Raw genomic sequence first — 144,179 nt, forward strand, 5'->3', positions numbered from 1 at the left:
ACTTGCAGCAGGTCAGGGTTGAAGATCAGTCCCCGCTGGTCCAGTGCACGAGGTGCCTTGGCTACGGCCATGGGAAACGCTTCTGCACTGAGACCGTCGACCTGTGCAGCCACTGTGGGGGACCACACCTCCGGACTGAGTGTGCGGATTGGCTTGCTGGAGTCAGTGCCACCTGTAAGAACTGCAGCTCAGCCAAGTATGAAAAACACGATCACAATGCCTTCAGTCCGTTGTGCCCGGTGCGTCGACGATGGGACACATTGGCAAGATCATCCGTTGCCTATTGCTGAAGTTGTCCTAAGCAAGCAAACCACTGGAACTCCAAAAGAACTCGACATGCAACTGAACAACGTGGGAAACCGGACATGCGGCGTGATCGGTGGACTGGTGTTCTCATTTGGTGTTCCGTTCTCGGCGAAAGACTGTAAAGCGTGGAAACCCCTAAATTGTACCTATCACAGCGGCTTTGCAAACCGACCTCGGTTTCATGAGAAAAAGAGATCAGTATTGCCAAAAGTTAATGTAATAAAAATATTACTTACCCTCAAATGTGAACAACCAACATTGCCGTGGTGGTCGGGAAAACAGGCGAAACTAAAAACAAGTCTCTTCGTCGGGAGCGGGATGTCCGTGGGTGCGGCGTCCGTTGGTCCGTCGTTGTCTGGATACCTGAAACAAAGGAAACACACACTAATAAAACAAATGTCGAGTTCTCTAGGAAAATTTGAAGCATGCAGAAAAAACAGGAAGCTCTCATCTGTTTTGGGATGCACTCTGCAATTAATAGGAACCTCAAGATAGAGGAGAGTGAATAGTGATAAACAAGTTGAACTTGCAAGTCGCTATTCGCTCTCATCAAATCAAGAGCAAATAAAAAATGTTGGCCAGATATAATGATTATAACTGTGCACAGCATTGAGTATTAAAATCAGTTTTAAAAAGTAGATTAATAAAATTGGAAGATCATTATATAGAGTAACCAGTAAATAATTTAAATAGAAATAATAAATAAGAATAAAAAATCGGCTCGAATATCTCCAAATTAATAAAATATAAAAGATATAATAAATAGAATAAACTATACGATAAAACCGAAAACAAAAATTTGAAAACTATAAACAGAAAAATTGTAAAAATCTATAAAAGTTTAAAATAATTAAGATAGCCACAAAAAAGTAAAACTCCTACCCCCTTTTCCCTTAAATAAATCTCCTATAATAATTAATAGTAAAAATTGAAAACACATAATACCAAAGGCTCTGATCACCACGTCAGAGGTACGTAGAATAAAACTAAAAAAAAAAAAAAAAAAAAAAAAAAACCTAACCTAACCTAACCCAACTCAAATTTTCTTCAAAATTTAAACGCACCCCCACGTGTTATACATCAAATTGTGCGTAATATTTTTAGTAAACACCCTCGTGACGTTAGACACGCGAAAAATCGATTTTCGTGGAAATTTTCGACTTTTCAAATTTTTAATATTGACTTAGAATATTTTCATACAAAAATTTACAACTTTGGTATTTTTGGTCCGTTTTTCAAAATTTTTTCGCTTTAATAGACTCACCCCTTTCGGCTTAGCACTCCCCTGACGTTCGATTGATATCGTTCCATACTGAAACTTGCTTTTTTGGCGGATTTTAGGTTTTCGGAAACGGTTTTTGGACGTCTTTTTCAAAATTTTTCAGGGCGACCCCAGGCGTTGACCGTCTTATTTTGTCCGTCTCGACGAGCCCTATCCGTGGACACCTCATTTGTTGCGATCCGACGCATACAAATCGAGGAATTTGCAGGACAGTCGAAATTTTGTGTCATACCGAGGTGATGTGGTAAATCGATTTCCAAACAAAACCAACTCAAATTTTCTTCAAAATTTAAACGCACCCCCACGTGTTATACATCAAATTGTGCGTAATATTTTTAGTAAACACCCTCGTGACGTTAGACACGCGAAAAATCGATTTTCGTGGAAATTTTCGACTTTTCAAATTTTTAATATTGACTTAGAATATTTTCATACAAAAATTTACAACTTTGGTATTTTTGGTCCGTTTTTCAAAATTTTTTCGCTTTAATAGACTCACCCCTTTCGGCTTAGCACTCCCCTGACGTTCGATTGATATCGTTCCATACTGAAACTTGCTTTTTTGGCGGATTTTAGGTTTTCGGAAACGGTTTTTGGACGTCTTTTTCAAAATTTTTCAGGGCGACCCCAGGCGTTGACCGTCTTATTTTGTCCGTCTCGACGAGCCCTATCCGTGGACACCTCATTTGTTGCGATCCGACGCATACAAATCGAGGAATTTGCAGGACAGTCGAAATTTTGTGTCATACCGAGGTGATGTGGTAAATCGATTTCCAAACAAAACCAACTCAAATTTTCTTCAAAATTTAAACGCACCCCCACGTGTTATACATCAAATTGTGCGTAATATTTTTAGTAAACACCCTCGTGACGTTAGACACGCGAAAAATCGATTTTCGTGGAAATTTTCGACTTTTCAAATTTTTAATATTGACTTAGAATATTTTCATACAAAAATTTACAACTTTGGTATTTTTGGTCCGTTTTTCAAAATTTTTTCGCTTTAATAGACTCACCCCTTTCGGCTTAGCACTCCCCTGACGTTCGATTGATATCGTTCCATACTGAAACTTGCTTTTTTGGCGGATTTTAGGTTTTCGGAAACGGTTTTTGGACGTCTTTTTCAAAATTTTTCAGGGCGACCCCAGGCGTTGACCGTCTTATTTTGTCCGTCTCGACGAGCCCTATCCGTGGACACCTCATTTGTTGCGATCCGACGCATACAAATCGAGGAATTTGCAGGACAGTCGAAATTTTGTGTCATACCGAGGTGATGTGGTAAATCGATTTCCAAACAAAACCAACTCAAATTTTCTTCAAAATTTAAACGCACCCCCACGTGTTATACATCAAATTGTGCGTAATATTTTTAGTAAACACCCTCGTGACGTTAGACACGCGAAAAATCGATTTTCGTGGAAATTTTCGACTTTTCAAATTTTTAATATTGACTTAGAATATTTTCATACAAAAATTTACAACTTTGGTATTTTTGGTCCGTTTTTCAAAATTTTTTCGCTTTAATAGACTCACCCCTTTCGGCTTAGCACTCCCCTGACGTTCGATTGATATCGTTCCATACTGAAACTTGCTTTTTTGGCGGATTTTAGGTTTTCGGAAACGGTTTTTGGACGTCTTTTTCAAAATTTTTCAGGGCGACCCCAGGCGTTGACCGTCTTATTTTGTCCGTCTCGACGAGCCCTATCCGTGGACACCTCATTTGTTGCGATCCGACGCATACAAATCGAGGAATTTGCAGGACAGTCGAAATTTTGTGTCATACCGAGGTGATGTGGTAAATCGATTTCCAAACAAAACCAACTCAAATTTTCTTCAAAATTTAAACGCACCCCCACGTGTTATACATCAAATTGTGCGTAATATTTTTAGTAAACACCCTCGTGACGTTAGACACGCGAAAAATCGATTTTCGTGGAAATTTTCGACTTTTCAAATTTTTAATATTGACTTAGAATATTTTCATACAAAAATTTACAACTTTGGTATTTTTGGTCCGTTTTTCAAAATTTTTTCGCTTTAATAGACTCACCCCTTTCGGCTTAGCACTCCCCTGACGTTCGATTGATATCGTTCCATACTGAAACTTGCTTTTTTGGCGGATTTTAGGTTTTCGGAAACGGTTTTTGGACGTCTTTTTCAAAATTTTTCAGGGCGACCCCAGGCGTTGACCGTCTTATTTTGTCCGTCTCGACGAGCCCTATCCGTGGACACCTCATTTGTTGCGATCCGACGCATACAAATCGAGGAATTTGCAGGACAGTCGAAATTTTGTGTCATACCGAGGTGATGTGGTAAATCGATTTCCAAACAAAACCAACTCAAATTTTCTTCAAAATTTAAACGCACCCCCACGTGTTATACATCAAATTGTGCGTAATATTTTTAGTAAACACCCTCGTGACGTTAGACACGCGAAAAATCGATTTTCGTGGAAATTTTCGACTTTTCAAATTTTTAATATTGACTTAGAATATTTTCATACAAAAATTTACAACTTTGGTATTTTTGGTCCGTTTTTCAAAATTTTTTCGCTTTAATAGACTCACCCCTTTCGGCTTAGCACTCCCCTGACGTTCGATTGATATCGTTCCATACTGAAACTTGCTTTTTTGGCGGATTTTAGGTTTTCGGAAACGGTTTTTGGACGTCTTTTTCAAAATTTTTCAGGGCGACCCCAGGCGTTGACCGTCTTATTTTGTCCGTCTCGACGAGCCCTATCCGTGGACACCTCATTTGTTGCGATCCGACGCATACAAATCGAGGAATTTGCAGGACAGTCGAAATTTTGTGTCATACCGAGGTGATGTGGTAAATCGATTTCCAAACAAAACCAACTCAAATTTTCTTCAAAATTTAAACGCACCCCCACGTGTTATACATCAAATTGTGCGTAATATTTTTAGTAAACACCCTCGTGACGTTAGACACGCGAAAAATCGATTTTCGTGGAAATTTTCGACTTTTCAAATTTTTAATATTGACTTAGAATATTTTCATACAAAAATTTACAACTTTGGTATTTTTGGTCCGTTTTTCAAAATTTTTTCGCTTTAATAGACTCACCCCTTTCGGCTTAGCACTCCCCTGACGTTCGATTGATATCGTTCCATACTGAAACTTGCTTTTTTGGCGGATTTTAGGTTTTCGGAAACGGTTTTTGGACGTCTTTTTCAAAATTTTTCAGGGCGACCCCAGGCGTTGACCGTCTTATTTTGTCCGTCTCGACGAGCCCTATCCGTGGACACCTCATTTGTTGCGATCCGACGCATACAAATCGAGGAATTTGCAGGACAGTCGAAATTTTGTGTCATACCGAGGTGATGTGGTAAATCGATTTCCAAACAAAACCAACTCAAATTTTCTTCAAAATTTAAACGCACCCCCACGTGTTATACATCAAATTGTGCGTAATATTTTTAGTAAACACCCTCGTGACGTTAGACACGCGAAAAATCGATTTTCGTGGAAATTTTCGACTTTTCAAATTTTTAATATTGACTTAGAATATTTTCATACAAAAATTTACAACTTTGGTATTTTTGGTCCGTTTTTCAAAATTTTTTCGCTTTAATAGACTCACCCCTTTCGGCTTAGCACTCCCCTGACGTTCGATTGATATCGTTCCATACTGAAACTTGCTTTTTTGGCGGATTTTAGGTTTTCGGAAACGGTTTTTGGACGTCTTTTTCAAAATTTTTCAGGGCGACCCCAGGCGTTGACCGTCTTATTTTGTCCGTCTCGACGAGCCCTATCCGTGGACACCTCATTTGTTGCGATCCGACGCATACAAATCGAGGAATTTGCAGGACAGTCGAAATTTTGTGTCATACCGAGGTGATGTGGTAAATCGATTTCCAAACAAAACCAACTCAAATTTTCTTCAAAATTTAAACGCACCCCCACGTGTTATACATCAAATTGTGCGTAATATTTTTAGTAAACACCCTCGTGACGTTAGACACGCGAAAAATCGATTTTCGTGGAAATTTTCGACTTTTCAAATTTTTAATATTGACTTAGAATATTTTCATACAAAAATTTACAACTTTGGTATTTTTGGTCCGTTTTTCAAAATTTTTTCGCTTTAATAGACTCACCCCTTTCGGCTTAGCACTCCCCTGACGTTCGATTGATATCGTTCCATACTGAAACTTGCTTTTTTGGCGGATTTTAGGTTTTCGGAAACGGTTTTTGGACGTCTTTTTCAAAATTTTTCAGGGCGACCCCAGGCGTTGACCGTCTTATTTTGTCCGTCTCGACGAGCCCTATCCGTGGACACCTCATTTGTTGCGATCCGACGCATACAAATCGAGGAATTTGCAGGACAGTCGAAATTTTGTGTCATACCGAGGTGATGTGGTAAATCGATTTCCAAACAAAACCAACTCAAATTTTCTTCAAAATTTAAACGCACCCCCACGTGTTATACATCAAATTGTGCGTAATATTTTTAGTAAACACCCTCGTGACGTTAGACACGCGAAAAATCGATTTTCGTGGAAATTTTCGACTTTTCAAATTTTTAATATTGACTTAGAATATTTTCATACAAAAATTTACAACTTTGGTATTTTTGGTCCGTTTTTCAAAATTTTTTCGCTTTAATAGACTCACCCCTTTCGGCTTAGCACTCCCCTGACGTTCGATTGATATCGTTCCATACTGAAACTTGCTTTTTTGGCGGATTTTAGGTTTTCGGAAACGGTTTTTGGACGTCTTTTTCAAAATTTTTCAGGGCGACCCCAGGCGTTGACCGTCTTATTTTGTCCGTCTCGACGAGCCCTATCCGTGGACACCTCATTTGTTGCGATCCGACGCATACAAATCGAGGAATTTGCAGGACAGTCGAAATTTTGTGTCATACCGAGGTGATGTGGTAAATCGATTTCCAAACAAAACCAACTCAAATTTTCTTCAAAATTTAAACGCACCCCCACGTGTTATACATCAAATTGTGCGTAATATTTTTAGTAAACACCCTCGTGACGTTAGACACGCGAAAAATCGATTTTCGTGGAAATTTTCGACTTTTCAAATTTTTAATATTGACTTAGAATATTTTCATACAAAAATTTACAACTTTGGTATTTTTGGTCCGTTTTTCAAAATTTTTTCGCTTTAATAGACTCACCCCTTTCGGCTTAGCACTCCCCTGACGTTCGATTGATATCGTTCCATACTGAAACTTGCTTTTTTGGCGGATTTTAGGTTTTCGGAAACGGTTTTTGGACGTCTTTTTCAAAATTTTTCAGGGCGACCCCAGGCGTTGACCGTCTTATTTTGTCCGTCTCGACGAGCCCTATCCGTGGACACCTCATTTGTTGCGATCCGACGCATACAAATCGAGGAATTTGCAGGACAGTCGAAATTTTGTGTCATACCGAGGTGATGTGGTAAATCGATTTCCAAACAAAACCAACTCAAATTTTCTTCAAAATTTAAACGCACCCCCACGTGTTATACATCAAATTGTGCGTAATATTTTTAGTAAACACCCTCGTGACGTTAGACACGCGAAAAATCGATTTTCGTGGAAATTTTCGACTTTTCAAATTTTTAATATTGACTTAGAATATTTTCATACAAAAATTTACAACTTTGGTATTTTTGGTCCGTTTTTCAAAATTTTTTCGCTTTAATAGACTCACCCCTTTCGGCTTAGCACTCCCCTGACGTTCGATTGATATCGTTCCATACTGAAACTTGCTTTTTTGGCGGATTTTAGGTTTTCGGAAACGGTTTTTGGACGTCTTTTTCAAAATTTTTCAGGGCGACCCCAGGCGTTGACCGTCTTATTTTGTCCGTCTCGACGAGCCCTATCCGTGGACACCTCATTTGTTGCGATCCGACGCATACAAATCGAGGAATTTGCAGGACAGTCGAAATTTTGTGTCATACCGAGGTGATGTGGTAAATCGATTTCCAAACAAAACCAACTCAAATTTTCTTCAAAATTTAAACGCACCCCCACGTGTTATACATCAAATTGTGCGTAATATTTTTAGTAAACACCCTCGTGACGTTAGACACGCGAAAAATCGATTTTCGTGGAAATTTTCGACTTTTCAAATTTTTAATATTGACTTAGAATATTTTCATACAAAAATTTACAACTTTGGTATTTTTGGTCCGTTTTTCAAAATTTTTTCGCTTTAATAGACTCACCCCTTTCGGCTTAGCACTCCCCTGACGTTCGATTGATATCGTTCCATACTGAAACTTGCTTTTTTGGCGGATTTTAGGTTTTCGGAAACGGTTTTTGGACGTCTTTTTCAAAATTTTTCAGGGCGACCCCAGGCGTTGACCGTCTTATTTTGTCCGTCTCGACGAGCCCTATCCGTGGACACCTCATTTGTTGCGATCCGACGCATACAAATCGAGGAATTTGCAGGACAGTCGAAATTTTGTGTCATACCGAGGTGATGTGGTAAATCGATTTCCAAACAAAACCAACTCAAATTTTCTTCAAAATTTAAACGCACCCCCACGTGTTATACATCAAATTGTGCGTAATATTTTTAGTAAACACCCTCGTGACGTTAGACACGCGAAAAATCGATTTTCGTGGAAATTTTCGACTTTTCAAATTTTTAATATTGACTTAGAATATTTTCATACAAAAATTTACAACTTTGGTATTTTTGGTCCGTTTTTCAAAATTTTTTCGCTTTAATAGACTCACCCCTTTCGGCTTAGCACTCCCCTGACGTTCGATTGATATCGTTCCATACTGAAACTTGCTTTTTTGGCGGATTTTAGGTTTTCGGAAACGGTTTTTGGACGTCTTTTTCAAAATTTTTCAGGGCGACCCCAGGCGTTGACCGTCTTATTTTGTCCGTCTCGACGAGCCCTATCCGTGGACACCTCATTTGTTGCGATCCGACGCATACAAATCGAGGAATTTGCAGGACAGTCGAAATTTTGTGTCATACCGAGGTGATGTGGTAAATCGATTTCCAAACAAAACCAACTCAAATTTTCTTCAAAATTTAAACGCACCCCCACGTGTTATACATCAAATTGTGCGTAATATTTTTAGTAAACACCCTCGTGACGTTAGACACGCGAAAAATCGATTTTCGTGGAAATTTTCGACTTTTCAAATTTTTAATATTGACTTAGAATATTTTCATACAAAAATTTACAACTTTGGTATTTTTGGTCCGTTTTTCAAAATTTTTTCGCTTTAATAGACTCACCCCTTTCGGCTTAGCACTCCCCTGACGTTCGATTGATATCGTTCCATACTGAAACTTGCTTTTTTGGCGGATTTTAGGTTTTCGGAAACGGTTTTTGGACGTCTTTTTCAAAATTTTTCAGGGCGACCCCAGGCGTTGACCGTCTTATTTTGTCCGTCTCGACGAGCCCTATCCGTGGACACCTCATTTGTTGCGATCCGACGCATACAAATCGAGGAATTTGCAGGACAGTCGAAATTTTGTGTCATACCGAGGTGATGTGGTAAATCGATTTCCAAACAAAACCAACTCAAATTTTCTTCAAAATTTAAACGCACCCCCACGTGTTATACATCAAATTGTGCGTAATATTTTTAGTAAACACCCTCGTGACGTTAGACACGCGAAAAATCGATTTTCGTGGAAATTTTCGACTTTTCAAATTTTTAATATTGACTTAGAATATTTTCATACAAAAATTTACAACTTTGGTATTTTTGGTCCGTTTTTCAAAATTTTTTCGCTTTAATAGACTCACCCCTTTCGGCTTAGCACTCCCCTGACGTTCGATTGATATCGTTCCATACTGAAACTTGCTTTTTTGGCGGATTTTAGGTTTTCGGAAACGGTTTTTGGACGTCTTTTTCAAAATTTTTCAGGGCGACCCCAGGCGTTGACCGTCTTATTTTGTCCGTCTCGACGAGCCCTATCCGTGGACACCTCATTTGTTGCGATCCGACGCATACAAATCGAGGAATTTGCAGGACAGTCGAAATTTTGTGTCATACCGAGGTGATGTGGTAAATCGATTTCCAAACAAAACCAACTCAAATTTTCTTCAAAATTTAAACGCACCCCCACGTGTTATACATCAAATTGTGCGTAATATTTTTAGTAAACACCCTCGTGACGTTAGACACGCGAAAAATCGATTTTCGTGGAAATTTTCGACTTTTCAAATTTTTAATATTGACTTAGAATATTTTCATACAAAAATTTACAACTTTGGTATTTTTGGTCCGTTTTTCAAAATTTTTTCGCTTTAATAGACTCACCCCTTTCGGCTTAGCACTCCCCTGACGTTCGATTGATATCGTTCCATACTGAAACTTGCTTTTTTGGCGGATTTTAGGTTTTCGGAAACGGTTTTTGGACGTCTTTTTCAAAATTTTTCAGGGCGACCCCAGGCGTTGACCGTCTTATTTTGTCCGTCTCGACGAGCCCTATCCGTGGACACCTCATTTGTTGCGATCCGACGCATACAAATCGAGGAATTTGCAGGACAGTCGAAATTTTGTGTCATACCGAGGTGATGTGGTAAATCGATTTCCAAACAAAACCAACTCAAATTTTCTTCAAAATTTAAACGCACCCCCACGTGTTATACATCAAATTGTGCGTAATATTTTTAGTAAACACCCTCGTGACGTTAGACACGCGAAAAATCGATTTTCGTGGAAATTTTCGACTTTTCAAATTTTTAATATTGACTTAGAATATTTTCATACAAAAATTTACAACTTTGGTATTTTTGGTCCGTTTTTCAAAATTTTTTCGCTTTAATAGACTCACCCCTTTCGGCTTAGCACTCCCCTGACGTTCGATTGATATCGTTCCATACTGAAACTTGCTTTTTTGGCGGATTTTAGGTTTTCGGAAACGGTTTTTGGACGTCTTTTTCAAAATTTTTCAGGGCGACCCCAGGCGTTGACCGTCTTATTTTGTCCGTCTCGACGAGCCCTATCCGTGGACACCTCATTTGTTGCGATCCGACGCATACAAATCGAGGAATTTGCAGGACAGTCGAAATTTTGTGTCATACCGAGGTGATGTGGTAAATCGATTTCCAAACAAAACCAACTCAAATTTTCTTCAAAATTTAAACGCACCCCCACGTGTTATACATCAAATTGTGCGTAATATTTTTAGTAAACACCCTCGTGACGTTAGACACGCGAAAAATCGATTTTCGTGGAAATTTTCGACTTTTCAAATTTTTAATATTGACTTAGAATATTTTCATACAAAAATTTACAACTTTGGTATTTTTGGTCCGTTTTTCAAAATTTTTTCGCTTTAATAGACTCACCCCTTTCGGCTTAGCACTCCCCTGACGTTCGATTGATATCGTTCCATACTGAAACTTGCTTTTTTGGCGGATTTTAGGTTTTCGGAAACGGTTTTTGGACGTCTTTTTCAAAATTTTTCAGGGCGACCCCAGGCGTTGACCGTCTTATTTTGTCCGTCTCGACGAGCCCTATCCGTGGACACCTCATTTGTTGCGATCCGACGCATACAAATCGAGGAATTTGCAGGACAGTCGAAATTTTGTGTCATACCGAGGTGATGTGGTAAATCGATTTCCAAACAAAACCAACTCAAATTTTCTTCAAAATTTAAACGCACCCCCACGTGTTATACATCAAATTGTGCGTAATATTTTTAGTAAACACCCTCGTGACGTTAGACACGCGAAAAATCGATTTTCGTGGAAATTTTCGACTTTTCAAATTTTTAATATTGACTTAGAATATTTTCATACAAAAATTTACAACTTTGGTATTTTTGGTCCGTTTTTCAAAATTTTTTCGCTTTAATAGACTCACCCCTTTCGGCTTAGCACTCCCCTGACGTTCGATTGATATCGTTCCATACTGAAACTTGCTTTTTTGGCGGATTTTAGGTTTTCGGAAACGGTTTTTGGACGTCTTTTTCAAAATTTTTCAGGGCGACCCCAGGCGTTGACCGTCTTATTTTGTCCGTCTCGACGAGCCCTATCCGTGGACACCTCATTTGTTGCGATCCGACGCATACAAATCGAGGAATTTGCAGGACAGTCGAAATTTTGTGTCATACCGAGGTGATGTGGTAAATCGATTTCCAAACAAAACCAACTCAAATTTTCTTCAAAATTTAAACGCACCCCCACGTGTTATACATCAAATTGTGCGTAATATTTTTAGTAAACACCCTCGTGACGTTAGACACGCGAAAAATCGATTTTCGTGGAAATTTTCGACTTTTCAAATTTTTAATATTGACTTAGAATATTTTCATACAAAAATTTACAACTTTGGTATTTTTGGTCCGTTTTTCAAAATTTTTTCGCTTTAATAGACTCACCCCTTTCGGCTTAGCACTCCCCTGACGTTCGATTGATATCGTTCCATACTGAAACTTGCTTTTTTGGCGGATTTTAGGTTTTCGGAAACGGTTTTTGGACGTCTTTTTCAAAATTTTTCAGGGCGACCCCAGGCGTTGACCGTCTTATTTTGTCCGTCTCGACGAGCCCTATCCGTGGACACCTCATTTGTTGCGATCCGACGCATACAAATCGAGGAATTTGCAGGACAGTCGAAATTTTGTGTCATACCGAGGTGATGTGGTAAATCGATTTCCAAACAAAACCAACTCAAATTTTCTTCAAAATTTAAACGCACCCCCACGTGTTATACATCAAATTGTGCGTAATATTTTTAGTAAACACCCTCGTGACGTTAGACACGCGAAAAATCGATTTTCGTGGAAATTTTCGACTTTTCAAATTTTTAATATTGACTTAGAATATTTTCATACAAAAATTTACAACTTTGGTATTTTTGGTCCGTTTTTCAAAATTTTTTCGCTTTAATAGACTCACCCCTTTCGGCTTAGCACTCCCCTGACGTTCGATTGATATCGTTCCATACTGAAACTTGCTTTTTTGGCGGATTTTAGGTTTTCGGAAACGGTTTTTGGACGTCTTTTTCAAAATTTTTCAGGGCGACCCCAGGCGTTGACCGTCTTATTTTGTCCGTCTCGACGAGCCCTATCCGTGGACACCTCATTTGTTGCGATCCGACGCATACAAATCGAGGAATTTGCAGGACAGTCGAAATTTTGTGTCATACCGAGGTGATGTGGTAAATCGATTTCCAAACAAAACCAACTCAAATTTTCTTCAAAATTTAAACGCACCCCCACGTGTTATACATCAAATTGTGCGTAATATTTTTAGTAAACACCCTCGTGACGTTAGACACGCGAAAAATCGATTTTCGTGGAAATTTTCGACTTTTCAAATTTTTAATATTGACTTAGAATATTTTCATACAAAAATTTACAACTTTGGTATTTTTGGTCCGTTTTTCAAAATTTTTTCGCTTTAATAGACTCACCCCTTTCGGCTTAGCACTCCCCTGACGTTCGATTGATATCGTTCCATACTGAAACTTGCTTTTTTGGCGGATTTTAGGTTTTCGGAAACGGTTTTTGGACGTCTTTTTCAAAATTTTTCAGGGCGACCCCAGGCGTTGACCGTCTTATTTTGTCCGTCTCGACGAGCCCTATCCGTGGACACCTCATTTGTTGCGATCCGACGCATACAAATCGAGGAATTTGCAGGACAGTCGAAATTTTGTGTCATACCGAGGTGATGTGGTAAATCGATTTCCAAACAAAACCAACTCAAATTTTCTTCAAAATTTAAACGCACCCCCACGTGTTATACATCAAATTGTGCGTAATATTTTTAGTAAACACCCTCGTGACGTTAGACACGCGAAAAATCGATTTTCGTGGAAATTTTCGACTTTTCAAATTTTTAATATTGACTTAGAATATTTTCATACAAAAATTTACAACTTTGGTATTTTTGGTCCGTTTTTCAAAATTTTTTCGCTTTAATAGACTCACCCCTTTCGGCTTAGCACTCCCCTGACGTTCGATTGATATCGTTCCATACTGAAACTTGCTTTTTTGGCGGATTTTAGGTTTTCGGAAACGGTTTTTGGACGTCTTTTTCAAAATTTTTCAGGGCGACCCCAGGCGTTGACCGTCTTATTTTGTCCGTCTCGACGAGCCCTATCCGTGGACACCTCATTTGTTGCGATCCGACGCATACAAATCGAGGAATTTGCAGGACAGTCGAAATTTTGTGTCATACCGAGGTGATGTGGTAAATCGATTTCCAAACAAAACCAACTCAAATTTTCTTCAAAATTTAAACGCACCCCCACGTGTTATACATCAAATTGTGCGTAATATTTTTAGTAAACACCCTCGTGACGTTAGACACGCGAAAAATCGATTTTCGTGGAAATTTTCGACTTTTCAAATTTTTAATATTGACTTAGAATATTTTCATACAAAAATTTACAACTTTGGTATTTTTGGTCCGTTTTTCAAAATTTTTTCGCTTTAATAGACTCACCCCTTTCGGCTTAGCACTCCCCTGACGTTCGATTGATATCGTTCCATACTGAAACTTGCTTTTTTGGCGGATTTTAGGTTTTCGGAAACGGTTTTTGGACGTCTTTTTCAAAATTTTTCAGGGCGACCCCAGGCGTTGACCGTCTTATTTTGTCCGTCTCGACGAGCCCTATCCGTGGACACCTCATTTGTTGCGATCCGACGCATACAAATCGAGGAATTTGCAGGACAGTCGAAATTTTGTGTCATACCGAGGTGATGTGGTAAATCGATTTCCAAACAAAACCAACTCAAATTTTCTTCAAAATTTAAACGCACCCCCACGTGTTATACATCAAATTGTGCGTAATATTTTTAGTAAACACCCTCGTGACGTTAGACACGCGAAAAATCGATTTTCGTGGAAATTTTCGACTTTTCAAATTTTTAATATTGACTTAGAATATTTTCATACAAAAATTTACAACTTTGGTATTTTTGGTCCGTTTTTCAAAATTTTTTCGCTTTAATAGACTCACCCCTTTCGGCTTAGCACTCCCCTGACGTTCGATTGATATCGTTCCATACTGAAACTTGCTTTTTTGGCGGATTTTAGGTTTTCGGAAACGGTTTTTGGACGTCTTTTTCAAAATTTTTCAGGGCGACCCCAGGCGTTGACCGTCTTATTTTGTCCGTCTCGACGAGCCCTATCCGTGGACACCTCATTTGTTGCGATCCGACGCATACAAATCGAGGAATTTGCAGGACAGTCGAAATTTTGTGTCATACCGAGGTGATGTGGTAAATCGATTTCCAAACAAAACCAACTCAAATTTTCTTCAAAATTTAAACGCACCCCCACGTGTTATACATCAAATTGTGCGTAATATTTTTAGTAAACACCCTCGTGACGTTAGACACGCGAAAAATCGATTTTCGTGGAAATTTTCGACTTTTCAAATTTTTAATATTGACTTAGAATATTTTCATACAAAAATTTACAACTTTGGTATTTTTGGTCCGTTTTTCAAAATTTTTTCGCTTTAATAGACTCACCCCTTTCGGCTTAGCACTCCCCTGACGTTCGATTGATATCGTTCCATACTGAAACTTGCTTTTTTGGCGGATTTTAGGTTTTCGGAAACGGTTTTTGGACGTCTTTTTCAAAATTTTTCAGGGCGACCCCAGGCGTTGACCGTCTTATTTTGTCCGTCTCGACGAGCCCTATCCGTGGACACCTCATTTGTTGCGATCCGACGCATACAAATCGAAAAATTTGCCCGCCCACCCACCCTTTTCTCTTTTATTAGGTTAACTTTTTCGTTTGGGCCAAAATTATTATTTCGGTTTTCGGCTGTTTTTGGTAGGGTCGACATTGAGGGAGATTTTGACGAAATTTGGGTTTAGTTTTAAGTAGTTATAAGTACTTTAGACGAGTAAACATATTTATTTTACGTTTTTAATTGAACAATTGACCGCTCCTGGCTGTGTTGTCGTTGTATCCGGTACCTGAAAAGTAAACAGACGATATTAACATAGGATAGACAATACTTAGTAACTTACCGGACTCCAGCGGCGGCGCAGTCAGCTCGGGAACTACCTGAGAAGAAAATTTACTTTTTAACATATTATTTATTTATACAACTTTTACAAACTTTTACTTTATTTTATTTTTATTTTACGCGGTCGTATTGACTTAATTATTTGTTTTACTCGTATTTTACTTTATTGACGTACACCTCTAGCTGGAAATATGTTTGGTTTCCGCACACCAGCAAAGAGGACGACAGAAGACGTCCAGCAAAAGTCTCCTGATTCTCCACCAATTCGAAGACCAGGGAAAGTGAGACGCAGCGTCGGCGAGTGGGAGGCAGGGAAAGCTGGGCTTTCCTCGGCGTCCGACTCAACCCCGCCGCGGGCCGAGCCACCAAAGGCCCCCAAGAAGCCCGCGCCAGGACGCCGGGCTTCTGTGGAGGCAGCTTCGGCGAGCTCACCCAAAGTTTCTGCTGCTATCAAAGATAGGACAGCCGAGGCCAGAGCCTCCCTTCAGAAGGCTAAGATGAGTCTTGGCACCGCACGAAACCTGAGGGGCGATATCAAGACCACCGTAGTTGAGGCTCTGGATCGGCTGTACCAACTTGTCAAGGAGGCGGAAGTGGATAGGAAGGGGAAGGCTCCCAGCAAGAGCATGGTTGAGCCTGAACCTGAAAAAGAGTTGGAAAAGGACAGGGAAGTGGAAAAGACAGTGGATGAGGATAGGATAGTGGCAGAAATTCGGGAGAATAGGAGACTTTTGCTGGAGAATAGTAAACAATTAGAGGAGTTAAAGGAGCAGGTAGTCAAACAGAGGGACACAGCCGACGTGACGACCTACGCCAGCGTGGCGGCGGCCCGGACTGTCCAGCAGCCGACCAGGTCGGCCCTGCACTCCATTGTCGTCTCGTCTAAGGACGCAATGGAGACAGGAGAGGAGGTGCTGCGGAGAGTCAGAGACGCCGTCAACGCCAAGGAGGGCTGGGTCAAAGTGGACAAGATCAGGAAGGCAAAAAATCAAAAAGTAATAATGGGCTGTGCCACTGAGGAAGAACGCAGGAAAGTCAAAGAGAGGATCGACGGTGCGGGAGGCCTCCTCATCGCGGAGGACATGAAAAATAAGGACCCGCTCCTCGTGATGAAGGACGTCCTATTGCTTAACAGCGACGAGGACGTCCTGAAGGCACTGAGGAAGCAGAACGGGGACATTTTTCGTGACCTCCGCGAGGGGGAGGACCGTACCGTCATCCGTTATAAGAAGAAGAGCAGAAACCTGCACACAAATCACATCGTAGTGAGTGTTTCCCCGGCGATCTATCAGAGGGCAATCGCGGCGGGATCTGTGCACATCGATTTGCAGCACATCCGCGTGGCCGACCAGTCACCGCTAGTGCAGTGTACTAAGTGTCTGGGATACGGCCACAGCAAACGATTCTGCACAGAGTCCGCCGATGTCTGTAGCCACTGTGGAGGCCCGCACATGAGCACCGACTGCGCCGAGAAGCTCGCTGGCGGGGCACCTTCGTGCCGGAACTGCCAGCGAGCCAAAGCGGAGCACGTCGCGCACAACGCCTTCAGCAGCGACTGCCCAGTGCGCAGGCGGTGGGATGCGCTGGCTAGGTCCACAGTGGCATACAGTTAGGATCTCCGGGGACTACCATCCAGCTCGCTGCGATGTGGGACTACCGAAGATCTCCTTGTTTCAAAAGAGTTAGGTTAGGCAGTATTCATTGGTCCTTAAACTTCTAAATTTAGACTCCATTTTGTACATTATTTATTTCGGCAAACAATTTAAATTTAAAGTCAAAAATTAACACTCCCATAGACAATAGACAAATTGGAGTCAATTTCATGAGCAAATTGAACAATTTGATGATAAAAATAACTCTAAAATACGAACACAGTAAATAAGCATAACAACACAGGAAACGGCACAAATAGTAAAATGTTGAAATCGTATTATGAGAATACGATTACACAACATTTTAAGTGTAATGTAACCTGCTCACAAATCTCACTTGATCAAAATTTTTAGAAAACTTAGTAAAATTCGGAAAATTAACATTAGAATAGTAAAAAGTACATAAAGTAAACAAAAATTAGATAAACATGTAAATTAACAAGATAAAATTAAAAATAGCAAATTGGAGAAACTTTTCATAGCGAACAAAACAAAAAGAAAACCAAACAGAAGAAAATAATCAAACAACTAATTTTTAACTATCAAACACCATAGCAAACAATTGAAAAAACATATTAAGAAAGGCTCTGGTGACCATGCTAGAGGTAAATAGAAAAAAAAAAAAAAAAAAAAAAAAAAAAAAAAAAAAAAAAAAAAAAAAAAAAAAAAAAACCTAACCTAACCTAACAAAAACCGGTTAGGTTTCAGGAAAACCGGTAACTGAAAATTCCTGAAAAATTACGGTTAGGTTCGTTTCAGAACCTAACTTAATGAAACCTAACAAAAACCGGTTAGGTTTCAGGAAAACCGGTAACTGAAAATTCCTGAAAAATTACGGTTAGGTTCGTTTCAGAACCTAACTTAATGAAACCTAACAAAAACCGGTTAGGTTTCAGGAAAACCGGTAACTGAAAATTCCTGAAAAATTACGGTTAGGTTCGTTTCAGAACCTAACTTAATGAAACCTAACAAAAACCGGTTAGGTTTCAGGAAAACCGGTAACTGAAAATTCCTGAAAAATTACGGTTAGGTTCGTTTCAGAACCTAACTTAATGAAACCTAACAAAAACCGGTTAGGTTTCAGGAAAACCGGTAACTGAAAATTCCTGAAAAATTACGGTTAGGTTCGTTTCAGAACCTAACTTAATGAAACCTAACAAAAACCGGTTAGGTTTCAGGAAAACCGGTAACTGAAAATTCCTGAAAAATTACGGTTAGGTTCGTTTCAGAACCTAACTTAATGAAACCTAACAAAAACCGGTTAGGTTTCAGGAAAACCGGTAACTGAAAATTCCTGAAAAATTACGGTTAGGTTCGTTTCAGAACCTAACTTAATGAAACCTAACAAAAACCGGTTAGGTTTCAGGAAAACCGGTAACTGAAAATTCCTGAAAAATTACGGTTAGGTTCGTTTCAGAACCTAACTTAATGAAACCTAACAAAAACCGGTTAGGTTTCAGGAAAACCGGTAACTGAAAATTCCTGAAAAATTACGGTTAGGTTCGTTTCAGAACCTAACTTAATGAAACCTAACAAAAACCGGTTAGGTTTCAGGAAAACCGGTAACTGAAAATTCCTGAAAAATTACGGTTAGGTTCGTTTCAGAACCTAACTTAATGAAACCTAACAAAAACCGGTTAGGTTTCAGGAAAACCGGTAACTGAAAATTCCTGAAAAATTACGGTTAGGTTCGTTTCAGAACCTAACTTAATGAAACCTAACAAAAACCGGTTAGGTTTCAGGAAAACCGGTAACTGAAAATTCCTGAAAAATTACGGTTAGGTTCGTTTCAGAACCTAACTTAATGAAACCTAACAAAAACCGGTTAGGTTTCAGGAAAACCGGTAACTGAAAATTCCTGAAAAATTACGGTTAGGTTCGTTTCAGAACCTAACTTAATGAAACCTAACAAAAACCGGTTAGGTTTCAGGAAAACCGGTAACTGAAAATTCCTGAAAAATTACGGTTAGGTTCGTTTCAGAACCTAACTTAATGAAACCTAACAAAAACCGGTTAGGTTTCAGGAAAACCGGTAACTGAAAATTCCTGAAAAATTACGGTTAGGTTCGTTTCAGAACCTAACTTAATGAAACCTAACAAAAACCGGTTAGGTTTCAGGAAAACCGGTAACTGAAAATTCCTGAAAAATTACGGTTAGGTTCGTTTCAGAACCTAACTTAATGAAACCTAACAAAAACCGGTTAGGTTTCAGGAAAACCGGTAACTGAAAATTCCTGAAAAATTACGGTTAGGTTCGTTTCAGAACCTAACTTAATGAAACCTAACAAAAACCGGTTAGGTTTCAGGAAAACCGGTAACTGAAAATTCCTGAAAAATTACGGTTAGGTTCGTTTCAGAACCTAACTTAATGAAACCTAACAAAAACCGGTTAGGTTTCAGGAAAACCGGTAACTGAAAATTCCTGAAAAATTACGGTTAGGTTCGTTTCAGAACCTAACTTAATGAAACCTAACAAAAACCGGTTAGGTTTCAGGAAAACCGGTAACTGAAAATTCCTGAAAAATTACGGTTAGGTTCGTTTCAGAACCTAACTTAATGAAACCTAACAAAAACCGGTTAGGTTTCAGGAAAACCGGTAACTGAAAATTCCTGAAAAATTACGGTTAGGTTCGTTTCAGAACCTAACTTAATGAAACCTAACAAAAACCGGTTAGGTTTCAGGAAAACCGGTAACTGAAAATTCCTGAAAAATTACGGTTAGGTTCGTTTCAGAACCTAACTTAATGAAACCTAACAAAAACCGGTTAGGTTTCAGGAAAACCGGTAACTGAAAATTCCTGAAAAATTACGGTTAGGTTCGTTTCAGAACCTAACTTAATGAAACCTAACAAAAACCGGTTAGGTTTCAGGAAAACCGGTAACTGAAAATTCCTGAAAAATTACGGTTAGGTTCGTTTCAGAACCTAACTTAATGAAACCTAACAAAAACCGGTTAGGTTTCAGGAAAACCGGTAACTGAAAATTCCTGAAAAATTACGGTTAGGTTCGTTTCAGAACCTAACTTAATGAAACCTAACAAAAACCGGTTAGGTTTCAGGAAAACCGGTAACTGAAAATTCCTGAAAAATTACGGTTAGGTTCGTTTCAGAACCTAACTTAATGAAACCTAACAAAAACCGGTTAGGTTTCAGGAAAACCGGTAACTGAAAATTCCTGAAAAATTACGGTTAGGTTCGTTTCAGAACCTAACTTAATGAAACCTAACAAAAACCGGTTAGGTTTCAGGAAAACCGGTAACTGAAAATTCCTGAAAAATTACGGTTAGGTTCGTTTCAGAACCTAACTTAATGAAACCTAACAAAAACCGGTTAGGTTTCAGGAAAACCGGTAACTGAAAATTCCTGAAAAATTACGGTTAGGTTCGTTTCAGAACCTAACTTAATGAAACCTAACAAAAACCGGTTAGGTTTCAGGAAAACCGGTAACTGAAAATTCCTGAAAAATTACGGTTAGGTTCGTTTCAGAACCTAACTTAATGAAACCTAACAAAAACCGGTTAGGTTTCAGGAAAACCGGTAACTGAAAATTCCTGAAAAATTACGGTTAGGTTCGTTTCAGAACCTAACTTAATGAAACCTAACAAAAACCGGTTAGGTTTCAGGAAAACCGGTAACTGAAAATTCCTGAAAAATTACGGTTAGGTTCGTTTCAGAACCTAACTTAATGAAACCTAACAAAAACCGGTTAGGTTTCAGGAAAACCGGTAACTGAAAATTCCTGAAAAATTACGGTTAGGTTCGTTTCAGAACCTAACTTAATGAAACCTAACAAAAACCGGTTAGGTTTCAGGAAAACCGGTAACTGAAAATTCCTGAAAAATTACGGTTAGGTTCGTTTCAGAACCTAACTTAATGAAACCTAACAAAAACCGGTTAGGTTTCAGGAAAACCGGTAACTGAAAATTCCTGAAAAATTACGGTTAGGTTCGTTTCAGAACCTAACTTAATGAAACCTAACAAAAACCGGTTAGGTTTCAGGAAAACCGGTAACTGAAAATTCCTGAAAAATTACGGTTAGGTTCGTTTCAGAACCTAACTTAATGAAACCTAACAAAAACCGGTTAGGTTTCAGGAAAACCGGTAACTGAAAATTCCTGAAAAATTACGGTTAGGTTCGTTTCAGAACCTAACTTAATGAAACCTAACAAAAACCGGTTAGGTTTCAGGAAAACCGGTAACTGAAAATTCCTGAAAAATTACGGTTAGGTTCGTTTCAGAACCTAACTTAATGAAACCTAACAAAAACCGGTTAGGTTTCAGGAAAACCGGTAACTGAAAATTCCTGAAAAATTACGGTTAGGTTCGTTTCAGAACCTAACTTAATGAAACCTAACAAAAACCGGTTAGGTTTCAGGAAAACCGGTAACTGAAAATTCCTGAAAAATTACGGTTAGGTTCGTTTCAGAACCTAACTTAATGAAACCTAACAAAAACCGGTTAGGTTTCAGGAAAACCGGTAACTGAAAATTCCTGAAAAATTACGGTTAGGTTCGTTTCAGAACCTAACTTAATGAAACCTAACAAAAACCGGTTAGGTTTCAGGAAAACCGGTAACTGAAAATTCCTGAAAAATTACGGTTAGGTTCGTTTCAGAACCTAACTTAATGAAACCTAACAAAAACCGGTTAGGTTTCAGGAAAACCGGTAACTGAAAATTCCTGAAAAATTACGGTTAGGTTCGTTTCAGAACCTAACTTAATGAAACCTAACAAAAACCGGTTAGGTTTCAGGAAAACCGGTAACTGAAAATTCCTGAAAAATTACGGTTAGGTTCGTTTCAGAACCTAACTTAATGAAACCTAACAAAAACCGGTTAGGTTTCAGGAAAACCGGTAACTGAAAATTCCTGAAAAATTACGGTTAGGTTCGTTTCAGAACCTAACTTAATGAAACCTAACAAAAACCGGTTAGGTTTCAGGAAAACCGGTAACTGAAAATTCCTGAAAAATTACGGTTAGGTTCGTTTCAGAACCTAACTTAATGAAACCTAACAAAAACCGGTTAGGTTTCAGGAAAACCGGTAACTGAAAATTCCTGAAAAATTACGGTTAGGTTCGTTTCAGAACCTAACTTAATGAAACCTAACAAAAACCGGTTAGGTTTCAGGAAAACCGGTAACTGAAAATTCCTGAAAAATTACGGTTAGGTTCGTTTCAGAACCTAACTTAATGAAACCTAACAAAAACCGGTTAGGTTTCAGGAAAACCGGTAACTGAAAATTCCTGAAAAATTACGGTTAGGTTCGTTTCAGAACCTAACTTAATGAAACCTAACAAAAACCGGTTAGGTTTCAGGAAAACCGGTAACTGAAAATTCCTGAAAAATTACGGTTAGGTTCGTTTCAGAACCTAACTTAATGAAACCTAACAAAAACCGGTTAGGTTTCAGGAAAACCGGTAACTGAAAATTCCTGAAAAATTACGGTTAGGTTCGTTTCAGAACCTAACTTAATGAAACCTAACAAAAACCGGTTAGGTTTCAGGAAAACCGGTAACTGAAAATTCCTGAAAAATTACGGTTAGGTTCGTTTCAGAACCTAACTTAATGAAACCTAACAAAAACCGGTTAGGTTTCAGGAAAACCGGTAACTGAAAATTCCTGAAAAATTACGGTTAGGTTCGTTTCAGAACCTAACTTAATGAAACCTAACAAAAACCGGTTAGGTTTCAGGAAAACCGGTAACTGAAAATTCCTGAAAAATTACGGTTAGGTTCGTTTCAGAACCTAACTTAATGAAACCTAACAAAAACCGGTTAGGTTTCAGGAAAACCGGTAACTGAAAATTCCTGAAAAATTACGGTTAGGTTCGTTTCAGAACCTAACTTAATGAAACCTAACAAAAACCGGTTAGGTTTCAGGAAAACCGGTAACTGAAAATTCCTGAAAAATTACGGTTAGGTTCGTTTCAGAACCTAACTTAATGAAACCTAACAAAAACCGGTTAGGTTTCAGGAAAACCGGTAACTGAAAATTCCTGAAAAATTACGGTTAGGTTCGTTTCAGAACCTAACTTAATGAAACCTAACAAAAACCGGTTAGGTTTCAGGAAAACCGGTAACTGAAAATTCCTGAAAAATTACGGTTAGGTTCGTTTCAGAACCTAACTTAATGAAACCTAACAAAAACCGGTTAGGTTTCAGGAAAACCGGTAACTGAAAATTCCTGAAAAATTACGGTTAGGTTCGTTTCAGAACCTAACTTAATGAAACCTAACAAAAACCGGTTAGGTTTCAGGAAAACCGGTAACTGAAAATTCCTGAAAAATTACGGTTAGGTTCGTTTCAGAACCTAACTTAATGAAACCTAACAAAAACCGGTTAGGTTTCAGGAAAACCGGTAACTGAAAATTCCTGAAAAATTACGGTTAGGTTCGTTTCAGAACCTAACTTAATGAAACCTAACAAAAACCGGTTAGGTTTCAGGAAAACCGGTAACTGAAAATTCCTGAAAAATTACGGTTAGGTTCGTTTCAGAACCTAACTTAATGAAACCTAACAAAAACCGGTTAGGTTTCAGGAAAACCGGTAACTGAAAATTCCTGAAAAATTACGGTTAGGTTCGTTTCAGAACCTAACTTAATGAAACCTAACAAAAACCGGTTAGGTTTCAGGAAAACCGGTAACTGAAAATTCCTGAAAAATTACGGTTAGGTTCGTTTCAGAACCTAACTTAATGAAACCTAACAAAAACCGGTTAGGTTTCAGGAAAACCGGTAACTGAAAATTCCTGAAAAATTACGGTTAGGTTCGTTTCAGAACCTAACTTAATGAAACCTAACAAAAACCGGTTAGGTTTCAGGAAAACCGGTAACTGAAAATTCCTGAAAAATTACGGTTAGGTTCGTTTCAGAACCTAACTTAATGAAACCTAACAAAAACCGGTTAGGTTTCAGGAAAACCGGTAACTGAAAATTCCTGAAAAATTACGGTTAGGTTCGTTTCAGAACCTAACTTAATGAAACCTAACAAAAACCGGTTAGGTTTCAGGAAAACCGGTAACTGAAAATTCCTGAAAAATTACGGTTAGGTTCGTTTCAGAACCTAACTTAATGAAACCTAACAAAAACCGGTTAGGTTTCAGGAAAACCGGTAACTGAAAATTCCTGAAAAATTACGGTTAGGTTCGTTTCAGAACCTAACTTAATGAAACCTAACAAAAACCGGTTAGGTTTCAGGAAAACCGGTAACTGAAAATTCCTGAAAAATTACGGTTAGGTTCGTTTCAGAACCTAACTTAATGAAACCTAACAAAAACCGGTTAGGTTTCAGGAAAACCGGTAACTGAAAATTCCTGAAAAATTACGGTTAGGTTCGTTTCAGAACCTAACTTAATGAAACCTAACAAAAACCGGTTAGGTTTCAGGAAAACCGGTAACTGAAAATTCCTGAAAAATTACGGTTAGGTTCGTTTCAGAACCTAACTTAATGAAACCTAACAAAAACCGGTTAGGTTTCAGGAAAACCGGTAACTGAAAATTCCTGAAAAATTACGGTTAGGTTCGTTTCAGAACCTAACTTAATGAAACCTAACAAAAACCGGTTAGGTTTCAGGAAAACCGGTAACTGAAAATTCCTGAAAAATTACGGTTAGGTTCGTTTCAGAACCTAACTTAATGAAACCTAACAAAAACCGGTTAGGTTTCAGGAAAACCGGTAACTGAAAATTCCTGAAAAATTACGGTTAGGTTCGTTTCAGAACCTAACTTAATGAAACCTAACAAAAACCGGTTAGGTTTCAGGAAAACCGGTAACTGAAAATTCCTGAAAAATTACGGTTAGGTTCGTTTCAGAACCTAACTTAATGAAACCTAACAAAAACCGGTTAGGTTTCAGGAAAACCGGTAACTGAAAATTCCTGAAAAATTACGGTTAGGTTCGTTTCAGAACCTAACTTAATGAAACCTAACAAAAACCGGTTAGGTTTCAGGAAAACCGGTAACTGAAAATTCCTGAAAAATTACGGTTAGGTTCGTTTCAGAACCTAACTTAATGAAACCTAACAAAAACCGGTTAGGTTTCAGGAAAACCGGTAACTGAAAATTCCTGAAAAATTACGGTTAGGTTCGTTTCAGAACCTAACTTAATGAAACCTAACAAAAACCGGTTAGGTTTCAGGAAAACCGGTAACTGAAAATTCCTGAAAAATTACGGTTAGGTTCGTTTCAGAACCTAACTTAATGAAACCTAACAAAAACCGGTTAGGTTTCAGGAAAACCGGTAACTGAAAATTCCTGAAAAATTACGGTTAGGTTCGTTTCAGAACCTAACTTAATGAAACCTAACAAAAACCGGTTAGGTTTCAGGAAAACCGGTAACTGAAAATTCCTGAAAAATTACGGTTAGGTTCGTTTTAGAACCTAACCGCGCGAGCGCGTGCGCAGCACGCGCGAGTTTCCCCGAAAATTAGCATGGTACTTTCCCCTCCCCCCCCCCCCCCCCCAGCGCGCCGCCGCACCGCGCACGCGCATGGAGTGCAGTTATCGTTTGTCACAGAGCCCCGACTCCAATCTTTCAGTTTTTGTTAGATAAAATACAATGAGTTTATTTTAATAAGAATAGCAATATTTATCATCTGCAATTATTTAAATTTTGGGAAGACAATTTATTTTCTTTGAGAAATTAATACGAGTATAAATAAATTGATATAATTATATTTTTTTTATTGGAGCAATAAAAAATTTACATGAAATCTGTATTAGAAAGATTTAAGACGCCACTATGCTTAGCGTCTGAATTGTGTAGACACTCTGATATGAAAATTCGTGTCATCAAAAACATAAATGTGAAATGAGAGCCAAGTTCAATATTAATATTATGCCTTGGTTGTTGACTTCAACGACAAAAGAAGTGATATCTGTGACATTTTTTCCCTAAATAAACGAAAACTATAAGGATTTATTTGAGTAAAACGAACGGTTACTTAATAATAATGTTTATTTTAGTCATTATCTTACTTTACACAACATCACAAGTCGGGCGAACGTTGCACAGAACTGCGAGGTTCTTTGTGCGGTACATTCATATTCATTTAACTACTTCGCCTTAAAATCCCCAATTTAGTTCATAATATAAAACGCCCTCCACATCAATTTCGTATTCGAATATCCTAAATTGACCATGTAATGTTTAATAATAATCAGTATTTGTGTTATGGTCAACTACTACGTATTATCTTTGTAGACGTAGACGCATTAAAACAGTAATGACTACTTGGTATGAAATCAATTAACAGAATACAAAGTTTTAAATATGAGTAAAGAAACTTTTTACACGTAATCTCTTTAGAAGGTAATATCCATGACTCGCGAGACTCATTGCACAATAGGAGTAAACACTTCGACATGCGACACGACAAATATGTACAAGTCGCTAACAAGTATCATTATGGTGAATGAAAAATGAACAATCGACAATCGTATGTCTACTTCAACCGCCATTATACTTATCGGAAGAATCTCGAAGAGACGAAAACAAAGCCGGGATATCGTTTACATTGACTCACATACATACACGCAAATATTATTGCCAAATCCGATGATTCGCTACTTTACTGATACGTTTATTTTTGAGCTTACAATGTCATACAACTTATCCAGTTTGGATACATTGCGTTTTAAGGTGGACGCGACGTAACTAAGTTGCATGGAATTAAGGAAATAGAAAAAATAGTCTCCTTTCAGCGTTAATTACCATACGTCGGAGAGGAAGGAAGTAATCAACGAATCATTGTCAGCGTCAACGGTCCTATTTATATTATAGAATGCAAATAAAGGATCACGCGAAGCGATCGGTTAAACCGTCACGTTACAAAACCGTAATCAGCCAACGACAATCATGAAAGTTTTCAGTCAAATCCCTATCTACTCGTATGAGGCCGTGAATCGTAGAAGCCTACAGCGCCATCTTGCGGCCCTCGATGGAAATCTCGACGGCGCGGCGCGAGCCGCTCTTCATGCGCTTCTGGTCGATGAACTTCTTCATCTGCTTCTCGTACCGCGTCATCTTCTTCTTGCTTGTCTGGAAACGAACGGCGAATATCAAAAATAAGCTCAAACTATGAGAACATTATTATATTAACAGAGCGTTTTAATTTAGGAGAAAGCATGCATGTTTTAAGTTCGGTTATAAAAAGAAAAAAAAATTGACAGAAATTACAGTAGCTCTAAGTAATCGACTTAGAGCTAAGTGACGATATAGTGAAATTTAAATCGGAAAATAAGCTCAACAAACCTAATAAATAAAAAAAACAAAGAAGAGTACGGACCAAGAGTCTTTAAAAGAAATTAATAATAAAAAAAATTTGGTAAGACGATAGAACTAATGAAGCCGCTGCAGCGAACTTAGTTTTCATTCTTTTCAAAATGGAGCAACAATTATGCTTACGATAGCTTCTCTATCCTTTATAACTCGATAGGAGGCAATAAAATATAAAGCAGTGACGTAGTAGGCGTACCCGCGACATGTCGACCTCGCTGGTGGACTTGGGCCGCACGACGTAGTCCTTGTTGCTGGGCAGCTATGGGAGGAGGCAATAGAATATGATGCAGTAACGTGGGAGGCGTACCCGCGACATGTCGACCTCGCTGGTGGACTTGGGCCGCACGACGTAGTCCTTGTTGCTGGGCAGCTATGGGAGGAGGCAATAGAATATGATGCAGTAACGTGGGAGGCGTACCCGCGACATGTCGACCTCGCTGGTGGACTTGGGCCGCACGACGTAGTCCTTGTTGCTGGGCAGCTATGGGAGGAGGCAATAGAATATGATGCAGTAACGTGGGAGGCGTACCCGCGACATGTCGACCTCGCTGGTGGACTTGGGCCGCACGACGTAGTCCTTGTTGCTGGGCAGCTATGGGAGGAGGCAATAGAATATGATGCAGTAACGTGGGAGGCGTACCCGCGACATGTCGACCTCGCTGGTGGACTTGGGCCGCACGACGTAGTCCTTGTTGCTGGGCAGCTATGGGAGGAGGCAATAGAATATGATGCAGTAACGTGGGAGGCGTACCCGCGACATGTCGACCTCGCTGGTGGACTTGGGCCGCACGACGTAGTCCTTGTTGCTGGGCAGCTATGGGAGGAGGCAATAGAATATGATGCAGTAACGTGGGAGGCGTACCCGCGACATGTCGACCTCGCTGGTGGACTTGGGCCGCACGACGTAGTCCTTGTTGCTGGGCAGCTATGGGAGGAGGCAATAGAATATGATGCAGTAACGTGGGAGGCGTACCCGCGACATGTCGACCTCGCTGGTGGACTTGGGCCGCACGACGTAGTCCTTGTTGCTGGGCAGCTATGGGAGGAGGCAATAGAATATGATGCAGTAACGTGGGAGGCGTACCCGCGACATGTCGACCTCGCTGGTGGACTTGGGGCGCACGACGTAGTCCTTGTTGCTGGGCAGCTATGGGAGGAGGCAATAGAATATGATGCAGTAACGTGGGAGGCGTACCCGCGACATGTCGACCTCGCTGGTGGACTTGGGCCGCACGACGTAGTCCTTGTTGCTGGGCAGCTATGGGAGGAGGCAATAGAATATGATGCAGTAACGTGGGAGGCGTACCCGCGACATGTCGACCTCGCTGGTGGACTTGGGCCGCACGACGTAGTCCTTGTTGCTGGGCAGCTATGGGAGGAGGCAATAGAATATGATGCAGTAACGTGGGAGGCGTACCCGCGACATGTCGACCTCGCTGGTGGACTTGGGGCGCACGACGTAGTCCTTGTTGGACGGCAGCGGCACGCGCGCGCGCGCCACCCAGCCCGGCTCGCCCGGACGCACCGACCTGACGGAGACACAAGCGATATTATTGCAATGTTATAACGCGTTGACGTCGTACTTCGCAACAGAGGGCTAAGTTTGAGTTTACAATACATTAAAATTAAATGTCCTCACTAGTAAGCGTGTTAAAAAAAAAATATGAAAATTGTAGTTCTTGAAAGTTTCCGCTAGGGGCGCTGTACAATCCGTCATACATTAAAATGTATTTTTTACGCACTCTTAGTGAGTGACGATGTTTGATGTAAACTCACACTAATTCCTCAGGTCAATCTGAGTCTACCGTTTTTACACAACAGTATCATTGACGAGTGACAGGGTTCTACAGTGGCGCCATCCTAGTGAGTTTAAATGCGATAGTCCTACTACCGCTTGAACGCTCACTAGTTCGCGCCACTGTCTTACCCACTAGCAAGTGACGGGACCTCACTCTGCAGCGGTGACAATTGGTGAACGCTAGATCGAATCCAGATCCAGATCCAGATCCGAAAATGTGATAGGTATGGCACACGGGTGTAAAGTGTTCTTTGAGAGCCATCAGGCAGAAAATAAATTAGTTTCAAGAGTTTTTTATGAGACCCTATTCCAATAACGTCAGTTGTGAGTGTGAGTACTACAAGTGCAACATTACCGGTCGGAGTCGGGATCCATGGTCCGCGCTCGCTTAGACGGCGGCGGGTCGGAGCGGCGCCGCTCGCCCGCCATGGCCTGGTCGCGCGCCTGACGCTCCTCGCGCGTCATCGCTGCAACACAATAACAATAAGAAAAACTTTATTTGACACAAAAGAAAAAAAAAAAAGAGGACAAAGGGACTTAAAACTATACATGCATATTTTGTGAGAAAAAGGCGCCCGCTCAGCATTAATCGAGCCACGCGTGCCCCGACGCTGGTTTTCAGCGGGTGCCTCTCCAACCAACATTTTAAATAAAAAAAAAAGAAAACATTATACAAGACATTGACAAGAGGGCGCCACTATCTCACCGCACCAATTTTGCCATGTTGAGAAAATACACTCGATTCCGCATTATAATTATTACATTAAGAGACAGAAAAAAAAATAGAAATACAACTCATGACGCTAGCCCCTAGACAAAATGCACTTTTATAAATGAATCGAAAATCGAATCTGTCAAAAATACATCGCGCGTTACGGAACATACTTCGAGACTACATCACTTCACGAACCTGTGGACCACGTACTTGCAGAAATCGTGTAGCGTCCTTCGGGTCCAATATAACAACGAGTTCAGGGTGCTGTTGGGCTTGCCTCGCTTCTGCAGTGCTTCGGAAATGTTTGCTCAGTCGCATACTGACGGCTTCTTTGCTGTCCTACGCAAGAAGACTGCCTCGTTGCTTAGTAAAATACGGGCGAGCCCCAACAGTATCCTGAAGACCGTTGCGGAAAGGTACGACTCTCCCGTTATCCGACATTTCGTTCGGCTACTTCTTACCGAACGGGTTGGATAATAATTAGTGGTATATTTTATCTACACTAATATTATAAAGAGGAAAACTTTGTTCGTTTGTTTGATTGTAATGGCTCAAAAACTACTGGACCGTTTTTAAAAATTCTTTCACCATTCGAAAGCTACATTATCCACGAGTAACATAGGCTATATTTTATTTTGGAAAAAATAGGGTTCCGTAAAATATTTGGGTTTTCCGGAGTCCACGCGGGCGAAGCCGCTGGCGGAAAGCTAGTAATAAATAAATTACTAACATAGTTATACAGGGTGTTAGGTAAATGGGTATATGAGTCGACACTAGCCCATGTTAACATGGTCATATAAATGGTATTGTGAAGTCAGAAAATTGACATCTTCATTTTAATTATTTTATTTTTCATACAAATCGGATTTTATAAAATTTATTTTGTATGTAAATTAAAAAAAATTAAATGATGATATCAAATTTCTGACTTCACCATACCATTTATATGCCCATGTTAACATGGGCTAGTGTCGGCTCATATACCGATTTACCTAACACCCCGTATAAGGCACCCATTTCCTAACCATGTGGTTTATTGTTATCTTTAAATGAATAAATTGAATTGAATGTGTCCTTGGCACCTTTGAAGTCCGTGGAGAGGTTGAAGATGGGCCGCGCCCACTCGGAGATGAGGCGGCCGGCGCGCTCGCGGTTGGCCTTGGTCTCCTTGGGGTGCTTGTACAGGTACATCACCGCCTTGCCGATGCCCGACTGCTTCAGCAGCGACTTGTCGATGGCGGGGAACTAAGGGGACACAAATTCTAATTCTAATATTTATTTGCACAATTTTGGGTAAACATAATGGTTTTAAAACTAAAGCCTGGTCTGTGAGCACGTAGAATTTTGTCTAATGACCCCAAGCTACCCATCCTTATCGCCCGCGCGTAATTATATTGCTGTCGCGACTGTACGACGGGTGCCCGCAGTGAGTGTGCGAGCGCGACAGCAACATAATGAGGGCTATCGTTTTAGCGCTCACCAGTTAGCGCCACTGTAGAGTAAGGTCCTGTCACTTGCTTGTAGCGAAGACTGTGGCACCAACTGGTGAGCGCTAAAGTGGTAGGAGGACTATCGCATTTGCACTCATCAAGATGGCGCCACTGTAGAGTAAGGGCCTGTCAATCGCCAGGGGTGCCAACTGTTAAGTATAAATACGATAGCCCTCATTACGCGCGAGCGATAAGGATGGGTAGCTTGGGGTCATTGGACAAAATTCTACGTGCTCTCAGACCAGACTATAGTAGAGCGCCAAAATTTTCTGTATTTAGTCAGCGTACAAATATTTTATATTTACACGATTAAATTAATTACAAATATTATGTCATTTATTACATGAAAATAATTAAGTCTGTCAGAAATAGAGAAAATAAAATAATGTCAGAACAAACAAGTGACGTCAGCATGTGGTCACGTGGGCACGCGGCGGGCACAGCACACTAACGACACTCACGTCCATGAGCAGCTTGAGCACGGACTCGCGGATGAGCAGGCAGGGCAGCGCGCGGTTGGGCATGGGGCCAGCCAGTCGCACAGCCACGCGGCGGGCACAGCACACTAACGACACTCACGTCCATGAGCAGCTTGAGCACGGACTCGCGGATGAGCAGGCAGGGCAGCGCGCGGTTGGGCATGGGGCCAGCCAGTCGCACAGCCACGCGGCGGGCACAGCACACTAACGACACTCACGTCCATGAGCAGCTTGAGCACGGACTCGCGGATGAGCAGGCAGGGCAGCGCGCGGTTGGGCATGGGGCCAGCCAGTCGCACAGCCACGCGGCGGGCACAGCACACTAACGACACTCACGTCCATGAGCAGCTTGAGCACGGACTCGCGGATGAGCAGGCAGGGCAGCGCGCGGTTGGGCATGGGGCCAGTCAGTCGCACAGCCACGCGGCGGGCACAGCACACTAACGACACTCACGTCCATGAGCAGCTTGAGCACGGACTCGCGGATGAGCAGGCAGGGCAGCGCGCGGTTGGGCATGGGGCCAGCCAGTCGCACAGCCACGCGGCGGGCACAGCACACTAACGACACTCACGTCCATGAGCAGCTTGAGCACGGACTCGCGGATGAGCAGGCAGGGCAGCGCGCGGTTGGGCATGGGGCCAGCCAGTCGCACAGCCACGCGGCGGGCACAGCACACTAACGACACTCACGTCCATGAGCAGCTTGAGCACGGACTCGCGGATGAGCAGGCAGGGCAGCGCGCGGTTGGGCATGGGGCCAGCCAGTCGCACAGCCACGCGGCGGGCACAGCACACTAACGACACTCACGTCCATGAGCAGCTTGAGCACGGACTCGCGGATGAGCAGGCAGGGCAGCGCGCGGTTGGGCATGGGGCCAGCCAGTCGCACAGCCACGCGGCGGGCACAGCACACTAACGACACTCACGTCCATGAGCAGCTTGAGCACGGACTCGCGGATGAGCAGGCAGGGCAGCGCGCGGTTGGGCATGGGCGCCAGCCAGTCGCACAGCACGTTCAGCACATTGTGCTCCAGGAACGCCAGCTGCAGGTCCTTCTTGATCAGCTGCGACATGGCCGACTTCAGCATCGACACCTGCATCAGAGCAAATACAGATTAGTAGGGTATACAAACGCACCAAACACGGTCTAAACAGATACACGTTGGTAATGTAAAAAAATATGATCAGCTTCTTGTCTATGTTACAGAAAATCATTTAAAAAACTTTATATTATGGAAAAATGCTTACTCTACAGGGAAAAGTATTTTGTATTGAAATTGAATAATGTACTTTTCAGGGGAGGGGGGAGTTGCCAATACCCGTCACGCTTGGCAGGCGCAAACGCAGCGTGGGACGTCCACCCACAAGGTGTACCGACGACCTGATAAACCTGACGACGTGGAAGTCATTGGGGGAGGCCTATGTTCAGCAGTGAACGTCCTGTGGCTGAAATGATGATGATGATGAATGCAGTTTTGACGATTGAATAAACTATATCGAGAGCGACACCCCTACGTGTTTAGGCTATCATGGCTCGCTCGGGGCTCGAGTCACGTGACCCGGGCCGCGCTCGCTCGGGGCTCGAGTCACGTGGCCCGGGCCGCGCTCGCTCGGGGCTCGAGTCACGTGGCCCGGGCCGCGCTCGCTCGGGGCTCGAGTCACGTGGCCCGGGCCGCGCTCGCTCGGGGCTCGAGTCACGTGGCCCGGGCCGCGCTCGCTCGGGGCTCGAGTCACGTGACCCGGGCCGCGCTCGCTCGGGGCTCGAGTCACGTGGCCCGGGCCGCGCTCGCTCGGGGCTCGAGTCACGTGGCCCGGGCCGCGCTCGCTCGGGGCTCGAGTCACGTGGCCCGGGCCGCGCTCGCTCGGGGCTCGAGTCACGTGACCCGGGCCGCGCTCGCTCGGGGCTCGAGTCACGTGGCCCGGGCCGCGCTCGCTCGGGGCTCGAGTCACGTGGCCCGGGCCGCGCTCGCTCGGGGCTCGAGTCACGTGGCCCGGGCCGCGCTCGCTCGGGGCTCGAGTCACGTGACCCGGGCCGCGCTCGCTCGGGGCTCGAGTCACGTGGCCCGGGCCGCGCTCGCTCGGGGCTCGAGTCACGTGGCCCGGGCCGCGCTCGCTCGGGGCTCGAGTCACGTGACCCGGGCCGCGCTCGCTCGGGGCTCGAGTCACGTGGCCCGGGCCGCGCTCGCTCGGGGCTCGAGTCACGTGGCCCGGGCCGCGCTCGCTCGGGGCTCGAGTCACGTGGCCCGGGCCGCGCTCGCTCGGGGCTCGAGTCACGTGACCCGGGCCGCGCTCGCTCGGGGCTCGAGTCACGTGGCCCGGGCCGCGCTCGCTCGGGGCTCGAGTCACGTGGCCCGGGCCGCGCTCGCTCGGGGCTCGAGTCACGTGGCCCGGGCCGCGCTCGCTCGGGGCTCGAGCCACGTGACCCGGCCGCGCTCGGGTGACGTGCCGCACCTTGCGCACGGCGGGCTGGTTGCGCTTGTTGAGGTCGCGGTCGTCGTCGGCGGCGGCGCGCATCTGCTGCAGCAGGTGCGCGATGAGGTCGTCGTTGTCGTTGATGATGTCGATGTCGCGCCGCCGCCGCCGCCCGCGCCGCTCCTCCTTCTTGCGCGCCATCATGATCTCGAAGTCCGTCATGCCGCCCTGCATCTCCGCGCTGGAACACCTCGAACCGGTCAGTGACGACGGTCGGAGCTATGCTCTGGTCGCCGAGCACGTAGAATTTCGTCCGATGACCCCGAGCTACCCGTCCTTATCGCTCGCGCGTGATTATATTGCTGTCGCGACTGTGCGACGGGCGATTAGGCTAGTTTCCTAAAAAATTTTTTTAGTCCGTCATGTTTAATATCAAAAAATATTGGACACATATATTTTTATTCGTCAATCTAACAAATAATTACATAGTTATGGTGCGTTGAAGTTCCGCACGACGTCACAACGTGCGGCACTTTTATGCACGCATTGACGTCACGGGCCTCATCTTATGAACTTTGGCGCGCTTTATCTCTTTCAATTTTCATTAGTTTGAAATAGTGAAAAATACGTGTAGAGTATTTTTTGATAAGTTAACTGACGGACTAATTAAAACTCTTGCTTTTTGACCCAGGAAACATCCCTGGTCAAAATTCTACGTGCTCAGAGACCGGGCTTTACACACGGCCACGTGTTATGGAACGTCAGTCACCTCGTTCCCCCGACTGGGCCCTCGTCGTCGGAGGAGTCGTCTGCGGCGGTCGCAGGCGCGGCGGCCCCGGGCTCGCCCGCGGGCGCGCCCTCCCCCTCGCCGCCCGCGCGCTCCCCGCCCTCGTCGTCTGACTCCAGGCGCACCGCGCGCCGCTTCTTGCCTTCCGGGAGAAATCAACCATGTAGCGAACCGACAACGAAGGGAAACGGAATAATAAATTGTTCGACGGGTTACCTCGACGGGACGGCGAGCCGGAGCCGGAGCGCGAGCTCGAGCGCGACCGTGAGCGAGACCGCGAACGAGACCTGCGAAAGGTTAAAGAATCGAGGAAAAATTAAGCGTGACCTGATAAATAGACGAGGAAAAAATGCAGTAATTAGTGAGTGATATTTACCTTGACCTAGATTTGGCAGACCCGGAACGGGATCTCGAGCGGGATCGGGATTTAGATCTCGAACGAGACCTGGAGCGGGACTTGGATCTCGAGCGGGACCTGGACCGGGATCCGGACCGCGAGCGGGAGCCCGACTTGGAACGTGAGCGGGAGCGCGAGCGTGACTTGGAACGTGAGCGGGAGCGCGAGCGTGACTTGGAGCGCGATCGAGATCGGGACTTTGAGCGAGATCGAGACCGGGACTTGGAGCGGGAACGAGACCGAGATCTTGACTTGGACTTAGAACGGGAGCGGGATCGCGATCGTGACTTGCGTGACCCCGATCTTGAGCGTCTCTTAGCGCTGTCGCGTCCGGCGCTCTTCGATCGGGAGCGCGAACGAGATTTTCGCGATCCCGATCGCGAACGTGAACGACTGGCGCGAGAACCCGCCGGCGACTTGGACCGTGACCGACTCCTTTCTCGCGAAGCGCTTCGGGAGCGGCCGCGTTTGGCTTCGCCGTCGCCGTCTACTTCCATGCGCTCCGGCGAGCGGGATCTCGAGCGGCTCTTGGAGCGCTTGGCGCCGGGCGATTTGCTTCTGGACTTGGACTTGCTGCGAGATCTGCTTCTCGATTTGGCCGGCGATTTGCTTCTAGATCGAGACTTCTTGGGAGAGCCGCTGCCCGATCGAGACTTAGACTTAGCCGGCGAGGCGCTGCCGGACCGCGATCGCGTCGGCGAGGGGCTCCCCGATCGAGATTTTCTCGGGGATCCACTGCGGGAGCGAGATTTCCTCGGAGATCCGCTGCGAGACCGGGATTTCGCTCGTGAACCGCTGCGAGAGCGGGATTTCGCTCGTGAACCGCTGCGAGACCGGGATTTCGCTCGTGAACCGCTGCGAGAGCGGGATTTCGCTCGTGAACCGCTGCGAGAGCGGGATTTCCTCGGTGATCCGCTGCGGGAGCGAGATCTTTTGGGAGATCCGCTTCGGGAGCGAGATTTGGCCGGCGACCCGCTTCGTGATCTGGATTTCCTCGGAGATGCGCTCCCTGATCTGCTGCGGGAGCGGGAGCGCGCGGGCGAGCCGCTGCGGGAGCGCGAGCCGCTGCGGGAGCGGGCCGAGCGCGGCGAGCGCGGGGACTGCGGGGAGCGCGGGGAGGCGGAGCGCGAGCGCGAGCCGCTGCGCGAGCGAGAGCGGGACTTGGACTTGGAAGACCGCCTCGACTGTGGGGACCCGTCGTGAGACATTTTTGAAGTGGATTCCGCCTGCAAAAATTATATTAATCGAAAACGTTATACTTAGCAGATAGACAGGTACGACCGGTACATCTCATTATAAATAAAGTATCATTGATGTTACTTCACAAAATATACTCACAGATTTGCTCCTTGAGCGAGATTTTCGACCATCTGTAACAATATTATTAATGTCTAAGTATATTTTTGCATAAACTCAAAATTCTATTCAGAGAAGATTTTATCATAATTGATATTGTCTTCTAAACCTAGAGTAGAAATATTAAGCAGTCAGAATTAACTGTGCAGTATGATAATACATTTGGTTGGTTGGTACCAAAGTAAAGGTAAAAAGAACATAACAAAATGCCAGCAGTCTAATTATAGTCCATTCAGCGTAAGATGGTGATTATGACAGTTCTATTTAGTGAGGCGCTCCTTATAAACCTAATCGATATTTTTTAGAATCGAGAATATTTTCTATAGAAATCTAATCGCCTTTTATTTGTTTGATTTTTAATCTTGATCAAAATTATATCTATGAATTTGAACTATCTGGAAATGGAATAAACGTGAATATTCTTAGTGGTACAAAATAAATCACAAAGAATTAAATATATGCATTTTATTCAATAAAACATCAAAGTAACAATAACAAACAATACGTGGAGAAATCGCATAAAACAAAACCGTCATCAAAGGCAAACGCACACGTACTGACTTAGCTTTGACCTGCCTGAGATAATAATCGTGATTCGATGGTAAGATGACCACCATGCCGATTACTGATTTATTGCGATTTTTTATGTCCCATCCCTATGAGCAAACGTTCCGACTAATGCAGAAGCAATTCATTTAATATTTTTTCTCATTTTTTTCTAAATAATAAACTAATAAATAATTAGAAATTCTTGTTTAGGTTAATTGAGAAAGATTAGTGATTGATATTTTGGAAGGATGAAAACACAAAAAAGTAATTGATTTTTACAACTCAATATTTTTATTCGTAGAAAGTTAGAATCATAAAACGAAACGTTTTATCTGTCTAAATCACCATCATAAGTTGAATGAACTATAAGCTTCCATAAAAAGTGTGCTCTTAAAATGCGCTATGCTTCCCGTCAAAGAGACTCATGGTGACTACAGCTCCATGAGTGTGTCCTATCCGACGATAGTAGGAGGACCTCGCGCTTTTCCACAAAAAAAGATGATGAAATATGCATGTTCTGTTACACCACTGTATCTATATCACAGTTCAGTTCAGCCAAAGAATATTACCTGTTTTTGCCTGATATTTCAAACAGGTTGCACCAGATGATGTCACAGACTGATGAGACATGATATTAAGTTACAATTCAAATTATGCAACACAAGTTTAAATACATAATTATTTACTATAGTACTGTAATATACAAGTACACAGACACAACTACAATCTAAAGACCTTGTGTAATTAATTTGCAAATTACTTTCATGTACTTAAGTTTTAAAACATGTTATCTAATCTTCAAATGTAAACAACCTTAATGGACTTAGTGGTATTAAAATAAAACATGGTATTTTTTTTTAACAAATGTCATTTTTATACTTATTGGCAACCAAACCTACTCTGTGGGTGGTTTATTTCTGCCAATGTTGAGATTATCATTAATTACTTGTGGTACAATAGAACATGGGTGTTTTAATTCTATTTATTTTTCATGGATCCCGTGGAGACAAGTATTCCCATAAGCAGGTTTCAAGACGCCATTGGGTCTAAAGTGGATTGTACATGTCAACCCACTCGACATTAGATGCATGCTCAAATTCAAAGTGTTTCTATTTTTTCATACATTTATCACTTCACTGCACTTTAAACTTTCGTGGATTTTTGATAAAGCTCAGCGTCCACTGAATTTCAGTTTGTGGTGTATTAATAGACGAAACATCAGCCAAAATTACTATAGAATTAAATACAGTCAGCACTTCCATATCAATAATATGAAATAAATTACTAGCATAACGGAAACTACACATAAATATGATAAAGATAAAGATAAATTAATTTGTTCAAACGTATGTTAATGTAATCTGTAATAAACTTAGGTAAAAATATGTTTTTGCTTAAAAACCGATGTAAGGTGAGGTTATGTTTTTATGATAAACAAAACTTACCCGTGTCCACATCCATCTTGTGTGATTAGTACTTTATTTGACTTCCCTACAGCTTCTCAGCTGCAATTACGAGAACACGAAGTTATAACTAGATTTAAACAGTGTTCATTCCGCAATTTTGTAAAATCGACATTTTATTTGACAGTCACAAATCCAATGTTTTTTACAATGAAATTGACACATTTATTTTGCCGACTGACTTACGAACTCGGAACGGAACCACTCGGATGGAAAATAACTTATATCGAGTAACTCGAGTATTGAGCGGATCGTTAAAATAGTAACGTCAAGGTGACAAGACAGTGATGTCTTTGGTGATGTCAAGGTTGACGTTCTTCGTTACGCAGCGAACAATGTTATTTTTGTGAATTATTTTATTTTTATTGTATAACCAGAGCCAGTGCTTTGCAAATAGTTCTTACTTAAAGTATGGCTACGTGAAAAATATAATTTTTGTTACTTATACTTTGTGTTCACAATGGAGGAGACAAACAAACTTCCGCTGAAGCGTGTGGAACTTCCACTATCGAAGTTTAATGAAGTAGCTATTCCACACCATCTCGACTTATTGCGACAACACAAAACGAATATTATTAAGGTCAGTATGTCTTAGTTATGATCTGACCTGCTGTTTAGTCGGCAGTATCTCTTTGTTCGCTAACTTGGGATCAATAGACGTAATAGTTGAACTATTGCGTATATCTCTTGCAGATGACTAGGAGAGTCTATAAATAAACAGCTATTTAAAAAATTGGCAGTTTCATTCACCAAGGTTGCATAGAAAAATTATAAAAATGTATAAAACATCCTTGTTGCTGAAACAACGTTTTGTTGTTGTAATTTCTCATAGCCTGTTTAATTTATTGTTCTACCGCCTAATATGTTAATGACAGTAACTTATCACTACTTTTGCATTCAGTTATATGCCTTGGTGCCTAGGTAATTAATTAAAATGTAATTTTCCAAAATACATCAAGATGCAGGTATACCCAAATCAATTGACCTTTGTATCAGTTTCTAGACTGCAATGACCAACCTGTTATGTTATAAGTAGTAAATAGTCCTTATCAACTTTTGTTTTGTTATTGTCAGTAGCCTTTAGAAAAATAAAACAAAGTTCAGATTAGATAGTAAAAAAAAAACAAAATCAGCTGTTTCATAGTATAAATAGTTGCTAGTATAAAAATATGACACTTTTTTCATATTTTATCCACGTTTATGTTATATGTTCAAGAACACTATTTACTTATTTTAATTTTGTCCCAATACCCCAATTGATTTTATAAAAAATAATAAATAATAAATGTTAATCTTGTCAGTTTGACTGATGCATGTGTCTGTGCATAAACATTATTGTTGTGTCTTCTATCCTTGCAAAGAACTGGTTTTGCAACTTCCAGTTTTTTTTATATCTACACTAGAAGAAATAACATGGTCACAGGTCTTAATTGATTTGGTTGGAATTTATTTCTGCCTGAATAAAATAATGGTATTGGTCACTGGCCTATTAAAGGTAGAAGCACACTTATCAGCTTGGAAAGGGATCATGACCATAATCATATTAAGTTGTTCAGTAAAACTTACTACTGCAATGCATACTGTACTAGTACTACTATTTGACACCATTACCCAATAATTCGAAATTCGAAATTTTGAACTACCCGTAAATTAAGATTTTTGGTTGCATTGTAATTCAAAAAAGTAGTTTAATTGAGTTGACAATATAGTGACGTCACTTTGCTTGTATTGCCATACAAAAGGACAATGGGCAAAATGGTACCCGGCTCCAATAGATATGTGTCTAGTATCGTTTAAAAGGTCTTACCAAGATGAACAACTTTTACTATGACCACCAGCCTCAGATCTGGTTGTGTACGAAGATATACATACTTTTTTGCAGAATTGTACCCGGCTCCAATAGTTATGTTTGTAGTGTCATTTGAAAGGTCTTACCAAGACGAACAACATTTACTATGGCCACCAGCCTCAGATCTTTTTGCGTTCGAAGATAAAGATACTTTTTGTGTAACCTAAGTATCATACAGTATGAAGGGGGACGCGCTCGGGGCAGGGCACCGACGAGATGGTCGGACGCGGTGAGGAAGGCGGTGGGCGGGAGTTTGCATCGTGCGGTCCACACAGCTTATGACCGCAGTCTGTGGAGGAACACTATCTGTGGTCGCGATCCTCATCAGTGAGGGACCGAGGAAGAAGAAGAAGAAGTATCATACGTGTCCATCGTATGGTACTTATATTATGCGAGGCAGGAAGGGTTTACTGCTCCAGCATCCTTCCTTAACTTTATAATTATTGATGGGGATAATTGTGAAATAAATATTTTTATTTAAAGAAGTACTACCCCATTTTTAATAAAAAGTTACACCTAGGAAGAGCCTTGGATTAAAATGACATTTCCAAACCAAACGACAATTTAAGCCAGAGTTCAACTAGGGTGTAACTTTTATTAATAAAGGGGTTAAAGTTTTATTACTTCTTAAGGGTTTTATTATGGGTTGCTAAAGCAAATAAACCCACAAGACCCAATAAGTCCACCCAAAAGATGGACCGATGACCTCATAAAGGTAGCGGTAAGGCGCTGGATGCAGGCCGCCACCAACCGGCCATTGTGGAAATCATTGGGGGAGGCCTATGTTCAACTGGATGTCCTATGGCTAAAATTATCATGATGATGATGATGAAAGCGAATAAAGGGCTAATAGCTTGGGTAGTTCATCGTAGGTATAATCCTTTCCTTTTCAATGCTTCTTTTAGTTATATTATTAGAATGTAGTCATAATACATACTCGTATACATGGATGATTGTGTTATACTTTCATTATAATACTTAGTGGAATTACTGCTTTCAAAACGTGAATTAGAACTGGCCCCATAGCAGAAATTTTCCTACATCTAAAGGCCTTTTAAAATATATATTGGTTATGGCTATTGGAGCGGGTACCACTTTCCATACATTTGTGCCCATCATCCTTTATGAGAGAGTCTCGTTATGACAGTTTTAAAAAACTACGCCTATTGTAATGTAATCGCCCCGCCTCGGGACTCTCCACTTACGGCTAGTTGCCTGCGAGCTTACGGCGCTGCCGATTCGCTTACATACGTTAGGTTGACGCCTAGTTGATAGCAAGGCGTAAGGCGGTGACGATCCCTTTCCGAGTTGATAAGTTGAAAAACGAATAAGTGTTTTTTTATAACATTTATTTGGTTTTTCGCATAAAGAGTCCGTATATATCATATTTTCGTGGATCGTTGTAGTACGAAGAGGCGGGCGAGTGGGTGCGCGTGCGAGCCGAGCAGACGAACGCGCGGCGAGTGGCGGCGCAGCTGCGGACACTACTCGGCGAGCTGGAGGCGCTGCGGCGCCAGGTGCGCGCGCCCGACCTGCGCCGCTTCGACGCGCTCACGCAGCGCTCCAGGGACCTCACGCTCAAGGCGATCGTCGACTACTTAGGTAACGTGGCGGCCAGCTGCGGACACTACTCGGCGAGCTGGAGGCGCTGCGGCGCCAGGTGCGCGCGCCCGACCTGCGCCGCTTCGACGCGCTCACGCAGCGCTCCAGGGACCTCACGCTCAAGGCGATCGTCGACTACTTAGGTAACGTGGCGGCCAGCTGCGGACACTACTCGGCGAGCTGGAGGCGCTGCGGCGCCGTTATAAGAAATTATTTTACGATAAAACTTATTGACACAATTTATTAAGTTACTGGAGTCTTTATTTGTGCCTTTTTTGATTGAATTATTCATCACATACTCGTAGTATCTGAGCCCGTCATAACCCAGACAAAATTTTTATACTTAAAATTGCCAGTTTATAAAAAAGTTCTGATTTATTTTAGGAGTAATAGAAAGCAGTTGTAGATCGATTGTTTCTGAAAGCAGATCATCCTTGCGCAGTGGTAAGGCAATAGTAGCAAATGATCATGAATTAGTGTGAATTAAACCTTAACAAACATTAATTGTAAATATTTTCGAGATTTGAAAGCATGACTGTAAAACGTTTTTGTGGATTTAATCAACGCTCACCTATTTGCTTTGACAAAAAAATGATATTTATTGAAATACAGTATGCAGATTACAAGTTTCAATAATTTCACCCACTCGTCATTTAAGTTGATGTCTGAATAACATTTTTCACATAATTTCATCTATTAATCTAGATTCCTAAACGCGAGCTTCAGTTTACCGCAATACGACATTGCTAAGATTTTATCATTTTAATTTGTGCTGTTTTTAACTTGAACTGGCTGTTCAGTGTTCTCGTCTAATTTATCCATCTAACCTTTCAGAAGCCCTGAATTATTTGGGTACCGAGTACCGACACGTGGTATACCTATTTATTGGTTTCATAGGACGTTGTGCATAATCTATACTGTGCAAACTGTTCAAGTGGCAAATTACCGACGTGAACGATGTTGACGATCCGCACTCCGCCCGCAGAAACGTCTCCGCTGTCGATCAACCGGCGCGCGGAGGAGCCGGCGGTGGCGGGCAGCGCCGTCAGCACGGACTCGGTGGGCGTGGTCGCGCACGCGGCGCCGTTGCAGCTGCAATTGCAAGTCGAAGACCACGTGAGTACCTACCCAGGGGCATATACTGGCGCTCAACTTATCAACTTTGGAAGAACCCTTAGTAGCAAGGGACTCAAGTTAGTGAGATAAGAGAAAAAATTGTTTGTTCAGGAGGCGATCCTGCGCGAGCGCGAGGCCGTGCTGCGCGGGTGGAGCGCGCTGCAGCGGGAGGTGCGCGCGCTGCACGAGGCCTGGCAGCTGGTGCAGTGCGCCGCCAGCGCGCAGCGGGACCAGGTCGCTTCGCCCGTCATTGCCGCTGCTCACTTTATCCTTCACCGATTGATCATTAACTGACTCGTTGCACATTACAGGTTACCAATACGGCCACGAATATAGAAACGGCAGCGGAAAACGTGCAAGCCGCGCGAACGGATCTCGCTCTCGCCGAAAGGTATACAAGTAATTTCTCCACTGTCAAATAATCTTTCTATTCGTAAATATCAATCGAAGCGGATTCCGTGAAGGGTAGTTGAACGGGAAGCATGGTCGATCTGTTTTAATGGTTTCAATTTATTATTTAATTAATGGACTTTAGTGTACAAATTTGGTGTTATTTTGTGTTCTAAAGTGCAGTGAAGTGATATTAAATTATAAAAAAACATTGAAATACTTCGAATTTGAGCGCGCATCGAGTGTCGAGTGGGTTGTCGTATGAACAACCCGCTTTGAACCCGGTGGCGTCTTAAAACCTGCTTACGGGCATACTTAACTTCCACGGAATCCATGAAAAATCAATAGAACTGAAACACCCACGTTCTATTGATAATTATGACAATTATGTTTCACTCGACATTGGCAGAAATTATAATTATAATATTATTCTGTTCTCTTGTTTCTATCTGTATTTTTATTTGTTTAGCAAACTGATACGCGTCTGTTGAACTATATATTTTTTTAACAATAATGTACGTACAATTACAGGCACTGTTTGGTCTATTGTAAAAACATATATTTATGTAAAACTTGTAACTATACATGACTGTTTGATGCCTTAAATAAATTAAAAAAAAGAAATAAACCTCCCAGAGAGGTTTGGTTGCCATTAAAAAAAAACAATCGAAGCGATGGCTCCGGAACCGTTGTTCGGTGTCCCCCAGAGCCGTTCCCTCGCGTCGATCAACAACTAACGCCGTGGTCCGCAGGATCCGTGCGGGCGCGTACGGCGTGGGCGGCGCGGCGCTGGGCGCGCTGGCGGCGGGCCCGGCGGGGCTGGTGGTGGGCGCCAAGGCGGGCGCGGCGGCGGCGCTGGCCGGCTCGCTGCTGGGCTACGTGGCGGCGCGCGTGCTGGGCTCGCGGCGCCGGCGGCAGCTCGACATAGCGCCCGCGACCGCTCGCGACAAGGACGACTAGCGGCGGCGGCGCTGGCCGGCTCGCTGCTGGGCTACGTGGCGGCGCGCGTGCTGGGCTCGCGGCGCCGGCGGCAGCTCGACATAGCGCCCGCGACCGCTCGCGACAAGGACGACTAGCGGCGGCGGCGCTGGCCGGCTCGCTGCTGGGCTACGTGGCGGCGCGCGTGCTGGGCTCGCGGCGCCGGCGGCAGCTCGACATAGCGCCCGCGACCGCTCGCGACAAGGACGACTAGCGGCGGCGGCGCTGGCCGGCTCGCTGCTGGGCTACGTGGCGGCGCGCGTGCTGGGCTCGCGGCGCCGGCGGCAGCTCGACATAGCGCCCGCGACCGCTCGCGACAAGGACGACTAGCGGCGGCGGCGCTGGCCGGCTCGCTGCTGGGCTACGTGGCGGCGCGCGTGCTGGGCTCGCGGCGCCGGCGGCAGCTCGACATAGCGCCCGCGACCGCTCGCGACAAGGACGACTAGCGGCGGCGGCGCTGGCCGGCTCGCTGCTGGGCTACGTGGCGGCGCGCGTGCTGGGCTCGCGGCGCCAGCGGCAGCTCGACATAGCGCCCGCGACCGCTCGCGACAAGGACGACTAGCGGCGGCGGCGCTGGCCGGCTCGCTGCTGGGCTACGTGGCGGCGCGCGTGCTGGGCTCGCGGCGCCAGCGGCAGCTCGACATAGCGCCCGCGACCGCTCGCGACAAGGACGACTAGCGGCGGCGGCGCTGGCCGGCTCGCTGCTGGGCTACGTGGCGGCGCGCGTGCTGGGCTCGCGGCGCCAGCGGCAGCTCGACATAGCGCCCGCGACCGCTCGCGACAAGGACGACTAGCGGCGGCGGCGCTGGCCGGCTCGCTGCTGGGCTACGTGGCGGCGCGCGTGCTGGGCTCGCGGCGCCAGCGGCAGCTCGACATAGCGCCCGCGACCGCTCGCGACAAGGACGACTAGCGGCGGCGGCGCTGGCCGGCTCGCTGCTGGGCTACGTGGCGGCGCGCGTGCTGGGCTCGCGGCGCCAGCGGCAGCTCGACATAGCGCCCGCGACCGCTCGCGACAAGGACGACTAGCGGCGGCGGCGCTGGCCGGCTCGCTGCTGGGCTACGTGGCGGCGCGCGTGCTGGGCTCGCGGCGCCGGCGGCAGCTCGACATAGCGCCCGCGACCGCTCGCGACAAGGACGACTAGCGGCGGCGGCGCTGGCCGGCTCGCTGCTGGGCTACGTGGCGGCGCGCGTGCTGGGCTCGCGGCGCCAGCGGCAGCTCGACATAGCGCCCGCGACCGCTCGCGACAAGGACGACTAGCGGCGGCGGCGCTGGCCGGCTCGCTGCTGGGCTACGTGGCGGCGCGCGTGCTGGGCTCGCGGCGCCGGCGGCAGCTCGACATAGCGCCCGCGACCGCTCGCGACAAGGACGACTAGCGGCGGCGGCGCTGGCCGGCTCGCTGCTGGGCTACGTGGCGGCGCGCGTGCTGGGCTCGCGGCGCCAGCGGCAGCTCGACATAGCGCCCGCGACCGCTCGCGACAAGGACGACTAGCGGCGGCGGCGCTGGCCGGCTCGCTGCTGGGCTACGTGGCGGCGCGCGTGCTGGGCTCGCGGCGCCGGCGGCAGCTCGACATAGCGCCCGCGACCGCTCGCGACAAGGACGACTAGCGGCGGCGGCGCTGGCCGGCTCGCTGCTGGGCTACGTGGCGGCGCGCGTGCTGGGCTCGCGGCGCCAGCGGCAGCTCGACATAGCGCCCGCGACCGCTCGCGACAAGGACGACTAGCGGCGGCGGCGCTGGCCGGCTCGCTGCTGGGCTACGTGGCGGCGCGCGTGCTGGGCTCGCGGCGCCGGCGGCAGCTCGACATAGCGCCCGCGACCGCTCGCGACAAGGACGACTAGCGGCGGCGGCGCTGGCCGGCTCGCTGCTGGGCTACGTGGCGGCGCGCGTGCTGGGCTCGCGGCGCCAGCGGCAGCTCGACATAGCGCCCGCGACCGCTCGCGACAAGGACGACTAGCGGCGGCGGCGCTGGCCGGCTCGCTGCTGGGCTACGTGGCGGCGCGCGTGCTGGGCTCGCGGCGCCAGCGGCAGCTCGACATAGCGCCCGCGACCGCTCGCGACAAGGACGACTAGCGGCGGCGGCGCTGGCCGGCTCGCTGCTGGGCTACGTGGCGGCGCGCGTGCTGGGCTCGCGGCGCCAGCGGCAGCTCGACATAGCGCCCGCGACCGCTCGCGACAAGGACGACTAGCGGCGGCGGCGCTGGCCGGCTCGCTGCTGGGCTACGTGGCGGCGCGCGTGCTGGGCTCGCGGCGCCAGCGGCAGCTCGACATAGCGCCCGCGACCGCTCGCGACAAGGACGACTAGCGGCGGCGGCGCTGGCCGGCTCGCTGCTGGGCTACGTGGCGGCGCGCGTGCTGGGCTCGCGGCGCCAGCGGCAGCTCGACATAGCGCCCGCGACCGCTCGCGACAAGGACGACTAGCGGCGGCGGCGCTGGCCGGCTCGCTGCTGGGCTACGTGGCGGCGCGCGTGCTGGGCTCGCGGCGCCGGCGGCAGCTCGACATAGCGCCCGCGACCGCTCGCGACAAGGACGACTAGCGGCGGCGGCGCTGGCCGGCTCGCTGCTGGGCTACGTGGCGGCGCGCGTGCTGGGCTCGCGGCGCCAGCGGCAGCTCGACATAGCGCCCGCGACCGCTCGCGACAAGGACGACTAGCGGCGGCGGCGCTGGCCGGCTCGCTGCTGGGCTACGTGGCGGCGCGCGTGCTGGGCTCGCGGCGCCGGCGGCAGCTCGACATAGCGCCCGCGACCGCTCGCGACAAGGACGACTAGCGGCGGCGGCGGTGTGTCGTCGCCTGAGCGCGCCGACGGCACACCCGCCTCGCTTCGACCTTCGCAGGCGCACTCCTTAAGGGGTGGTTCCGCACCTGTCATGACGGCGTCAATGAATCGGTCGATAGTGACTGTAGTGAACGGACATGTGAGCTCGTCCGCTTTCATTGGGCGTGCCGTTGACGCGTTTTAATTCCATAGACAATTATTTTAATGCATAATTCCGCAATAGTGGTGGATCTGTATTAGTCAATAACCAGTAGATACATATCGAATAATGTCAATACTAATGCTAAAAAAGAATTTGCAAAAGCACACTTTATCAAAATTCAATGCTTTTTGCCCAAGCATGCTTTTAACTCTTTTAAGTTTGAGTAGAGTAAAGAGCTTCATTTTTGAGATCAATAAGACTTTCTTTTGGGTCGCAAAACAACATAGATATTGGCGGTACATCCGTGTTTCTGGCTTGTCGTAGCGAGATGAACGACTATTACCCAATTTATTATGTATTTTTTAATAAGAATAACGGACAGTGATCAATAAACATACTGTTAAAGTTCCTGCTAACACAATATGCCCACACGCGTTTAGGTGGAATTCATTTATTGTTTAAGCTGGGTCTCCAGCGCGTGTTTTACCCTACACCTACACAATCAACAAAATCAATGTTGTTTAATGTTGATATTCAACAAATTGTATAGAAAATTTGTTGAATGCTGACATGTTTTTGTTGATTGTGTAGGTATAGAATAATAATAAATGTTCTACGTAATAGTGTAGGGCAAAACATTCGCTGGAGACCCGACTTTATTTATATTTACAAATATTTTTTTCTTTATTATTTAATATAAACATTGTCAAAGGAATATTTAAAGCAACTTTAAATGATTGTAAATATTTATAATATGCACAATGCTGTGATATATTTATTTACACCTGTGTAAGCAATATAAGCTCACACATTTTGTAAACTTGTACAATATAGGTAGTTGTGTAATATAATGTGTATAGTGAATAAATTCATATGAAATAAACCAGTACTCATTTTGATTCCATTTCCTAAAATCCATTTGCTTGTTGAAATCCACTGTGGGTACCTAACATTGGAGGCTTTGAAGAACTTAACGATACGTCATAATTCGCTAGAAATGAGGATCACAAACTTGGAACAAAGTTTCATAAATCCGGCCAAGTGCGAATCGGATAAAAAATCGTTTGTTGTGTGGTTAAAGGCCACTAATATTTATTTTCATGTTTTGCTGCAATAGAAATTTAACTGTCTGGTGGCGGCAGACCAGTGCCGGATTAAGCCAGCGCGGGGCCCGTAGCAAATTTCTATCAAGGGGCCCTTGGTTTGCTTTAGGTTCTCAAGTTTAGGGTATTAAATAAAACGGCACTCCGGTTTTTGATCCACGTTACTGAAAATGTCTTTCAAAACTTGCTTAATAGTGACAAAACCACATAAAAGTGCCTTCGTAGCATCAGCTCGGGCTGACCACCTAGTGTCCGATAACCGTTTTAAAATCGGAATTTTTGAGGTAGAATCTTTAAGTGCGTTCGTAAGACGACCCCGTCGATAGGTAGAAGCGGAAAAAAATGTATAGCGGTTTTCAATGAAATCGAAGAAAAGTAATGCTTCTGTACAGCAGTCTGCAGCGCACTTGGCAACCAAATTTAATGAGTGTGCAAGACAGGGAATATATTCGGCGTACTTATTTATTTCCTTAATTCGGGCTTGTAAGCCAATGTATTTCCCACTCATGTTACTGGCATTATCCCACGACAATCTTTGATATCAATGCCAGTCTCACTTAAGAAATCTAGTAAACTTTAAGCGAGTTGTTCAGCAGTATGACCTTCCATGTCCAAGAACTTAACAAATTCTACTGGTCCAGATGGCAGAATTATCAGAGTCAGCTGGTCTACATGCGATATATCTGGAGTAGAATCCAATGAAACTGAGTAGTATTTGCATCTCTTAATTTCGCAAATAATTTGATCCAGTATGCTTGATGCAATTAGATGAATAAATTCCTTACAAGTTGTTTTTGATAAATATGACGTAGGTACACACGGCCACACTGTTAACTATCCATGTCCGTTTTTGCTCTCGCTCTAATCAAATGGTGATTCTTTGCGATAGATCGAGATGACATGACTGGCAATGGGCAGTTAACACTGTTGCCGATAGTACGTCCCTTTTCTTTATTAGCATATTTTTGTATTATGTTGAGCCATAAAAGCGTCAAATTGGGCTATTAATTCTAGCAAGCCTAAATAATTTCCATTGTGAGGTGAACCAACAATTTCGTCACTACCCCGAAACGCAAGCCCTCGTTCTGCAAGATATTTTACGCTCCTATCCACAGATGAGACAGGCTCCTATCGAAATTAATATTTTTTTATTTCGGTCAGACAGGCGTTGGAGCGCGGGACCCCCAAATTCGCGGGGCCCGTAGCATTTGCTACTCTTGCTACGTGGCTAATCCGGCACTGCGGCAGACTGTGGAATCATAGCAATAGGTTCCCATTTAATACCCTTTTGAGTTCCGTCAGTAGGTACCATACAAAACAGTCCACGAGCCGCTCGCTAAATACCGCTGCGGTAACTGAATGTTTCTTTTTTATTTCAATTTTGACAAAGTAACGATTACTCTCTCTCATTTCTGTGGTTACAGCGCTTAGGTGTGAGTCTTTTTTTACCTATTCTATAGAAGACGTGGTGGCTGGTGGTGGCCGTGGAAAGGTTAAATAGGTGTGTAACCCAGGGTGACTTAGGTGGGTCATTTAAGGTTAAATAAAAAATAAGATCTCTGTATTAAAAATGAAATTATTTTAATGAAGTTGAAATCATAGCAAGTGATAGAATATTATTTTTTATACTCAATTTAAAAATGTTATATTGATTTTTTCAAAAGCTGTATATTTCTATTGATCTTTGACCACCTATCTAGAATAACAACTATGTAGAAAACAATATGGCCGCATCATTGAAAAAAATGATGGCTGCTGATGGGACGTGTAGTTGCAGCGCTTGATTAGTTTTATTTAAATTATTCATGTGTTATTTATTGTTTTTATAGTGAATATTTAAAAAAGTGCTTAGGTCTTATTAATATTTTATTTTCAAGCTTTGTGATAGTGTTGAAGTGTCATTAGTTGTATGCAGCGGATGAGTGCTTTGAGTTCAGAGAAGAAAACGAGTGTTTTGTGGTAGGATGTCGTACCCACCTCGGCCACCCCTGGTGCCGTACGGCATTGCCCCAGGAGTCGTCACAATGCCCATGGCTACTCACGTAAGTCTTCAAATTTTCATTATAACCTGTGTTAAAATTCACATCAAAATCTTCAAATCTAATTTTCTGTGATTAATGAAGTCCTCGTGGTTATTTTTCTGAGGAATTATTACATTTCTAGTAACTTGGTTGACATCAAGACCTTGGATACTTACAAGCTAGTGAAGAACCTAGGTACCTGTTATAGCAGCAATATCATGGGTAGCAGAATTTGCCATAGTTAATATCCCCTCAAGCGATCTGCTGCGGGAACATAGATAAGAATAAGTACTACGTATAGATAGCCGTCTCAAGGTTTTGATAGAAAGAGGCGCCATCTAGTTCTCAAGCTCCGTACTCGCTTCTGCTTGTAACACGGTGCTTTCGTCGTTCATGGTTCGTATCCAGATATTATTCCAAATATTATTTTGAGGCGCAGTTTTATTTCGGTAGATTTTTTTCCAAAACAATGCAACAGTGCATTAATTTGGAAAAAAAATCTACCAAAATAAAACTGCACATAACCAATTGCTAAACAAGGTAAAAGAAATAAAAAACAAATATGTAAATCATTTAAAACTTTTATTTTTACTTTTATGTGATACAAAATATCTGTGCGCTAACATTTTCATAGGACAATTTTCATCAAAAACTATATTTTTACCATTTAATATATTATTTATTTCTTTACACCAGTCATTTATCATCAAGGAAATTCCTTTACATATTATAAGTTCTTTAACTTTTTCTTTATGACTTTCGCATGTCACAAAATTTAATGTTACAAGAGAAGTGGTTACCAATTTTATATATTCGGATATTTGATCCGATTCACACTGTGTTGATAAAATTAACAATGTGATTTCTTCTATATGCAATAGGCATTCCAGCAAATGTTTATTGGGATAGTGAAGATTGCATTTTTCTGAATATTTTTTCATAGTTATAAATTTTGAATAGATTTCTTCACCATCCCCTTCTAAATCACTTTTACACATTTCACAATAACCAATATTTTTATAAATTGTTTTAATAACCCAACCACTACAATAAGCAGCTGCTGCGCATTTTTCGATGTTTAACGGATTTTGGCTTTTTATTAAATTATCAATGTTGGTTAGATCCATGTTTATGTGATCAAAATTTATTATTATATTTTTAGGTAAGGGCCTAACAATGTTTTCATAAAAAAGGTATTTGAGATTTTGTAAACAATAGCCATCATCACTTTCGCAATTAGCCCCAATTGATTTAGGCGACACCATATTATTTATTAAAAGCGCTTTATAAGAAGCCTCAAATGCCGGCACTGTAGGCATTATATTTCGATGCCCATGAGCCCTTATTGCACCAAAAAAATTTTCTAAAGGGTCTTGATTGAAATTGCGCAGCAGTAACGATTTGAGCCCAATGGAATGTAATTTTTTTGTTATTTGCTGGAATGCTTCTATAGTTTTAATCCAACTTCTTAAAGATGGAACCACCCCTGAGCGTGCTCCACCAACAAATTGCATGGATTTTAATATTGGTAGACTTTTATACCACAACTTATGATGTGGTGACTTTGGCGAGACCGCAGATCGGTAAACTTTACCCTTTTCAATTCTGTTGTAACTACCGTTTACGGAATCGAACAAATTGTCGAAAAATAATAAAATTTCTGCAGTATCTTGAGCTTCTTTTGGGATTCTGCCAGTTCCTATAAACAAACACATTATATAGTTACATACAAGTATAAAATATATTTACATACTTGTTTTAAATAAAATTATTATAAGGTAGTCCAGATAGTGTCGTGCACCAAATTAATTTTAATTTATTAATTCGTTAATCAAATTAATTGTAGTCAAGTCCAATGTATTCAATGCATTTTTGTAAAATTAAATCCTTATGTTAAAGTCAGTTAAAAACGAATCTAGACATTATGAAATCATGGAATATTTCCAAGCAGATGACATGAAACTCTTGCAGTAGAAACTAAGTTATAAATTATAATATTCGTGACTATGATGACTGGCATAAAAGGCAAGTACAAATAAATGTTTACCTGCTGTAAATCCCATGGCAACGCTGACAGTTTTACTAAAAAGTTCCGTGCAGTATTTAACCTTCATTTTAGGTATTAAATTAGGAATTACATGGCGCGCGGTAAGTTTAGGAATTAAGCGCATGCCTTTATAGCTTGGGCCCTTTTTGTATAGAGCTTCTAAATGGGCCCATTTTGCCGTGCGCTTTTTCCCATTCAGAGTAAATTCCAAATTTTTTGTAATCAGATTGTTTCTTATTCCTTTTAAAAGATGAGGGGGGTCGTATAGTGGGTAAATTTTGTGTTCGTTGATTTCAAAAAACCCCCCTTTAAATTCTTGATTCTGCCTTATATAATGACCTTTGGTGTCATTTATTAGTGAATTTATGGCAGCCATATTAGTGGATCCCTGGTCGCACGTTGTCGAAATGACTTTGAGTCCGGTTGCTAAAACGTTTTCAATTACTGTTTTTAATTGCCTTTTGAGCTTCTCCGTTTTTGTGGATCCAGTACAAAAGCTATAAGCGACAGGCTGCTTAAATTTTTTGAATACTCCTCTGACCATAAATACCAACACGTGATCAGCAAATTTTCTTTCGCGTTCGAATCCGTCGTCCTCAAAACCTTTTATTTTATCGGTATGTTTATCAAATGCAACATGGGCAGCAATGGCCATTTCGTCAAATATTATAGAGCAATATCTATGCTTACTAGGCATTTTTTCTACCCTTTTCTTTAAATTATTAAAGATAATATCATTTATCCCAGGCATTAAATATGTTTTCGTCATTAATTTGTTCAAGGTAGTTTTTTTCGGCAGAACACATATTTGGCTCAGCAAGCGATATGCCTTTGGACTAGGTTTATATAATGATAATGCCAATATCTTTTCATCTAATGTGAAACGATGTCCTTTGGGGTGTTTTGTAGATTGTCTTATTTGCATATCAAAAAATGTTTTTGCTGCTGGTGACAAGTCTTTTGTAACATATTGATAAGCTTTGGAACGGGTCAATTTCTTGGCTATTTGTAACTTCTCTATTAGTCCCGCTTTTGCTTTTTTGCATCGTCTGAGTTCCGCTTGTGTTTTGGCGACTGCTTTATATAGATCTTGTTCAAATTGGTTCTTGAACATATGGCCTAAAATTAAGAAATGGTAAGAGTTAGTTTAATATAACCACATTATTATGTATAAAAAGAAAAATATATATTTTCCTTACTTCTAATAACACCACTGTGAGTCCTTGTGCTTGGCTGCTTGCTTGCTGCTTGCTGGTCATCCATTGTCATGGGCGGAGGCCTTTTAGAAGTTGGTTGTGGTGCACCTGAAAAGAAACACATTTTATAATTTACTTCATTCTGGTTCAAATGAGCATGGTATCTTGAAAGATAATAAGAACCTCTTCTTCTCTAATTAATTCTGGTGCTCAAATTCACAAAATTTCATACAAATAATCCGGCCAGATATTTGATTATGAGATTAGAGTTATGCAATAAAGATTTTGAATTTGAGTTTAACTAAGATTAAAACAAAGAGGCAAGATACGGCTTATGCGTCTCGTAAATGTCGAGTTCGAATGGCGTCCCAGGATGGCATTTTTGACAGGTAACAATCGGCCTTACCTACACATTACACGCACGGAGAGCCTTTTTGTAATGTTTTTACCCGACTGCGCCAGAAGTATGGTTATGTTTTTTTTAAATAAGCTCATACATGTGTCGTCTAAAATCATCCATAAGAGTTTATCCCGGCTCAGCGGCTGGGCATCAGTTTTCATTTATAAAATAAAACAAAACTTACTTCTAGTAACACCAGTGTAAATCATAGTGCTTGTGCTTGGCTGCTGGTCATCCATTGTCATGGGCTGAGGCCTTTTAGAAGTTGGTTGTGGTGCACCTGAAAAGAAATACATTTTATAATTTACTTCCTTCTGGTTCAAATGAGCATGGTATCTTGAAAGATAATAAGAACCTCTTCTTCTCTAATTAATTCTGGTGCTCAAATTCACAAAATTTCATACAAATAATCCGGCCAGATATTTGATTATGAGATTAGAGTTATGCAATAAAGATTTTGAATTTGAGTTTAACTAAGATTAAAACAAAGAGGCAAGATACGGCTTATGCGTCTCGTAAATGTCGAGTTCGAATGGCGTCCCAGGATGGCATTTTTGACAGGTAACAATCGGCCTTACCTACACATTACACGCACGGAGAGCCTTTTTGTAATGTTTTTACCCGACTGCGCCAGAAGTATGGTTATGTTTTTTTTAAATAAGCTCATACATGTGTCGTCTAAAATCATCCATAAGAGTTTATCCCGGCTCAGCGGCTGGGCATCAGTTTTCATTTATAAAATAAAACAAAACTTACTTCTAGTAACACCAGTGTAAATCATAGTGCTTGTGCTTGGCTGCTGGTCATCCATTGTCATGGGCTGAGGCCTTTTAGAAGTTGGTTGTGGTGCACCTGAAAAGAAATACATTTTATAATTTACTTCCTTCTGGTTCAAATGAGCATGGTATTTTGAAAGATTATAATAACCTCTTAAGACCTGATTCTGGTGCTCAAATTCACAAAATTTCATACAAATAAACCGGCCAGATATTGAGATTATGGGATTAGAATTACGCAATAAATATTTTTAATTTAAATTTGAGTTTTACCCAAGATTAAAACAAAGAGGTAAGATACGGCTTATGCTTCTTGTAAATGTGAAACTCGAATGGCATCCCAGGATGCCATTTTTGACAGGTAACAATCGGTGTTTTAGATGACCTAAACTGAACTGGCCCACCAAACTCATTGACAGGGGGACGCCACCATCGTTCAACTTTATAGTTTCCTGCTGCTTTTACACTGCGCGGAAATTAGAAAAGTCAAGTTAATGTGAACACACACCAAACAGCGGGGTGGGGATGAAAATCATTTATTTTTCATCCCCACCTCACTGTTCGGTGTGTGTTCACATTGACTTGACTAATTTCCGCGTAGTGTAAAAGCATCATCCAGCATGGAAAAAGTCGGAACCAGCTATCCGGTATTGACGGTGGCGCCCCGCTGTCAATGTCACGGATAGGACAGTTAAGTATATTGGGTCTATACCTACGCATTACACGCACGGAGAGCCTTTTTGTAATGTTTTTACTCGACTACGCCAGAAGGAGGGTTATGTTTTTTTTTAAATAATAATAACTCATACATGTGTCGTCTAAAATGAGTTTATCACGACGCGCATCCTAGCCCGGCTGGGCATCAGTTTTCATTTATAAAATAAAACAAAACTTACTTCTAGTAACACCAGTGTAAGTCATAGTGCTCGTGCTTGGCTGCTGGTCATCCATTGTCATGGGCTGAGGCCTTTTAGAAGTTGGTTGTGGTGCACCTGAAAAGAAATAAATTTTATAATTTACTTCATTCTGGTTCAAATGAGCATGGTATTTTGAAAGATTATAATAACCTCTTAAGACCTGATTCTGGTGCTCAAATTCACAAAATTTCATACAAATAATCCGGCCAGATATTTGATTATGGCATTAGTTTTACATAAGATTAAAACAAGGGAAGATACACTTATACGTCTCGTCACGCTCGAATGGCGTCCCAGGATAGCATTTTTGACAGGTAACAATCAATCTTACCCACACATTACACGCCTTTTTGTATTGTTTAAATATGAACAATTTAAGAACTAAAAAGAAAGACCACGGCATCACTTTTCATTTTAATACAATGAAAAAAAAACATGATGTCAGTGCCTTGTTTTCACGTCCACTGCTGGACAAAGCCCTCCTCCAAGGTCCAGCATAATTTTTTATATTATGCAATATAAAATTTCAGTGTCCTAGTTACAATAGGCTCAATCAATGCTGGGTTATTATTTATTCCGATTTTTGCCACTTGACATTTTGTCCATTGTTTCATTTTTGTTATAATCTTACCCCCTTACTAATAAAAAGTTACACAGTTGTTGAACACTGTTTTAAAATGATATTTCCATACTAAACGTCACTTTAAAAAACTGTTCAACGAGCGTGTAAGTTTTATTAGTAAGGGGGTTAATAATTAAAAGTTCTGTAAACTCTTATAACTGTTTATGAACTCATACTGATTTGTAAATAAACTATAGGTACAATACCATTTAATGTTTTGCTGTTTTATAAAAGAGAACACTAATCATATTTACTTACTAGTATTAGGACCACAATAGATCTCTTTATATGTGGGTGGCTGCTGCTCACACACGTCCATAGGCTCTGCTGTGTAACTGGATGGGACATCTAAAAAATAAAGACAAATTTAATATTTCATCCGTCATAAGAATAAAAAATTGCTCGACTTGGAGATATGTAGAACAACATACATGGTGACATTGCAAGATGTTGCCTTAGTATATTAGGAATGTCAGGACTTAATTTATGCGAAAGAAGAAAACCACGCTCCAGTCTACAGTGGTTGCGGGTTCCAATCCTGCAAGGCCATAATTTTGGTACAAATGTCAATCCATAATTATTATGGCTTTTATACATTATAAACATAGTAGGAACTTATTTATGTTAGTAGTTAGTGTCACAAAATTTATGTACCCTATTTTTATAGGGAACTTAGGTAAATGTGTTAGGTACAACTAGTTTATTACAAAATTAACAACTAAGATTTTGGAAGAATGGTGTATAATGTAGGTAATGATAACCTGTGTCTTAGTTTAATTACAAGTAATTAATTAAAAGTTAATAATTTACGGATGTATTTTTACACAAATTCACATGCCAGCTGCGCTGGTGAGATAAATTGCACATCTCTTTAACATAAGACCACTTTTAAATTTAGTACCACACTATCTCGGTGAATAAAATTTTAGAATGTGTGAAAAAATTATTACATAGGTAATAATTATTATTGTCCTATATGTATATGTATAACTAACTAAAATACCTGGAAGATGCAGTGTTGGAATTGCCAGTTTGCTCAATCTGTTTTTCGGGTAATGATATATTTTATTAAAATGAAGATGGCAAATTCTTCTGTTGGCAAATATATGTTTGTCATCCTCTCCATCAATACCAGCATTTTTCACCCATGTGCGAAACTTTTCCAACTCTTTCAATGGATTCGGAAAGCTATGAAGAATGGCACCTGCAAAATGAGATTTAAGTTAATGTCAAATTGTAATCTTTCTCAGTTATAGTTTGTTGTAACACCTGAAGCTTGGCGCAAATGGGCTATTGACCAAAGCCACCGGTGGCCATCAACATATTAAAATACAAGTTATTTTTAAATTGAATTTTCTTTTATTATGTCTCCGTAACAATTTGTGCACTCCATTAGTTTAGAGTATTATATTATTGAGTGGCATTGTAAACTAATAGTGGGTTAGGTAAGATTACAAATTGTAGTCTAACTGCGCCAGATTATAATCTGGCATGAGTTCACAATTTATTTTTTGGTGGCATAAACATTTTTTTTAATTTTATCATCACGGATTGCAATAAATTTATACTCTCACAAGTTTGAAGGTTGTTTGTTGTTAAGACTTTAGTTGTACTTTATTTAGATACCTATTCATTCTACATCATCAGATTAAGATGAGATTGAATAGTAGGTAGGTACAAGTTTTATTAAAGTAATAAATTTTGATGGCACTTGGCAGCTAAGTAAAGCATAAGGTTGGTTATTTGTAGGTAACCATTTATTACTGTTACAAGTATTTATTTACTAACCATTTTGAAGTGATGATTTGCATGAAGAAACACAGCAGATCTTCTGAGGCATGGTTGTGGTCACACAAGCACATAAACAAAAGTAAAAGTTCACTTTCTCAGAGTCACTATCTCAACACGACACGTAGGTATAACAGAGTCACTATCTCAGTCACTTTCTCAACACACACAAGACCTGAAGTTAGAACGGAGGAGCATTAGCTCGACTCAACGTTTTACTATCAAGGATCGCGAATGCAAAGAGAAAGAAATCCAATAAGAAAACGGAGCGCGCAACAGCAACGATCAAGTTTTCAAATTAGAATGTCAGATTTGACGTTCAAGTGGTTAACCGACATATTATGGAAGCGTTCACACGATTCAAGACTTTTTAAAACCAATTTTAATTTTTCTTGATTATAAAGTTTTAAGAGACTATAAAATATTTTATAGAGTTCTATTTCAATTAAATAACTTTTAATAATAAAACATTGTATAACAAATTAATATTTTTATAAACGTAAACGCATTTTAAGGTCAAAAAAGTACGGGGTCAGGCGGATAGATGGCGCTTGCGAGCCTCGATTTGATACGTATTAAGAAAGACGAACTAGCATGTGCGGGAAGGCGCTAATGCGTGAAGTGCTAGTGACCTCCCCCCCCCCTTTCCCGCGGGAATAAAAAAAAAATACCTATGTGCATTTTCCCTAAAATAGCTTATCATTATTACCGTTACATACTATCGAGTCACATTTTTGGAATCTGGATAAAATTACCCGTCTTGTGGTGTAACTTTTAAGGCTAACAAATATATATTTTAGGTACAAAACTTACTTGAAAAAAAAAGGTTCCTCATTTTTGTCACTTTTTGTGATTGCACTTGATTCACCTTCAAAATTAAAAGCAATGTTATATATTAACACTTATTTCCAAAGTTAATCACATTATACACGTTTTTTATAAAGAAAAACACACTTCCAAAGCATCTAAACGATAAAAAACATCCATCTTTATCACTACCCAGACGGGCGCCGCGGAGCGCGTCATCTTCAAACACAGACTGAGAAAAATTTTGTTTGAAAAGCAACCATAGTGCCTAGAAAATATAGCTATCACATTCATACTTAAGCATTATTACTTTCGTGCGAAAGAAACAGAACTATATTTTTTAAATGACAGGGTCCCGAACTCGGACAAGTGATTTGCGGCGGGAGCCGCCGCAGATCACTTTAGAGCTTCGTGATTTACGTCTCCCCCCGCCGAAGATCGCTTGAGAGGATATTTGAAGAAATAAATAAGTACTTCATCATTTTTATTTTGTGTAAAATATGCAGCTTTATATTGCTAATGCAGGACACATTAAATAGTGGAACAAAACATAATTTATGTAATGGTGTAAGTTTTAGTGATGCTAATCTGTTCATGTTATTTTTTACTTCAACTTAAACTTTGTGTTTCATCCAAAGCATTGAAAAATTTACACAAAGTATGGATATTATGAACCTCGATAATGTTTAGAGTTGTGCATTAGAATAAAGTTGTGAAAATTGAACGGTGTCCATTATTGGTAGTTGAAAAATACCATTTTTATTTATTTATTTAATTAAAATGCAAGTGAGCTTACAGATTTATATCCAAAGGGCTCACATTGCTAATTTAAAATTACATTTAATGTTAGTAAGTACTTATATCTATTTATGGTTAGTAGACAAATACAATCTTATTTTTTTTACAAAACACTAAGGAGTTGGCAAAGATGTCGACGTCTTGGACGGTTTGCGTAAACATGTTTAAAAGACAGAGTGCCCTGGGAGTTTCTATGGTATGTGAGGCTGAAATATGCAATAGAGAAGGGTATAGCTAACTAACCACCAAAGAAACTTAATTGTGTTATTATATCAAAACCAAACTTTAGTGTTAGTGGGCGGGGCATACCTATAGCTGTTTTTTTATTGATATTATTTCTTAAATGCTGACCATAAATTGGACCAAAAACTGATAAAGAGGCAAGTTGGTAAATAAATAAGTAATCCTCACCCTCCATGGATGGACAATCTTGAAGGAGGTTGTATGATTCACATGGAAATGGGCAGCGCAGAGCTATTCATTGTGAACATCCTTGGAGTAAGTCTTAGTCCGTGGATGTCCTTTGGCTGAAATAAAAATGACAATTAAGACCTTCACTTCTTCTTCTTCTTCCTCGGTCCCTCACTGATGAGGATCGCGACCACAGATAGTGTTCCTCCACAGACTGCGGTCATAAGCTGTGTGGACCGCACGCACGATGCACCTTCACTTAGGCACTTAGATAAGATTCATTTAAACTGTAAGACAGAAAAATTCTAAAAGTTTTCAAAACAAGACTCATTAGGGAATCAAACTGAGCAATTTTGATCTTATATTTAGACCTCTATTTGATTCAATTGTAAGTAGCCAGCTGGCTTGATGAAATTACCCACTTGCATTATCTCTGTTTAATACTATACCTACTAATTACTTACCAATATTATAAACCTGAAGAGTTTCTTATGTTTGCTTGAATGTGTTAACACACTTAAATCTCAGGAACAGGGTTGAATGATTTAAATCACAATTTTTGTTGCATGATTCTTTTAACACAATCACTGATTTAAATCAATTGAAAATGCTGGGAGTGCATATTGATCAACTGTAATGTTTGAAAACAATGTTAATTAGGTGTAGGTATGAAATGGCCGTTTTGTATGGAGAATTTGAATATTTTTAATTTTTCCCCAGCATTTTTGCGAGCTATATCCTATAGCTTAATGTTGTCTCTAAAGAAAACATCAATATTGATATCTTTAAACAATTTCTCAGAAAGTAAAAATCCAACACAGAAATATTTTTTTTATTAATTTAAATTTTACGATTGTGTTGGATAGACCCCTGTATCGTGGAAGACTTATAAATTTAAGGCTATACATATGTATAACATCACCCTATCTATAGTCAATAGGGGCGGAGCAGTAGAGAAAAATGTTGCGAAAACAGGAAATGTTATTCAAACTATTTTCACGTGGACGAAGATGGTTGAATTGAAGTGCCTAGGCAATGCTGCCTGAGTAACTTTAACGGGCATCTTGATGATGAACACGTTAAATTGGGCAGGGTACTCACCTGCCATGTAGCACGTAACGTAGCATGTAACGTATCCAACCTTCATGTGAGTACGGCTCGTCCACGGTGATCGCGTATCTAGCTGCGAGCTCCTGGATCCCATTGCGAGCCGCCTTTGTGCTTCTAGTGATACCGCCAGTCGGCGAGTCGCTGCGATTTCCCTGCGAACCACGCGCGAGCAGCTCGCAGCGGGCTCGTGCCTATGTACTCACTTGATACAGTATCTGATACGTTACATGCTACACGGCTAAAGCCCGGTCCGTGAGCACGTAGAATTTTGTCCAATGACCCCTTTCTACCCATCCTTATCGCTCGCGCGTAATTATGTTGCTATCGCGCTCGCACACTCACTGCGGGTGCCAGTCGCACAGTCGCGACAGCAATATAATTACGCGCGAGCGATAAGGATGGGTAGCTAGGGGTCATTGGACAAAATTCTACGTGCTCACGGACCAGACTATAGATGAGTACCCTGCTTGGTAGTAAAGTTGGAGGGGGTGCGCTTGCAACTTGCAGGTGATGGTGGGCACATACGGCGCGGGCGGCGGCGTGGGCGGCGTGGTGGGCGGGCGCGGCGCGCTGCTGCCGGCGCCGGCGGGCAAGGCCGTCATCTCGCGCCCGCCCACCAGGAACACCAACGGCGCCAAGGACTCCGAAGGACCCCCTGTCACGGTCTTCATCGGTGAGTTTCATTTGCTTTACATAGATTTGTTTTAGTGATGATGTAAAGTTCTTCACTAATGTAAGGTGAAGATCTTTATTGACCATCCCCCCTAGACAAGTTGCACTTTTTGATCGAATCGAAAATAGAATCAGTTAAAATTCCATACAAAAAAAGGCTTTTCGACCATTTTACGACTGGTTTTTGATTAAAATGTGCACTTTGTCATCCACGCATCATAATATACCATTTTTAGAAAACGGAGTTTCTACTTTTGATCATTTATTGTCTGACTTGTATTCAGGGGGCGTAGTGTGAGTTTAGTTTAGGTACGTCAAATGTATTCGATGTCGACTGCGTAAAAAGTGACATTAAATGTATGACGGATTGCAGCGCCACTAGCGGAAACTTTCAAGAACTAAAATCTTCATAAATATTTTTTAACGCGTTCGCTAGTTTGATGTAAACTTACACTAAGCCCTCAGGTCACTTATGTTGAAGTTACAAGCTAACCACAAATGTCAAATAGAAACTAACTCGTATTTTCGCTTATTCTAAACAGCCAGCTCTTACAATCATGGCATTTTTATCTTGAGGTCATTGCATATTCATTTCTCATATGTATTATGAAAGAAAGTAAAGAGTCGTGGTGGTTGGTCCCGGGCAGGGAACATAACGTCGCGCGCGCCGGACGCCATGATCCGCGCGCTGCTGGGCGCGTGCGGGCCCGTGCTGAGCTGGAAGCGCGTGTCCACCTTCGGCTTCTGCGAGTTCGCCAGCCCCGAGGCGGCGCTGCGCTGCGTGCGCCTGCTGCACGAGCGCGCGCTGGCCGACAAGAAGCTGCTGGCGCGCACCGACGGCAAGATGCAGGCGCTCGTCGACACCTACAAGAGTGAGTGTGGCCTACAGGTGAAGGACTCGAGGCTTGAGTCCTCAGCCCCGAGGCGGCGCTGCGCTGCGTGCGCCTGCTGCACGAGCGCGCGCTGGCCGACAAGAAGCTGCTGGCGCGCACCGACGGCAAGATGCAGGCGCTCGTCGACACCTACAAGAGTGAGTGTGGCCTACAGGTGAAGGACTCGAGGCTTGAGTCCTCAGCCCCGAGGCGGCGCTGCGCTGCGTGCGCCTGCTGCACGAGCGCGCGCTGGCCGACAAGAAGCTGCTGGCGCGCACCGACGGCAAGATGCAGGCGCTCGTCGACACCTACAAGAGTGAGTGTGGCCTACAGGTGAAGGACTCGAGGCTTGAGTCCTCAGCCCCGAGGCGGCGCTGCGCTGCGTGCGCCTGCTGCACGAGCGCGCGCTGGCCGACAAGAAGCTGCTGGCGCGCACCGACGGCAAGATGCAGGCGCTCGTCGACACCTACAAGAGTGAGTGTGGCCTACAGGTGAAGGACTCGAGGCTTGAGTCCTCAGCCCCGAGGCGGCGCTGCGCTGCGTGCGCCTGCTGCACGAGCGCGCGCTGGCCGACAAGAAGCTGCTGGCGCGCACCGACGGCAAGATGCAGGCGCTCGTCGACACCTACAAGAGTGAGTGTGGCCTACAGGTGAAGGACTCGAGGCTTGAGTCCTCAGCCCCGAGGCGGCGCTGCGCTGCGTGCGCCTGCTGCACGAGCGCGCGCTGGCCGACAAGAAGCTGCTGGCGCGCACCGACGGCAAGATGCAGGCGCTCGTCGACACCTACAAGAGTGAGTGTGGCCTACAGGTGAAGGACTCGAGGCTTGAGTCCTCAGCCCCGAGGCGGCGCTGCGCTGCGTGCGCCTGCTGCACGAGCGCGCGCTGGCCGACAAGAAGCTGCTGGCGCGCACCGACGGCAAGATGCAGGCGCTCGTCGACACCTACAAGAGTGAGTGTATACAAATGATCTTCATAGAAACGCACCGAGCGCTGTTTGTATGTCAGCGCGCCAATACGTATGCGGCGCGCACGCACTCACTGACAAAATTTATCGTGGATTGGTTGCGCCGTACGTAATACCGCGGCCCGCGCGTATTTATTTGTTTATAACGATAAGTAAATCAATCAACCTAGGTATTAATCCGCAATACAAACATAGTACTTATTTTATATTTTTTACGTGCGTGTATGGGGTGAATTGGGGTGTGGAATACAATTAAACATCTCATTTGCATATTATTTTGAAGTTATCGTAAAAAATATTCAATTTCCAAAAGATTTTTATTTTGAGTAAGTTAAATAAACAAGTAAAAATATTTTATTGTGTATAAAATACGATTTCACAATCATTTTATTTTATTTAAATAAATTAATTAATGATTCGATAAAGACACGTCTTGATCAAAACTTTTTCGAAAGTAATTTGGACAAAATGCTTATTCTACAAGGAAAATTATTTTGTATTTAAATTGAGTAATGCAGTTTTGAGGATTGAATAAACTACAGCGAGAGCGACACCCCTACGTGTTTAGGCTATCATCGCTCGCTCGCGACTCGAGTTGGCCTTCTTATTTGTTTTTTGTATGCTAACGAACACCCATTTTGCTATTTTACACGTACCGGAAAACGCAGTGTGGGTCGTCCACCCACAAGGTGGACCGACGACCTGATAAAGGTAGCGGGAAGGCGCTGGATGCAGGCCGCTACCAACTGTGCGATGTGGAAGTCATTTTTTTTTTTTTTTTTTTTTTAAAGATTATTAGTAATTTGTTATTGCACAAATTACTAATACTCCCGTTAGCCCCTCGTACTAAGCTAAATATGCTTGTGTTACGAGTGAGCTCACCACAATAGTCAAGCGGCGGCGGGGACCGAACCCGCGTTCCCCGGATCACGAGTCGGCCAGTCCGACCCCTTCACTGTTCGGCTATCGTGGCTTATAGTCATTGGAGGAGGTCTATGTTCAGCAGTGGACGTCCTGTGGCTGAAATGATGATGATGATGATGATGCTAAAGACCCCTCGCCTTGCAGCGGAGCAGCGGTCGCGGCTGGGCGCGGAGGAGGGCGCGCCGGGCACGGAGGGCGAGGCGCCGTACCTGGACGCGCGCCAGCGGGCCCTCGACGCCGCCGCCGAGCGCAAGCTGGCGCAGATCATGCAGGACTACCAGCACGACATCAACAACTACGAGCTGCTGCAGAAGGGTACGAGCACGTGACCCCGAGCTACCCGTCCTTGTCGCTCGCTCACGCGCAATGAGGGCTATCGTTTTTATACTTAACAGTTGGCACCCCTGGGGATTGACAGGACCTCACTCTACAGTGGCGCCATCTGATATGATTGGGGGATTCTACCTGAAGAAGGAGGAAGAAGCATACTATAAAAATGAAGCTACCCTGGAAATGGAAAAAAATCAAGAAGATTACTGATGACTAGGCAGCATGGTCTTTGACCTTAGCCTGTTCCAGAAGGAACGAATGGAACCAAAAAAAAAAAAGTGGCGCCATCTTGATGAGCGCAAATGTGATAGTCTTCCTACCACTTTCGCGATCACCAGTCGGCGCCACTGTCTTCGCTCCTAGCAAGTGACAGGTCCTTACTCTACAGTGGCGCCAACTGGTGAGCGCTAAAACGATAGCCCTCATTATGTTGCCGTCGCGCTCGCATACTCACTGCGGGCGCCCGTCGCACAGTCGCGACAGCAACATAATTACGCGCGAGCGATAAGGACGGGTAGCTTGGGGTCATTGGACAAAATTCTACGTGCTCGGAGACCGGGCTTCAGCGGTGGAGGCGGTATCTAATCTCTCGTCCCCCGCAGAGGAGGCCATCTCGAAGACGGCGCGCGTGCTGGAGGAGGCGGACATCTCGGAGGAGAAGCGCGACGTCATCCACCGCGAGATCGGCAAGTTCCGCGAGAGCATGAAGGTAACGCCGCGTCCGGCTCCCCTCACCCCGCCCCCTCCGTCCCGTTAATGCGCAGCCGGCCGGGCACACGGACACGTCCACGGCGCACGCCGCCAGCGCGGCAGTCAAGATCTTGCGGGTAGATTCTGAATGTTCACTTTAAAACTCTTTGTTGTGTAATATTTTAACTATGCAGGCTCGCTCTGGATGACGGTCTCACCCGGGGTGCAGATTTGATCGATGATGAACAGGGCTTGCCTGAAATGTTTATGGAAGGCCTTTGGGTTGTGTGAATTTGTAAACATACAGTCGACAACTCTTTGGCAACGTGTTTCTATTGCCTAAATTTGCTAATAGTATATCTTTTTTTCAAATAGGAGGGTAAAAGAGGTCAGTAACTTTTCTGTTAATGAGTTTTGAATTTTCTGAAACTAATATTAAAGACTCAATGTTAAATTAAAATATTTTTTATCGATATTTTAGATGAAAGAAATATTGTTTTCGTAAATTCCTTTATGTATTGAAACGGTAGGTAGCAAGATCTATTTGGCAAAAGTGCATAAAGCCCATTACTCGCTAAAGCACACATCAGCAGAGTGGATTCTAACGCGTTCAGTGTATACAGAATCTATTTTTTTCATGAGAAATCTTTTGCAATGCCTTTAATGGTCAATGTCAGTTTTAAAAACGAATATCGAGTTGTAAATTCGCGGCAACCTTTCGTCGATGATTTATAAGTCATCGACGTCGCGCGCCCCTGCGATGTATGTCTTAGCGTTGTGGGCGCGGCGCGGCGTGCGTTGTGTCGCGGCGGGCTGCGCTGATCTGTTGCGGTGGTAGGTGCCGCGCGGGCGACGGCGCGGCGCGAGAGGCCACGGTGAGTCTGTGCTGTGTCATGTCTCATACCACACACACACACACACGCGCGCACACACACACACACACACACACACACACAACATGTGCTCGACGAATACGCAGCTCGGATCGATCGGCTGCAATCAGATACATCGAATCTTATGTACAAAATTAGTAGCATTATTCTTATTTCATTATTTTCTTTTATCTTTAGCTTTCGATTTCTTACATTTCTCATATCTTTTTTCCTTTTCTTAAATTATATTAGATACATCAACAAATTATATGAACATTTACATGTTTTCTAAACCAGATCAATTTATGGCGTGTTTATTAACGCTCATAAATATTTCAAGAGCATAAAACGCGCCTCACATATAACCACAATTTGTTTTACTTGCTGATGTTTTTCTAAAGATGATAACTCAAACACACACACACTTACACAACACACTTCTTCAGGCGTGATTGACGACTTCCTCCAGATTTTGTAAGATATTATAATATTAAGATAATATTCGGTGTAAATAATATTTTTTTCTAAATTTCAAACTAAGTATTGTTGTAGTTTTTGAACTTGCATAATGACCAGTGGGCCCCCGCGGGGAAGTCGTCGGTCGCAGCTTGTTTCGTTGCAGTTATTTTCTAATCGATTTCTCATCATCACTTCATTTTATAATTATGTCGATAAACCATTGCATTCGGTCATGGCTTGAAGGACCGCTCATCACCTGCGATCCGATAATCGATTAGCCTAGTTTCGTACCGTCCGACGGCACCTTTTAGGAATCGGGTGATCCTTTACACATTCCTTTCTATGTATTACATTACTATCGGCTCACCTCCGACCGAGAGCGCTTCACGACTGCTTACTGATAGGTTCCTAGCATTACCAACAGATGACAGTTCGGCCACACATCTCTTTGATTTATACGTCAATTTATCAGTAAGATGTTTGTAGAAACATGCGACCTATATGAGCGTATCTTATACCCGATTTACTGATTTATTAATGTTATTTTTGACCATTATAAAAGTTACATACTTATTGCCTAATTCGTAAATGCGGGTATTAGGATATTTATAGTTGTCGCTGTACTTTAAATACTGTAAAAAGGAGCGTTCTCGATCGGGGTGGCCCCGGGTTGCGAGTCCGCATTCGTGAGTTGCGGACGAGCGACCGCGACCGGCGCCGCGCGCTCCAGCTCACGCGAGGTTTCAATCCGAGGTTGCTACCATTATCAGTTTTTCTCCCTGAAAATATTGGGAATTTCACCAAAAAACTATTTATACTGCGGTCACGGCAAGCAAACCGGTAGCAACCCTCTTCAAAAGTTATCCCTGCGGTTCGCTCGGAACCGCAGCATTGGCTTGGAGCGCGCTCGCTGGCCGCCGACGTTGGAGCCGCCGCCGGAGCCGCCGCCGCCGCCGGCTGTAAGTAGCCGCCCCGCCGCCGCCGCCGCATCGCAGCTACCGTATGAAACGTGCATTCGATACCGGCGCGCCCGCCCGCTCTCGCTAGACACCTAATGTTCTAGATAAGTTTCCAACATTCATATTTAAAGATATTGCAGTAAGCGGTTTGTCAATAGGATTCATTTTTGGGTATTGAAACACACATTTAAATAATGATTACACATGAGGTGAATCAAAAGTTGAAAGGGGATAAGAAATGTCTACAACTCATACACATAAGGTATACATATATTGACTTGGCCATCGCATGAAAACACGTGTAAATTAAATTATTTAGTGCGATGGCCAAGTCAATAATTTATGTAAAACGTTAAAGATTTCCTGGCCTGGACTTGGTATTACATGGATCTCACAACTTTTTACCGTAGAACTACTGAGTTGCGAGACTTGGTTTTTTTGACAAGTATTGTTTTTGATGGGATCAAAATTTAAGGGGGACTAGAAGCGTCTGCAAGTCATCACACCAGTCGATGTTCCTGCTACTGTGATTACGGACGAGCACCAGTGGCGTGCCTCAAGCGAGCTAATCAATTAATACCTAGCAGAAGGAGAATTGAATCTCCTATTCATCAACTTTTTGGATAAATAGGTTACCACATGAACCAGTTTCAAGCGAGCGCGGGTGGGGCGTCTTTATTATACTATGAATTTGTTTGTGTCACTCCGCCTTTAGTGTAGCGAGAGGTCTCGCGCGCGCCCGGCTCCAAAGTGCGATTTACCCCCTCGAATTTTATTTGAGACAGATTATTATAATTTGAAATGTACCTTTGTAATGTCTTGTAGATGATTATGTATGGTCATATTTAAAATTTTGTCACAAGTACTAAATGCAGGTCATTCATCAACGAATCGATTGAATCTGCTAAAAACTAAACGATGACGATTTTCATGACTAAAAGTATAATGAAAATAAAAATCTATATTGTCCATTTATTATAACATGGCAACATGCTGTGTTGCAAAACAAATGAGGTAACTCAAATTAAAAATAAACCTCATTAATAGTAACACTCAACTTTCGACTTCAACTACAATTTTAAATGAAACTTGTTTTTATTTTTTATTTTATACAGCTAGCTTTTTATTTTCGAAAGTTTCTGTAAGGTTTACAAAATAATCAATTAGTCATTTATTTCTGAAACTCAAATAATTACTCTAATACGAGTAATTATGCTTGCGATTGAGCTGATTTAGAAACGCGTTGTCAAAGCTAAAAAGTGCAGAATATTGGCCTTTTATTGTACTTACTTAATACTGGGAAAATATTCACTTTATGTTTTTTTTCTTTAATTTAATATTTTTGCTCGAGGTCTTTCCGCGCTTTAATTTGTATGGTTTAAAGGATTTATTTTGCAATGAATATACTACAGCTTTGCAATGTTTGCCTAATTCAATGAAAAAACGCGCCGTCTTTTAACATTAAATTGAGACGTATGAGAAGCGATCAGGCCACGCGTTTCTATCAGCCGGTTAGGTTCGCACCTGGGCCGGGCGGCGCCCGAGGCGGCCCGCGCTGAAGGCCGGCTCGTCGGCAGGAGGAGGCCGACGTCGTGGTGCGACGCAAGCGGGAGCCGCGCGCCGCCGAGCGCGAGCGCGACCGCGACCGCGAGCGGGACCGCGACCGCGACCGCAGCGAGCGCGCCGACCGCAACGAGCGCGCCGACCGCAGCGAGCGCAACGAGCGCAGCGACCGACCCGAGCGACCAGACCGACCCGAGCGACCGGACCGAGGTGACCGCGGCGAGCGCGGCGACCGCGGCGAGCGCGGTGACCGCGATCGGGAACGGGAGCGGGAGCGCGAGCGCGACAAGGACAAAGAAAAAGACAAAGAGCGTCAGCCCTCGCGGGAGAGGGACCGAGAGCGCGAGCGCGACAGAGACAAGGACAGGAGGAGGCGCAGTGTTTCCAGGTAAGAGAATATTCATTCATTCATCATCATCATAATTTTTTCAGCCATAGAAAGACATTGATGCGGTATTAGAATGGAGTGTTGTCAATCGTTTAGCATTTAATACTGACAAGTGTAAAGTAATAACTTTTTCACGTAAACGTTCTCCATTGAATGATAATTATTATTTAAATGACACTCCGTTGGAAAGAGTTAATGACATACGAGACCTAGGTTTAATGTTAGATTCTAAGTTGGACTTTCACAAACATGTGACAAAAATTTGTAAAATGACTAGTAAGATATTAGGGTTTGTTATAAGGACGTCTGCTCAATTCGACGATATTAGGGTAGCTAAGATATTGTATAGCGCATACGTCCGTAGCAGGCTTGAGTATGGTTCTATCATTTGGGATCCCTACGAGGATAAATATGCCTTGATGATAGAAAAAATTCAACGCAAGTTTGCTCGCTGGCTGTATAAAAAGAGATACGGATATTACCCTTACTTGTACCCGTCCTTGTTTGTCTCTGGCATGGTAGATTTGGAGACTCTCAAGTTTAGGAGGATAATGTCCAGTATAGTCTACTATCTGTCGATTATACATGGTAAAATTGAAAGTCCCCAGATAGTAGCAAAAGTAGGCTTATTAGTGCCCACGCGAATACCACGGGACGAAACCGGGATTATTGAACCGCGTCGCCGCCCTAGGCTGCTACAACGGCCGGTCACGCGCACCACTCGCGCAGCGAACGCGCCTTCTACCCGCGCACTATGTTTAAGGCGATTAGAGTCCTCAATGACCTTGGGCGTTTGACCTTCACGCCGCGAGCAACACCCGCGTACCCCGCACCAAAACTCCGATTTGACACCGATCAAAAATACACGGGCATAGGTAGATACAGAATAGAATCTCTTTCTTCATACATTGCTGCCTATTATTTTAAACTTAAATTGATGAACCTTGATGTCGGTGTCATTTAACTCAGGCGTAAAGGTATTTAATAAAAATAACAAAATCCATGAACATTTTGTACGGGATAAAATTTTATTTTATTTTTCGTAAATTTTCTAATGATTTTGTCGGTTCAGTCGTTCTCGAAATTTGAACAAACCCGACTTTATTACAAGCTTTTATTTAGCTTGCAATTTATGATGTATGTAGGTAATTACATAAATGTTTGTTCGGGTGGAATCTTGCAAGCTGAATTAGTTAGACCAACTTCCTGACGACAACTAGGCTAGATGACAAAATTTCAATTATTTGTCCGTCAGACAGATAATTAGAAAATATTAGACTCATATTTTTTATTTTCTTTCAAAATTAAATAATAACAGTGCTACATCGAGTTGAAATGGCGCGATACGCCACGCTTGAGTAGAAGTTTTACTCAAATGTGACGTCACGCGAGATTTCAACTCAATATAATACTGTAATTATTCGATTATGGAAAAAATTAAAAAATATGAGTAATATTTTCTAATTATCTGTCTGACGGACTAAATAGAATTTCGATTTCATTACCCAGTCATCATCCCTATTGGAACGCATTAGTACCTAGTATTGTCTATGGCCTAAAAAAGCAAATGTTTCTGCTTTTGTCTATTGTCATTCTCTCTGTGTCACTTATGAAGAATAAACTGAAAATTTATAATTGTCTTTTTATTAGAAATCCTTCATCAATTGATTGAGTTAAAATTTCGGATATAGGGTAATTCCAGGATACATGCCCCAGTGGGATAGGTGCCGCGATTTTAAGTACACTATGTTACAAGCAACTTAGCCTAAAGTTATAGTACGTATAATAGAAAGGGACCTCCCCGTACCACTTTTCGCCTCGCAAACCATCAAAGAGTGCGTTCGTTTAGCCAGTGCGAGCAAAAATCTTCCGCGGCCAAACCTTAGCGAGCGTCGAAATAAAATTGGTAAGTATCTTTTAATGGATAATTTTTTTGTCAGCTGTAAAATGAATCAGATTTTTATATAATTTGATAGACTATCTTATAAATTAGACGGGATAGCTATGTTTTATTCGATTTTTAGTGTTATTATATTTTTTATTAAAAAAGGCACCTATCCTATGCTAAAAGGATAGTTGCCTAATTTTTTTTGGGTATAGATGCCCTTAGGGCCATGTCCCATGCACCTAGGGGCATCTATCCTAACCTGATCTTTTTGTCACAAGTAGCAAGTAAGAAGAAAAAAAGAATGTAGTACGGCTAACCTTAGGAAAGTAATAAATAGAGTGCCCTTCTGATCGAATTACCTTTTTACCCGACTTCGGGTGGATGTACTATGTACTATTTTTAATAAAAAAAATTAAATTTCATTTTTAATTCATTTAATAACAAACAATCTTAAATAATAATACTTGGCTTGTTTGATTTCAAAATGCATTTGATCCTTAGAATTCAAAAACTGTATTAACGAGTCATCTATCCCTGCATCTGGCATCTATCCTTTGAAGCAATCATACAGTGAGTCTTCTATCCCCCACATTAGGCGTCTATCCCACTTTTTAGAGGTCAATTAAAATGGTATTTACTCAGAATCGGTATAACTTAAACTAAAATAATTATAGTAATATCATAGACGAAAGACTAAAGTTTACAGATATTAAGGTCAAATTGTTGATAAAAACTTACTGACTGAGTTACAGAGCTGTTTCAAAAAGTGGGGCATCTATCCTGGACTTACCCTACATGTAATTCGGGTGACAATGCAATATTGTGATGACATGGAGCTGATCTGATGGTAGAGCTGGAATGCCAGTGGCCCCATAGCAACTCCGGGATTAAACGATTCCATCGAGTTTAGGCTCGTTTGATTTGTCTTTATTTATTATTATACCTAAATAAGTTCATTACAATTTTCTAAAAATGCACAAAAACTTAAAAATCTTGAAAACGGCGATATTTTTACTGGGGTCAAAATTGGACGTTATTGGACCATGGCGAGGCCTATCGATGGTTGAAGGGTTATCCATTGTTTTTGGGACACCCTGTATAAGCAAGTAGTTACCTAATGTTATGTAAGTACGCTACTTTGAAAATCATGAGTCTTCAATTCTCTAAGGTAAACTGCAGGGTCTGATGATGGAGCTGGAATGTGGCCATAAGAATAGGCTAGTTTCTTAAAAAAAGACTTTTGGTCCGTCAATTTTACATTATCAAAAAATATTGGACACAGGGTATTTTTATTTGTCAATTAAACAAGTAATTACGAAGATATGATGCGATGAAATTCCGCGTGACGACACAAATCGCCACATTTTTAAGCATGCCTTGACGTCATGTGCCTCATCTTCTGAACTTTGGTGCGCTTCATCTCTTTAAATTTTCATAAGTTTAAAAATGTGAAAAATACATTTAGAGTTTGTTTTTGGTAAGTTCACCGACGGACTAATTCAAACTCTTGCTACTTTCTTGCTTTATCCACGAAACATCCCTATTCTTCGAAATTATTACGATCTACAAACGGAAAATCTCTGCTACTACGCCGCAGTAAATTCCCCATCATAAATAAAAAGTTTTTTTTTAAAACAAGCTCTTGTATGCTAATAATTTTGGTTTCATGACATGCTTCTAAAATTCATCACCTTAAAAGAGGATTTCAGTTTTTATCTGCGAAACTTTTTAATAATATAGGTACGTTTCATGGTTTGGTAATTTAAGGAAGTTTATTTGCACTTAACATGAAAAATATGGTATCAATGTACTGTGTACCTATGCACCTTCAGTGGCAACAACAAGGTCTACTGAGTACCTATAGTCTACTAAAGGCATGAAATATATTAATTTCACTAAAAATTAAAACCAACTCCAAAACGACTCACCAAAAGGTAGGCTGCCACCGACTCCGAAAATGGCTAATTTTGTAATCAGTATCCAAATTTTTTAATAAGCTCTATAGAACAATTCAATACCACTTTATTTTAATTTTTTTTAATGTGACAGGAGGCAAACGAGCAAACGGATCACCTGTTGGTAAATGATTACCGTCGCCCATAGACACCCGCAGACCCAGGGGCGTTACAGGTGTTATTTTTAATTGTGGTATTTTCGCGAAGAAACATATTGAAAATATAAATTGTTTTCTTCACGTAAATCGATTAAGTTACAGATTCTGACTAGCTCCTAATTTGGATACTGATTGCAAAGGCCTAGTAAATAAATAACGTAATAATTTTTCTACTTGTATTTATCTAGTGCAGTTGTTTTGGAGTCAATTATAGTTTTTTTACACTAATAGATTCTATTCAGGTAGAAAATAGCGTCTGAGCGCGTCATAACTCAATTGTATCATCTGACTGCACGTACTCTATGAACAATTCTGACATAAAATCTATTGTCGAACAAAAGCTGGGTTGCACCATCTTACTTCAACTTTGACAAGCGTCAAAAGTCTGTCTAACTCCATACAAAAAACACCGGTTATCGCCAAAGCTACGGTCAAAGTTAGGTCACGTCAGGTGGTGCAACTAAGCCAAAGAAAAAATTCATTTTGATCGCTAATGTCAGTTTGCAGCGAGTGACACAACCTCCCCGTCTGAAGGCCAGCGGCCGACTGCCGCCCGCACCCCGCGAAGGCCCCCTCAACAGCAAAACGTTCGGAATTTCTCAAAAGTAAAATTTATGAATGAAAGTAATGTTCGATTGAAAAACGCAACGTGTCATTTAAAGATTAAAGAATTCCTAATCTATTCGTGCTAAAATCTTTTAAATTAACATAGCCGTTTTGGAGGAGTAGGGAATTTAAGTAAAAAATCGATGTCCCGTATTTATTTTTTTAATACAAAACAAAGAGACGTAGCGAAAATTCAAACGTCACAAATGTAGTCCTTGAACTGTTGTATAACATATATTTTTTTCAACTATTTCTATCCAGCAGTAAAAGAGGAGTAGGCTTTACAAAATGCCCATTTGGCGCGGATTGAGGACTCTAATCGCCTTAATCGGGGACTTGGTTGCTCAGCACGACGATATCGATATATTTGCCGACCGCTTGGGTACAATATTAGTATTAATTTATCGACTTTTGTGTAATTAATAACTATATGGACATTAATACTAATATCTGGACATATAATATTTAGTACTTATTCTTATTATGTAGGTAATATGACATTCTAAGACAATTTTATTTATGTATTTAATTTTTGATTTTATTTGACTGATTTGTTATCGTTTTACTTGACAATTGTACACAATATCGACATTTTTAATTGATATTATTTGCACGATTGTACCTATAACTTGTTGGCGCGTTGGATTTTCTGTAAGCCTTCAAGCAGCCTTCTAGAATAAATAAATAGGACGTCCACTGCTGAACATAGGCCTCCCCCAATGTTTTCTATGTTGACTGTAACGGCCTGCATCTAGCGCTTCCCTGCTACTTTTATCATGTCATCGGTCCACCTTGTGGGTTTTCCGGTACGCGGCCTCCTTTCCAGAACCTTGCTGCCCCATCGGCCGTCAGTTCTGCGTACTATGTGCCCTGCCCATTGCCACTTCAGCTTGTTAATCCGCTACATTTGCAGTTGACGACTTTCTGTATTGTATAACACATTTGTAAAACAAATTGAACATGTTCAGAGGCAAGGAGCGACGCGACGAGCGGGAGCGTGACAAGGAACGCGAGCGCGAGCGTGAAGAGCGGGAGCGCGACCGCGAGCGGGAGAGGGAGCGGGAGCGCGAGCGCGAGAGGTACGCAGCCTAGAGGGCTATGTCCATGTTACATTACACTTCTTTTGCACTGTACAGACTTGACTCACGTTATCTTGTGTTTTAGGGAGGCTCGCGAGCGGGAGAGGGAGCGTGAAATGCGCGAGAGAGAAAGAGAAAGGGAGAGGGAACGAGACCGTGAGAGGTAAGGCATGTCTTAATTACCGTTTTTGAGATAAGGTTCAGTTTACTTTACAGGCAAAAGTTGATTTAAAGTATTCAATCCAGTAGTATTTTAAATGAACAAAATGTGCACCTTCATAAATATAGTAAAATAAGAAATCATGTCGTATTTTGGGTTAGCTACCTCAGGTTCATAGCGGATTGATTGATTGTTTATTACTCTCCAAGTGTACACAAATAAGAAATCAGTTAACACGGCGCGGGGCAATAATGTTCTGCGATAAATCTGATAAGGTTTATGATTCACTAACCCGGCGCGGGACTCGTTAGTTTACATGACTTCTATATCCGCTACAAATTATTATGCAACATGCTAGCAAATACTTGCTGCAAATGTATCTGTCTGGTCTGGATACAGGTCAAACTGTATCAATTAAAGTACCTGTTATGATTTTATAAATTTTTACATTTTGTTACTATTTACTGAACAATAGAAACAATTTATCAAGTTAAATGTAGATGCCAATTGGATAATTTGAACATAGTGCATAGCATTTTATGACCTGAAAGAAAAATTATCAAGATCCATCTGTTGTGTGTGTACTGTGTAGTAACCGAGTACAATTTCACACAGTCTTGCATAGTTCCTCAGTTTTATGGAGGCGTTTGATAACGTCGCCAGAGTGTTTGCATTTATTCATAGTTTATAATTCGCTACAAACACTATCAATTAAAAAATCCTCACAAATAAATTAATCGTAGTTTTTTACCGAAGATTCATTTACACATTTTTATTTAGACATGTTGGAACCTATGTTTCCGATCTAGGTCAATCGAGCATCGTTATTTACAGCGAGCTTTGTTTCTTTACTACTAAAGTGTAAATAGGGAAAGTGCAATGTTGAATTATACAAGTGCCGCTGTGTTTATAAACCTGAATGTGCATCCATACATCAGAACACGATATGAGATCAAGCGGGACCTACGTTTGGCGATGAAAGGGTAATCCATAGTCCTCTACACGTATAATTATAATAAAAATACAATAGGGAGTGTTTTAATAATTTTACTTCATTAAACAAACGATGTTACAATACTTACAATGCAATTTAAATTTTAAAATCGCAGCCTTTCTTGATTAAAATTTTCATTGTTTATTCTTCAATCCGAACAGAGAGCGCGAGCGGGAGCGCGAACGTGATCGCGAGCGTGAGCGCGACCGCGAGCGCGACCGCGAGCGCTCCCGCGAGAGGGACCGCTCGGGCGAGCGCTCGCGCGGCCGCAGCCGCTCCGAGGCCGACTCGCGCCGCGAGAAGGAGATGGAGGAGGAGGCGCGCGAGAAGAAGCGCCTCGAGAAGAAGGCGCGCGAGAAGGAGGCCGCCTACCAGGAGAGGTAACATTTTTCTTATTCAAATTCTTTATTGCAATTCCACACGTTAAAAAGGTTCTAACTTAAGCGACAGTCTTTTTTGTTTTTGATAGGCTCCTGTATATTATGAGTGTGATTACGGCAGGGTAGGACCCCCATTGTTCTCGTAAATTTTGTGTGGGAAAAAATGCGAATATGAGGCCTCCACAATCCGCTTGATCATGGTCGGAAGAGTAGACTAAATCCTTCATTTGTTTCTGGTAATTTGGAGAGGGTTATCCCATTAAAAGGCAGTGAAATATTTATAAATATTTGTTCACAGGCTCCGCAACTGGGAGAGCCGCGAGCGGCGCAAGGCGAAGGAGTACGAGAAGGAGCGCGAGCGCGAGCGCTGCCGCGAGGAGGAGCGCGAGCGCGAGGCCAAGCGCCTCAAGGAGTTCCTCGAGGACTACGACGACGAGCGCGACGACCACAAGTACTACAAGTGAGTGCCGCGAGGAGGAGCGCGAGCGCGAGGCCAAGCGCCTCAAGGAGTTCCTCGAGGACTACGACGACGAGCGCGACGACCACAAGTACTACAAGTGAGTGCCGCGAGGAGGAGCGCGAGCGCGAGGCCAAGCGCCTCAAGGAGTTCCTCGAGGACTACGACGACGAGCGCGACGACCACAAGTACTACAAGTGAGTGCCGCGAGGAGGAGCGCGAGCGCGAGGCCAAGCGCCTCAAGGAGTTCCTCGAGGACTACGACGACGAGCGCGACGACCACAAGTACTACAAGTGAGTGCCGCGAGGAGGAGCGCGAGCGCGAGGCCAAGCGCCTCAAGGAGTTCCTCGAGGACTACGACGACGAGCGCGACGACCACAAGTACTACAAGTGAGTGCCGCGAGGAGGAGCGCGAGCGCGAGGCCAAGCGCCTCAAGGAGTTCCTCGAGGACTACGACGACGAGCGCGACGACCACAAGTACTACAAGTGAGTGCCGCGAGGAGGAGCGCGAGCGCGAGGCCAAGCGCCTCAAGGAGTTCCTCGAGGACTACGACGACGAGCGCGACGACCACAAGTACTACAAGTGAGTGCCGCGAGGAGGAGCGCGAGCGCGAGGCCAAGCGCCTCAAGGAGTTCCTCGAGGACTACGACGACGAGCGCGACGACCACAAGTACTACAAGTGAGTGCCGCGAGGAGGAGCGCGAGCGCGAGGCCAAGCGCCTCAAGGAGTTCCTCGAGGACTACGACGACGAGCGCGACGACCACAAGTACTACAAGTGAGTGCCGCGAGGAGGAGCGCGAGCGCGAGGCCAAGCGCCTCAAGGAGTTCCTCGAGGACTACGACGACGAGCGCGACGACCACAAGTACTACAAGTGAGTGCCGCGAGGAGGAGCGCGAGCGCGAGGCCAAGCGCCTCAAGGAGTTCCTCGAGGACTACGACGACGAGCGCGACGACCACAAGTACTACAAGTGAGTGCCGCGAGGAGGAGCGCGAGCGCGAGGCCAAGCGCCTCAAGGAGTTCCTCGAGGACTACGACGACGAGCGCGACGACCACAAGTACTACAAGTGAGTGCCGCGAGGAGGAGCGCGAGCGCGAGGCCAAGCGCCTCAAGGAGTTCCTCGAGGACTACGACGACGAGCGCGACGACCACAAGTACTACAAGTGAGTGCCGCGAGGAGGAGCGCGAGCGCGAGGCCAAGCGCCTCAAGGAGTTCCTCGAGGACTACGACGACGAGCGCGACGACCACAAGTACTACAAGTGAGTGCCGCGAGGAGGAGCGCGAGCGCGAGGCCAAGCGCCTCAAGGAGTTCCTCGAGGACTACGACGACGAGCGCGACGACCACAAGTACTACAAGTGAGTGCCGCGAGGAGGAGCGCGAGCGCGAGGCCAAGCGCCTCAAGGAGTTCCTCGAGGACTACGACGACGAGCGCGACGACCACAAGTACTACAAGTGAGTGCCGCGAGGAGGAGCGCGAGCGCGAGGCCAAGCGCCTCAAGGAGTTCCTCGAGGACTACGACGACGAGCGCGACGACCACAAGTACTACAAGTGAGTCACGTGCTCCGTGCGTGACGCGTGTCACTCGTGATGCGAGGCTGACCGACCCCTAGGGGTTGCAAGTCCCGGTACTAAGGAGTGTTACTGAATTACCGGTACCAGGTCTAAGCCAGTACCGGGAAAACCGGGAAATTCGGGAATTTCGGTACCCACGTGAATGGTTCTTAAAACAAATTACCTAATTTGTACGTAATTTTAATAAAAATGTGAATAGGTTAACAAAAATATTAAACTTTTTCTGTTCAGTTCAATTGGTCTGTTACCTTAATAATAAATCAGTCAAAACAGTTACACAACACGACAAAACTAGTTATAAATGCCCATTAAAAAGGGTTGTTCGTCATCTCGCACCTGTCAAACTCGCTAGCAGGCGCGAGTTGGGAAATTCCGATTTTACCTATTATTTTGTTCGTCAACTCGCACCTTTTCAAAAGTACAGTCAAATAAAAACGAATTGAAACTAAAAACTCTCAGTGTGTCGGGCATGTAGTGATCAAACTTTAAGGGATTCTTTGAATCAGTGCATTTTCGCATGTTAACCGCGCTTTGGAACCACTGGGAAGGGGTATCCTTGTTCAACAATGACGTCGAAACTAAAAGACCTAGACTAATAAATGTACATTCGTTTTGTAGAATATCTGGTTTTTCTTACGTTGTAAAATAACTGAAAAGATGTGAAAATGACATATTTTTTCTACTTAAATCCATTCTTACTCCTTTAAAATGAAATAAATAAATAAATATCCTTAAACATTTTACGCTACGCGCTGCTAGTCCCAAACTAAGCAAAGTAAAAAAAAAACAACGGATATTTAAACATATTTTTTTTGTATGAAATGTATGAAACTCGTGTCTCTTTTCTCTTCTACCAAGAGATAATTTTATTTACCTATTCAAATTCAAATTATTTATTTGTTTGCAATAAATAGCCTTTTATTAGGAATTATTTATACTAGTTCCTTACTTATTAAATTAGCGTTTTGTAAGAAGAATTTTACGAAAATTGATTATTTCCATACTAACATTTTTTGTGAATTTTTAAGGAACCACAAATTCAAATTTTATTAAATTTTGTGGGTAGATTAAAACAACATTGTCCTAACCCTAACCCAAACTTGTCATCTAATAATAAATTATGGCAACTATTTCCTCATAGTTTGAAAATGTAAGGCAAAAATGTTTATGTTTTACAAAACTTTGAAGAGCAGATATCTCGAAAACTATACAAGATATACAAAAACTTGACTTACAAATTAAATTAATTTTAATTCTCTAGAAGTATTCATATCGCTAGGATGCTTGGTTTTTTATTTAGATAGTTTTTGACATATAAGCGAAAAACCCAAAAATGGGACCTTCAAAGGCTGCGGTGGAGAACTTTTGATAATGTTCATCCCCTAACTAGCTAATCCAAACAAAGTTACAATGTTAAAAATTATGTTCCAAGCATTTCCCTCTGTACATTTTCATTGCCTGGCCATTTTTCATGTTAAAAGAATACGAATGTATTATTTCAGAAGCTAAATTTATAAGATTTGATGTTCTCTAGTTCAAGCTTGAACTATTTTTTTTAGGATTGTTTGTTAAAGCTGTACAATGTAAATTGTTAGTTAATTGTAAAATTGGTAATAATAATTGTTGTTCTTCATTTGACACTTTCTTTGGGATATTTAGGTGGCATTTAAAAGAACGCGAATTAATATATTTGAAGCCTTTTAATATCCCGTGGCTTAGTTATAAAATCTGAGGTTAGATGCCGTGGCAAAAAAAAATATCTGCGGCTTGACTTATTATAATTCGCCATTACTAAATAGCTAGAAATCTAGCTTTGTTTTTAAATATACCTACTTAAATATTAGTAGACAGTTTACATACTAGGTATTAGGTATCCTCAGGACATTGTGATATCCTACTTCCTACTAATATTATAAATGCGAAAGTTTGGATGATGTCATGATGTCTGAATGTTTGTTACTCTTTCATGCAAAAACTACTGAACGGATTTTGTTCAAAATTTACAGTATTATTGTTTATAACCCAGATTAACATATAGACTATAATTTATGACGATATGTGACCAACTAAATTTCAATAAATAAATAAAACGTGGGTAAAAAGCGCACTCTATCGTCACTGGTTAAAATCTAAAGCGCTGGACAAAAAATTTGACGTTCGTAAATTTATTCATGCGGGGGAAGCCGTGAAACTCCATCTATCATCATCATTAGTAATTAAACGAGGTCCACGCGGCCGCTAGTTGTTGATAATTTGTTTCTTCCCGATTTATATTTATTAGCATGTTGATTTAGAATATAAACCTATCTGAAAAGTACATTTTGTTTTATTATTAAACTCAACTCATTGCAAGTGGCTTACACATTCCTTTAAGTCATTTATTAAAACATTTTTGTAGATGACTATACATAAACACGTCAGATTTCAAAAAGGTGCGAGTTGATGACATAAAAAACAGAAGGTGCCAACTAGCATCTTTAGAGGTGCGAGATGACGAATAACTCATTAAAAATCATAACCGCAAAAGATGATGGCGTCTAGTCAAAAAATTGTTATTCAAAAATAAATTATTGAAGTCCCGAAAGTACCGAAAGTCTCGGAAATCGCATCGTCAGTACCGGAACTAGGTAAAGGATTAGATTATCGAGAATTCCCGGGAAAAATGAGTACCGGGATTTCCCGGGAGCAAACCCTACCGACCCCCTTCCGTGTCCGCAGGGGCAAGGAGCTGCAGCGCCGGCTCAGCGGGCGCGTGCGCGAGGCCGAGGCGGACCGGCGCGAGCGGCAGAAGGAGCACGACGAGCTCGACGCGCTGCGCCGGGAGCTGTTCCACGACCGCGACCACGACGACCCCGCCGCCACCGCCGCCTACGACCAGGTGCGATGCTGCGTCCCACGCCATAGTCAATGCGAAAAATCGCTCAACGGTTGGAATGTGCAGGTGTCAAAATGTCCATACGGACCGGCTGTTAGTGTGGCAAAAAGTATGAACGTCAAAAAGTCCCAGTGTCAAAATGTACATTATCACCATGGTTACAATGAATTAGTGACAAATGGCACGTCACAAAATACAAGTACAACAAAAGGTGTGATAGATAAAATGATCAACTGATATATTGTGCTCATGATTAAATTAATAAAATTAAATGTCAAAATGTTCAATGTTCTTGAAGTCCAGTCAATAAAGAGTTTTTTGGATATTTTTACCTTGATGCATTTAAACACGTGTTCGCGTTAGCTATTATACAATAAGACGATTGTTCGAATAAACCCGAAGACATTTTAACTTCAGATCATTTTAACCATTGCTCATTTCGACGTTTATACTTTTTGCCACACTAAAAGCCGGTCCGTATGGACATTTTGACACCTGCACATTCCAACCGTTGAGCGATTTTTCGCATTGACTACCCAGTCCCAGAATGTCCCACGCGACACTATACTACACTACACACGCACCCACTCACACGCGCCCTCTGCCCGCAGGCCGTGCGCGAGCGCGAGCAGCTGTACCGGCCGCGGCTGCTGATCGACGTCAGCCTGCAGGTGGAGCAGCAGCGCGAGCGCGAGGAGCAGCGCGCCCGCCAGCGCGAGGACGCGCGCCGCGAGGTCAGTGCCCGCCTCGTGCTGTCCGCAGGCGTGCGAGCGAGCAGCTGTACCGGCCGCAAGCGGGATCGACGTCAGAACGATTCCAAAAATAATTATAACTGTTTTATTTATTGAGCTTAATTTCGATCTATATTTTAGTTGTTAGTTTTTTCAGCATTACGAAATTTCTCCATTGTCTGTGTATGTCCATTGTCTGTGTCCATGTCATTGTCTGCCATCATCAGGTGCGATGGCGGTCGGTAATCTGCCTGGTTAGGTTAATCCGATCAAGCTAACTGCGCACCTCGCTGGAATACGACTTTAGCACACCTTCCCGCGTTCGCCTCGTCTGTACTAGCCTCGATGTGACGTCACAGCAGCCAGGTGCACAATTAACTCGACCGGATTGTAAGTGAGATGAAGCGATCAGTGCGATCGCTGGAATGTCGACAATATAGGGATGGTACGCTAACCTTCGTCTGGGTCCCCGGTAATGCAAGGGAACCGGTGGAATCAGGTCGTGTAATTCCTTCGAATATTATCCGATGTGTGGCCTGTAAAGGGGCCATCCATAAAGTACGTCACACGAATTACATGATTTTTTGACCCCTCCCCCGTCCTTGTCACAGGTGGTCACATTTCTGAGATTCATTGGTGGCCCATTAATACTCTCCTAGGTTTTCGACTTCGACGGAGTTGTGCTTAAGTGGTGGGGGTATTGTTTAGTTTAATTTATGTTTCAAATTACGCGATTAGTACATACCTCTAGATCTAATATAGATTTTGAAATGTGATGTCACGAAACTTAGGACCCCTCCCACCCCTTGTCACACCATGTCACACTTTGTCGACTCCCTCCCCCCCTCTTTACGTGTGACGTACTTTATGGATGACCCCAAATGTGTATTCAATCAACTGTGAACCATTGTCTTCCAATGTTGCGTCGCAATCAGCAGTGGAAGGACTGATGCCACGTTAACTGTAGCGTCCCCTTCCGCAGGCGCGGGAGCGCGCGGAGCGGGAGCGCGAGCGCTACCTGCGCGCGCAGGCCTCGCGCCAGCTGCCCACCGAGGCCGAGCCCATAGACTCCGACGATAGGTGAGTCTTATTCAAGTGCTTATAGAAAGAAAGAAAGAAAGAAAGAAAGAAAAAATGTTTATTTGGCACCAAATTACATGCACTTAAAACCTACACAATATTTAACTTATTCTAATACAAAACAAAAAATATATACAATTAAAAAAAAATAATAATTATAATTTTAGTACCAAATTGGCTTATATTTATTTATCTTTATTAAAGAAACACAGCCTTGTTTGACACATGCAGCTTAAAACTAAGTGGATTATACATTGGCCTTTAAAGTTTCTAAAGCTAGGCTTTAAAGTTTATAAGGTGCTATTGCTATAAAAACGACATTTGTTTGTTACGTAAGACAATTTTTGCCAGTTTTTAATATCTATAGGGGGAGGTTGATAAGACAAAAGAAAAATAGGCTGATCCTTCATAGTTTCTTATTTTTAGAATTGTTTGACTGCAATCTCATTAGTTAAAGAAATTAAAATATGTCATATTATGTCAATGCCCATATAGATAAATACAGTGTGAGTCACGTTAAAGTGTACATATGAAAATAGATGAAACTAGACCTATTTTTATCGACAAAAAAGAGGGCAAAAAATTTTTGAGATTTAAAAAAAAAATTATAGAAGTTTTTTTCCTCCAATGAGGAAGATGTAAATCAAAATTTATTCCCCTTTTTCAGCCCTAACAAAAACTTTAAGCTAAAATAAGACTAACTGTGAAAAAATTTTGTTGATATCACGAAAATTGAATATTTTATAAGCAAATCAATATGGGAACGCGCGAAAACTGATAGCACCCCTGGAATACGGGCGGTGACGTCACACCGCTCGTTGGGCAACGACGGACGGGCGGCGCGGGTGCTAGCTGCGCTCTGTAAACTTATTTTCGTTCATTTCGATACATTTTTTATTTATATTAACCGTATCTGATGCCAACCAAATAATCTTACGAAAGTAGATTTACTTAAATGGTTGTGGATACTTTCAGAAAACATGCAAAGTACCTTTATTATTGCAGAAATCCAAGGGCTTGCAAGGTAAGTGTTCCTATTATTATGGATGCAATAAATAATTGAGTATTTAGTATTTACGCTTTTTGTAGTATTTGAGGTAGATTATAAAAGTTCTATCTAGTTTAAAAGTAAAAGTACTAGTGCTGTCAGTCAGATTGCTGTGGGTTATCGATAAAAAATAATACCCATCAATAATTTAGCAACGTTATGTCTTAATATTTTATTTTTACAGAGTTGGACGATCACGTCCAGTCGTGTTATAGACTAACTATCCAACTATCGAATTATGGACATAATGTAATACTCGTAGGGTAAGTTCATTTGAAAATACTATATCCGCAGTGTACAATAAAAACAAGAGTTACACCTGAACACAAAGTTAGAGCTACGGCATATCATTGTACATTTGTTTGTGCTGAAGATAACGAATAAATTGGAAAATCTGGAATGCGGAGGTTTTGCAGCAAGCAATGAAGAATGCAAACATACAATGGCATTAATTGGTTTTAAGGTTATATGTATAGACGTAGTGAAGATCCCGCTTGTACCGAAGTAGCGTGCTATTGGAGGAAACCAAAACTGTTGTGCAAGTTAAGTTAGATCTCAGCTAAAATTTGAACTATACAAGGCAGTATAAAAATATATGTGTCAGTAGTACTACCACCATAACCATCTGACACAAAGATCAGTCCATCGGGCTTGATGATTTTTTTGTTCACTTTAAAAAGTTATTAGTAGGTATACACTTTGTAACTTTCTATGGAATCAGTGTACGATCATGAATCGCAAGTAAGGTACAGTCAGTTTTGTCACAGTTAAAACTGGTTTCTAACTCTATCGAGGGTCGTCAACGTTTTTCCTGATTTTTATAGTTTGAGTCTGTTACGTCTTTCTTTTTCTGTTCTACTTGAATCTTCGTATCTCTCGTCTTTATTTCTATTGCAGATAACTCTATTCGGCGTACTACGCTACGTGCCCTAGCTGCCCATTGCCATTTCAGCTTGCTAATCCGTCGGGCTATGTCAGTGACTTTATTTGTCAACAATCTCGAGAATCAAGCTCCGAAACGAAACTGAGTAGGGCGCAGTTCGACATAAGCTTCATTTTGTTCGTATTCATCCGAATGCCTACCTGTTCCGATATATTCGATTAAGGACTTTGAGCATTGTGCCGAGGTCTTCCAGCAACTCTGCCATAAGTGCCATGACCACAATATCGTCAGCAACGGTAGAGATAATTAATATGGCACCGCTGGAGAGACTGCAGCACTGCCCAAGTTTCGATCGAATAGAAGGCCTTCTTCTCATATTCCACGAACGTCAAGCATAGTGGCAAGTTATACTCCTTCCATAGTTTTCTGTATAACCTGCCGCAGCTCTGCCCCAGGCAGAAAGGTTCTGGAGTGGAGACCACGTACCGGAAAACACAGCGTGGGACGTCCACCCACAAGGTGGACCGACGACCTGATAAAGATAGCAGGGAGGCGCTGGATGCAGGCCTCTACCAACTGTGCGATATTATGTGGAAGTTATTGAAGGAGGCTATGTTCAGCAGTGGACGTCCTGTGGCTGAGATGACGATGATGATGACGATAACTCTATTTTAGAGTATTATTATCTCTTTGACTTCCACAGGCGGATTGTCACAAGAATGAGAAGTATGTGTTAATACATTTTGTTCGTATAGATTTTTATCGATAACTCGATGAAGCGACAACATTATTTTACCACCATAAAACATAGTCAATAACAAGGGATAAAGTAGGTAGAGAGTTTTTAGTATTGTCTTATTGTCTTTAAAGTTTCAAAGGATTCAATTTACTTTAAGGCTTGGTATTTCTGCTAAAGTAGGTATTTCGCGCTGTCAAAATCTGCGCGCGCAATATTTCGCCGAAGACAGCGCGCCAAAGAGCTCTCGCGGCTACACAGTATAGAAATACGCAGTTTAGAAATACGCAGTTGGTTAGGTTAGGTTGACTTCCTTCCGTTCAAGCGTCACACTCACAGCACTTTCTAATACAAATCATATCCAAGTGGGAATATATTTTAGAATCGAATAAATTTTAATATAGAATATAACTGCCAAAGTAAACACGGTTCAAAGAGGCGTGGCGTCACCCGACCTTCCGGAAGTTCCGCGCCGACTAAAAGAATTTCAAGATTACGTCACCCGACCTATCGGTAACTCCTCGGGAGCTTGAGCGATTGGAAAAACATTTTATGATCAGTTACTCGTAGTAGCGATTATTTAGAGCTTGGATAATAAATTATAGTTGTTGCAATTCACAAAGCTTTGCATGTGGTTAATTACATTAATCAGTACACGCATCAATTTTGTTCAGTCTTTTTGTTAATTAATAAATAAAAATATCATACTAAAATTGCATACATATTTGTTTGTATTGGTCTGGGTGTTTTCTTTCCATAATTTATGTATAACGTATGTACGGGGCTCTGTATCGAAAATCACTATGAGCAATAAGCATCACACACGGTTACCTGGAGTGCATTACCGCAGCAAAAAGCTTGCCATCTTAAATGAACGGTATAATATCGAGGTTTCGTCAGTACAGTTGCGAACAAAGGTGTTTGTGTAGTGTAGTTGAGTTGAGAGGTCAGATTATTGAAATAATAAAACGAACATTTTATTTTTTAAATACATTTTAAAAATAATTTACATTACAGATAACAATGAGAGGATGACATTGCAAGGTGGTGCCAGTCCAGTCTTAAATCCGTTGATATATGCTGCATCTGCCATGTTTTTGCTAAAAGATTCTTCTGTCTTGCAGTTTAGACTTTTATTACAGACCTCAGACAGTATTTTTGGAAAACTTTTACGAAACGAAGGGACGCTCTAGAGACTCAAGTCTAGAAGGAGTCATATGAACTCCAAGTTTTAAATCCGTTGACATCTGCTGCATCTGCCATCTTTTTGGCTAGAAGATTCTTCTATCTTGCAGCTTAGACCTTTAGCTACAGACCTTAGACAGTATTTTTGAAACATTCTTACGCATGGTGGAGGAAGGGACGCTCTAGAGACTCAAGTATACAAGGAGTCATATGAACTCCAGTTTTAAATCCGTTGACATCTGCTGCATCTGCCATCTTTTTGGCTAGAAGATTCTTCTATCTTGCAGCTTAGACCTTTAGCTACAGACCTTAGACAGTATTTTTGTGAAAATTCTTACGCATGGTGGAGGAAGGGACGCTCTAGACACTCAAGTCTACAAGGAGTCACATGAACTCCAGTTTTAAATCCGTTGACATCTGCTGCATCTGCCATCTTTTTGGCTAGAAAATTCTTCTATCTTACAGCTTAAACCTTTAGCTACAGACCTTAGACAGTATTTTTTATTATTTATTTGTGTCAGTGTGCTCTTCTAAAGAGTGTAAGACGATTGTATGTAGGTACTATTAAAATGTAATTTTAACTCATTGGTTTTGTCTCATATTTGAGGAATGTACTATGTATCATGAGTAGAGTCTTCGTTTAAAAGGATGCGAACGATTTAAATTTCAATAGGTAGACAAAATTGATAATTTTTAATTATCAAAAATTTAAGCTTTCTCCAGTAACACTGATATTATTATACTGTGACTCATCAAAGTCATCATTGTCAAAAATATTGACAAATCGCGAACTGTCACGGCCAAAAAACTGACACGCGTCCATCCTCCGTAAGCGCCACCGCGCGACTGATTGAGATTGTCCAAGCCGTCATGGACGATTTTTTCCACATTTTTTAACATAGTAACTAAATAAGACGCAATATAAAAATTTCATCCGTTAAAAGCCCTCAAGTTATTTCTGAACTTTAGTTTAGTAAAAGATTTAGAATCTCAAATCGCTTATTTTAAAAATAAAACCATAAATAGAAAACGAATAGAGGTAACTTTGGGAATTTATTCTATCGAGTCAACTTCATCAAATCGTGTTTCCATCCGTTAATAGCCCTAGAAAATATCCTCAACTATGCCCAATAAAAATCTTAGCCTTTAATTTTACTGTTTAGTACCTCAAAAATGAAAAATGAAAACCTCATTTTCGCCATTTTCTCTGCTACCCGGCCTTAAGTAACCCATCTGCGTGCGTACCTCGTTTTGTTTCTCTATTTCAAATAAAATGTCTAAAATGTTTGTCCACTGTTTCAAATAAAATGTCACTAAAATACTTTATAAAAAATTTGTAATGAAAAATATACAATGGTAGGTGTTTTGTCTTTAGGTAGGTACTCGCATTAAAATGATCTTTGCAATAATATCGACTGGTTTTTGTAGATAACGCTTTCTCCCTTTTCGTTAACTTACACCATTTATGTATTTCTCAACTTTTCTTAGCTTTAAAAGTATTTTTCTGGGGCACTAACCATTGTATTAGTATAAAAGGGTTATTATACAATATCTGCATGGTATTTTTTTCTCCATAATTCTATAAAACTCGAAATGACTGCACGAGTCTATGAGCGCGCGAAGGAGCAATGCCATCCCGGCGGAGGTAACGGGCGGTGTGACGTCACGCGCTAAACGGTCAAGTGCGAGTTGATTTTTAAAACATCCAACTTTGAATGCCCATAGAAAATTCAGTTTTTGAGATATCGAAAAAATTCTTTTACTAATATTTTTTATATTTTATGTTTGATCTTTTTACATTATAAAATAATTACACTCATCTTCCTCATTACTTATTGTAAAAAAAACGTAATAACTTTTAAACTAAGCGGTATATCCTGATAAAATAAAAACAGTAATAATCCCAACTAATATTATAAATGCGAAAGTAACTCTGTCTGTCTGTCTGTCTGTCTGTCTGTCTGTCTGTCTGTCTGTCTGTCTGTCTGTCTGTCTGTTACGCTTTCCCGCTTAAACCTCGCAACCGATTTTGATGAAATTTGGCATAGAGATAGTTTGAGTCCCGGGAAAGAACATAGGATAGTTTTTATCCCGGTTTTTGAAACAGGGACGCGCGCGATAAAGTTTTTCTGTGACAGACAAAATTCCACGCGGGCGAAGCCGCGGGCGGAAAGCTAGTGCTAAATAATAGACGATACTGAAAAAATACATAAAATACCCAGAAAATGCCAACAAATAATAAAAAATGATACTTTTTGAAAAAAATATGCTTAAAAATTCGTATTTTTTTGATTATTTGATAAATTTCTCCAAAAAATGCCCCTATAACAGGTGGTTTTTATTACTTTGTATTATTTTCTATCGTATTATCTTTTTAAAACCAAAAATCGCATGTCTCTATCCCTATCACAACATTTGCTATGATCGTTTGAACAAAGGCCTGCCACAACATTATTCTCCGCTACAGGTAGAGACAATTTTAATTGTAACTAAAATGCTTATTTTACTTCGAAATCTTTTGTTTTTATTTGAAATCTAACTTGTCTTTATCAAAATTACAAATCTAGAGCCATTTTCAGTTTCGTTGTTAACGAAGCGTTGAATGGCGCGCCCGGAGAGGCTTAGTTCAAACGATCATTGCAAACGTTGTGATAGGGATAGAGACATGCGATTTTTGGTTTTACGAAGGTAATACGATAGAGAATAATACAAAGTAATAAAAACCCCCGGTTATACGGGCATTTTTTGGAGAAAGGACATCATCCATTTTGGTCCAAAATCAAAAGTGCCGGCCAAAAAATAAAAGTGCTGTATTCTGATAGAATACGTCCGCCTTGGCATTTATTACTATGGCACCAAAGCTGTAGCACCACTGTGCATCGTAGTATTTGAGTTCTAAAAATATATGAAACGACTGACTTTGATCTCAAATACTACGACGCACAGTGGTGCTACAGCTTTGGTGTCATAGTAACAAATGCTAAGGCGGACGTATTCTGTCAGAATACAGCACTTTTTTTTATTGGCCGACATTTTTGATTTTGAACAAAAAATGTATGAATCGTCGATGAATTTTAGATCTCAAATACTCGACGCACAGTGGTGCTACAGCTTTGGTGCCATAGTAACAAATGCTAAGGCGGACGTATTCTGTCAGAATACAGCACTTTTTTTTTTATTGGCCGACACTTTTGATTTTGAACAAAAAATGTATGAATAGTCGATGACTTTTAGATCTCAAATACTCGACGCACAGTGGAGCTACGGCTTTGGTGCCATAGTAACAAATGCTAAGGCAGACGTATTCTGTCAGAATACAGCACTTTTTTTTGTTGGCCGGCACTTTTGATTTTGGACCAAAAATATATGAAACGTGGATGATGTCCTTTATCAAATAACCAAAAAAACACGAATTTTTAAGCAGATTTTTTTCAAAAAGTATATTTTTTTATTATTTGTTGGCCTTTTTTGTGTATTTTATGTATTTTTTTAGTATTGCATGTTATTTAGCATTATTACTGTTTTTATTTTATCAGGATATACCGCTTAGTTTAAAAGTTATTACGTTTTCTTTACAATAAGTAATTGGAAGAAAAAAAATTCTATAAAAAATTAAAAAAAAATCTCAAAAAAAATTTGACCTCTTTTTTGTCGATAAAAATAGGTCTAGTTTCATCTATTTTCATATGTACACTTTAACGTGACTCACACTGTATAAAGCATTTAATTGCAAAATAATATTAAGTATTTTTATCATCAAGCCAGTCAGTGGTTTTATTCATTGGTCATTCGAGCCGGATTAATAGCGGATACAGACATTGACACATGACATTTTTATTTCTTTTACTAATGAGTTTGCAATCAAACAGATCTTTATCGAAACGAATTTGAATTTTCATGAGCTTGTTCGAATCCGCCTCGCATGAAGTCGCATCAAATATGCGGTCATGCGTGGTATTCATGGTTGTTTTTTGTAAAAAAAAAATATAAAGATATGGTCGATATCTCCTTCTCCCTAAATCGTCTTACGTAATAAATGGATAACCCTAAAATAATATTCCCATTATTTTACCCTTTCTATCCCTTTAGGTTCCTTCTAATGAATCTCCTTTACACCGTGTACGTAAGACTGTTTATTTGTTAAATTATTTTGTAATTTGTGTAGTGTCAACGAACGTGTATAAGTAATGCAAAAGTATCATTCGCGTCCATGTATTGTTTAGGTAGACGAATATTAGCCATTTTACTCGTAGATAACAGTGAGGTATTTATTTGTAGTTTAGAAAATTAAGACAGTATGTAGTTAGATCCAAAATTTTGAGTGACTTCCTTCGCGAACAAAAAATAATGTTGCATATTATAGTATGTTGAAGTAATATCTGTCATACGCTGTGAAAGAAAGTCTGTAGTCATTTTAAGGTCTATTTACATAGCTCCGTGATGGATTCGTTGCATTATATGGTGGTGGGTCTTTATTGCATTAGCTGAGTCGCGCTTCTCGCGAACACCACGTAGCAATGTGAATATGTTACGGTCAATGTTATAAATGTGAAAATAAACGCCGGTTATTATGTAATAATGTTATAATTATCGCATGATTTGGTAAATGTGATTAATATGAGGTCATTTATGTGTGTATAAAACTAAATAGGCGGCTTAGGGGTGGTCCAAGGGCCACCCCCGCCGCACCTTAACCTATTTTTCACTTTTAATCAAAACATTATGTTATGGGCATCATGGAAAATTTATATTATGTAAGAAATATCCCAAACTCATTATGCGTTCAAAAATTTTGGCTGTATAAGAGCACGTACACAAGATGTTGTTCTCTTCTAAGATATTTGTTAGTATTGAGGTTGAATTATTAAATAATCACTGTTAAATGTTATTAATTTATCACTTTTACCGCGACTGTCGGTAATTATTCATAATAACCGGTTATTATTCATAATTTTCAATTTATCACATTAACCGTAACAAATATATCATAAACCGTCGAGTGCGAACAGTGTCTTTAACCGTTGCTCCTGTGTCCTCAGCGGCGGAGCGGACGGGTTAGACGCGGACGAAGCGGCCGAGGCGGGGTCGAGCGCGTCGCCGGGCGGCAGCGGCGCGCGCTCGCTGACGCCGCCGCCGCCGCGCACGCCGCCGCGCCACCGCCACCGCCACCGCCACCGCCACGCCGACGCCCCGCCCGAGCAACACACGCCGCAGGCGCCCAGGGACCCGGTACGATTCCATTGTTTACCTTTTTACCCGACTACGGCAAAGCCAAAGGAGGGTTATGATTTTGACAGGCTATGTATGTATGTATGTATGTATGTTCATGTGTTCCCTCGTAACTTCTAAACTACTTATCAGAATTCGACAAATGACATATCATTAGAAGCGTCTTAATTGTCCGCTGGTTATAGGCTATATGGGGTTTCACAAAATCTAATTTACGTATGTAGTTGCATAGTAATTTTCATGTTTGGAAAGGCGTAGTCACACGTAACATATAGGTACCTACCTACCGTAGCACTTTGACAACGTGTGACTACGCCTTTCCAAACATGAAAATTACTATGCAACCACATTAGCAAGTTTGTTCAGTTCAGTATTCTGAAAATCTTGTTTTATACTTTTTCAGCGTCGTTTTTTGTCGTAGTTGGGTTTTAGTTTTTTTACTTTTTATTTATTATCCGTCTAAAGCCTGGTCCGTGAGCACGTAGAATCCCGTCCAATTACCCCAAGCTGCCCATCCTTGTCGCTCGCACGTAATTATGTTGCTGTCGCGCTCGCACACTCACTGCGGGTGCCCGTCGTACAGTCGCGACAGCAATAATAATTACGCGCGAGCGACAAGGATGGGCAGCTTGGGGTCATTGGACGGGATTCTACGTGCTCACGGACCAGGCTTTAACACTGTACACTAAAAATAATAGGGACGTTTCTTAGTTTAAAAAAAAGCAAGAGTTTGAATTAGTCCGTCATTTAACTGATCAAAAAATACTCGACACGTATTTTTCACTTTTTCAAACTAATGAAAATTTAAAGAGAAAACGCCCCAAAGTTCAAAGGAAGAGGCCCGTGACGTAAATGCGTATCACTTTGTGACATCACGTATACGTGTCCAATATTATTTGATAATGTAATTGGAAGACTAATGCCCGTTTTCACCGTCAATCCCTATTTTTTGGGTGTGTAATGTATGATATAACTACATATCATATAATACTTAGAGGATATAACATCAAATTATATAAAATCGTTTAATATAATAATTATTTACTATAATAAACGAATAATATAATTTTAAAACGAATAATTTTAAGACAAATAACTATTAACTGATATAAAATGGTTTGATATAATGAATATTTTCTATAAAACTTACAATGTATACTATTTAAAACAAATAACATTCAAATCATATAAAAATAAAATGTCGAACAATCAAATGAGATAAAATTCTTTTCCTATAAAACTTAAATCATATAACAATAATAATTTTATATAAAGTTCATTTGTTATAATAAGCATTGCATGCAGCAAGCTAGCAAGCAAGCAAGCTAGCAAGCAAACTAGCGTGCAGGCAAGCAAGCAGGCAAGCAAGCAAGCAGGCAAGCAAGCAAGCAAGCAAGCAAGCAAGCAGGCAAGCAGGCAAGCAAGCAGGCATGCAGGCATGCAGCATGCAAATTTGACTAAAAACTTGAGACTTCTGTCACGGCTCCGGCACTGCGGGGCTCTGGCGGTCCCTCGCGTGCTAATCGTCGCAGATGGCTTTCGCTCGACACCGCGTCTTCGCCCCTCCGTGCCTACGCGCTTCTAAATTACACTCTAGGGGTAGGGCAGACAAGACTACGTGGAGTCGGTTTTACGGCGATTCGTTTTTGTCACTAAAATCATTTATAAGTCAAGCTAAAGAAGAACATACTTAAAGTTATATCTATCAGAAATTATATCAATTAAAGAGTATAACAAATAATATTTATTACAAGTAATGGTTATGTGAAATAATATTTATATTAAACAAAATTACATAAAATGAGTCTTAGATTAAGTAAGGTTTATATCAAATGTCTTTATGCGTTGTGATTGGTATCTGAAATGATATTATTAGAAATGATTTATTATATGAAGTAAACATTATATGTTAAAAAATTATATCAAGTGTTATTATAACATACGTTTATTATACAATATGAACGTTATTGAAATGAATTTATATCATATAAACTTATATAAACTGTCACGCACCCCTATTTTTTAAGTGACCCATATGGTAACAGAATTTTGTTTTCATAGGGGTCATTAAAAATTAGGGATTGATGGTGAAAACAGGCATAAAAGTGTTTTTTTAGAATTTCCTAACTGCGCGTTAACAATGTCATAGTTTTGTTTGCTCAAATTGGGCATATTTTTTTTACATTAGCATATTATGTTGGATGTACAAATTAAGCAGGCACAACTACCGCTAATTTTTTCGTAATGCATCCATGTAACTTCTTGTACGTTTTATTCAAACGTTTCTTTGAATTCCAGCTGAGCTCGGACGGCGGCACCACCCCGCCGCGCCCCCCCTCGGCCACGTACAGTCGGCGACACGTGAGTAGACGTTCCTAGTGTTTATTTATGAATGACGATTTGTGTAAACGAGTATGAGGTATAGTCTGGTCTGTGAGCACGTAGAATTTTGTCCAATGACCCCAAGCTGCCCATCCTTATCGCTCGCGCGTAATTATGTTGCTATCGCGCTCGCACATTCACTACGGGTGCCAGTCGCACAGTCGCGACAGCAATATAATTACGCGCGAGTGATAAGGATGGGTAGCTAGGGGTCATTGGACAAAATTCTACGTGCTCACGGACTGGGCTTTAATTACACTGAGGTATATTGAACTTTGTTTGTGTCAGAGCGCGGCGTCGGCGGGCAGCTCGCCCATCACCATCAGCTTCAAGAACGCGCGCGCCAGCCCCTCGCACGCGCCCGACCAGCCTCCAAACGGTTAGTGCTTAGTTCGTTCGTTTCAGCCGAAAGACGTCCACTGCTGGACAAAGGCCTCCCCCAAGGATTTTCACAAAGACCGGCCCTGCGCCGCTCGCATCCAGGTACCTCCCGCGACCTTCACCAGATCGTCGGTCCACCTAGTGGGAGGCCTGCCCACGCTACGTCTTCCACGCTAAGACGTAGTGCTTAGTACTTCATTTTAAATACAATTTGAAAAATCGAACCGGCTAAGGCGGGAATCGAACCCACGACCTTTCACTTGCCGGACGACTGCTCTTTCAACTGAGCTACTTACGGCCGAATACTAAAACGCCATTTAAATATTTGATGGCTTCTCAAATAGTTAAGCAGCTCCTAAACTTACATTTCGCATACTCAAAACAATATCTGAGCAGTTCTCAATTTGTAAGCACCTCTCAAATTAAGTTGCACTTAAACGCCACTCAAATGAATTTTCGCATACTGAAACGCCATTCAACGCTAAGCATTACTCAAACAACTGTCAAATCGTCTTAAGCAGCTGTTAAATTTGAGAGTGCTTGCCCGGTATCTTAAATCCTATTCTTATACCTAAATCGACCTAAATAGTGGTAAATAATGTGTGTCATCGTTATCATTTCTTTCGAGCCTTGAGGAAATACCTAGATCTAATCGCAGGAACGCAATAAGGCTGAACGCTATTGAAAAATAACATTATAATGACATGCAATTCCGAGCGAGGTTCCGCGTCTCTAAAGAAACGGTGTTGTTTCTGGATTCATAATTTGGAAGCTCTTTGAAACCCCTCACCAAACGCCATACAACCAGTGGACCAAATACTTATTATAACCCTACTGTTCTACGCAACGGGAAGTTATGAACGTGTACTAGGTGATATCTTCCACATCTAACAACCAACTGTGCATCGTATAGTGCACGAAGTAAAAACTAAAATAGCTGCTATGAAACCGCAATACATAAACATGCCTATTTCTGAGGAATAAGGGGACATCGCTTAAGTAGCAGCATTTCCAAGAGTTGTTGATTTGTCAATTTGATGCTCTGTCAACAATGATAAATGTCAATTGTGGTTACGTTTCGGTCCACGATCGCCACATAATAGATTTCAACAATAAAAAGTATCACCTTTAAAATTATTTTTTTAATTAAATAAAAATGCAAGCATTAATTTTTTTATATGACAAAACGAGATTTATATATGTCAACGTGAAATTGTGAACTCTGTCAGTTTATAATATAACGCGTTAGATTGTAACCTAACAGTGGGTTAGGTTAGGTTAGATTGTAATTTAACTACGTCAGATTACAATCTGACGGAATTCACAATTTTACGGTGACATATATAATAGAAACTAAAAATAAACTGTTCTATGTTAAGTTGATTGAGTATATATCCATAAAAGACAATACATAAACAAACGATGCTGCGTGTAATGGATAAAAAACGCAAAGTTATCATTTGTGTAAATGAAAACATACTTTTTTTGGTAAATGTTGCCATTATGTAAACATTTGAGAGCTGCTTAGCTGATCACGGCTTCAAATCCGTTAAGTGGCGTTTGAGAATACCATTTAAAATTGAAGGATACTTAAATTTAGGAGCCCGTCAGCTGAGTGAAAGATTTGAGTAGCGTTTCAGTATTCGGCCGTTAGACACTCGATGAACCCATCGAAATTTTTATAACTCAGCATGTCCATAAGCCCAAGGCGTCCACTGAAAATCAGTGTCCAGCCATGCATTTAGCTGGCTGGATATACTGAGTGGGCGTCCTTTTTGGCACATCGCCTTATAATAAAATGAATCAAAAAATCAATCAAAATTTTCATAGGCTCTATAATGTCTTAAAAAATGTCTAATAGTGACACTAAATGGGAGCCTATTTGGCACGAAAGTTCCTATATTGTTGTCGATATTTATTGTCTTTTTTGTTGTGTCATTTTTATTTTAACAAGTCTTTGTATCGTAAAGTCTGAGAGCTTGAACGTTGTGTGGTTCCCAGCTGCGGCGGAGTCGCGCGTGCGGCGGCCGCACGCCGCCTTCACGGACGAAGACGAGGCGCCCGCGCACGCGCCGCCCGACCTCGCGCATAAGGGTAAGCACGCAGCGATCCAATCGATATCATATCGATTCAATTGCTGATAGGAATTGATACAGATTTATTACAGACTAGCTTTCCGCCCGCGGCTTCACCCGCGTGGAATTTTGTCTGTCACAGAAAAACTTTATCGCGCGCGTCCCTGTTTCAAAAACCGGGATAAAAACTATCCTATGTACTTTCCCGGGACTCAAACTGTCTCTATGCCAAATTTCATCAAAATCGGTTCACTGGTTTAGGCGTGAAAGAGAGACAGACACAGTTACTTTCGCATTTATAATATTAGTATAGATTATACCGTAAAAAAAATTAATTGAGTTATTTTGGGCCCCATATGTATCGATATGCAGCAACATTTTTCACAAAATGGTCTCCTTAATTTTTTGTCTCCGTAACAACTTGCAAGCTACTTCGACTTTTATTCTGTATAGCGATTTCAATATCCAACTCTCCCTCATTTAAATGATGTAACTGTTTTTGCTGGTCGTTAGGTCGCGACAGCAATATAATTACGCGCGAGCGATAAGGGTGGGTAGCTTGGGGTCTTTGGACAAAATTCTACGTGCTCACGGACCGGGCTTTAGTTAATTAATAAATGATGTTCCTACAGGCAAAGAGAAGAAAGATAAAGACAAAGACAAGGACAAGGACAAGAGCAAGAAGGCGTCGGCGGCGGCGGAGAGCGACAAGGACAGCAAGAGCGCCGAGGAGAAGCGCAAGCACATCAAGAGCCTCATCGACAAGATCCCCACGCAGAAGGAGCAGCTGTTCCAGTACAAGCTGGACGCCGCGCACATCGACGCCGCGCTCATGGACAAGAAGATCCGGCCCTGGATCAACAAGAAGGTTTATAACAAAATTCCTGAAAGATTTAAAATAGCTCCTGCAAAAGTAATGACCAGAAAGCTTAGGGAATGGCTGACCACTTCCTGCTTTTACAGTGTTCAGGAATTTCTGGACAAAAATTTGCATGTTAATGTATTTTAGCAGAATAGAGCACTTTGTATTTACAACACTATCTGTATCAACCTATTCTTTGCAAATAAATGTCTTTGTCTTTGTCTTTGAAGATCATCGAGTACATCGGCGAGCCCGAACCCACGCTCGTCGACTTCATCTGCAGTAAAGTGCTGGCCGGATCCGCGCCGCAGGGCATCCTGGACGACGTGCAGATGGTGAGTCTGTCCCGCCGCCTGTCCCGCGGGACACGCGAGCCCTGTCCCACCCGCGGCGACTTCATCTGCAGCAAGGTGCTGGCCGGCTCCGCGCCGCAGGGCATCCTCGACGACGTGCAGATGGTGAGTCTGTCCCGCCGCCTGTCCCGCGGGACACGCGAGCCCTGTCCCACCCGCGGCGACTTCATCTGCAGCAAGGTGCTGGCCGGCTCCGCGCCGCAGGGCATCCTCGACGACGTGCAGATGGTGAGTCTGTCCCGCCGCCTGTCCCGCGGGACACGCGAGCCCTGTCCCACCCGCGGCGACTTCATCTGCAGCAAGGTGCTGGCCGGCTCCGCGCCGCAGGGCATCCTCGACATAGTGCAGATGGTGAGTCTGTCCCGCCGCCTGTCCCGCGGGACACGCGAGCCCTGTCCCACCCGCGGCGACTTCATCTGCAGCAAGGTGCTGGCCGGCTCCGCGCCGCAGGGCATCCTCGACGACGTGCAGATGGTGAGTCTGTCCCGCCGCCTGTCCCGCGGGACACGCGAGCCCTGTCCCACCCGCGGCGACTTCATCTGCAGCAAGGTGCTGGCCGGCTCCGCGCCGCAGGGCATCCTCGACGACGTGCAGATGGTGAGTCTGTCCCGCCGCCTGTCCCGCGGGACACGCGAGCCCTGTCCCACCCGCGGCGACTTCATCTGCAGCAAGGTGCTGGCCGGCTCCGCGCCGCAGGGCATCCTCGACATAGTGCAGATGGTGAGTCTGTCCCGCCGCCTGTCCCGCGGGACACGCGAGCCCTGTCCCACCCGCGGCGACTTCATCTGCAGCAAGGTGCTGGCCGGCTCCGCGCCGCAGGGCATCCTCGACATAGTGCAGATGGTGAGTCTGTCCCGCCGCCTGTCCCGCGGGACACGCGAGCCCTGTCCCACCCGCGGCGACTTCATCTGCAGCAAGGTGCTGGCCGGCTCCGCGCCGCAGGGCATCCTCGACATAGTGCAGATGGTGAGTCTGTCCCGCTGCCTGTCCCGCGGGACACGCGAGCCCTGTCCCACCCGCGGCGACTTCATCTGCAGCAAGGTGCTGGCCGGCTCCGCGCCGCAGGGCATCCTCGACATAGTGCAGATGGTGAGTCTGTCCCGCTCCCTGTCCCGCGGGACACGCGAGTCCGAGCCCTGTCCGCTCACCGTCCCACCCGCGCTGCAGAGCAGTACAGATATGACGATCGTCTCTCAATCAGCTTTGACTCAGCGTTGTAGGGCATCCAGGGTCCGACGTGGAGTTCTGGATAAGATTAGATAGTTCAAAATTATTGTTTATGTTTCTATAACAACTACCATTAATCGCGCAGGTGCTGGACGAGGAAGCGGAGGTGTTCGTGGTGAAGATGTGGCGGCTGCTGATCTACGAGCTGGAGGCCAAGCGCGCCGGCCTGCACAAGTGACCCGGCTCGCCGCCCGCGCCGCCGCCCGGGGCCCCCGGGGTGACCCCGCCGGAGCCTGAGACCCCCCAGGCGGCGCTGCGGTGGGCCCCGGTGCCCCCGCTGCTGTGCTGCCCGCTGGCGCGTCCGGCCCTGCCCCCGGGCGCGTTGTCTCGTCCGCGCACGAGTCCACACGCGCGCGCTATCACCAAGTTCGGCTGCTTCTGCATCTGACCCGCAGCCGCTTGTTCCGTCGTTATGTTTCCGTCTTCCAAATAGTTTACTCGCGTATCGGTCTATTGTCTCCGTTGTTTTGTTCCGCTTCGCTTTAGGCCCGGTTTTTTGATTCGTAGTTAAAATAACCGATGGTCAAATTTGACAGATGTCAAATGACAAGTGATTAAATATCAGAAAAAAATGTTTTTCGAACAACGGTTAGCTTGACTTTTAGTACGTTTTTTAACTATTAGTTAACATTTTGTTAATTTTAACCATTAGTAGCAAAATTTAACAATTTGTTATTTTAACTATGAATCAAAAAACTGGCCCTCACTGAACTTGAGTTTCTGCCGGTCGATTCGCCGAGTTTCTCCCGAGGATTCCTCGTGAGAAAATTTCGGACTTTGAGTCGATGATAAACGTCAGTCGATATTGACGCTCGGGCTTATTAGTCACCGACCTGAGCTCCCCCGATGATTTCGTTTCCATGTTTATCGTCTTGTTAGCGGATCCACATCTGACACGCGAGACCCTCCCTGTCAAACCCCGATTTACTCCGATCTTTGACTCCTCACCGATAGGGTCGGGAAAGTTTCAAATGTTTAAATAAAATATTAATCGCATGATAATAAACTAAATGGCAGCGTATAGCCGGAAATATATAATCAGTGTAGTAGTAGTAACTATAAGTCACTTTTATCAATAAAATCGTGTATACCATAAAGAAAAATTGATTGTACGGGCGTTAGCATTCAATGTGGTGACACTTCGTGTGAACTATCATTAATTTAATGATGTACGAGTATGTGTTGATTTGTTCTCGGAAACGGCTTGTTCTGCGAGATTGAGATTTATATAATAGTTTGCGAATAATTTGAATGTTGATTGTTTTAAAATTCGGCTTGTTAAAATAATTTGACACTGTGTACTAAATGTAATAAGTATCTGATATATTTTTATGTATACTTGGTATTGGTATTGCTCAAGACGTTCATTTGTACAAAAGTACATCGTCTTCTGACGTGTACATAGGTTTCATTTTTTACGCTTATGTGATAGGCTAATACTTGTCCAGACGTTGACTCTCAGAAAAATAGAACCAAAAGTATTATAACTTGGGCGAGTCAGTCTAACTTGAACTTATTTTTCTGAGGGTCGAATGTATTAATTTCTTGACAGATCTATTTATAACTAATGTATTCATCGCTATTTATAATAAACGTTCCGTATTGTTCCTTCGCGGACTGTGTACTCGTATGTAGTAATGATATTTAACCGGCTCGTCTACGTTGCGGCGGTATAACAACATGTACTTACTCTGACATACAATTAAACTTGTGACGCAACGTAGAACGTTACAATAATATAATAGAGTAGTATTTTTTCTCTCACTAAAATCCTTAGACAAGACGAAAATGAGTTCTTTTACATTCATTCCGCTAGGTCACGTGATTTTTGATGATTTTTATTGATTTGGAGGTGTCTCGACGAACGCGTTGTAAACCGTCGGCCCGAGGCGCCTCCGCGGCGCGAGCGGGCGCGTGTATGTTGCGTTGTGTTTGTGTGTGTGCGGCGGCGAGCGCGTGCGAGAGGCGTGAGGCTGTGTGAGTGCGCCGCCGCCGCGGTGTCAAGTGATTACGTTTAATAAGTTTAATTTTACCTCCTAGGGTTATTATTAAATATATAATATAATATCTCATTTCGTGTTTTATTTTTATACCTACCTGCACTACACAAATAATTTCATAAATTGATAGGTAACAAATTTTCGCACAGACGACGGCACCTCAGGCTAAAGAAACACTCTTATTTTAATTGTAACATGTAACGAGAAAGTTGCAATAAGTGATTTTGAATCTAAAAAGTGTATTAGGCTGATGTGCTGTCTCTCTCACACAACATATCAACTGTGCAAATAGGTATTAGGATAGTTGAGTATTTGATAGAGATCGTTTAAAATGAAGGCAGAAGAGAGTAACATTTCACTAATTATGGATGTAGGTACTTATTACATAGTTATTTGTTAGTGTACGGTGCGGTTGGCAACAAACAATGGGTGTAATTCATTAGTCTGTTTGGAAAAGGATTTCAATGCTAATGAAACTGAGCGCTATCTGGCGGCGCATCCAATCGGTAATTGCCGGATTATTCGCGGCCGTGCGCGACTAAACCCGGTCGGGCTATTCGGACGCGTTATGAATTGACACCAAAATGTTGACCATTGTTTTTATTATTACCATAGTAAGTACATGCTCATACCTAGGACTCATAAATTTAGCAACTTCTACTAACAGCAGTTTGTTTATTTAGTTTTTTACAGTAGGAACCCCTGTACGCTTCAAAGGAAAAAAATTACAACATGCAAAAGAAGTAAGTACCTTGTACCTAATACCTACCTTATAGGTAAATCCTCTAAAATAACTTCCGTGAGTATACGTGGGTTTTTGTAATTCTTAAAAACACGTACCTACCTACGGAATATTGAGTGAATAGCTATAAAGATTTTCCTTGTTTGAAAAATACTAATTTACTTAAATGCAGTTTCAGGACGCTTTATTATCAAATCTGCAGCTACTCATCCCAATTAAAGGAAACCAACGCACTGAGAATAAGGAAGTATTCTTCTACCAAGTTCGTCCCCCTGGACGCTTGGGCATTGTGCCCGACGGACCGTACAGCCAGATCCCTGATGGTGAATTTGTGTTAGATGACACCAGCATGTATTTCGATGCACCAAAGAAAACCATTAAGAAAGATTTGAGTCAAGTCGAATATAAATCTAGAGAAAACAGCTTCAAATACCCAGTCATGCGATTAACCAACAATGAAGCGTTAAACCCTTCCCTGTTCGAAAAATGTAGTAAATTGCTACATATAGAACATTTGAGATCTGAATGGGAACCTAGACTTCAAATTCCTTTAAATGACAAAGAATCTCAAAATGAAGACCACGATTTAATTCTCAAATTGTGCAAGGCTCTTATTGAACGAGAAAATAAGCAGAGTAATGAGAATCTGGAAACGTCAGGTGACGTATTCGCAACTGCGTCGTCGGGCAATGTAGGCTTCAGTGGCACTGGAGGGGCCGCAGGGAACTTGGGGGCAGGGGGAAACGGTGCATACGCTGGAAATGTTGGAGTAGGCGGAAAAGGGGGCATAGATTCTAGCAGTAACACTTGGGCTGATGATATTGCGTTAAATATTTTGAAAGGCTTAGGTCTCGGGCTAGGAAATCTTGGCATCAACGGTCAAGGAGGGATCGCAGGCAATGCCGGCTTCAACGGACACGGAGGAGCAGCGGGAAATGTAGGCATCGGAGGGAAAGGTGGGCAGGCTGGCAACTTAGGTATAGGGGGAAAAGGTGGGCTCGTGGGAAATTTAGGAATCGGTGGGCAAGGCGGTTATTTCGGTAATGTGGGCATCGGAAGTACTGCAAATCAATATTTCGACCTATACTCAGATTCTGGACAGGGAAACTTTTTGTCGAATTTTCTCCCAGGACTTCAAAATCAAGCAACAAAAAACGAAGGCGAAGGTATAAAAAAAGCTTCGCTTAACTATCCGCCTACAAATCAAGACACTCAAAAAGAAAACAATAGACCGCTACAGATTGGAGACAGCGGAGTTCATGTCGCACTGACGTCACATGAGCCGCCGTCTTACCAGGTGGTCGGGGGCGCCGGCGCCGCAGCACAGGGTGCCGCCATTAATGTGGCTGTTGATGGAAGAGGTGATCAATATCACAGCGTGGATGTGGCAGGGAAGGGGGATTTAGTAAAGAGTCTTTTGAACGTTGAGCCTGTGCGTGACAAAGAGGCTAAGCAAATAGCTAGAAACGAATTTTACGTTGGGTCGTTGGCTTACGGCGGGCACGGAGGTCAGATTGGGAATTTGGCGGTAAATGAAGGAGTGGGGAACTCCAGGGCTCATAGTTGTTGTGACTCTCACTGTATCCACGTGTACTACTTGCTGATCAATTCGCCAGCAGCGAGATCGGGACTGGCGTCCCCCGGGCCGGGCGCGGCCGAGCCGACGAGCCCCCGCCCCGACCGCGAGCACCAGGACGAATTCGAGTCGAAGTTCAGGCCTATGAGCGGCCGCCGCGACTGGATGGTGCTGGATAATAAGTATGACGAAAGGTAAGTAGCACCGTACAGTACCTACTTTATCCATTTTATGACATAAGTAAGTCATAGAATTAATTTGTATATTTAACTCCTAATTCCAGATTGCGTCAATATGTTAATAATCAGTAAGTATTCAGTATTTTTATTAGGTACCTATACTTGGTAGTACCTAAATTGTTTGAAGTATCTACTTAATTAACATTCCTTTTTATTTTCAGCAAACCATGGCTAGTTTTATAAGTGCGAAATAAAAATTGACAAATCCGAATCTTGTTTTACTATCAAATTAAATACATGCTAAACCTACCTAGATCTGCTCCCGCGTAAACAGCCACACTGCTGAGCTTCCGTAGTAGACTAAGAGCTAGTGAATGCCAGACCTACGTCATTTTATAAAAGCTGAAAGTTTGTCAGCGTATGCTCCCAATATAGGATATATAGGTCAGTAGAATTAAACACAAAAATTGATTAAATCGGAAATAATTCCTACAAAAGATTTTTTTGCTTTAATGGCTTCATTGGTTGCCCATTAAGACTCTCCTAAGTTTTCGACTTCGACGGAGTTGTGCTTAAGTGGTGGGGGCCCCGAAAGCGGCGTTTTTTCGGTTTTCCGGTTATACCGCGTAAAGGACTTACCCTATCGAAAAGTGGTCTTCATGACGGTTAAAGGGCACTTAATCCTGCATTGAATAAGACCAAATTCATATGTTTTGGACAAACCGTTCTCGCGCTAAAGTTCGGCAAAGTAGAAAATATACGTATAATTAATGACCCTCTCCACGTCCAATGGCTTGTTACCCACATGCTTCCAAGCCTTGTAAAGGGTCGCCTTAATCAGTGTAACCCTAACAAGGCTCACGAGTTTGATTCGCTTATCCTTGTTCGTCCCAGCCGTTCCTTAACTGCGGTTGCTGCACCTCTTCCTGACACTCTCCTGAACGACTCTGTGTTACCTAATGTGGCTGCCTCTCTTCCTTGTACCCTCCTGTACAATTGCATTGCTTAGCTATTTGCCTGGTCCAAGGTTCGACGCCACAAAATCAACTTTGTACACGTGAAAATAGTTTAAATACTATTTTCCGTGCTTGCAACATTTTTCTTTACTGCTTCGCCTCTATTAGTCGTAGAGTGATTGTATATATCCTATGGCCTTCCTCAATGTATGAGCTATTCAACACAAAAATAATGATTTCAATCAAACTAGTAATTCTTTAGATTAGCGCGTTCAAACAAACAAACAAAAAACTCTTCAGCGTTTTAATATGAACTTGTTGTTGTTGATTTTTGGCGTCGAACCTTAGACCAGGCATACGGCTAGGCAACGTAGTCATGCAGGAGGATACAAGGAAGAGGGGCAGCCACAGTAGGTAACACAGAGTCGTTCAGGTGAGTGCCAGGAAGAGGTGCAGCAACCGCAGTTAAGGAACGGCTGGGACGAACAAGGATAGGCGCATCAAGCTCGTAAGCCTTGATAGGGTTACACTGGTTGAGGTGGCCCTTTTCAAGACTTGGAAGCCTGTGGGTAACAAACCATTGGACGTGGAGAGGGTCATTAATTATACGTATATTTTCTACTTTGCCGAACTTTAGCGCGAGAACGGTTTGTCCAAAACATATGAATTTGGTCTTATTCAATGCAGGATTAAGTGCCCTTCAACCGTCATGAAGACCACTTTTTGATAGGGTAAGTCCTTTACGCGGTATAACCGGAAAATCGAAAAAATGCCTCTTTCGGGGGCCCCCACCACTTAAGCACAACTCCGTCGAAGTCGAAAACTTAGGAGAGTCTTAATGGGCAACCAATGAAGCCATTAAAACAATAAAATCTTTTGTAGGAATTATTTCCGATTTAAAAGCTAATTCTACTGGACTAATAATGTTGGTGAATTATGAAGTTTTCGTCATGATGGCTTTGGGAGCTACCCTAAAAAAACTGTCTGGCTGTTGGGGAAACAACTTCTAATTATTTTGCAAATATTACAGGTTCATAAAAATCAGATTTAATAAATCAGTTTTTTTAGGGTAGCTCCCAAAGCCACCACAACCGAAACTTCATAAGTAATTCACCAACATTAAATCCTATATTGGGAGCATACGCTGACAAACTTCAGCTTTTATAAAATGACGTAGGTCTGGCGTTCACTAGCTCTTAGTGTATAGTGTGGGGGCGTCACTCGCAGCCGAGTAGCGACTTCCTGCAGCAGTTGCAGCATCGCGGCAGCAGCAGCGCGGGCCGGCGCGTGCGGTTGTAGGGCCGGCCGCGCGCGTGCCCGTACGCGCCCAGGTACTGCTGGCCGCGGCTGTCGTACTTCGGGCCCTCGGGCACCAGCACGCTGCGCTGGCACAGCCGGCCCTGGTGACCACCAACACAATTACAGCGGAGTGGAAACAGCAGTACCTAAGTATATTTTTTTTTACAAATTCAAACATTATTAGAATCTTGCTTCAACCTGATCATTACGTTCCATCAGGTGAGAAGCAGGCCAAGAGCTTCCTTATTGTAGATGTACACACCCCAGGTCCAGTCGAGGGAATGCTAGGCTAAATAAAAGCCAACTTCGCAAACAACGGTATATTGTTCCAAAGATAGTTGATTTCATACAAACAGATTTTACTATATAAAGGGCCCTCCGAATACTTCACTTGCGAGAGCTAAGTAAGCACAGCGCCATCTATTGGTAGTTTTATGAACTTTGTTCTTGTAAACACTTGTACATTAACTGCCCGCCAAGGACAAATTGATATAATTGTCCTTATAAAAGAAATTTAAAAAAATATCTTGTCGAAATGTCGCGCTAGAATAGAATTTATCTTTGCTGGGCTTACAAAATAAAACAATTACAAGGTAATATAAACCGAAAAACAAAAAAACAAGTTTAAGATATAAACAGAAAACTTAAATAATAAATGTAAGTTCAGTCACTTACAGGTAAAACACATATTTTATTTGTAGGGCGTTTTATCAAAGAGTTTTTGCTCTTTACTGTGACCACCCTCGTAATTCCATCTTGACCTGGATGTTCATCCACAATTTTACCATAAAACCATCTGCATGGCGGAAGACCATCCTCTTTAATCAACACTATGTCTCCTACTTTAGGTTGTGGGGCTTGTGTGGCCCATTTATATCTGTGGAAGAATTGGTTCAAATATTCTTTAGACCACTTACGCCAGAATTCTTGAGTCATACGTTGAGTGTACTGCCATCGTCTAAGTGAGCCTATGTTTGAGTTCTCGTAATTTCGATCTGGTGCTGTGACTAGAGGTTCACCCACAAGAAAATGTCCTGGAGTTAACACTTCATTTTCCTGATCTCCGTCCAGCTTAGATAAAGGCCTCGAATTTAGGCAAGCTTCGACCTGTACTAACACCGTCGACATTTCTTCGTATGTCAAGGTAGAATTGCCAATGACTCGTTTGAGGTGGAACTTAACGGATTTAATTCCAGCCTCCCATAGTCCACCGAAGTTGGGCGCGTGAGGTGGGATAAAATGCCAGGTTGTATTGTTGTTGGCCAATTGTTCAGCTATTTCTGGAAGGATACTGTCTTTCTCATTGGAGAAGAGCTTTTGTATTTCTGCTGCTGCTCCCACAAAGTTCGTGCCATTGTCACTCCAAATATCTGAGCAAGGACCTCTACGGGCGACGAATCTTTTAAAAGCTTGAAGAAAGCCATGTGATGTGAGTTCGCTGACCGCCTCTACATGTACGGCTTTGGTCGCCATACATACGAACAAACATATGTATCCTTTATAGGACTTATAACCCCGACCCCTTGTAGTGCGGATTTGGATCGGACCTGCAAAGTCCACTCCACTTCGTAAAAAAGGACGAGCTGGTGTGACCCTCACTGCAGGTAGCTGTCCCATCAATTGTTGGTAAGTCTGACCTTTATTCTTCACGCAATCAACACATTTTCTCACATGGGTTTTAACTAATTGCTTTGCTCCAATAATGTAGTACTTGTTCTGTAAGTAATTCAATGTTAACTGCGGTCCGCCATGTAACGTCTGATGATGAGCGTCTGCAATCAGCAAGGCCGTGAGTTTAGAGCTCTTTGCCATGACAATTGGATGCTTACGACTTGATGCCATATGAGATTTTTCTAATCTCCCACCGACTCTTAGTAAATTTGTTTCATCTATAAATGGATTTAGAGATTTTAATGAATTGTTTTTAATTGGAATATTCTTTTTTATAGCTTCAATTTCTTCTTCAAATTTAATTTTTTGATCTCTTATTATGCAAACTTCTAACGCCTTTTCCATTTCCTTTGTAGTTAAATACTCATTGTCTTTTCTTTCAGATTTCGGTTTCTTCATCTGTAAAAATCTTCGACAGTATGCTGTTACTCTTATTAATCTTCTCAGTTTCGAAAATCTTTCAAAGAAATCTTCTTCAGTTGTTATGTTGTGAACTTTGATGGCTTCTATTTCGGTTGTTAATTCTGTAGGTTTTTTGTAATTTATATTTTTAGTCATCAAAAACTCCGGACCATTTAACCACAGTGATTTATTTTTCAGCTCTGAAGGTGTAACTCCCCTGGATGCGTAGTCTGCTGGATTTTCCTGAGTACCTACTTACGTGTGACCACTGATTAGGATTTAAGTTGGTAAGTATTTCAGAGACGCGATTGGCTACAAATACCTTCCATCGGCTGGGCAAGCTGTTTAACCAGGCTAAAACTATTGTGGAATCCGTCCATGCATGCAGGTTTGTATGTTCAATATTTAGAACCTTAGACGTCTCCAGCATTAATCGTGTAAGCTCTACAGCTCCGCATAATTCCAGCCTTGGTATAGACACTTGTTTGATAGGTGCCACTTTAGATTTTGCTGTTACCAACGACACATGGATATTCCCTTCCGCATCAATAGTTCGGATGTATACCACAGCGGCGTATGCTACCTTCGAGGCGTCGCAGAACCCATGGAGTTCCCTCTTGTCGTCATTTAATCTCGTTCCAAGCCATCTAGGAATCTTCACTTCGCTTATGCTTTTCAGGTCTTCTCGGTAAGTACACCATTCCTGCAGTATTTTACTAGGTGCTTCATCATCCCAATCAATCCCCGCTATCCACAGCTTTTGTATCAACACCTTTGCTATGATTATACATGGTGTAACCCAACCTAAGGGATCGAATAGGCGTGATATATCTGCTATTATTTTTCTTTTAGTAATAGGTGGCAGCAGTTCTGGAAGATCAACTTTATACCGGAAATGATCACTGTGCCGTTCCCAGGTAAGTCCCAAAATTTTTATTACTTCCTCAGAATACGGAACAAACCAGAAACCGTCAACGGGCGTAAATGTGTATTCATATAAAGTACTCCAAATCGCACTACTTTGACTTTAGAGCAATCAGTCAATGGCCGGCGCGCGCATTGTTTACATATCCGTCAGATTGACACTTTATAATTAAATTATGCCGTCTTGTGCCGTTCCAACATGTAAGAATGCTACTGGAATTACGAAGAAAGTGCATGGGATCATGTTTTATCCGTAAGTAGCACATTTCCAATTCATTTTAATTAAATAATAATTTTCAAAAAAAATCACGGTTGTATTTTGTAAGTGTTGCCACAGGTCAACGGAATATTTTACCCTACTTTTTTATATTGAATTACATTTGTCTACTTATAAAAAATTCACGCGTTAATTTTGTTAGCGTTACCACAGAATAATGGAATATTTTCCCCATCCTTTTTGTTTTAATTAGTTTTTAGTGTAATTTCATCCATGACATGACAACCTGATTAATTAAATTATAAGTGCCACTTGTGGTCTAAACTGAATAAATATTTTTGATTTTGATTTGATTTCAATATATTGAATTAATTTATAATATTACTCCCTAATAATGAGGAGATAATAAATTACTATCGTGAATTTCATACTTTCCCATTTATTCAAAAGTAAGGCATTGGTATCAACAGATCAGCAGCAGCAATATTTGTATATTTAATAATAATTTTAAGTAATTAATTATTGCTTACATACTTACTCTGATTTTTTTTCAGGATACACAGCCAGAGTTGCCTCGCAATCAAATTTAAGTATTGGTGATGTTTTTGATTTGGATTCTGTTTTTGACTCCAAGAAAAGTTAAACTAAAAGCACTACTGCGCCGTAAACAAATGTTTTGTTGTCGATATGTTTACATAATAAAGAACCTTAAGTTTCTTTTTTGTTTTACTTGGCATTCTAAAATTTATATTCGACTTTTGTAATTGACTTTTAAATAACATATTATACCTACATAAAATATAGTACATATATTACACTATTTAATAGAAATAAATAATCATCTTACACTTAGTTACTTCGGAGTAAAAATTAAATTCATAGGTAGGTAGGTACTATCTATGCCTATGGCCAGTCATGTCGTCTCGTTCTATCGCAAAGAATCACCATTTGATAAGAGCGAGAGCAAAAACGGAAATGGATAGTTAACACTGGCCGTGTGTACTTATTTCACTTACTTATTTTTTACTTGTTTAACATCTCTTTAAAAAATTACATAATTTTACCCCAAAAATGGGGGTGTCACACGGCGCTAGTAACACTAAAGGGGGTAGAGGGGCGCGGGAGGGGAAGTATTTTGGACACAAGTTGCCGCGTAGAAATGTTATCGAACACTCCTTCTGGTTTGTTCTGTATTCTGAGATTACTTCATCCATTTTTATTGTTATCCCATCCTTACATTCCTCTTTTTCCTTCCCGTTTTCTTTTTCATTTTCCCTGCTCTAAATCATTTTTAATAATTCTTCGTCATTACTCGCCCACTTCTGTAATCTGAATCCCGCTTTATTTAGTAAACTTTTCATTTGTGTATATAATTCTATTCCTTCTGTTACAGATTCACAACCGCTCATCATGTCATCCATGTAGAAGTTTTCTCTAACTTTATCCACAGCTAAAGGATAATTAAGACCTTCATCCTTTGCCACTTGTTGAAGCGTTCGAACTGCTAAAAATGGAGCTGAAGCAGTACCGAAAGTCACTCTAACAAGTTTGAAATCTCTGATTGCCTCATTAGGGTTATTTCTCCATACCAATCTTTGAAAGTTAGTGTCATCTTCGTGTACCTTTATTTGTCGATACATTTTAACAATATCTGCTGTAAGACAAATGTACGACAGTCTCCACTTCATCACTAAATGTCTCAAGTCTGGCTGAATGGTTGGTCCCACCATGAGGTTTTCATTCAGTGATACCCCATTTTTTCCTACCTGAGAGGCATTAAATACTACTCTGAGCTTAGTAGTATCCTTGTCCTCTCGAACAACTGCGTGGTGTGGTAAATATACTGATTCTTCTCTTTCCAAGTCTGGTTCCAGTACTTCGACCATATGTCCCATTTCCAAATACTCATTTATTACAGCCTTATAACTTTCTTTGAATTTGTTATCTTTTTCGAATCTTTTTTCCAGCCCTTTTAATCTTTGTACAGCTATACTTCTCGTCTCTCCTCTTTTGCACTCTGGGTTTTCTGTCTTAAAAGGCAATTTCACGATGTACCTTCCTTCTTTATCTCTAGTAGTTGTTTTAACATAAAATTCTTCACATTTTCTTTCTTCTTCTGTGTACTTTTGTTCCTTTGTGAGATTCATGCTATTTTCCAACTCCCAAAACTTTTTCAACAGTTCATCGCTTTCTTGTAACTGGCAATGCAACGATAATGTTTCTGCGTTTTGATAATTTGGTAGTTTCACTGTTCCCGATAAAATCCAACCCAAGCTCGTGGATTGAGCAAGGAGCGTTCCGTTTGATCCCTTTCGTATACCTTCTTGGATTATCTGACTAAATACTTCCGCACCCAATAATATGTCTATTTTATTGGGTCGGTTGTATTCGGGGTCAGCGAGTTCTATGCCTTGGAATTCTGAGTAATCTAATTGATCTATTTTCCTACTAGGGAGGAAAGAAGTAATAGATTTCAGAACGTACGCATTCACTGTGACACTCCAATTAGGGTCTAACCTAGATTTAACCTTTATGGTCACTTTCGCTTTTGAGACTAATCCTTTATCTCCACCCACTCCCAAAATCTTACCATGAATTGGTGTTTTTCTCAATTTCAAGTCATTTACAGCCGATTCTGTAACGAAGTTTCCTTGAGAGCCTTGATCTAATAAGGCTCTCAACATGTAGTTGTTCCCATTTCTCGACTCAGTATTGATTAGCGCCGTCGCTAACAATACTTGTTTTACATTACCTGTCGAGACGTTGCATGAAACCACAGTTGATGTTTTATTTGATTTACCTGCCTCATAAGGCCCCTTTGGTGAACTATCTTTTCCCTCTGACTCAACCTTAACAACATTAGACTGCGCGTTCTCTGCATTTTTTGGATGTAGTAGTGTGTGATGTTTACGATGGCATATTTTACACTTTTGACTAACGAGACAAGTCTTCGCACCATGATTTGAACCTAAACAATTGTAACACAAACCGTTTGATTGAATGAAATTACGACGATGGTCCACAGTTTCATTCGAAAATCTCCTACAAGCACTCAACTTGTGAGCCTCTGAACAAAATACACATTGAATTCCAGTAGACGTATGCATAGCTTTAAATTTTACAATATTATTATTTGCATTGAAATTGTTATGTGACTGATATCTATTTGAAACTACTTTGTTGTCTAAAAACTCTAGTGCTCTGTATCTGTTCGTCAAAAACTCAGTAAATTGTTCGTACTTAGGTAATTCCTCAGATGGGGTACTTTGTGTAATATTAAACTCCCACTGTTTTCTCGATTCGGCATCCAGTTTCAAACATAAAATATGTATAATAATTATGTCCCAATTCCTAATGTCTATACCCAAATTAGCTAACCCGCTCAAGCAATCGTTGGTGGTATCAATTAATTCTTTTAAAGCCGTCGCAGATTCGTTTACTATATTCTTTTGGCTAAGCAATCGTTTCAAAATATAATGAGATAAATAGCGCTTATTATCGTACCTCGATTTCAACTGAGTCCAACAACGATCGTAATTAGCTTCAGATATCGGAATCTGCCTAAGTAACTGCTCGGCTTCGCCAGTGAGTGAACTTTTCAAATAGTGCATCTTTTGTACGTTATCTAATTTCGAGTTATTATGAATTAACGAGATAAACAAATCTCGGAATGTGATCCATTCCGTGTATTGCCCAGAAAAATTAGGAATAACTATTTTAGGTAACTTAAATGATTCAGCTTTAGAATCATGATGTTTCTCACTAACTTCAGTTCTAGCAGATTTTGATTTCGAAAATGACTCTATAGTAGACCTTAGCTCGGTTTTATAATCAGTGTATATCTCCTCTGCTAAATCATAAACATCCTTCTGTGAATATTCATGAGATTTCAATGCGGCACCATATTTTCTAATAAGTGACCTATGATTTTTCGCAAACTCAGCCCATAATTCCTCTAATGACTCCAATCTTGTTTTACAATAAGCCTCTGTTATTCGCTCTTTAGGAGATTTATTATAATTCTTTTTAGCTTTATAAATTTTATCATAAGTATCCACTTGCAAATTAATTTCCGAATCCATATTTAATAATTAATATTATAAATAAATGCAATTAATAAACCTTTAAAATAACGGGGTTTGAAACTCCAGAAACTTAAACTTACACAATCAAACTATAACTTCTATCAAAGACAAGTGTAAAATTTTCTAAGTCTAAAACACATTAAACTTTACTATGTTAAAAATTACTAAAATATTTCTAAGTGTTTTTTCAATAAAAATCTAACCAAAATCGGGCATAGGTTCCCCGTCGGAACAAATTTTTCTTAAAATTAGCCTAAGTTAATACTAAACATGCACACAAATTTTCAAAGGGGAATTATAAAACGAGTGACTAAAAAAAAACTTTGCGACTGATGATGGCATACTGTTTTAATACCTTGAGCGGTATGAATTTGAGTAAGCGAAAAATTAAACAAACTAACGACGAATATTGATCAATAATAAAATCCAGAACGAGCTTACAAAATGTGGGTTTTGATTATTACATTTCAGACATAAAAATACTATCCGGGCGACTAAATTACTAAGTGAGCGACTAGAAATACAGAGAGGGCAACTTTAATATGAAGATACATTAGATTTTTCTAATTGAGGTTTTACTGAACGAACTACAAAAAAGTTAATTCTAAGCAAAGTTTTGTGAGCTGCTTTATTAATGATTATTGGTTACTGATGTTATATTTGAGGTCTCATGTTTTTTATTTTGATACGCTTTATTAATGATAACTACAGATTGTTACAGCGCGCGAATTCGAATGGGGGCGGGGCGACTGTCCCGAATTTTTAACAAAATATGTATGCAAACACGTTTTGGGTCTAGCAATTCGGCTCAAACTAACAACACCGCCACTGGAAGCAAAACTGATACCTACTGGACAAGAAAACGAGGCCGGCCCGCTAAATCCAAGCCAGCACTTATCATACAGTGACGATGAGTAGGTAGAGCTCCTCAATCCTCATAGGTACCAATCAATGAACCTTATTAATAAGATTACTTTTTTTTGGGTTGACAGAAACGACTTATTTTATTTTGTTTTTTTTTTTGTTGATTCGATTTAAGAAAATACAAATTTATTTAATTTTTCGTAATACATTGTTTCATTTGATTACCTACCCTTAAATTTTAATGATTTATTTTTTTCGCTGCTAGAATAGTGTTCCGTCAAATATTATTTATTTCATAAGATCATTTTTTATTTAAATGTGGGCTCATAATACGCTGCTCATAATAGTGTTTTTCAAAGTAGTTTTTGCATTCGAAACACTTCATTAAAGTTAAAAATACCGCTCAGTATAAAAAAAGCATTTGCCAAATATTGAAAAAAATGCAGGACCTAACGTTGACACTCAATCAAATATTAGGTCGCTCAAATATTATGAAGCTTCTCATTTTGTATTATAAGGAACTCAATTTTTTTTTGTAAGTTGCTGTTCTTTTGATTTTTCGTCACTCGCACTCAGTCGCTCACTTAGTAATTCTTTAGCCCACATTAATTATTTTTGACACTTACAACATAAATTTACAGTCACTGGTTTAAATACTACCCATTTTCAAAGTCCCAATGATCTTCAAATTATAACTAAATCTTCAAAGTTTATTCTTCCAAACAAATAAGGTTCAAATTCGCGTTTCCGATTCACTTCACTACGTATCGTATTTTAATATCACTTCCAAGTTTTAAAGTTATTTACCACGAAGCTATAGAGTTCAATTTTGCTTGACTCGACCAATAAGAAAATATTCAACACTCACAGTTTTTGTCCTTGTCACTCACTCGCGCGTGACGTCACTGGTCAGTTGTCCTTTTCTGGCACCTGAACTGGCTCCTGACGGCACCTCCTCACCAGCATCAGCACCAGCACCGTCCCGAAGTCCAAAGCCGGATTCGCCACCAAGCTCGGACCCCTGCTGCAGCAGCTCCAACTCCTCAGGGTGCTGCTCCTCCAGACAGGCACCACCAGATAGGCACCTCCAGTGCACCACACACCGCCTTAATGCTCCAAAATTTGCGTCACCGTCAGAACGACTTTCCCATCCGGATGAGGTCTGGCACACCTTACCGGAGCTCGAAGGACCATGTACACACCCCAGGTCCAGTCGAGGGAATGCTAGGCTAAATAAAAGCCAACTTCGCAAACAACGGTATATTGTTCCAAAGATAGTTGATTTCATACAAACAGATTTTACTATATAAAGGGCCCTCCGAATACTTCACTTGCGAGAGCTAAGTAAGCACAGCGCCATCTATTGGTAGTTTTATGAACTTTGTTCTTGTAAACACTTGTACAGTAGATTAAAAAATAGCTCTATGTAGCGTTAGTATGACAGATTACTTTTTAAAGGTAGCAGGAAGGCGCTAAATGCAGGTCAGTACCAACCGGTCAGTCTGGGAATTATAGGAGGAAGCCTATGTTCAGCAGTGGACGTCCTGTGGCTGAAATGATGATGATGAGCATGTGATCCACTAATCGCATAGGCAACCATAATAACTTCCAAGAGGTGATTCCGTGCAAAGTAGTTAGGTAGGTTCTCCATGCATAAGATGTTCGAGATAGAATTGAATGGCGGCGCATGATTGCGACAGCAGCCCCGGGATAACGGGATAAGGCGAGGCAGAAGAAAGCTCCTACCTTCATGTTCACATTAAAGTCCTTAAAATGGGCCGCTTATGCTGGCTGCACGCGTGTTTGGTTGAAGCTTTACCTTGACCCGGAGCGCGTGCACGTGGCCGCCTTTAGCTGGCGCCATGTCGAGCTGGTCGGGGCGCAGCGGCGCGCGGTCGTAGCGCGCGCGCATCCGCAGCCCGCCTCCGAAAGAGTCCTCGCCGCTCAGCTGCAACGGCCCGGTATGCTTTATAGCGCTTAACTGAGTCACTGCCTGAGGTATGGGAGGTGTTTTTGTGACGTCACACACCAGTGAGACTTCATATATGCTTCAGACTTGTATCCTCTGTCACATGTCATCATATAGGTATCCCCCTTCCTGTAACGCTCCCCTACCTCAGGCACTGACTCGGTTATGCGCTACTAGACCTTATGGCGAAAGACATTTTTCAGAGCAAGATAACATCGATAACGTTAGTAGAGATTTGCATAGGTAGAAGTTTACCGTCTTTTATTTTATTGAAATTATTGTGAAACCACACCAGTCCTATCAAGTCTGGTGGATCTGCGTATATCTTAGGACATTAGGAATTTCAGCAAATATTACGAAATAAAAGCACGGTCGGGTTATTACATTCTCCTACATCATAGTACCTCACTGTCAGCCTCCGGGGGTGCCCCCTCCCGTGGCGCTCCCGGCTCCCGCGGCATCGGCACCGGCACCCGCGGCGCCCCGGCCGGCCGCGCCTCCATCCTCTTCTTGTTCATGAACTCGTTGAACAGCTGCTTATTCCTCTCAATGAAGTTCTTGATCTTATTTATCTTTGCATTTTCTTTAACATCTTCCTTTTTGTCGGAACTTCGAAAATTCGCCACCACTTTGAGACCGGAGCGATTAAACTTTAGTACGTTCGTCACAATTTTCAGCGTCGTACTCCTGGGGAGTGCTCTTGTTGTGGTTCTGACCGTTCTCTTAACAGTGGCATTCCGCGTTATAAATCTGAAAGTACTAGTTTCTGATTTATTTGGAGTCGATTCTATACTCTTGCTCTCAAGAGAATCGAACAATCTTCGTTGAGGTGTGACATCATTTTTGGTGTCGATGATCAAGTTTGTATTCGAAGGTCCTCGCCTGTAGGAGAACTTCCCTTCTTTGGGGAGTGTCTGGTTGTGCCTGATCTCAGTACTGTTGAAGCTTGCAGTAGTTTTGAGCAGGTACGGGTTGGGCAAGTCCACGGAGACAGTTGTGGATTCAATGTAGTCGTCATTGTTCCTGCGCAAATCCTGTTTTAAAATATCCACGAAATCTGAAACGTAATAAAAGTTCGTTTCAACAAACTTTCAATTATAATATCTACGTTACTTTACAATGAATTTCACGTTGATTTCAGTTGACATAAACATTTAACTTCAGCCTTTTGAATGGATGTCTGATAAAGACTCAATCACGTCGGCAGGTCTGCAAAGTTGTGAATGAAACATGAAATTACCAGTCTTCGGGGTATCGGTGGTGCCGATGGTATCGCCGAGAAGCCCGGAGCGCGTCAGGACGAATAAAATAACGTCGAGTCGCATCCTTTGTGCGCGGCGCAATCACAAGTTGCCGTATAAGGCCGGCATAATGTAGTTGCCATAAACTGCCGATAAACGCGTCGCGCCGTCGAAGTTTCGCAATAACACAAATGTCGCTTCTGAGAACTTTATAACGTTGTTATTTGCTGAAACTCGAATAACTATACAGCGAGCTCATGTGACAATGCGGTTTATGAACTAAATATTACATCAAAAGAAAGCAACAACAATGATGTTGTTTTATGGGTTTTTGTACCAACTTACAACTTATAAAGTTTTAATCTGGAACGATGACTTGCGGAAGAGGATGTTAAACGTATATATGTAGAGGGGTACAGATAGATATAGGCTCTTCAATAGCTAAGTATCTACGTATTGTAAATCATTTTAAATTGAAAATCTTTGATATTTTGGTAACATCTATGATGGTCAAATGAGCTGGGGAGTAAAGTGGTCCTAATTCGACTCAGCCAGAACCACACAACAATTGAACAGAATCCCTGTCGTTATTGGTTGATATAATGTTTACTAATAGTTTAACTTTCCCTCGGGATAAATTTGACCTTCACCGGTTGAGTTTTTATTGGCGGTCAAGCTGTAGGTCCTGGTTACACAGGAGTTGCAGCGCGAGTTGCAGCAAGTGGAACTCTGACAAGTAATTACTCCGCAAGACAACTTGTTGTGGGTGTAAATAAGGGTCATATTAGTAATAAATAATGTATTCCCTACGCCTATCTGAACCCAAACAGCGTGTTATTCTCCCCCGAGTCTTCGCTGATATCGGCCGAGTCGCGAGCCGGCATGTACTGGCGACGCGAGCGCGGCAGATGGAAGTCGGGGAAGGGGCGGCCGTCCAGGCTGATGAGCGCCACGCCCGCGGGACTCTCCTCCTGGATGAAGCGCCCCTGGGACAGGCTGCGACGGTTCGGGTGCAGGCTCTTTACCTGCAGAAGTTTAGGTCATAAAATTAATTTAACTGATTCAAATATGATTAAAAATGCAGGTCTTCGCTATCTCAAGTTGTTAAGGCATTACCTATTACACTTTAAGGTCAAGAAAGTAACGTATTTATCTCAGAATACGGAACAAACCAGAAACCGTCAACGGGCGTAAATGTGTATTCATATAAATTACTCCAAATCGCACTAATTTGACTTTAGAGCAATTAGTCAATGGCCGGCGCGCGCATTGTTTACATATCCGTCAGATTGACACTTTATAATTAAATTATGCCGTCTTGTGCCGTTCCAACATGTAAGAATTCTACTGGAATTACGAAGAAAGTGCATGGGATCATGTTTTATCCGTAAGTAGCACATTTCCAATTCATTTTAATTAAATAATAATTTTCAAAAAAAATCACGGTTGTATTTTGTAAGTGTTGCCACAGGTCAACGGAATATTTTACCCTACTTTTTTATATTGAATTACATTTGTCTATAAAAAATTCACGCGTTAATTTTGTTAGCGTTACCTCAGAATAATGGAATATGTTCCCCATCCTTTTTGTTTTAATTAGTTTTTAGTGTAATTATTATTTCATCCATGACATGACAACCTGATTAATTAAATTATAAGTGCCACTTGTGGTCTAAACTGAATAAATATTTTTGATTTTGATTTGATTTTAATATATTGAATTAATTTATAATATTACTCCCTAATAATGAGGAGATAATAAATTACTATCGTGAATTTCATACTTTCCCATTTATTCAAAAGTAAGGCATTGGTATCAACAGATCAGCAGCAGCAATATTTGTATATTTAATAATAATTTTAAGTAATTAATTATTGCTTACATACTTACTCTGATTTTCTTTCAGGATACACAGCCAGAGTTGCCTCGCAATCAAATTCAAGTATTGGTGATGTTTTTGATTTGGATTCTGTTTTTGACTCCAAGAAAAGTTAAACTAAAAGCACTACTGCGCCGTAAACAAATGTTTTGTTGTCGATATGTTTACATAATAAAGAACCTTAAGTTTCTTTTTTGTTTTATTTGGCATTCTAAAATTTATATTCGACTTTTGTAATTGACTTTTAAATAACATATTATACCTACATATAGTATATTACACTATTTAATAGAAATAAATAATCATCTACACTAAACTTAGTTACTTCGGAGTAAAAATTAAATTCATAGGTAGGTAGGTACTATCTATGCCTATGGCCAGTCATGTCGTCTCGTTCTATCGCAAAGAATCACCATTTGATAAGAGCGAGAGCAAAAACGGAAATGGATAGTTAACACTGTGGCCGTGTGTACTTATTTCACTTACTTATTTTTTACTTGTTTAACATCTCTTTAAAAAATTACATAATTTTACCCCAAAAATGGGGGTGTCACACGGCGCTAGTAACACTAAAGGGGGTAGAGGGGCGCGGGAGGGGAAGTATTTTGGACACAAGTTGCCGCGTAGAAATGTTATCGAACACTCCTTCTGGTTTGTTCTGTATTCTGAGGTATTTATGAACAGGAATTAAGAGTATAACTTTCTTCCATACCTAAAGCCATTAGATAAAATTACATAAATGCAGTACAATTAATGTTATTAACTTTAATCTTTAGAGAATATTGCTTATTGATAGGCTTTTCTGTTGAGTAACCTTTGATAGAGACGTTGGCCAGTGAGCAAGTTGTCTGAATAAGCGATTTTAACATGGTACCTACATATTAGTAGTATTATTTTTTTGTAGTTTGTCCTTAATGGGAGAAGCTAAAACAGCCAGGTCAAGTGGAACCCAAAGTTCAAAATTAAAGCACTCTCCAAAAAGCACGTAAAACCAATTTTCCCGATTTGTTGTTACTTTCTTTCTTACCTTTAAAACTTTGTACTTCGTCTTTGGACCAGTATCATTAGAAGCTTTGAGGTCTCCCGAGACGTCTTCCAAGGTGTTCAGCGCCGCCTCCCGAAGACGGTCATCATCCATGTAGTACAGCAGGTCGTTCTTGGACACGACGTGGTCGAACTTCTTGGATTCTTCTTTGGATTCTTTCGCCCTGGGTTTGAAGAGGTGTGGCCTGGCCTGCCGCTCCGCAGAGCCGGCCAGGGTGTCATTGTCCACGTACAGAGGATCGTTTGGCACGTCGTGGTCGTAGTGGTGGGCGGGAGGGAACAGGTCCTCCTCACTAGGAAGATAGTCGTAGTTGTCCTCCATGAGCTGACGACGGATTTTTTCAACTAGTTTTATTGTCTTGTTTGGCACGGGCTTTACTGTGGAATGAAATCGGTTGGTTACTTCGGAAAAGTAAAATAAATTATTATAATATTACGTCAGTACCTACACGCTTTCAAGGTTTAATCTATCAATTAGGTAAATAAATATTTGATTGCAAACGTTACCTTAAGTTGTAATAAATATTCACGCTATGTATGTTCCTAATACTAATTCCATTTAGACAATCTAATTTATAGACCTTCCCCTCGTTCTGTTAATCGATTGTAGGCTTACACTCAGTGTTAAGTACTCAAATACGATCCCTCGAATAGACAAAACACTTTGGTGGCATTACAAAGTGGTACATTAGCGTACATAGTAATGGGTCGCGCCGGGTCGCGCCTGAATATAAATGCGGGTCGCGGCGACTCGTGGAAAAATATCTCTGTTCGTCCCGCTTCCTAATGAGAAGGAGAAATTAGCCATGACTACAGGCAAAGCTAATTCTTTGCTTTTAAATAAACATAGTGGGACTTGTTTGTTTTATTTAATTACCTACTTTGCCTTTGGCTCCGGGGAATTCTTTTTCAAATTACGGGCACTGAATTTTCAGTTCCTTAATTTACTTAAGTACTGAAGTAAATTAGTTTGTCATATTATTATAAACGTACTATATTTTTGTTAGTGAGTTAACTGAAGATCAAGTTGGATAATGTTTTATGAATTAAAAAATATATTTTCCTTTTTAAAAGCAGTTCTAACAGATTTAGCCAGTGCAAATCTCAAGTTAGTATGATGCATGTACCTAATATCACATCTCAAAAGTGATCTACAATAATACTTAAGGACAAAGAAAGTGGTCTACATACCACCGCGCCCGAAGTTTCCCTGAGCGACAAGCAGGCTGACGATCATTAGCATCATCCCGTGGACTCTGTCAACGTCGCCATGTAGCATCACTTGGGGCGTCACCGCGGCCAACATCGATGCGATCACACCATGAGATGTCGCCGGACTGTGAACAGTTTAACTTTCCATGTGTTGGTGCGAGAATGACGTCAGTTTCATCCCGGCGGGTGTTATATGACGTCACGCTTAAAGTAGTGTGTAGTGGCGGAGGGAATATGTTAAAACTGTCGACATACTGGCTCTATCGGTTTACGACATGAGAATAGCCTGCGTTTTATTATTTGTTTTACACAGCCACTACATTGGTATTTTAGCGTGCACGAATTTATTTCCATGATGTTTAAAGTGAGATTTTATATTATTGGTATTGAAAAATGTAGTATGTTGGAAGAATTATTCATAAAAGTGTGGTAGAGCCCATAAAAGTTGTAGCAGCCATTTAAAATAACATGTTGCAAATTATTAGTTTCCATTAATTACATGGGGAGTTGTAGGTACAGTTATAGTTTGTCGATCTACTAGGTAGCACAACAAGGTTAATAGTTAATTATTAAATTGAAATCTTCGTTAGAGTATCAGTTAGTAAGCGAAAATGAACGTTTCAGTTCATTTCGAGTATAATTAGGTATTCGAGGTAATTCGCAAAACAAAGAAGAGCGCAAGGGTAATAAACTTAATAAGTCGGACAGGAAAATTATTACCCATCTAATATTCGCTGCAGCTCCGGCACTTTTCTCGGAAAAATTGGTTATGAACTTAATAAACGTCTGTTGCGCTGCGAATGGAAAATTGGTTCCAGGAATCTGCCCTATCGCGTAGAGTTCGTAACTGAGCACGTTAAACTTGGCCAAGCGTAGATCGGTACCTCTAGCAAGAATAACTTTCGTCTTCGAATTGTTTTGTATTCGACAAAATATGATACTCAGCCTTCGAATTCATCGATAATGTGACGATCTCGATTGTCAAAATTAGTTTCGTGCTACCATTTCTCATACTAAGTTCACTTCACGTCACGTTCGCAAAGCGCTGTTTATGTTTTCATACTAAGTAAATATTTTGATGGTGATTCGATTTTGAATAATTTGAATACTCAAACGATTCGAAGTCGAAAGATTTTCGTGCTAGAGGTTGTGTTTGGTGTTGCGCGACGATGCGCACTTGTTGCCAGCGTTGCCGAGGACAAACATCGGCGCAGTTATTAAAATGTCTTCAGTTTTGTTCGAGAACAATCGCTGGGGGCAGCGCTACGTTGTGTCGCTCAGGGCTGCTGGTTTTACACTGAAATGTTACACCCATGTAAAATCTAAATGATAAAATAAGTGACAACTCTGTAGTTTCGGATGAGTGGTAGAGCATAATATTATTACATAGTCCAATCAAATTAGGGATCAACTTTGGAATGTAAGATAAATAAGCAGAATTTTGGCATGTACCTACCTTCATTTTGGCGTTATGAAAGTTGTGTTAAGTTAACAGTCACATAAAGTGTCGACGTCGTCAGTTATTCAAGGTCAAAGATTAGAAGAACGAAACAAAGTTTAAAAGAAGTTAAGAAAAACAGTTTTTCACAATTATCGTTCAAATTGAAAAATGTTTTTGATTTGGATACTTAGTCCATTTATCGAGGGAGGTTGTAATGAATATTGCAAGTATTACGCCGGCACCCCTGGGCTCGGGCTGGGCTCTTAAAAGATGGAAAATAATAAGAATATCTCACTAACGCGGATGTTCAATGTAATTTCCTGGAAGAGATAAGCGACAGTTTATTTCCTGTTTCTCTGTCTCTGTTGGCTCTCAGATCAATTTACTTGAAACTGGCCTTGGTCCGCGGCTTCACTTGAGTTAAATAGGCTTCAGTCCATCTTTAGTATTTTTATTATAAAATAAATATAAAATCTCTAATGATGATACATTAGAGATTTTATATTCCAAATCAACTTATTATTATTGTTATAAAATTCTGAAAACTCGTCGGAATTATAATTAAACTTTAAATTTAATAGGTACTTATTACCAGAATCAATAGTTTATAATGGAAATCTGCCTTCATTATTAAAAAAACATTTTCAGAAATTCAGATATTAAATTAATTAACCCTCAACGCTGTTTCAGTTTTACACAACCGTAGGTAAGTATCTATTTGTTTGTTCGTAATTCATAGAACTCCATCTCATCTGCTTAATGGAAAATACTTCAATTCTGGCTTAGTATTTTATTTTTCACGACAACAGGGTTTTTGCCTAAAGCCAAGTCTTTCAATCTTGAATAGGTATCAGCAGTAAATTACTATAGGTACCTACCTAACTCAGTACTTTGGTTACGTCGCTCTTCAATCCTGTCTAGCCTGACCACAGTCATAATAAAACTTGGTCAATACGTATTATGTAGCATATTATCCTAAATAGTAGACACACGTGTAAACCAGTCCTTAGCCCTGTCTTGAGTTCTGCGACAAGCTCTGAAAATGCGCACGCTAGACGTGGTCATAAGTAAATCCTACTTTGACTGAAGTTGCGAAGTTATCCATTAATTACGAAATAAAATATAGATGCATTTGTTGATGTGAGTAGTCATTTCAATATTCTCTCCGTGCAAAAGTTGCCTTTTTGTGAAATGTGAAAGAGCGCTAAAACTAAATACATTACATTCTTTTAGCAAATAAACTGTTGAATAGAAAATAGCGAGCTTTGGCGGACAGTCGCGCACAAATGATATTAATCACTCGCAAATGGATTGGCAGTAGATTAGTGCGACCACGTCGCGCGGCCGCGCGGGACTATTCGCACCAAACGCTTTGCTTCATTACAAATGGAATGGAATATACTATGTAGGTATGTGTTTTCAAATTCCTACAAATAAATTCTATAGCTCGCTTATTCCATCCACTTCTGCTCCTGCATAGATCACAACTCGTATGATCATCTCACGAAGTCTGACGAGGCAGTCTACCCAACATGAAATATTTAAAAAAAAATATTTATTTTATGATACCTTATTGATAGAGCATTATTAAAATAAGCTGTTAGATTCTACAGTGCTGCGGAGAGCACTTAATTAAAGTCATCGATTCCATCGAGCTGGTCGTAAAGTCGGACCCAGCTCGTGACCGCAGCCGAGACAAGAAGCGGAGACCCCCTCGTAACGAACTTACGGGCCGTCCCGCGCGGAACTCGATTCATGATAGTATTTTTCGCACTACTGTGCCAGACGAAAATCAATGAAAACTGTTGATGAGCACCTTCATGCTGTATAACGTAGAGCTGGCTAGCTGGAACCGCTATGATAGAACTGTCATTTATATTCAAATGTGATGTTGTCTTTAGCTGTGTAATGGCTGTGCCGAACTCTCTATTGTAAATATTCTACGTGTGCTTTGATACCAATATATTTATTATGTTACTACCAACCACTGTGTTTATTGCTCTGTAGCGGACTTAATATATCCCTAACAAGGGTTATGGGCCCAGAGCCCCAGAGCAAAGTAACATTTTAAAATAGTTTGTCGTGAAAATAATTTCGTATAAAGTGACGTGAACAGAATGTCGAATGTACGTATTGAGTTATTGAGAAAAGACAACTATGATAGTTGGAAAGTGCAAGTAGAAGCCCTATTGATCAGAAATGATTTTTGGGAATATGTAAGTGGAGAAAAGTCAAAACCCACGGATGAGACATTATCAACAGCATGGGATTTTGCTGACAGAAAGGCAAGATCGGAGTTGATTTTGTCATTGGATCCGAGTGTTGTTCATCATGTGAAAAGATTGAAGACTGCACGAGAGGTTTGGCTGAAATTAGAGAGTCTGTTCGTATCACGTGGACCTGCGAAAAAAGCGACCCTGATGAAAAGGCTCATGCTACACAAGATGAGTGAGGATCAGAACGTATGCGAACATCTTGATTTATTTTTTGAAGCTGTCGATAAGTTAGAAGAAATGGACATCGTGATCCATGATGATCTTTTAGCGATTATGTTGCTGTATAGTTTACCAGCAAGCTATGAGAACTTCAGATGCGCCATTGAAAGTAGAGACGAGCTGCCAAAGCCTGAACAACTTAGGGTGAAAATTATCGAAGAATACAGTTCGAGAGGCAATACCCAAGTTGAGAGGATAGAAGGAGCTATGTATATAAATAAACATCAGAAGAAGAATGGGACTGGACCTGAAACAAAATTTAAGTATAAATGTTTCAAATGTCATAACTTTGGACATAAGGCATCCGATTGCAAGAAAAAGAAGTCTTCTCAGGCTTCAGAACAGAAACCTTCAGAATCTAGTTGCGTTGAGTCGTGTTCGACTGTAGAACATGAAGCTTTAACTGTGTATCATGTTTCAGATAACTGTTTAGCTATTGATTCCAAGCGTCTTCATCAGGAATGGTTGTTTGATAGCGGTTGCAGCTCGCACATGTGTAACAACGCAAGCAGGTTTGATAAAATATTGCCAAGTAACCAACAATTGAAATTAGCCACTGATTCTTTGACAACCGTGCAAGGTAAGGGTACTGTCAAGATATTAGCATGTAACGATGATATTACGCGAAAAATCCAATTTGAAGATACGTTGTTAGTTCCTGATCTACGTAGTAACTTAATTTCGATTTCTAAACTTACTGATCGAGGTTGTATAGTCACTTTTAAACGTGATGTAGCATATGCAACTAAGGATGGTGAAGTTAAGTTGACTGCTGATCGTAGAGGTAATTTGTATTACCTGAGAGAGCAGGATGCTTCGGCATCTGTAGTATCAGATAAGGATGTGGATTTGTGTAGATGGCATGAGCGTATGGGACATTTGAATGCTAGGGATCTTATGAAAGTACTGAAGAAATCGGGTATAGACGCCACCAAGTCTGATACTGAATTGCGCGATTGTGATGTGTGTGCTAAGGGAAAGATGGTTGCGTTGCCTTTTGTGAAGTCCAGTCAGCCATGTGACGAAAAGTTAAAAATAATTTATTCTGATGTGGTAGGCCCAATGAGAGTTCAATCAAATGCGGGAAACAAATATTTTGTTACATTTATTGATGATTGTACTCGTTGGTGTGAAGTTTTTATGTTGAAAAATAAAAGTGACGTCTTGTCAAAGTTTAAAATATTTAAATGTCAGATCGAAAATTTGACAGGTAAACAAATAAAATATTTCCATTCCGATAATGGCAAGGAATTTGTGAATAGTGATTTTTCGAAATTTTTACAAGAAAATGGAATAAAAAGGAGGTTGACTACGCCGTATTCACCGCAGAGTAATGGAATTGCAGAACGGATGAATCGCACCTTACTGGAGAAGGCAAGATGTATGTTATTATCCTCTGGTCTACCAGCAAGTTTTTGGGCGGAAGCTATTGCAACCGCGTGTTATTTGCGTAACAGATGTCCGACTAGCAGCTTGAATGGAGAAATTCCATATGAAAAATTGTTTAATAAACCTGTAAATATTGGTTATTTCAGAACATTCGGTGCGAAAGTTCATGTTTTGGAAAAGGAGCCAGGAAAGGATAAGTTCGCAGCACGAAGTTCTCCCGGCATTTTTGTGGGCTACCCGGCTGAATCTGGTGGCTATAGGGTGTGGATATCCGAGAAAAGAAAAATAGTGGTGTCAAGAGACGTCAAGTTTCAGGAAGATAAGAAAACTGAAAGTGAAGTTTTGAAAGAACCATCTATTGAGCTGCAATGTGAACAAGATAGTGTTGATAAAAGGAAGACTATCGAGTTTGAATTGTCCAACAGACAATGTAGTTCACACTTTAGTGATCAACCTTCGAATATTCAAGTTCCAATAGATCGATCTCAAGATGTACCGTTCAGAAACGAACTAAACACAGAAGATACGGAAGTTACTAGTACTACTGATAGAAATGAGACATTTGACTGGAATATCACTTTGAAAAGAGGCCCTGGAAGACCTAGGATTGAGAGAGGACACGTTGGGCGCCCCCGAAAAATCTTTAATATGGTTGAAGTTAGAGAAACAGAGAATAGTGACAGTGAGTCACAGGAAGAAGAATATGGTGACTGTGATGATTTTGCTGGAGCTATTGAGACAACTTTGAAGGAAGCTTTGGGAAGTGATGAAAAAGTCAAATGGGAAGAAGCAATTTTATCAGAGTTAAGAAGTTTAGTGAAGAATGATACATGGAAAATAGTAAAGAAACCACCTGATCGAAATGTCATTGGATGTCGATATGTGTTAACAACGAAGGTAAATGTTGATTTAACAGAAAAGAAGAAGGCCAGGCTTGTCGCGAAAGGATATAGTCAACAACATGGTCTGGATTACTTCAAGACATTCGCCCCAGTTGCTAGGATAGCAACGGTTCGTCTATTGATTGCTTTAGCAGCTGAAATGGGCATGGACATAGATCAGATAGATATAAATACTGCTTATTTAAATGGAGATCTTGATGAGAATATTTATATGAGAATTCCAGAACTGCTGAAAGAAAGTTTAGAATAGCTGATAAGCTTGGATGGCAGAAAAAGCGAAATAGGCAAAAGAGCTGTGAAAATGCTTGAGAATATGAAAGCAGGGGGTGACACCTGTCTTTTGAAGAAGTCGTTATATGGTCTCAAGCAAGCTGGAAGACAGTGGAATATGAAGCTGGACATGAAACTTAGAGAAATGGGTTTGAGACCAACAGTGAGTGAACCTTGTATGTATCATAAATGTGACAATAATGGAGCAGACCTATTTGTCGTTATCTATGTTGATGATATATTAATTGCTTCACGCAAGAGAGAAACCATAAATAAATTCAAGCAGGAACTGGCAAAGAGGTTTGAACTAAAGGACTTTGGCCAAGCAACCTTTTGTCTAGGGATCGACATAAAGAAAAATGGTAATGAATATCACATGTCACAGGAGAGATATGTAAAGACCATTTTGAAGAGATTTAACATGGAGGACTGTAATCCTGTACAAACTCCAATGGAGATGGGAAAGATAGCTATGAGTGGCAAAGAGAAGGATGAAGGAGGAAAGTCTTTTCCGTTCCGAGAACTCATAGGGGCACTTATGTTCTTGAGCGTAGCGACTAGACCAGATATCGCGAACGCGACGGCAAAACTCGCACAATTTTCAGAGAATCCTCAGGAAACTCATTGGAGAGCTGCAAAGCGGATCCTTAGGTACCTAAAAGGTACGATTACTCAGGGTTTAACATTTAAACCGATGGGTAAGTGCATTCAAGGTTATGCGGATGCAGATTGGGGTAACTGTGAAACAGATAGACGATCTTTTACCGGCTATGTTTTCATTTTAGGCGGAGCAGGTATCTCATGGGCATCACAAAAGCAACGCATCGTTGCGACGTCGACTTGTGAGGCTGAATTTGTAAGTTTAGCGGAAGCTATGAAAGAAGCAGTGTATTTGAATGGCTTACTGAAGGAACTTGGTCTTCACCATTGGTCTAAGGTAAGCATGCATGCTGATAACTTGGCTGCTATCTGTCTAGCTGAAGATCACGGTGTTTATCACGCGAAAAGTAAGCACATCGACATTAGGCATTTCTTTATAAGGGATGTGCTGCGTGACAATAAGTCGATAACTTTAGAACATTTGGCAACTGAAAATATGCTGGCAGATATTTTCACCAAACCTTTGCCTCGTATAAGGCATCACTTGCTGAGTAAAGGGTTAGGGTTGCGCGTACTCTAGTGCCTTGTATAAAGCATGAGTTGAGGGGGTGTGTTGATGAGCACCTTCATGCTGTATAACGTAGAGCTGGCTAGCTGGAACCGCTATGATAGAACTGTCATTTATATTCAAATGTGATGTTGTCTTTAGCTGTGTAATGGCTGTGCCGAACTCTCTATTGTAAATATTCTACGTGTGCTTTGATACCAATATATTTATTATGTTACTACCAACCACTGTGTTTATTGCTCTGTAGCGGACTTAATATATCCCTAACAAAAACGAACAAACAGATTATGTACACCTACTTATTTCCTATAAAAAAATACAGAGTACTTAAATAACACAGTAGAAAAAATTGCAATTCACTCTACCTCAACCTAACGTGTGGTGATAAAAATGATTGTATTTTAATGCGCTTCTGAATCTTGCTGCAGCATTCATAGCCACCATTTTATATTAGGCATTAGGTTGGAGTTTTATTTTCTGATGTTCTTTGATGTTATGTTGTTTGGCCAGGTGGTATTTTGAAATTAAGTTTTATACTAAAATAACATAAAATTATGTCTTAAAGTTAAAAAAAATTGTGGAAAGATTTCAGCTGCGAGATATTTTCATATTGGTCAGTTTTATGAGAAAGTAACTTACGTCTATTATAATGTAAAATAATGACACTACTAAAACAACTATAAGGCCCAGAACAGACGGTGAAACGCTACTGCAACAAAACTGCAACTGCTAGTTACTTTTGAGTTGCATATAAGTTTCTGCCATAGCGTCCTTTGAGAGACCACACATGACGCGACCAGTTTGAAACTTTCAGGTTCAGTTTCACTCATCAGAATCATCAGAAAGTTGCAGTTTCGTTGCAGTTGCGTTTCACCGTCTGTTCTGGGCCTAAGTCTTAATAAATCGTGCTATATCTCTAACTGATACAATAAACAAAGAATCCAACCAGACGTGATGATAATGCTTAAACAAAATAATAATTTCGTAAAACAACACTGAAAATAAGCACCTTTCGGATGAAATATGACCTTCAGGGATTTAAAGACGGCATAAATTACGCGGGTCCGCTCCATATTAATTACCGGGGACACTTCCGGCTGCGCCGGGAAAGAAGGCTGTACATCGGTGGGCGGGCGCAGACAATGGGCGCGGTCAGCGGGCCGCGGCGACAGACAACAAAATTGTTGGTGAATCTAGATACTACTTGTTATCAAGCATTTTGATAATAATAAAAATAATTGTTTTCTTTTAAAAAGCGCTTTTACTCGTCCCAAATTACTTTAACCCTACCACTGCTTCGAAACAATGGGCCGGTGCTGAGAAGAAGCTACGCATGAAACTCAAGTCAATTTAAGGTTTCAATTTCGAAGATCCATCCATTCTAGAGCATGTTATACTACGCTAGTTAGTTCCAAACTGGTGGTCTAGATTGCAATACCTAAAACAAGTTTAAGTTAAATTATTGACCATTTGTTGTTTATACTTAATATTTATGAATCGCTGCTTCTAGTTCAGACTCTAACATCTTTTTTTTTGAGTGAGCATTCACACGACTTTCAATGAATCAAAGGAAAATTATTAATATAAATGGCATTAAAATCCCATTTTTAATGATATTACTTTAATAAAATACCCTTTTATTAAAAACCTCTCGCAATCTCACTTAATTCCGGGTAAAAAGCAATACACCGGATCATTAAAACCCCGCGGCAGGTATTTCGAACTGAAAGGACGTTTCTAAGAAACCCGTACGACAAAAAATGAAAATATAATCACTTTATGATGGATATTAGCAATTCAGTAAATAGAGTTTGATTTTGAAACGCAACTTTTTTACACCAGTTCACTCATGCACTCATGCTAGGTGTGAAATTTTGTTTGTCTCTATGTTCGTTTAGATACCTACTGGACATTGATTGGGGGCTCCAAGCTGTGTGAATTAATTTTCAAGGGAAATTTTCGTCATTTATTAATGGTAAGCCTTTGTTCCACCTCGTTGGCTTTGAATTTGTTGTGGAAAGACTTTATTGCTGTTGAAGAAGGGAGCCCTTTTAGCATGTTTATAAGAAAGTAAAAATGATGGATATTGCTTATTTGTAATTTCATGAACAATTAAAACTCATTATTTTCAGAAGTGTTTATCCCCTATGATCGTAAACGACGCGGGTCCGTCACGTGTTGGGTGTGACGTTACACTGCAGAGATGCGTCGAGACCCCGTGACCGTGGTGGGAACGAGGACTTATTGGCGAGGACAGGGCTGCTGGTCACGTACAGGGGTTAAAATACATTATTGCTTGATTGGCGACTTAACGCGGAGAGCCTTTCTGCCAGATAGAGCTACTTACATTATTATGATTTAAAACAGACTCCAAAAAAGTGCATAAAAAGCCGAAAAAGTATTGCATTGTTTACCTATAAGGACAATTTATTGTATTACCATGCTTCATATTTTTGGATATGGTAGCTTGCTAAGAGCTGGTCATATTCTTTTCCTTTTAGTCCACTTTTGAGTCTGATTTAATGTTGTCTCTTAGACAATTCGTTCGTTTCAACCAAATGACGTCCACTGTTGGACAAAGGTCTCCTTGAAGGATTTCCAGTAGAACCGGTTTCACGCGACCTTCACCAGATCGTCGGTCCACCTATTTATATTCAGACAATTACAGTAGTGTTATTCTCTGAATTGCCTAATTACTTAAACATTGCAAAAATCTACTGTCAGCCCTGTCACGAATAATTCTGGCTGTTGTCTCCTTGGGGATGGTGTGCCCCCCACATTGGAGGGGGGGGGGGGGATGTAAAAATCGCTTCCCAAATTGGAACACTTAGCGGCGAACGATTCAATGCGGAGTGTCGGCGATGCTTCGGACGCATTTGTTTCCGAGAGTGACCATCATTTCCGGAACAACTCCAGGATTTGTTATGTTCTGGAATCTATTCAAATAGCTACCACTTTTTACTGAAATGACAAAACTACCTAAGCATCTCTGAAGATCATGAACAACTTATTATTTATCTTTACAAAACCATTTCAATATGAGTACCAGATTGCATCATATAATTAACGCTGAGGCCATACAAAAAGAAAAGAGTTTAGGTGAACTACGTATAAGATCGGATTGTGGATTCTACATCTAAATTAAGTATAATGTTAAATGGTTACATTACTCTACACTTAAACACAATTAATTTTAATGAAAATTAATGTATTTTTTTTATCCACAACGAGGAAGCTCTTGGCCTGTATCTCACCTGATGGTAAGTGATGATCAGGCCGAAGGTGAAAGCGAGCTTCACCCGGAATCCTCAACCACAGAGGAACTGGCTATCTTACTTCTAACTGCCGGAACACAAGAATGCTGTTAACATTGTTGTTATGGCGACAGACTTAGGTAAGATGGTGGTAGCTAGCCAGGCGGACTTAGAACAAGTCCTACCACCAACCAAACCGAACAGAAAAATCTGCCTCCACTGGGAATCGAACCCGGGACCTCTGCGTCTGAGGCAAGTAGTCTAACCACTAGACCACAGAGGCGGTATTATTTCGGTCACCCTACCAGAGTGGTGGCAAGCGCGTTGATTGGTCCAGGTTTAACCCGGGATGTTGTTATTATTGATGGCAGTCGCGACACTACATTACCGCCAGGAAAAGGACACGTCGCAGCGCTTGATAGCCCGCTCGTGAGCGATGAGCGGCGGAAATGCAGCCAACTTGGATGAGCTTTGGCATCGGGAATCGTAACTCAGAAAATTTGTAGGTAGGTATTTATTTTATTTATTTACTAGCGGCCGCCCGCGACTTCGTACGCGTGGATCCCGTTTTACCCCCTTAGAAGTTGAATTTTGCAAAATCCCGTCTTAGTGAGCTCCGTTCTTAAAGGAACCTCCATGCAAAATTTGAGCCTCCTAGCACTTGTAGTTTCTGAGATATTGTGATGAGTGAGTCAGTCAATAAGTGACCTTTCGCTTTTATAGATATAGATTTACATAACAATATGGTATTTGGTAAGTTTTGCTAAAAAATTATAGCTATTCATCTTCTCAGTCCGCACGTTTATAAAGAGATCGTACTATTTGAATCTTTTGCATGAAAGATTCTTAGCAGCCTTGACCTGTAGAAGATATCCAATCTATTTATGAGCAGAGAAGGTACATGGTCTGTTTTATTTCATAATTTAATTGCTAATGATGATTCATATTAAATGGGCAAATAGCGTATCTCTTTTAGTTATGTTAAAACTTAACAATTTAAAATTTTGCAAACTTTCCCAGACTTTTGGCAGCACTCGTAATTCTGCAACCGCAAACTTTAAACTGTCTCAAGATGCACGTCATTACACGTCTTATTGCCAGCGCATAAGGGCGGAGTTGGCCTGCGCGCGGGCACATTTAACTATGTCACCAGTAAGTTTTTTAAAGTTTTTCGACGCAAACCCGCGATTTATGAAGGTTATTATTTAGGTGCTCGTTACAGCGCTCCACTTTTAGTTTTTAAGCAATAAATTTGTCAAAGCACGCGGAGGACGCTACCGATACTTATATCCAAGATTGATTTATTCCTACTTGTATTTGTATCAAATGTCCGAAGAAGTATTATAAGAAAATAAAGTTTCCCACGAAAAATACCTCAGATGGGAACCACCGAACCGATTGAGCTACAGAAATGTTTCTCTGTCCATAGTGCCCTGCATTATCACTGGTGGAACTTAATAGTCTCTCGTGTATGAAAGATGACAATGTACTAACAATAGGTAGGTAGTCATTATGGTATGTAAACTGGTACCTATGTTTGCAAACTTAGTACCTATTCCTACCTAAACGTTTCCCGATATTGTATTTAGACACAAAATGGAGTATTTTCATAAGCTATCCCGTATCGAAATCGGGTCGAGCATGTAAGGGTTGCTACACACAGTGGATTTTTAAACAACGTTGACTTAAAGTAGCAATTATAATTACCTACAATGATTTCAACACCATTCCGATTGGGTTAGGGTTGCCAGGTGTCCGGCTTAGCCGGACATGTTTGGCTTTTTAGGGACTTGTCCGGCCAAAAATTGTCTTGTCCGGCCTGCTCCCCCCACCCGGACATGACAAAAAAAAGCGTATCCGGCTTTTAGGGTTAAGTCCGGCCAAATTAAGCACCGAGTCCGGCTTCTGTGTTTCTTGACCTGGCAACCCTAGATCGGGTAGTTCATTGCGGCAAAGCCGAGTGATTTTTTTTCAAAATTATTTCTACATTTACTCAATTTTACCTCACAGTTGTACCTATTTTGCTGTTAGTGTGTAGCCAGCCTACCGCGCGCTTCTGCCGCGTGCACCTGACGCGCCGCATCGTGCGGCTAATTCAATCGCGCGCGCTGTATCGATAATAACGGCGAGGCGATGCGCGGCGCGAGGTTGGCTAGTAGAGAGAATCTGTTTGTCGATATTTTTTGTTGTTAGTTGGGAAAAAACATTCAAATAAATATAAGCAAACTTAATTAATCACGTTAGGGCTTCGTTCAATGTGCGTGGAGAAAACCTGCAGGTTGTATTCTTCTTACGTAAGTTTTCAGGCGACCTTTCAACATTTTAAGGGCAAAGATTAGTACACATCGGTCTCAGAGAAATAAATTAAAGCCTACAAACCAAATACGATAGATTCTGTTAAACGATGTTGACTTAACGTAGCCACAACGTAAGCGGCGATGAAAAGCTTGCCGTAATAGAAAACTGATGAGATGAAATAGTAAATGGTTTTGAAGATAAATAAGTATGTTTGATGGAAATAAAAAACAATTTTGGCCGCAATAGTTTTGGTCGTACTGTCACAATTAAAAAAAATATTACATCGACAATCGGTTGCGGATCAGCACTATCACGTTATCGGGTATCGGCCGTGACGTCACGTGACGGCATCGCGATAGTGAGAGCGCAGTATTGTTATTTGTCGTTTCGCAAAATTGTTCAGGCAGTTTCCGAATGCCTTTAGTTTTCCGGGTGAGGCTGGTCTAACGTCAAGAAAGTGACACTATTGTAGCGTTGCAGTTTTGGCTGTTTTCACAAATTGATTTTCTTACTGGATATTTGGATTTAGGATACCACTAGCGACATCTATTGGCGTGATTTTGAATTAATTTGCAATAGATGGCGCTTTTTGCTCAGTCAATTCAAATATATTTTATTGAAACATTTCCTAATGTTTTTGTTTTGATTATTCTATTTTTTAATAGAATATTACCTACAAAATCTACTAAAAAACATTGTTATTAGATACAGATTGATATTGTGCTGTGTACTATCCTTAAATAAATAAATAAATAAATAAATAAATATTTTCAGTGTTCAGGAGATTGTTTTCATCATGGTTTTTATTAGTATTTGCTTTTTATCTAAGCGGCGAAACGAAACGTTCCGCGATGTCAATACGAGTCATTGTCACTGTCAGTTGAGCTGTCAAATCACTTTGGAATTTTGGTCGATCGTGCGCAACCGCAATTTTATTATTTTCGGGGATGTAATCCCCTGTGTTTCAAATCGTGTGTTGCAGAATGCATCCACGATAATTTCTTAATATAATTTAAAATAATCACACATGAGGTAAGTTCCCGTCGGAGAATTTATTTATTTTTTCGTGATTGATAATTTTCGTATTCCAGTACGTGGTATTTCATGTGATCGTTTCTTTCAGAGGTTTCCTAAACGTTATGTTGGACGAGGGCTGGGATGCTGAAGACTGTGAGTGAAGCTCAGATTAGCGAACGGTCTTCGTAAGTATTTATTTCCCATTGCTGGTTTTTTTCATAACCTAATGCCACGTTCCACATGTGATGCTGACACTCGTATTTTTCGTGTCAGATGCGGGATTTCATAGATTTCATATTTCATATTTTACATATTTTATAATTTCAACATAATATTTTGATGATGTTTCATATATTTTAATTTCTCTTCATTTCGTATGAAATATTTCTCCTTTCTAAACTGCTGATCTCTTCGCATTTCCTCCTTGTCATCAAACCTCTGTCTCTGCAAGAGTTTGAACGCTTACCTGTCGAAGAGATGCAAGAGCTTCATCTGGCACTGCGCGCTTGAGGCCGTGGAGGACGCTGCTTGGAGCCTAAAAGTGTGCGAGACCCGTTGGACCCCGGAAGAAGAGAGGAACGTTCAGGGTAACGGCTTATAACCGCATGGCTTCCAAGGTACCCATTTTTCCATCCTTCAAGTAGGAGTCTTTCCGACCTGACATCGTGCAGTTATCTTAACTATTAGAGTCTTTAATATTTAGGCTGAGTTTTAAGAAATTTGTAGTGGCAATAATATTCACCAAACCGAACCTAATTAACGACCCTGAATCCCTTGAGATTGGCACTATTACAGTAGTTATTATAATATCGTAATTGTTAACTATATACGAGCATACGAGATAAAAATAAATTGTGTCAATTGAGAGGGAGCTGTTTATTTACATTTTTTAATTTCATACAAGGAATGGTAACTCTTATAAATTTCTGCAAGCCGGACAACCTCTTTTTCACGTGCAGACAATTCACCATCTTCTCCGTCTGCACCGGTGGCGGTTCAATTCCAGTCACCAAGCCGCCAGGAAAAAATCCTTTCTTGCACTATGAGTGAGGTCATTCATACATGGCGAGGTGGGATTAGTCTCATCTGCTCCCCCAATCCCTAAACCGTCTTACTCTAAACATTTATTACAATAAATAAATAAATAAATATTCTTGGACACTTTACACTGCGCTTCTAGTCCCAAACTAAGCAAAGCTTGTACTATGGGTACTAGACAACGGATAATAAACATACTTAAATACTTATTTTTGTAAATACATACATATTATCATAGAAAACACATTATGATTCGATTCAAACCTTTAAAGATCTAAACTTTACCTCAAGACCATGAAGTTTCTAATACAGCAAGAAATCAGAATTATCAATATGACTGGTCAGCAAAAAATGCTGTTGCTTATGTTCTGATGAGATGAAGCAGTAATTTGTATGCCAAAGTAAATTGTTTGTAAAGTATAAAAGAATTACCAGATTTACATTTACCGTGCAGGAAAAGTCAATGTTATTCTGGTTTAATTTATTGTATAGTGCCTATCGTTTAATCCATTGTCAGCGCACGTAACATCACCTCAACGTACATTTATAAATACTGTATGCAATTTTCCGATACAGAATGTTTTACTGTGAATTCGGTTTCAGTTAAAACTTTTATTCTGGCATTTGCTACAATTCCGACAAACATTTTACAGCTGAATTGTACGACTTTGAGCAAGCAATTGCAAATTATTAAATCACGCTTAGCAATCTGCATAGTAAATAGTAAATCAATTTGAACGGGAACTGTCGGGAATTGCAAATATTTTAAGGTAAGCGAATCCCAGGAACTAGATTCCGAGTTCCTCAGACCTCGTTAGTACTGGGCAAAAACTAAAGAGGGATTAGTGGTTTGTAGAGTTGCTTCAGCAGCAGTGAGTGTAAGGCGGGGTGCAGGCTGCCTGACTTGAATAGCGCGTAAATATTACTTGCATGACTTTGAAAAAAGTGCAGCATTCTTAGTGTTGCTGTGACTTGGATAAGGCCAATCTTATAGTCTGATGTAATGAAGGCATACTAATGCCCCAATGTTGGTAGATACCTTATTAATTCTAAATCAATTAACGAAACATATTAATAATTATTAATGGTAAAACATTATTTCGCATGACAGCTTATGGTGAATTGTGCGAACAAATAAACGATAAATGTGCATTGCAATTGCAAGCTTTTCATATTAAATTAATTCATATTGACTAACACTTATTACATTATGTTTTGTATTTTCATTATTAATTACATCAAGCCATATAGAGGATAGTAAATAGTAATAATATCTTATGTAATAAATATTCACAGAATTTCTTAAAATATTTTTCTTTTCACATGGTTGACATTGGTACCACCATGTGTGGGTTGTTTTATTCGGGTCCATATTCGGTTGCATAAAAAATATTGTCATAATTTAAGAGTGCATAAAGTTTTTTGGCATACTCATCATTTCGCATAACGTTCATACAGAATAATTCATAAGGCATATTTTTTTTGCCATAACCACTTTTATTATAATAATATTTTAGTATATATTTTTTCTGTATACTCGTTTTTTTAATAACGATTTCTAGGCATAACATTTATTGGCATCTAAACCAATGCCATAAATATTATCATTCATAATATACAAAATACCATAATTTTAACAAATATGAAATATAAAAATGTTATAAGTTAACAAATATAAATAGACAAGCAAGCATGCAAACAAGCATGCAAGCAAGCAGCAAGCATGCAATCAAACAGCAAGCATGCATGCAAGCAAGGATGCAAACAAGCAAGCCTGCAAGCAAGCAGCAAGCAAGCAGCAAGCAAGCAGCAAGCAAGCATGCAAGCAAGCATGCAAGCAAGCAGCAAGCAGCAAGCAGCAAGCACGCAAGCATGCAAGCAAGCAGCAAGCAAGCATGCAAGCAAGCAGCAAGGAAGCATGCATGCAAGCATGCAAGCAAGCAAGCATGCAAGCAAGCATTAGGATTGCCTTATCTCCGGCGCTGCGGGAAGTGCGGTCCTTCCGCTCTGGCGTAACATATACCCGGCATGCCATGCTCGCTTCCGCAGCTTCGGCTTGCTGGTCGCCTTCGGCGACCAGCCTCAGCCGCTCCAGCTCGCACGGCTGCCGGATATATGTTACAGCGAGCGAGGACCGCACTCCCTCCGCGCCTCCGGCTTTTAAATTACACTCTAGTATAGGGCAGACTAGTACCACGTGGAAGAGACCACGGCCAGTCGGGATCAACATAATTTCAGACCAGGCAAGCTTAATGTTGTAAAAGAAATGTGGACTGTATAATATGTGCGTTATAATAGATAAGAGGGATTCAAGATCAAACAGAATGTAGTTTCACGAGCTTAAGTTTTCTAAGAAACAGGTCAAAAATTAAGAACAAAAATGACAATGATACAGAGAATTTAGTTTTTGCAAATCTATAGGCCGAAAGAGTATAAAGGTGGAAGGAGGATCGTTCGCAACATCACAAATACATAATTATTTACTCTTCAATGGTGGTTGCTCTTATAGACAATATTTATGACTTTAAATGTTATAAATAATTAAATTATGTTTATAGTATTTTATTAAAAACAAACTTTATGTATATAAAAATTATGTTCTTTACATTTATGATTATTTAAATTATGGTATTGAAAATTAGAGAAAGTTATTATTATGCCTAAGAAACCATTATGCATTTAGAAAACTATGCATATCAAAGTTTATGCGAAAAAACTTTATGCAAATACTGTTATACCAAACTAAATTATGATGAAAAATGTTATGCGTCTAAGAGGGCACCCGTTTTATTCTAGCGCTAAAGTTTTGACGCCTAAGAGCTTCAAACACATTTAGAATCAAATAAAAATACGTTGGAGTGAGTACGTCTACCCTCCGGCTTACACTGCGATAGTTTTGGCGAGTTTAACTTATTAATAACTAGTATTAGAGCAAATTGAATGTTCCGATGGTTAGTTAACGGGCTTCGTTTTCAGTCGTTTACGCGATCGACCGGAGCTGTAACTACAGTTTATTGAATTTGAGCTGAATTTCTAGGAAACTGAATATTATAAGGTCTTAACACCTTTAGTAATTAATTCATCTAAATAAGATATAACTCAAAGGTGACTGACTGACTGACTGACATAGTGATCTATCAACGCACAGCCTAAACCACTGGACGGATCGGGCTGAAATTTGGCATGCAGGTAGATGTTATGACGTAGGCATCCGCTAAGAAAGGATTTTACGAAACTCCACCCCTAAGGGGGTGAAACGGGATCCACGCGTACGAATTCGCGGGCTGCTAGTCTTTAAATAATAAAATAACCGGGCACGAGCGAATTGTAACTAGCATTCAAAGGTCCTACTATCAATGATGAACGATTTATGCCTTTGTAAGCATACAAGCAGACGTCTATTAACAAAGTGGGTTACTCAAAGAATTAAAATACCATTAAAGGAAACGTCAGGAAAACATCTCCCAAGTTCAGTGAATAGGCCGGAGCCTGCAAACTTATTTATAATGTAGGAAAGAATGGGGATGTCACGGTACAAAGGCAACGAGGAACGCCCACGCAGCGATCTAAGTGACGCCACAAAATATAACAGAAGGTAAACTCATGTATGTACCTCGCTTTTCATACCTCTCTCGCTCGCACGCTCGGCCGTCGCGCTAGGGTTGTCTTGTCATGTGTTGCGTTTATTTCGTTATGATAGAAAAATGTTACTCTTAATACTATGCAAGAAAGACAATAACAGATATCCACGTATACTTATTTATATTTAGTACGTTATTATAGTAATAGTTTGCAAACAAATACACGAGAAGGAAGTAGTATTTAGTTGAGTGGTTGACACTATTATCCAACTAATATTATAAATGCGAAAGTTTTGATGTCTGGATGTCTGGATGTTTGTTGCTCTTTCACGCAAAAACTACTGAACGGATTTTGATGTAACTTTACAGTATTATTGTTTATAACCCTGAATAACATATAGGCTATAATTTATGACGATCTGTGACAAACTAAATTTCACGCGGGTGAAGCCGCGGGCAAAAGCTAGTTATCCAATAATTCCTAAAACCTCTCTAAAACAATTCGATATTCCTAATAATTGAGTTGGCTTTCAATTTCAATTGAAATTCAAATAAATAACTTACTTACCTCCCCGAATCAACTGGTAATTTAAAAAATGAAAATTCGGTATTTAATTATGAGTTTAAGCAACCAAATACCGAACAATTATAATACGACTTTTTCTGTTCACTCATTTTCGTCAATTTCGCAAAACAATATTAATATCACAGGCGGTTGACCGGCGCGTGACTCAAGCGAACCACAGCGAACGTGTGGCGAACGTCTGTCGCGCCACGTCGCACTCGCATTCGTCCAAGACAGTCTTGCTAGAGCGGTGTCTATGTGTGCGTGGCTCGAGCGCGTTTAGTATGGAGTTTGTCTTCTGTTATATTTTGTGGTGACGCCTTGTCGGACGCCAATCATCTTTCCAAATTAGCAGTCAGTACAATATTAGACAGGTAAACAAAATAACAAATGTAATTCAATTAACATTTTAAGGCTAGAAATAACACAATTTTCTGTGAATCTGTTTGCTTAGAGAAATACAAAGTTTGTTGTATTAAATAAACCAGTGGTTTTTATCAATTCTGTTATTTTTTGTTTGTATGGCTCTTTTACATTATGTGAATTTTAATGTGGAAGCTATAGGTTTAGCGCATAAATTAGTGACTGAGGTATGTTTTTATCGATGTCAAATGTCAGCGAAACTTCAAATTTGTATGCTCTGCCACGTCATTATACGTCCTACGTACGTCAATGCCACCCTTTCTGTGCCGTTCCCATAACTCAGGCACTGAGTGACTGAGTTAAACGGTAGACTGCCGACTGAGTTGATACGTTTTAATAGTATGTAACGTACGTACCTACACATTAATTTGCAAATCACAAAATATTCCTAACTAGCTTTTGCCCGCGGCTTCATCCGCGTGAAATTTAGTGTCACAGATCGGCATAAATTATAGCCTATATGTCTGGATGTTTGTTACTCTTTCACGCAAAAACTACTGAACGGATTTTGTTGCAACTTTACAGTATTATTGTTTGTAACAAAACAATAATATGTTAATCTGGGTTACAAACAATAATACTGTAAAGTTGCAACAAAATCCGTTCAGTAGTTTTTGCGTGAAAGAGTAACTAACATCCAGACATCCAGACATCCAGACATCCAAACTTTCGCATTTATAATATTATAGTAGGATTAGCAATGAACCCATCAAACTAAGTTGTACAGCGATTTAATAGTGTTGAGGCGTGCTCGTGTATCATTAATTCGGTGCTACTTTGTTGCGGCCATTTATTTGTTTGACGCCGCGATCCGTCAGGCGCGCAGATGGCGCTATTCGCGCGGCTTACAAACGCGTATATTTTAATGTGTTTAGGATGTAAACACGTTAATTCCATGTTTATATTTACTCAACTCGTTTTATTTATATGAATTAACGTTAAGCCTTCATTTATTTTGGAAATGCTCACTGTAATTTTATCATTATCTGGTTTGGTAATTTAGAGCTTTGTATTGTAAAACGAATCCCACAAAATGAGAATTGTGTTAAATGAACATCATCATGAATGTTATAATAATGTTTTAATTTTATACTGGCTAAGGGATTAAATAATATGTATAAACACTGTATGTTCTTTCTATAATAATTTAACACAGATTTTGAAATGCTTTCTTTACGAACTTAGCTATGCATTTCGTGGCTCAAGGTGTCTAGGTAATGTAGCGCCGTAGAAGCTGCTCTGAGTCGTAACGACGCTACAATTTCCGTAGCCGGGTTGCTACGGCATTTAGTTCGTAGCGGCCGAGATCCAATCTACGCAGTGTAATCTGCATTTAACGTGC

General features: G+C 41.4%; 6 protein-coding genes and 2 long non-coding RNA genes across 10 annotated transcripts; 5 read left to right on the plus strand and 3 right to left on the minus strand.

Moving 5' to 3' along the window:
* Positions 1-26,105: 26,105 nt before the first annotated feature.
* On the minus strand, positions 26,106-39,084 carry LOC135084385 (protein IWS1 homolog). Its single transcript, XM_063979159.1, has 11 exons — positions 38,875-39,084; positions 36,863-36,894; positions 35,504-36,750; positions 35,344-35,414; positions 35,110-35,269; positions 34,380-34,581; positions 32,855-33,022; positions 31,042-31,204; positions 29,600-29,711; positions 28,864-28,987; positions 26,106-27,206 (listed from the first exon to the last, which is right to left on the minus strand). Exons 1-11 carry the CDS (start codon positions 38,888-38,890, stop codon positions 27,081-27,083), a joined length of 2,421 nt encoding a protein of 806 aa, XP_063835229.1. The 5' UTR covers positions 38,891-39,084; the 3' UTR covers positions 26,106-27,080.
* Positions 39,085-39,190: 106 nt separating this feature from the next.
* LOC135084527 (uncharacterized) lies at positions 39,191-43,454 on the plus strand. 3 transcript variants are annotated; one of them, XR_010259876.1, is made up of 4 exons: positions 39,191-39,472; positions 42,148-42,486; positions 42,728-42,787; positions 43,329-43,454. XR_010259876.1 is itself a non-coding variant. In XM_063979295.1 (3 exons), exons 1-2 carry the CDS (start codon positions 39,353-39,355, stop codon positions 42,484-42,486), a joined length of 459 nt encoding a protein of 152 aa, XP_063835365.1. In that variant the 5' UTR covers positions 39,191-39,352; the 3' UTR covers positions 43,329-43,454. The 3 variants fall into 3 exon arrangements, 2 of the variants coding, with proteins under 2 accessions (XP_063835365.1, XP_063835366.1); XM_063979295.1 differs by lacking the exon at positions 42,728-42,787; XM_063979296.1 differs by lacking the exon at positions 43,329-43,454 and having other exon boundaries at positions 42,728-42,932.
* On the plus strand, positions 43,301-44,809 carry LOC135084386 (uncharacterized). Its single transcript, XM_063979160.1, has 4 exons — positions 43,301-43,459; positions 43,571-43,693; positions 43,771-43,850; positions 44,602-44,809. The coding sequence occupies exons 1-4, from the start codon at positions 43,301-43,303 to the stop codon at positions 44,807-44,809; spliced, it is 570 nt and encodes a 189-aa protein (XP_063835230.1).
* A 5,697-nt stretch (positions 44,810-50,506) lies between these two features.
* Positions 50,507-102,807, plus strand: LOC135084387 (RNA-binding protein 25-like). Its single transcript, XM_063979161.1, is given in 29 exon segments — positions 50,507-50,889; positions 62,248-62,413; positions 63,060-63,442; positions 63,495-63,604; positions 63,646-63,762; positions 63,804-63,920; positions 63,962-64,078; positions 64,120-64,232; positions 65,316-65,486; positions 66,104-66,210; positions 67,030-67,299; positions 68,356-68,481; positions 70,059-70,147; positions 70,149-70,253; positions 70,256-70,432; positions 76,008-76,118; positions 76,204-76,281; positions 77,434-77,652; positions 77,951-78,112; positions 82,407-82,566; positions 83,175-83,405; positions 84,277-84,374; positions 93,266-93,455; positions 95,754-95,816; positions 96,126-96,216; positions 98,220-98,312; positions 98,926-99,161; positions 99,386-99,490; positions 100,821-102,807. Coding segments are annotated over 29 exon segments (4,176 nt in total). The 5' UTR covers positions 50,507-50,811; the 3' UTR covers positions 100,914-102,807.
* Positions 55,129-58,958, minus strand: LOC135084607 (uncharacterized). Its single transcript, XM_063979376.1, has 6 exons — positions 58,615-58,958; positions 57,830-58,030; positions 57,085-57,174; positions 56,184-56,279; positions 55,268-55,363; positions 55,129-55,136 (listed from the first exon to the last, which is right to left on the minus strand). The coding sequence occupies exons 1-6, from the start codon at positions 58,664-58,666 to the stop codon at positions 55,129-55,131; spliced, it is 543 nt and encodes a 180-aa protein (XP_063835446.1). The 5' UTR covers positions 58,667-58,958.
* A 7,694-nt stretch (positions 102,808-110,501) lies between the features above and the next one.
* On the plus strand, positions 110,502-111,418 carry LOC135084554 (uncharacterized). Its single transcript, XR_010259886.1, has 2 exons — positions 110,502-110,737; positions 111,256-111,418. It is a non-coding gene; the product is annotated as an uncharacterized LOC135084554 (long non-coding RNA).
* Positions 111,419-119,639: 8,221 nt separating this feature from the next.
* On the minus strand, positions 119,640-123,333 carry LOC135084632 (uncharacterized). The gene is made up of 3 exons (XM_063979399.1): positions 122,976-123,333; positions 121,768-122,162; positions 119,640-119,885 (listed from the first exon to the last, which is right to left on the minus strand). Exons 1-3 carry the CDS (start codon positions 123,088-123,090, stop codon positions 119,673-119,675), a joined length of 723 nt encoding a protein of 240 aa, XP_063835469.1. The 5' UTR covers positions 123,091-123,333; the 3' UTR covers positions 119,640-119,672.
* Positions 123,334-126,265: 2,932 nt separating this feature from the next.
* LOC135084689 (uncharacterized) lies at positions 126,266-128,607 on the plus strand. The gene is made up of 2 exons (XR_010259927.1): positions 126,266-128,313; positions 128,468-128,607. It is a non-coding gene; the product is annotated as an uncharacterized LOC135084689 (long non-coding RNA).
* The last annotated feature ends 15,572 nt before the right edge of the window (positions 128,608-144,179 follow it).

The sequence above is a fragment of the Ostrinia nubilalis genome, chromosome 26 (assembly GCF_963855985.1).
Source record: "Ostrinia nubilalis chromosome 26, ilOstNubi1.1, whole genome shotgun sequence".
In the NCBI taxonomy this organism is placed as follows: Eukaryota; Metazoa; Arthropoda; class Insecta; order Lepidoptera; family Crambidae; genus Ostrinia; species Ostrinia nubilalis.

What these genes read in the sequence shown, in the direction of transcription:
- LOC135084632 (XM_063979399.1), bottom strand. Translation starts at nt 123,090, where the DNA reads ATGTTGGCCGCGGTGACGCCCCAAGTGATGCTACATGGCGACGTTGAC. An exon ending in GGGAAACTTCGGGCGCGGTG is followed by an intron (nt 122,163 to 122,975) that starts GTATGTAGACCA and finishes TTCATTCCACAG; the next exon opens with TAAAGCCCGTGCCAAACAAG. An exon ending in CGAAGTACAAAGTTTTAAAG is followed by an intron (nt 119,886 to 121,767) that starts GTAAGAAAGAAA and finishes AAACTTCTGCAG; the next exon opens with GTAAAGAGCCTGCACCCGAA.
- LOC135084386 (XM_063979160.1), top strand. Translation starts at nt 43,301, where the DNA reads ATGTTGACGATCCGCACTCCGCCCGCAGAAACGTCTCCGCTGTCGATC. An exon ending in CCAGCGCGCAGCGGGACCAG is followed by an intron (nt 43,694 to 43,770) that starts GTCGCTTCGCCC and finishes TGCACATTACAG; the next exon opens with GTTACCAATACGGCCACGAA. An exon ending in GATCTCGCTCTCGCCGAAAG is followed by an intron (nt 43,851 to 44,601) that starts GTATACAAGTAA and finishes CGTGGTCCGCAG; the next exon opens with GATCCGTGCGGGCGCGTACG.
- LOC135084527 (XM_063979295.1), top strand. Translation starts at nt 39,353, where the DNA reads ATGGAGGAGACAAACAAACTTCCGCTGAAGCGTGTGGAACTTCCACTA. An exon ending in ACAAAACGAATATTATTAAG is followed by an intron (nt 39,473 to 42,147) that starts GTCAGTATGTCT and finishes GGATCGTTGTAG; the next exon opens with TACGAAGAGGCGGGCGAGTG.
- LOC135084385 (XM_063979159.1), bottom strand. An exon ending in CTCGCTCAAGGAGCAAATCT is followed by an intron (nt 36,751 to 36,862) that starts GTGAGTATATTT and finishes TAATTTTTGCAG; the next exon opens with GCGGAATCCACTTCAAAAAT. An exon ending in ACCAGCCCGCCGTGCGCAAG is followed by an intron (nt 33,023 to 34,379) that starts GTGCGGCACGTC and finishes GCTCTGATGCAG; the next exon opens with GTGTCGATGCTGAAGTCGGC.
- LOC135084607 (XM_063979376.1), bottom strand. Translation starts at nt 58,666, where the DNA reads ATGCCTCAGAAGATCTGCTGTGTTTCTTCATGCAAATCATCACTTCAA. An exon ending in CAAATCATCACTTCAAAATG is followed by an intron (nt 58,031 to 58,614) that starts GTTAGTAAATAA and finishes CTCATTTTGCAG; the next exon opens with GTGCCATTCTTCATAGCTTT. An exon ending in CTATTGTGGTCCTAATACTA is followed by an intron (nt 56,280 to 57,084) that starts GTAAGTAAATAT and finishes ATTTCTTTTCAG; the next exon opens with GTGCACCACAACCAACTTCT.